General features: G+C 43.8%; 5 protein-coding genes across 7 annotated transcripts; 3 read left to right on the top strand and 2 right to left on the bottom strand.

Moving 5' to 3' along the window:
• Positions 1-22,329: 22,329 nt before the first annotated feature.
• Positions 22,330-32,234, top strand: LOC126539159 (isocitrate dehydrogenase [NADP] cytoplasmic-like). Its single transcript, XM_050185906.3, has 10 exons — positions 22,330-22,733; positions 22,828-22,867; positions 24,524-24,630; positions 25,595-25,992; positions 26,894-26,961; positions 27,073-27,141; positions 28,303-28,454; positions 29,017-29,157; positions 30,389-30,551; positions 31,407-32,234. The coding sequence occupies exons 1-10, from the start codon at positions 22,718-22,720 to the stop codon at positions 31,486-31,488; spliced, it is 1,236 nt and encodes a 411-aa protein (XP_050041863.1). The 5' UTR covers positions 22,330-22,717; the 3' UTR covers positions 31,489-32,234.
• On the bottom strand, positions 31,836-39,777 carry LOC129386880 (uncharacterized). Its single transcript, XM_055075226.2, has 2 exons — positions 38,510-39,777; positions 31,836-37,056 (listed from the first exon to the last, which is right to left on the bottom strand). Exon 1 carries the CDS (start codon positions 39,482-39,484, stop codon positions 38,684-38,686), a length of 801 nt encoding a protein of 266 aa, XP_054931201.1. The 5' UTR covers positions 39,485-39,777; the 3' UTR covers positions 31,836-37,056; positions 38,510-38,683.
• Positions 39,778-39,891: 114 nt separating this feature from the next.
• Positions 39,892-45,669, top strand: LOC126539158 (transcription initiation factor TFIID subunit 8-like). The gene is made up of 6 exons (XM_050185905.2): positions 39,892-40,069; positions 40,456-40,554; positions 40,719-40,781; positions 41,320-41,444; positions 42,235-42,382; positions 43,668-45,669. The coding sequence occupies exons 1-6, from the start codon at positions 39,925-39,927 to the stop codon at positions 43,838-43,840; spliced, it is 753 nt and encodes a 250-aa protein (XP_050041862.1). The 5' UTR covers positions 39,892-39,924; the 3' UTR covers positions 43,841-45,669.
• Positions 45,670-49,103: 3,434 nt separating this feature from the next.
• On the bottom strand, positions 49,104-98,454 carry cdm (importin-13-like protein cdm). 2 transcript variants are annotated; one of them, XM_055075224.2, is made up of 22 exons: positions 98,101-98,454; positions 94,677-94,799; positions 92,779-92,946; positions 92,283-92,381; positions 91,664-91,717; positions 90,650-90,915; positions 89,061-89,145; positions 86,184-86,312; positions 85,090-85,303; positions 82,021-82,070; positions 79,335-79,606; positions 75,989-76,187; positions 74,429-74,701; positions 72,326-72,427; positions 71,283-71,418; positions 67,161-67,213; positions 65,769-65,835; positions 64,159-64,217; positions 59,657-59,755; positions 57,395-57,579; positions 55,236-55,387; positions 49,104-49,526 (listed from the first exon to the last, which is right to left on the bottom strand). In XM_055075224.2, the coding sequence occupies exons 1-21, from the start codon at positions 98,128-98,130 to the stop codon at positions 55,276-55,278; spliced, it is 2,775 nt and encodes a 924-aa protein (XP_054931199.1). In that variant the 5' UTR covers positions 98,131-98,454; the 3' UTR covers positions 49,104-49,526; positions 55,236-55,275. The 2 variants fall into 2 exon arrangements, with proteins under 2 accessions (XP_054931199.1, XP_050041860.1); XM_050185903.3 differs by lacking the exon at positions 49,104-49,526 and having other exon boundaries at positions 52,866-55,387.
• Positions 98,455-98,718: 264 nt separating this feature from the next.
• On the top strand, positions 98,719-115,266 carry LOC126539156 (protein FAM151B-like). 2 transcript variants are annotated; one of them, XM_055075223.2, is made up of 7 exons: positions 98,719-99,021; positions 99,102-99,176; positions 101,607-101,670; positions 103,045-103,420; positions 103,986-104,152; positions 107,316-107,604; positions 108,293-115,266. In XM_055075223.2, exons 2-6 carry the CDS (start codon positions 99,170-99,172, stop codon positions 107,602-107,604), a joined length of 903 nt encoding a protein of 300 aa, XP_054931198.1. In that variant the 5' UTR covers positions 98,719-99,021; positions 99,102-99,169; the 3' UTR covers positions 108,293-115,266. The 2 variants fall into 2 exon arrangements, with proteins under 2 accessions (XP_054931198.1, XP_050041858.1); XM_050185901.3 differs by having other exon boundaries at positions 98,719-99,176.
• Positions 115,267-119,337: the final 4,071 nt, after the last annotated feature.

Genomic DNA, 119,337 nt, shown 5'->3' with positions numbered 1-119,337 from the left:
TGAACCCGGTGGCCAATACCTACTGACCAAAATTGGCGTCAAAGATGTTCATTAAAGAGCAGCACATACCCATTGGCACATATCCAGTGATCTATAGTAAGGTTCATTACAGCGCAACACAAGACACGGATAGAAGGCATAAATCGACGAAACGGCTAAACGACGACACAGTGATCTACGCCGGCGTCAGAGAGGTTCACTGAAGAGCACGGCATACCCGGTGACCCAAACTGGTCCAACGGTTGGCTTTGAACCCGGTTTCCTCAGCGCAACACCCCGATACTCTACCCACTTGACCATGTGCTACCTATATAGTAACCCAAGTCGGCGGGAAAGAGGTTAGGCGCGGACATACATGGCATACCGCAAAGTTGGGGAAGTTCCCAAAGAATGATCATAGTGTAATGAAGCAGACATTATTATATGCCTTGCGGCAACTTCGACAGTGACATTTCTCGCTGCTTCCACCTGAGTTGTTCGCTTGTCGTCAACACCAACCCAGGCTCTGAGATTACGACAAAACCGGGAACGGCTTCCTGTAACAGGGTGTGCTTGAAAAGGCCAGGGATTTAGACCTGGAACCTATAAAACAACCAATACTTCTGCCAACAAATAAAATTGCTGACGTAACTTAGAATACCAAGAGGCCAATCACGACATTGATGCCTTGAACATGACCTCACGGCGCAGTACAGCCATATATACGAAGTGAACGCGAGGTTATAGAAGTATTTTTACGTAAATATTTATTCACTCTTGTCAGAAAACATCAATGACATTTTGTGCACGCACGTGTCAGATGCATGCGGCGTCGCTGTTCAAGTGCACTGAATTTCGCGCGGACTTTCACATGCATTACTGACGACTTCGTCTCTCTTCTACATACACTTATTTATTTATGACGCCATTTCAACTGTGCAGTTGCGTTCGGTACGCGACACGCGTACACATGCGAAACATCCTAATTCAGCTACTGCATATTCATCAAGAACGCTACTGTGAACCGCGCAACTTCGGCATGGACTCATTATTGCGCGCTCGGGAATGCACGCTTTGCATGCCCTCCGCGCAAACAGCGGGAATCTTCGCAGAACACTATCACTGTCGGCAGCTAACGCAACCACGGGTGCGCGAGGAATGAAAAGGGGCTTGCTCAGCGGTAAGCCGGCCGTGACAGGTTTGTCGGGGTACAGCGCGGTTTGTCGCAAGGACGAGGTGACAAACCAGTCAACGCGCAAAGAACACCCCGCTGACGTGTGGTCGGGCGAGACGACCTGGTGCGTTGGAGCACACAGGATGTCCCACGTAATTTGTGCCAAACTTTAAACGTATGTAAGTGCCACGTAGCTCGACAGAACCAAGTTAATATTATTTGCAAGTCAATTTATCTTTTTTGTAGTTCGCCTAATTACATAATGATATGTTATTAATTCACTTCTCAAACAGACTTACGGGAAATGTGTTTTCGTGTTTTGTGGGCTTTCTTTAACGATTGAAAAAAAAAAACACTTTTTGCCCGTATCGTGCAACATAAAGACGGCCTGGGAATTCTTCATGGTGGCCTACAAGTTTCTGACTGACAATTTTTGCCCCGATTAATATATTTGAGAAGGCAAATTATTCATAATAACTAATTATGTAATTCGGAAAAATGCGAAAAGTACTTTCACTTGCTCCAAGCGACGGCAAACAACATTATACCTTGCCTCTGTCCAGCTACATGGCACTCGCATATTTCTAAACTCTGGCACAAGTTATGTCGGACACCCTGCATATGTGAGAGCCCCCAGAACTGGGGGGTCTCACGGCCTTATGTCCCACGAACTATACGTTTAAAAGACCCCGACAAAGTCATGTCGAGTTGGCTTGTCGGAACGAAATTCAGTCGTCTGGTTCCTAAAAACGTCAGCGGGGCGGGCCGAGGAAACTTCGGGACGGGTTCAGTGAGCCCACCTGCAAAGGGTGTGTCGACTCACCCAACCCTTTAGGCCATGTGCGCGGAAACGCGCGGTCGAGTAGATCTGGGCAAGTAGTGATCTGACCTGCCCACGTCGAGTTCATTTAACTATAAACGAAGCACTCTACGCAAATCTATGCACTCAAAAGTACAGACAGCGCGTCAGCATGAAAGGGATCACCTAATCTACGCTTAAGCAGCGATTCCTGGAAATGCGCAAGTCAGAATATCACTTACTGTTCTTTGCTGTATAGTTCTCGTGTTGAAGGATCACCCACCATGCGACAATTTTCTTTAGCGCAAAAAAAAAAGAAAACAAGCGGAAAGATCGGAGTTAAGCGGGAAGCTGCTGTTTCCTTTCCCATTGGCACTACGCATACGTACGCGTGCTTTTTCTGAACAGAATAGCCGTTTCTGTAAGAACTGCTTGATATGTGGGGCAGGAGGTTATTCCATGGCTTACGACTGAACTTTTTCGCCGCAGAATGCGATCCATCACTGCAGGGCGTTCTCCGGTAATCTGCCTACCGAACGCTGACCGCACTTGAAGCTGCTTACACTCGCTGATTCGACGAGAACAGGCGCATTCAGCGCGACACGGCCGATGGTGAACAACTTGCCGGCTTTGACATTTCACGACGACTGCATGAAATGAACAGATACACGCATGTAGCATGAAGTCATTCTAAGCACGACGACTAGGCCGGGGATTAGAGACACTCTACCATCGGCTGCGACTATACGTGGCGTACACATACAACCTCCTCTATCGCTTTGGTCAAACTATACGATTAGGCCCCCTGTTGCGACAACTATGGCTCGGTGGAATCGATGGTACATATTCTACAAGAATGCAGGGCGCGCAGTGATGAAAGGGCCACATATGAGGACAACAGGACCCAGCCATGCACAGCATATGGACACCACACCATAACGACACCACAGCAACACAACCGAGGACACGAGTCCATGCCCACATCGGCGTGGCGGGGCGCGAGTGCGACGTCAAACGTAGACCGCGACCGGCCACGCATATCCGGAAACGTTGCGGACGACCTGTGATAGCAAGGGGTACACCGCCTCCACGAAGCAAGGTGGCACCACAACCCAGAGACAAGGTCCCAACATCAAACCTCCTTCGAATACGTGCAGATCAACTGCTTGACCTCAGCAGTTTTACACATGAGCAGAATTACTCTGCGCCAAACTTTATATGCATGGCCCATTTCAATACCCCAGCTGTCCACTCTATTTGGAAAGATTGGATGCGCATTGTAGACGATCACGAGGAAGAAGACAGGACAGGCGCAAGCTTAGAAAAAATGTAGTTTAGCAGAATGCGTTGTTGGGCAAGTTGGTTCATTGTATTTGGAAAGATTGGATGCTCCTGTTGATCATCGCCGCACTGATTCACAGTTCTGCGCGCGGTGAGATTCATGGCAGATGAAAATCAACTTTCGAAAAACAGTTGTCATGACATCTTCCAGTAGAACTTCACCTTCCATGTTTATTTACTCATCTAACGAATTAACACTAACACGGGTTCGTGAATACAAGTACTTAGGTGCTATTTTCAACCATTCTCTCTCGTGATCGAAGCACATTGATTATATATGCAATTCACACATACCATCCCGTTCACTAAGCATCCAATACAAGATTTCTCACTTGACAACATCGACTAGTTCGGAGCTTGTTGCCCTCCGAGGTGCCGTTGATTATATTAATAACCAACCGGCTAATCGGTGGGCTACATTCTGCGATTCGAAGGCGGCCTTACAATGTCTTCTGGCATCTCTTCGTCGCGGGTCATGTGAACCACTCGTGTCGGAGATACGAGAAATGCACCATCACATGATCGCGAAAGGACACGACGTCGTGTTTCAGTGGCTGCCTGGTCATTGCTGTATCTCCGGCAACGACCTCGCTGACGAAGCTGCTAGAAAAGCTCACGAGGGAGCAACCCTTGTTTCAATACCTTTATCGCGGACCGACGCAGCCCAACACTTAGGCAAGCTAGCGCACTCTTTGACATTGGAGAAGTGGCACACACCTGAATTCACTCACCATCGCTTGCATTCCCTCGATCCCTCTTTGCAACTGCGGCTGTTACCAGGTCTTCCGCGAAATGAGGAAACAGTGCTGTGCCGCTTACGTTTGGGCGTCGCATTCACAAATGCTTATACATTTCTGATTGGAATGGCTGATAGCGCCGAGTGCAATGCCTGCGGTGTCGAGGAAACCATAGAACACCTACTGTGCTACTGCCCATCTTATGAAAATGAAAGGCAAGACCTCTGCACAGCTCTCAATCAGCTAGATGGAAAGCCGTTCACCTTGAACAAGATCTTGGGATCGTGGCCTCGCATATCACAGCTACAAAAGGCCACAAAAGCGCTGCTGCGATATTTGAAAGCGACCGGATTGAGTCAGCGTCTGTGATCCGGACTGAGTGACCGACTGATATCTCTAGTGGACTTTCTCTCTCTTTTTTTTAACCTTTCCGTCCCCCTTTCCCTTTCCCCAGTGTAGGGTAGCCAACCGGGCTCAGTCCTGGTTAACCTCCCTACCTTTCATTTATCATTTTCTCTCTCTCTCTCTCACACAGAAGAAGTTTGGCTACATAAAGCGAATGCTTAAGGGAACACCGAGGCCCACTATATATAAGTCCCTGATAGCCGATCAGTGTTGAAGTATGCTTGTGTTGTTGGCCTCCTGATAAGCAACACGAAATTATGTTAGAATGCGTTCAAAGGAAGGCAACACGCTTTATCTTTCATTGCTACGACTGCGACTTTTCTCCATCCCCAGCTCCAGTCTCGCTGAGTCTAACCCCACTCTCTCTCTTTGTCGGGATGATTCCTTAAAAGCATTACACTGCATCGTCAATTCTTCCTACCGCCTGTTAAACACCTCCTTGACATTTGCTAAGGAGTCGTCCACTCGGAGTCACCATGAAATAAGTATTGCACTCGCATTTGCACAGACTAACGTGTTCAAATGCACCTTCTTTCCCCGGACAATTGAGCTGTGAAACTCTTTAAGCGGCGCTACTCGTTGTCTGCCACTCGATAAAATTTCGTCTACACTTAGCGACAAGTGACCACGTTTTTAAGTGATTTGTTTGTTTTTTAATTATTCCTTTTACATTCTTTTTTTTTCATTTTGTTGTTCATGTGTAACCACTCCCACTCCTGCACTAGCCCTTACTCGACTGCAGTAGGTATACATAAATAAAAATAATAACGATACAAGACATCAGAGAACAATCGGTCAAGGCCTTCTGACGCCACGGCGCACACTAGGTCCCCGGCACTCTCCATTCATGCAACGTCAAGCGCGTGACTTTTTATTTCATTGCCTTCTATCCATCGGTTTCCTCTCAAAGCTATACCTGCTATCCCCACCATTACACCGTATGAAAAGCCAGCGGTGAAGTCAAGACGACTCGTATATCCACACAAGTAGGACTCATACGCGAAATGAAGATATCGAGTGATGCGTTTTTTTTTTTTTTAACTTTCTTCCGCCCTCCTTCTTTTAGGGCTTTTTTCTTCCTTCCCCCCATTCCCTTGCAGAGCAGCATGTAAGCGAATACTTCAACGCCGGCAAATCTCGCGGCATTTCAGTGAAGAGCTCTCTCTCTCTCTCTCTCTCTCTCTCTCTCTCTCTCTCTCTCTCTCTCTCTCTCTCTCTCTCTCTCTCTCATTTCGCTGTCAGGACTCGTGGAAGCGAGTCAGTGAAAGCAGCAACAGCGCACAGGCCGAGGTGCACTCGTGAAACAAACACCGCTTGCCCTGAATGACAATGCTCGAGTTTAGCTCCAAATACGAGCGGGCACGGTGCGTCATTGCCGGCCTTCAGTATAGAAGATAGATGCAATAGCTCCTCGGGTGGTGCTCATGCAGTTCGGCAGCTCCTCAGAAGGGTCTCAAACGTGAATACCTCGCGTAGTGCGTTTATCAAACAATGTACGCTCGTCAGCGTGAAGTTCTACGGGGCATCCGCCGCCTATGTCGCAAGCGTGGCAGTAAACGTCACCCATTCGCCATGTTAGTTTCTTAGTACTGCCTGTGCGAGCGAGAAGAAAAGGTCACAGGCGCCCTCTCGCCCAAGAGCACACGATACCGGTTCCACGCACGAGCTCTCGAATCAATTGTACTCTCGAGTGGACTGATATCATGCGGTGGTCAAGCACACAAACACTTCACGACGTCGATGTCCGATTCTCCCATCCCAAACATGTCTTACAGATCGGTCCCAGCGTTGTGTGTACAGAGGTAAACAAGGATCATAACTATCACACAACTTCGGCCAGGGGGAATCGATGAACGTTAACCCGCGTAAATATTTATTGAACAGAAACCAATATTCGTTTATCCGTGCACCAAAAGCCTCTAGTTAAGCAGTATATGTTGCGAAATGGTGGGCAAAATAGTAAATTTATTCTCTAGACGACGCAAAGGAAACTTATTTCTTAAATGTTAACGCAGCTGCTTTAGCCTCCGCTTTACCCATCTACGAGCGCGCAAGAAGTTAATGAGATATATCATCGAAGTTGTAAGAGTTCTATAACGCGCTTTTCTCACGTGTAGGGTATCAAACACTGGACGAGTTCCCCGCAGAAAAATTATAGATGTTCCGTTACATTTCTATTGATTTTCTAATGCCTTCAATGGGACGTCTGTTGAGATGCACTTGAATAGCATCCATCATTTCTGTAACGCAAGTCTGGTTGACGTCCCTGTCTTTCCTTTCCTCTCCGTCTCAAAGTCGTCTCCCAAATGCATGACCTGGTGCCATCGACATTATTATCAAGACTTCACGATACAAGGCAAAATTCGATTACGTCGTGTAGCATGTAACAATACGGCTAGCATGATGGCGTTACTCATAAAAGTTTATTTAGACTACAAGCACAGTAACGCCATGAGTCAGTACATTTTGACGTCATATAGTCGACTTGTGAACCATCTGGATATACCGAAAGCGAAACGCAGAAGCAAGTGTCATAGTGAATTATTTAGGGCGCTCTGACACTTGGCAGTTGTTGCTTTTTTGTTTAATGCGATAGCATTATAGGCGGACCTCACACACTTTGTAGGTATCCGTCCTAACAAGAATGTAGGTGGGTCCCGAACGCAGTGCAGTATAACACACCGACTCCAAGCAGTGGCTGTCACGAGGGAAGAATGCAAGAAACTGACGTCTGACGCACGCGCTAGAAAAACCGCCAGATGTTTCAAAGTCTGATGGTTTAGAGAATTGGGCTGCTGCGCTAGAAGTTCGATTCCATCGTCGGCCACACATTTCTTTACAGCGTTATGGGCAGAGTTAACCCGCTCTGAAGTCACAGTGCGCACGAAGTTGCAAGTTTGTGAGAGATACAATGCATAGAGACGTCATTTTGATAAGTGAAAAAGTGCGAGGTCGCCCGTGATGCATGCGCGTCGCAGCTGTCGAGACGTCACAATCTATGCATGCAATTTACAGGTTTGTTTCTTTCTTTCTAGTTCAGACCGTTTCCGCCTTCACTTAACGTAGAAAGAATGAACTCGGAAATTTCATGTCACTAAATTAAGTAATTATGCTCTCATCAAATTTTGTTCTTTTTGCTCGCTCGATGCATTTCTTTCCATGCCAATGGACCACGCGGTACAGAAACTAAACAAATTATTCCCGCTCGACGAAATTACACCAGCTTGTTCATTTTATTTTTCACTCGGTGGAAACCTTTCGTCCTTCCGCTCTTTCTCTTGCTCCGGATGACAACGCCAGAAAGCAGCAAACAAACACAGAACGCCCGGGAAAGGGTTCTCTTTTTGTTTTGAGCGAGACGTTTGTAGCTTTCTGCCTGCCTCCCTTCACCCATAGACAAAGGGCCGGCCAAGCCGGGGACGAGGCCGCGCAAACAAGGGCGACACGCGCTGACGGCCCTTGACTTTCGCGCGAACCAGGAAGTTCTCGTGTTCCTCCTCTTTTTCGGTCTCGTACGCCGTGAGCACTGCCGCCGCGGAATCACTGTTCAGGCGACACGTGCTACAGGAGCGGGAAAGCTAAGGTCTTACAGGAACGATCAGGAACGATCAACAAACGTGCACGTTCCACGCACTGCGGAAATCGGTCTGTAGGGGCAGCTTCGATGAGCGAGCGAAAGAAAACGACGCCTCGCGACAAAAAAAAACGCGCAGCGGATCGCGGCGACGCGTCGCGTAACGGCCATCAGTCACGGTGGCGAACCTTGCAGGAGAAAAGGTAAGCGTTACTCAGGGGGTGATACTCTCGAGCGATTACTCTCGGTGATCGTATATCGTAATCTTCGCAAAATTTCGCGTGAATCCGCACCGCGGGGGTTTTATTCCCGGACATCGTTGAACACCGCCATATTGTCGAATTTCGTAATGGCAGCATTTTGAGCCAATCAGAGAACCCGCAGGAGCTCTCTCAGCCAATCAGAGTTCACAAGATGGCAAATCCGATAATATGGTGGAATCGATGAGTGTCCATAATACCACCCCGGACGCGTCGAAATGGTACAGCTTGTTTAAAGCGTTCCTGGCACTGTGAAAAGGTAGCGACCTTTGAATAGCAGCAGAAACGATGTCAGCCGCGCATACGCCGACACGTCCGCTGACGAGTCGGGTGACACCTGGAAAAAGTGATCGCATCCCAGATAGCGACAGTATGCGGGCTAGAGTAGCGACAGCTTCTACTCTTAGAGGCAGCCGACGACAAGCCAAATCGCGGAGAAGTACAGGTGAAAAAGAAGTTCACTTTAATAAGCCTATATATATCTTATAATGTTAATCATCGTCAGACGCAACAGCGACCCAGTTAAGCCGAACGCTGCAGAAAAGGCTTCTATACCACAGATCTCTAAGCATTGGTAGCATCCCTAATCCCGATATCCAAAAATGTATGATCGGCTACCTCCGTAGCCAGTGTGCGACTTCTGATTTCTGTTCCTGTTTATTATTTTTTTTTCGTACTTCTGCATCAGCACCACGACCATCATTATCATCGTCATCAGCAGCCTAATGTATGCCCATTGCAGCACGAAGGCTCGTCGCAGCGATCTTCAACTGCTGCTGTTTTACGTCAATAGGCTAAATCCGTCAACAGCAAATTTCATAATTTCATCACATAACCTCACCCTTGGTGGTTATCAAATGCGTTTCCCTCCCCTTCACCTAGTATTTTGTACTCTAATGGATCGCTGTTAATATGCACTACGAACTTCATGAACCTGCCCTGAGTTTACGTGGCGGCACCTTAGAGCTGTACCATGTGTACTTGACCTTGGGGAAGCGCTGGTACAGTGATTTGCATGCCACGAAAGCCTTTTCCAGAGACACTGGCCTCTAGAAGCCAGTTTAGTTATTAGATGATACTTTGTGGTCGTGTATACTATGTATGAATGCGTCATTTCACGTGTCACCCTCGTTGTTACCCTCGTCATGTCGTCACGTTGTACTGCGATTGCCAAGCTATCCCCAAGCATGGCCAGCCACGCAAGGGCCTTGAGCGCTATTTCCAAGATCCAAGTCAGGTTCCAGTGACTTTATTTCTGAGTGGAGTTACAGTATATATGCTCATACAGGAACTCTATTTCGAAGTAGATTGGTTTCATATACGCACACCTACTCCCCTGACAAACAGCACTTAAGTTTGTGTGTGTATGGAGACTTCCTATGTTCAAGCTTATTTAAGCACGACTACCCGATACCCCCACCACAGTCCTGTATTTTGTAACCGCCTTTTGTCAGAGAAAAGATTCCCGAGGCGCTGGTTGAAGCCGTCATAAGCACTGAGGGCATTACACGCGCCATTGCTGAATGTATCCAGGTTACAAAATTGTTGCGCCATTCCGCACGCATATGGCACATTAAAAAAAAAATATCTCGTCTGTCTCTCACTCGTCTTTCAATGTCTTCATTTTCCAGCTATCATCTTATCACAGGGCCAACCATCCGCACCTTACTCTGTCCAATTTTCCTATCTTTCAAGAACGGAGTATGCTTCTCCGGCTCAGCTGGATTAGCAAATAGCATATTAGCTATATAGCTAGCATATAGCTTAGCATATAGCTAGCTAGATTAACTCAGCATATAGAGCAGCCGCTGCACAGCTACCCCTTTGACTTCTATATATTGACTTGTTTCAGGTAACATGACGCAATGCTTACGCACCAAGACTGAAGGATAAACTCGTCTCCTGATTGTGACTTACGTATAGTCACATATAGGGCTAGACAGCAGCAGTGACACACTGTGGACACGCATTGGTTATACGTTTACATGAAAACTATAAAGTCGGTTCGAATCGGCTTGTCGGGACGAAAACCAATCGTCATGTTCATGCACATAAACGCTAGCGGATTAGAACGAGCGAGAGTTCAAGGTGACTGCAGTCAGTTAAGCGGGTTGACTCGCACGACCCGTTCGGCAAGATGAACGTAAAAGCGGTCGGGTCGGGTTGCGTCAGCTCGACTTCCGAGTCGACCCGCTCGCGTCTAGTTAGTGTGAACGAATTTTACACGTAATACACCTCCATATCGACTCGAATAGTAGTAGCTGCCCGCTGCATCCGGCCACAAATATTCGAAACTTTTGACTATCCAGTTCCCGAACCAAACACAAATCAAATAACAAAGAGTACTAATCAATTCATCCTCAAAATCTGGTATTCCCAAGCTTCAGAAATCTTTAAAAGTCGCTTTTCGCAGATAGCACCGTCTTATATCTTTACAGCTGGATTTATACACCTACACAGGCAAGCAAGCAGCGCTTGTACGGCAAATCACAATGTGCAGTTGAATAAATTAACAAGCTGTCAGTAAGCCCAGTTAAATTACGGAATAGCCCAGCTATTGCGGAATTGAAGTCAGCCAGCGGTGTAGACATTTAGCGAAAAATCCTCAGACCTTCCGAGGTGTTCCCACCGAGAACCCGCGGATATATATTGGCATTCCGTGCAAAATTATTTCCCCACAATACATTCCTTTCTGAGCAATGCGAAACAGAACTGAGTTGAAAGTCGACGTATTTCGACGCATATTCCGCGAACGAATATATCGAGACTGGTAAATTTGCGAATTCCTGCTGAATGAACTTGCCTTAAACAGTGGATCGCGCAATATGCGCAATTCGATGACGTAATTGCAATATGTTACACGCGGTAACCGATTGCGGAGTCCATCATACAGCTTTCACACTATATACAGGGTGACCCCGTAACAATATTTAAGTTTTATAGAATATTAAAAAATAGTCTGTTGCAGATAACATAATTCTAGTCCTTGAGCTGTATTCAGAGGCGGACATTACTTGCACGAGAAGCCGAAACACACATTCAACAAATTAACAAAATTCCACTAATTAACTCCTGAATTAATTAATTTACAGCACATATTGCAATTTACGAATTGTAGCTGGTGAGTTTGCAAAGCATATCCACTTGGAATGAATTTCACTTGGAATGAATATGCACCATGAAACTTGCTGTAAAAATGCACTGTTGTTCCACTTACTTTTTTTTTAACGAAACGCTTTTATGCATTGAAGGACAAAAGTAACTGGAACGCCCATGTATTTCGTTCCACACTTTGGAAAGTATCTCCGAACGGGTGCCATCCTGGAGATTCAAGCGTCTTCCAAGCTCACCGGCTACAATTCGTAAATTGCAACAAGTGCCATGAAGTAAATAATTAAGAAGTTAATTAGTGTTTTTTGTTAATTCGTCACTTATGTGTTTCGATGTCTCGCGCTAGTAATGTCTGCCTCTTTGAGAATAATCCAGCTCAAGGACAAGAATGATGTTATCTGCCGCAGGCGGTTTTTAAGAATTCCACAAAAATTAAAAACAATCACCTTGCATATCACACTTTGATTGATAACTTATAAGTGATCACAATAATAGTTTCATGTGACACTGAGACTTGTAGAGTAATGCAGGTAACATTCGCCTCTTCACGTAATAGGCAATTACATTACAGATGCAGAATTATCGCTTTTTTTCACAGATTAGCTCCTAAATACTACGCTCGAAGTAAAAAGACGCAGTCGCGCGCAAAGGGCGAAGAATTGGCAGCGATAGCTTCAAATTCTTTCGCCAAGAATTCTTTCCCCAAACACATAAGTGCTTGGCTCCCATTGGCAACGTGACACAAAAGCATTGCTGTCGGGGACAGTCGAGGGTTTCAGCACTTCTCGATACAATCGCCACTGATAACCAGCCCGAATGCATTCGGACGTTTATCGGTGCAAGTATAGCGAGATATGTGTGATGCGGGCTGCACTCAACTGGAGGGGCACATTGTGATTTCGAGATCGCGTATAACCTTATATAGGTCAGACGTCGCCTTAGAACACGTTTGAGTGCCTCGTACTTTCAGGCCATTGTGCTGCTTCAAGACTCTTGCGCAAGTATCTCTTCTTGTGCAACGGAAAGAGTTATTCAGACTGCACCAGTAATGTCTCCGTCGCTTATGTTTGCCTCGAATAGCTAAATGTATTGCTCGCCGGCACACTGTTTTGCTCTAAAGAGTCAAACTTAGTTCACGGCAGCACCATATTCACGTACTTGAGCCAGGGTTCCTGGGCTCTGCACGGACGCGACTTCTAAACTAATACGCGCTCACATATATCCATTCGCAGTGTAGGCTTATCATTGACGACCTTGCAAAAGCCGGCTATTCGCGCTGGCCATTTTTCTCAGACCTTCGCGATTGAATGAACAGCGATATGAGCGAGCTCTCGAAAGCGTGAGCTCTCAAAAAGTGCAGAATGTTGCAGAATTTTGTTCCCAATGCCTCGTGCCCGCGTCGCATGTTCATACGATTGCTGCTGCCGAGAAAGTATTGCTCACTCTCTTGTACCTCTCGATGCACAACATACCGCTTGTTTTTGTTTTTAAACTTATATACGTTTTCTTTGTTTGCTCGTTTTCTTATTTTATTATTCAACGTGGCGAAATGTCGCTGTCACGCACAGTACTGTCCGGAAACACATTGACGCGTCCGTTTGCGTGGGGACACTTTCAGCAAGTCACGATCGACACGCGACGCTGACGCTCCTTGCAGCCCGTGCCAGCAACAGGCTTCGTCGCGCTTGTTTTTCACGGAAGAATAGGCTCCACCCACATTCACCAGCTTTCAAACATTCGCACGTGCGCTTAACAGAGCGAACAAGTCGCGACAAGCACGATTGCGTGTTGTTTCCGCTTCCAAACGAATGAGGCACGTCCGCAAAGTGCTTAAAAAACATGTCGTGTCTGTCGCAGACTTACGTCACTTTTTTTTTTCCACAGAGTGAGCCCAGCATCTCGTGTAAAGCTAGGCCTAAGATATGAACCTAGGCCTAATTCATACACGTCATTTTACTTCCCTCAAGTTCCACGAGCCGGCAAAATGCGAACACGAAAACAGCTTCGAAACATACGACGAGCCGTTAATTCGGCAGTATTACGTTCTAATAGAGCTGCAAAATGTCGAGTTCTTTTTATTTCACAAGAACGCCGCTCTCGTGTGAGAACATAGCAGGAAGGACTCGTACAGTGTTCAGCAATCGAAACGCGATAATCGGGGCATCATGGCTACGGACGCTTTTTGCACCACAGGTGAGAGATGGGTGATCACCGAGGTTTTAAAGGGCCCCTGAAACGGTTCGGACAAATTTTGTAGGCGCATAGGGTACAGCTTAAGTAGAACATTCGCACCACAATTTAAATGAAGCGTTACGTATTAATGGAGTTACAAGCGATTAGAAGTTACCCTCCTCCCTAGCCATGCCTTTCCTCCTCAACTCGCTCGCCGAGCGAGCGGCGCTAAGCTCCGCCTTCACTGGTCCTGCGTCACGATGCGACGTCACATCGTCCACTTCCGGTTGTTGGAGCACGCCTCCTCCCGCGCGAGACCTCTCCGCTGGCCGCTTGGCCGTCGACCGAGAGCCATCGAAGCAGCGTGCGTTGCGAGCATTCTGTCGTAGCGCCGAAGGTGGCCGGTATTCCGGTAACCACAGGCAAGCTGGTCATTTCGGCAAATGACTGGAGGCATAAACTCAAGCTGATGAAGGAACTTCAGGGTAGACGTACGTGAGCAGCCTGATCGGTCTGCACTGTCCAGACACTTGTTGGCGGAGCGCTTAACCAGTCAAACGAAGCGCTAATATTGCTCTAACCAAGTGTAAAACATTTTAAACATTTATAAGAACAACGTGTTGATGATTACGCTCCTGCGAAAAATACACACCAGCAGCAAAGAAGAATGCACTTCGTTGCTGCTACTGTGTATGGTTGAGCTCTGTGCCACCAGGTGGCTGCACCGTGCAGACAATTCACATTTACCTTTCTGCTCATCTCATGGCTCATCCCGGCGCAGTCAAGCGGCCAGACCCTGTCCCCTTGCGCTTGTGTTTGCCCTAATACCGGACTTGCGAAACGCTATTGCGTTAGTAATCTTCCGCTGTAAAGTGACGGCCACAAACGCGCAAATCCTGGCGCCTATCGGATAGCCGCAGTCCGATGCGCAGCAGCCAGTTCGCTCGTATGCTGCCTTGCAGAGAGACACGATTTCGCAACTTCACATCTTTCCAGTCGCTACGTCTGCAGCCCACAACGCAACAAGGGTGATTCATCGTGCTCACGAAAAGACTGATCGACACTGACGGCGGAGCTCTCGTCAAAGACTGCGCACGTTGTAACACAAGCAGACGACACTTGCTGTGTGCCGGAAGTGCTCAAGTGTACTAAAAAACTATACTTGTGTATTCTCTTTAAGTTATTTTCTTTTTACAAAAACAAAGTAACTAACATTCCAACTATTACGAGCATCATTTGTTCACCATAACGTTGGAAAAATTATCGACCACGCGCCCTGGTCAGCCAATCAGATAGCTCGCCCACGTGACGTCATATGGGTTATTTGCATCATATGGGTAGGGGCGGCTTAAAATTCCGCCGAGCAGTGCGCTGCGATCGACAGCGATGTGCATTTTTAAAACCTAATAATAAATTACACGCTTTACGCAGAGCACTTAGATGTGTCAATTAATGATCAGAAGGACCTACTCTAACGATTCAGTACGTTTGTAGAAAATCGCCAAAATCGTTTCAGGGTCCCTTTAAGTTATCCCGCTTTTATGCAATACAAAAGTACAATTAGTTCGGTGTCCCCCCCCCCCCCTCCCCCCACCAGTGGCGCAAAAAGTACCGGCAGCTGGGTGCTTCGAGTATCGCTGAGCACTGTAGATCAGTATTGCACCGCAGAAAAATCTGCGAAAAGAAAAACAAAAGAAAGAATTATGCAGATCCAATGCGGATGTTGGAATCTATGTGAATTACCTGCTGTACGATTAAGGGTAATGCGCTATCATTGTGTTTACCTTTAACATAAGCAACGTATAGCATGCAATGTTTATGATATGCACTACAGAGGTCGCATACTTAATCTCATGCCATATATTTATATTTAATCATCATCACCGTTCACAAACTATGCCAAAACAACAACAAATCAGGTGGATGCGTAGTATGAGGAAGGCAAAGAAAGCTTTGCTTTAAAAAAATACATCAGAAAGATGCGGAACACTCAGCAAGCCACAACAGAGAGACACGTGCAGCATAACGTGCACGTAACAGGAAAGTCAATACCACTAAAGATATTTGTACCAATTCTATCGCCTTTCTCGCGTCCCTGTGCAACTACATAAGCTAATGAGGAAAACTTCGCGACTCAAGTGAGCCCCACTGCAATGTACGATAATGCACAGGCGAAAAACACATAAAAAGTTATGCGTAAATGCAAAGCAAGGAAAAGAAAGAAAGAAGGAAGAAAATTAATACGCCAACTGCTGCATATACCGAAGTGCATGCTCACAAAGAAAGCAACACCAGGAATGAATCGTGAACGACATGGAATGGCACGACGAAGCAATATTAAGGCGGTCGGCACTGTAACTGAGCTTCAAATGCTTTTTTCTCAAGTATAGTGACCAAAAAGGAAATGTACCTAGAGATAAAGTACCGCTAAACTTTATTAGAGACTACTTCACTAACCGGTCTCAAATGATGCAGATTAACGGCCATCTCTCACCATCCAAGCTAATTAGCGTAGGAGTCCCACAGGGATCCATTTTAGGCCCACTTTTATTTTTGAAGTTTATTAATGACCTACCCACTATTCTTGCTAAGACCAAGTGCATATTTTACGCTGATGACACGACCATTTTGACATCCAGTAAATCAACTGCGACACTCCAGTCTAACCTTAACACTGACCTAAACAATATTACATTATTGTGCCAAAATAGTCGTCGGCACATTAATCCCACTAAAACCACATTTATGGTGTTCCATTCCCAACGAAAATCAATCGACGTCCCACCTTCTGTTCACATTGGTCATAACGTCATACATGTTTTGAACGAAGCGCGGTTCCTCGGTGTGATCTTAGATACTGAACTAAAATTTCATGGACACGCCCGATCACTTGTGAAAAGGATTGCATTTGGCATCCACATTATCGTCAAGACAAGAATTTACTTTCCACCTCACATCGTACGATCTTTGTATTTTGCTTATATTCATAGCCACCTTTCGTACTGTGTATCGTCATGGGCCAATACGTATTCCACGCAGACTGAACGTCTGCAGCGACTTCAGAACCAAGCTATGAGACTAATGACTTTAAGCCCATTTGATTTGTCCTGCAGGTTATTGTTTCTTAAACTTAACATCCCCCAGTTCCGACGATTATTCCGTCAGAAACTATCCATAATTGCATATATATGCTCATCGCACACATCTTCATTGAACGTATTGATCCTGAACACATTACTAACAAGTGCACTCGGTTTTGCCTGCGCAATAATCTTCTTTTACCTGCCATAAGGACGAATTCTCTTCTCTGGCATAGCCATATGCAATTCATTACCTTCCGAAATAAAATCATCACGCAACGTTCATACATTCTCCGCATGCACCAAGAAATATTTAATTCAGGAATTAACCGACACATCTTAATTTCTTAATTAACTATCAATGTGTATGTCATTTTGCTGCGTACATTTTGTTTTTGTATAATTAAGATTATTGATAATGAAACCAGTTTGGTCTCTCATGACGGGTTGATTATTTCTGTTAATATTCGTTACTCTGCTGCTTCACACGCTTTCGATTATTTTTTATGCTTTTTCAATAATTAGCATTACCAATAACTTATGTATCCAATTTCCTGTTATAGATAATCAACTTGTCTAATTATTATTTTTATTGTTCACATGACCGTACTTCTTTGCTGTTTTTGTATAGTAACCCTATTTATGTAATCATAGGAGGTCCCCCCTGGCAGTTTTTTTCTTCTTTTTTCAGAAGTATGGGACCTCCTGCTGTAATACTATTACCATGTAACCTTACAATGACTGTTGCAATAACTTCACTTGAGATTCAGGGTTCGTTCCGGAAGAATCCAATTTATTACGTTTAGCAGTTCACTGTGAACTGTCGGCCAGGAGCGGATTTACTGGTCCATGTAAAGGGGGGTGGGCGGCAAGAACGTGTTTGTTGGATTGTTTAAAATCACCGCGTTACTTGTGTCATTTCTTTACTCCCACAATCAACGAATAACTTTTTCAATTATATGCCTGTACATTTTTTTACGCCATATCAAATGCTGAATGCGTTAATTCTGAATTTTTAATTCTGAATTCTAATTCGTGAACTTATGTTTGGAATGATATTGAAGCTCTATGCGACACTGGAGATTATCAGGTTGATAATTTCGCCACACCGACGCGACGAATGTAATACTAGCCTACCAGAAGCTGTAGTGAAAACACAACCTACCCGGGCTCCTAAGTAGCTAACCAGTCACAATGGAAATCTTACATATCCAGTTGATTACATCAAGATGAGTCCATGTTAGCGCTAATTCTGACACCGGCTCACGGTGCCTGATTGACAGACTTCACCGCTAAAGCATTATTATGAAGATGGAGCGCCTCAATTCGCTGTAACGAGCGGGAGAAGCTCTTACTCCCATTTTCTCGTCGGGGCTTTACAAAAATAAAGAAACCATTCATAAAGACCATGGTATCGCACGTTTTCTTCATACCCCATTTTTCAAGCATCTGTATATTGAAAGCGGCAGCGCACCTCGTCCTGACGTCACTGCTTAATTCTCGGGGCCACCGCCAGTGCGCCTGCGTTCCTCTCTTTGCTGTAGCATGCAGACGAATCGACGCCAACCGGCAAAGGCTCGCGACCTTGGCGTTCGGACGACCTCGCTGGCACTTCAGCGAGCGAACGCGAGCAAGTTTTTCATTCTATCTCGTTATTCTGCATACCTCCATTCATTTTTTTTATTCCAATTCCTTTTCTTTCTCTCTCTCTGTTTTTACACCGCGCGCTCTCGCTCTCTCTCTCTCCTCCGCGCTTTTCATTGGTCTCTGCTCGCGTGGCCCAGCATATCCGGCTCGCACGCGTCCCTAGCACCTATAGATGCGCGTGTATGTATACAAAGACAAGTAAAAACACACGACCGACACGTGCACAGGTCACGCGACCGGCGTAACACATCGACGCGCGCGCCATACAAGTCGCACGCATATTGTGAAAGAGGTAAGCTAACGAAAAGAAAAAGTATATACGCCACTTGTGCTGCAGGCAAATTCTTTTTTGGAAGAATAGCTGCCAGGCTAGCCACAGAGTGGCTGTGCTAGATTGCGCTGAAATCGAAAGCCCCATCTACCGCAAAACAAAACAAAAAAATCAAATCGAATTATACGCTTAATGTAGCTTTTCTGACCTGCCTTTATTCAGGGAAGGCTAGCAGGAAATCGTTACACAGCAACCGGACGCTTAAGTATGTATCGGTTAACGTGGCCATAAGAATTCCTGAGGCACAGTTGACAAGAAAATATCCAAATCCTCCAAACAGACCCTGCTGCTCACTCGTCCATCTCGTACATCTCGGCGTCTGCATAATCATCTGAGTTTCCAGCGTATCTTTGGCCGAACCAATGTTTTCAATTCTTCCGCGTTACCACGTGCCATTAATCATTAGAATACCCTGCCAAACGACATAGTTGACATTCTTGACCCTGTATCCTTCAAAGCACGCTTATCCATATTATTTCCATAATTCATCGCAACTAAACCGTACTGCGCACCTAAGTAAATACTTTTAGCGAAGTTGTATAGCTTTTTTTTAATGTTTGTTTTGTATTGCGTTAACATTGTTAGAGACTTGTTCTTTCATATTCACCAGCTACCATTTGTATAATTTCTTGGTACACATCTTTTGCTACTTCACACAGTCGTTTTGTTTCATTTATCGCGTTATTTATATTGTTAAATATTTGTTATTTCATGTTTGCTCGCTAACAATGTATGATTTCTTAGTACTCCTTTCTTTTTGCTAATTCCATGTATCCTCCCCTCACGCAATACTCATTCGGGAGCCTGTGAGGTAACTGAATAAATAAATAAATAAATAAATAAATAAATAAATAAATAAATAAATAAATAAATAAATTCACCTATGCTTCATACATTAACTTTGAACTTAATCATCACACCGTACGGCATCTCATGGCACGTGAATGCGATGACGTTGCGTTTACATTTTCTTATTCATAAGGCCGTACAGGTTATGGAAGGTTTGTATGTGACACCGGGAGCGACGGATCGACTGTTTCTTCAAATGCACATTTGGATTAAGTGAATTTGCAACTGAACGACTTGTATGGTCAGAACCACTTCCTACTGAACTCATATCCTCTGTTGATGAGGTGTTCATGTTTACACAACGTTCAATTTCTACATATGTATGCAGTAAACTAATAATTTGAATGTCACGGCATCATGAGCGGAGGAAGCTTTTGCATCGTTTACCGTCCTGCGTGTTGTTCTTGCGTTGGTAAATGGGAGTATGTGTGTTTTGGCCGCCAGCCAGTGAATTAACGAGTGCCGCGGCATCGGCTCGGAAAAGCTGGGGCTTGCACCTTGCACAACGTACAGCGCAAGTTAGCTTTGCAGGACGTTTGAACACAGCGCCGGTGGAAGGTGCATACAAAAGATGAGTTGAATTAGCAAACGACAGAATGACGTCTAACTACTACAAGCGCAGCGACGTTTTAAACTATACCGCTTGCAACGTAGACCAGTATGTCAGAGGGCGCGGAGGGGGGCACTAGTTTGACTTTTTTTGTGTTTTGATCTAACTTAATTTCGCTAAGACGTAAGCTTGAGGTCCACCTGCTACGAAAGAGAAGTACCATGCCATTATCATTATCGTCGTCTTCTTCATCATCATCATGGACGAGGAAGTTTAAATGACAGGCGACGATTATTATTTCATCTGCAAGATATATGCGGCGAGAGCTGTGATCGAACGGAAGGAAATTCGACTTTCTACAGACACACACAGAAAATAATGTGATAACGACGGTTTAGTATTCCGGGTAGAAGTTGAAGAAAGTATAGAGTTGACGGAGCGCCCGATATCATGGACGACATACCGAAATGTATAGTAAACTGTCGTTCGATAACGCAAATTGAAATTGAACCAGTAAGCACTATTGTCCCTGTGTACGCCACCCGACCGTGTGACCATAACACATGAAGCAACACTCTAGCTACAACAGCGTCAACGTTGCCACCCGGTAATTAAGCAACAGCAAAATTCGCCTGACATCCAACAGAGGTGAGATTCGAACACTGAAAATTAGATGTCATGTGTCTATGACGTAATATGTATTTCACGGCTCGCAAGCATTGGATATTTTTATTGGCCACGTGGATACATAGCTAGTAGTAGTAGCAGTAGTAGTAATAGCAGTAGCAGTAACAGTAATAGTAGTAGTAGCAGTAGTAGTATTAGTAGTAGTAGTAGGCGCTTGTGGTGCTGCGGTGGTTTCCAGCAGGGTAACCAAAATGTTCATGGGTTAAAAAGAAAAGGTATCCCAGATCTGAGCAGACATTCAGCAAAACACACACTAAAAGCAAGTAGCCCCTTCTCGCATTTCAGCATTCGTACCTCAGCTTTGTCCAGGTAATAAGCGTCAATTACGGGCGTATGGGGGGGGGGGGTATGTTCTTGCTTCCCCCATCCCCAAACTTGTACTCGAAGGGTGAAGCGCTCCCCCCTACTACCCCCTCCTCCACACAATGCCGCAAACCTTAGGCAGCCGCAATTACTGGGTGTTACAAATTAGAACATTACGAGAAGATCATTTTTCTACGAAGGAATGGACCGTGCGTAATAAATTCCGCACTTTGATCACAATTATTGATTTATATTGTGTGCCTCCCTTAAATGCACATTGTTCGGCTTCCACACAAAGTCGCCTCTGGGAAAATGAGAACAGTAATTCTTAAAATGCCATAAATAAAACTGCCTTGACGAAGGACTGAATCCACGGCTTGCTGGTTAGTCGCCTCACGTGTAGTATTAGCAGCATCGGCACTCAAGCAGGTAATGGCCTCCAAGGACCCCGGCTCGGAGCAAAGCGCGACGCCGGCGATATCGGAGGCCATGTCACAGCTGACCGTACTAATTTTGCGGCGCTGCGAGCTGTGGGCTTAGCTTCACCGCAGAGCCTGTAGAATGCTCGTCTCCCGTGTGGAGGTGCCAGATTCGAATCTCGGTCAAAGCGAAATCTCTTTTTCTTTTTCCAACGTGCAGCTGACATCTAGAGCGATTAATTAGATTAATTGCTCTAGATTAATTGTTCTGTTTGGGTCACTGTACTGAGTATCTAATGGGGTGAAGTAAAAGCGAAAACAGAAAGAGAGAGAGAGAGAGAAATGACTAGAAATGTGCTTATGTTCAAGCAAAAGTGGAAGTACGATAAGCATTATGCTAATTGTTTATCGTGCGATACATTGGCGTTTAAAATTACAGGCTTTTTGACAGATCTTCGAGAGAGATCAGATATTTAAGCGTGATAGCATTCATGGTGCTCGTGGTTCGTTCAAACACTGGAACACGACACAACAGCAGGGGAACTAAAGAAAGAAAGAAGCCAACCGTCAAAAAATAAGGAAATAAACGTATCAGGTTTCGGAGATCTTCGCGCGTACTTTGACAGCAGAACGGCTAAAAAGCACGCTCGGTTTTCACCTAGTTAGCATACCCCCATAATCAATTTCAAAAAGCCGCAAAAGTTGCAAAAATCACTGTTGACTCAAACAATGTGAGCAGTCCTGCAAAAGTGTAGTAGCTAAACTCTAGTTCCAGCCTCCACTCTTGGATTTAAACATTTGCAACAACCGCTGCGCCATAGCAATCAATTTTCACTATCATCATCAGCGTAAGAAGCTTGCCGGTAACACAAGGAGTGGTTTCACTACGCTTCTTTTGTCGTCTGCCAAATCAGGCGTTGACCGGCCCGACTCGCCAGACGCCGGTAATCTGTTTCGTAGCACGGGAGACCAAGGTCTTTCCTGTCTGTCATCTGTGCTCACAACTGTGCCGTCCCCCTTGTCACAACTGAGATCCGCCCGGCCTCTTATCAGCCCTCGGGAGCGCGTCCAGAGATTACATTCGGCAGAATTTCCCCCGGGCGTCCCCTATCTTTACAAACACCCGCTGCTGATTCGGGTGTTTTGAAGCGGCGCTCGAAGTTTTGTTCCACTCCCCCCATTAGGCGGCTGATCGCAGGAGCCGGTTGTGAGCCAGGAGGAAAAACCTGCTCCACTGCTAAAGCTTCCTGAACAACCGAACACGCCCAGTCGTCGAGGGAAAGCAGCTGGGACACAGTCATGGCGAAAATTCAGTGTACGTAGAGAAATACGTTTACTTTAGTTTCGGTCCGGTGAACCGCGACGCTCGCATGACCATGAGCGTCACGTTATTTTGCTTTATTCTTCAGGTGGACCTGTGGTGGACATCCTGGGCGATGAGATGACGAGGTGAGATTCGTCTTACGTGGCAAACTGATCTATGAGGGTCGGGTTGCCGCGATCTTGTGATTGATGGCGCGTGAGAAAAAAAAAAAAAAGAGAGAGAGCACCGCGCCGGATGTTTTTAAACGCCTGCGCCTGACCTCCAAAGCAAAAGTTGGCCTGAAATTCTAGAGTGGACGGTGCAAGGGCACGCGCCTCACCATTTTTTCACCATTCTACATATATATACATATATATTACGTTATTGGTCCCGATGGCGCCTCTTCTAAAAAACAGGCGTCAAGTTTCACTCGCGCCAGCTCGACATGTGCGGGCTTTAGTAGTTGCTCTGGCATTTTTAGAGATGTCTAATGGCTTCAGAACAAGCCACATGCTGTTTACGATACGTATGCAAAAATTCCTTTCTTTACTTCTCGAAATTAATTACCCTAGATATGATCTATAAGTTAACGCTGTGTAATGTGCAGCTGTTCACTGGAAGAAGTTTTAAGGTTTAAAAATTCTGATGACACTTCATCACATGACTTTAACTGTAGTAATCACATCACCTGTAGCAGCAGTGCCTGCAGTTTGTATAAATTCATTCTTGGGAAACGGCGTGACCTCGAACTGGTGTAATGGTTGTTTCCTTGGTGCACTTTAGTAGGCAACAGATTTCTCGTAAAACTGTGCTAAAATGTACATAGAGTTTCAGCAGCATTGTAGACAGTAAGGTCAAGTACTAGCTTTGACAATGATGCACGACGTTAGAAAATTGCACAGTTGGTCTCTACACTCTGGCTTTAGATGAGAAACTATGACTGTTGAAGCAAGACATCTCTATTACACTGACATGCATAAAAGTGTTAATTGAGAGTGCATTAATAGCACGCTTTCAGTACTGTGTATGTAACACTAAAAGGTTGTCATCACAACCAATTGCAACGTTAGAGATATCTTTCAGATGTCAGATATTTTGGTTCAACTAAGCCCATTCAGCTGCAGTTGGCTGTAATTGTACTTGTCAGTACTGCATTTGACCTTTCTGTTATGAGAATTTTTATTATCAGCATCATATTTACCTGCACCTCCAATCAAGTACGACTAACCACATTAATGGACAGAATCGTTATTGAGCATTGAAAGCCACAAGTGTAACTGGAACCGTATGTACTGCCTTGAAGTTATTAATATCTTCTTGTATATCCACTGTCATTTATTCAAGAAACTGCAGATAGAGAAAGCTGATACCATGTAATTCATACTTGACCACAAGCATAAGACTCATTGTCACTTGGTCGGGCATTACAAATAATGTGAATGCACACTATAAACAAATTCTATTGAGGTTATTGTTTATTCATATGACTTTCACTGATCTTCCACTACGTGAATCGTAGGTCCCTCAAGCAATTTGCACAGCACGACACTTCCTGTTCACTGGCATATTGTGCCTTTCTGCTTTGAGAAATTTATTGCACACAAATTGTTCCATACTTCACTGGACATGGAATGCATACGTCAGGCTCATGAACAAGACATCACTCGCAGAACATTCTTGTTGAGTAGCTGTGTAGCTTAGAGTTAATAATTATACTGCTGGTCTTTCTGTGGTACTACTGTACTACTCATATGGTTAGCATCATAGTAAATGCACTATTTCGTCATGCCAACATAACACAGAGTCATCTGGGACCTGATCAAGGACAAGCTGATCCTTCCTTTCTTGAATGTGGAACTGCACACCTATGACCTTGGTATTGAAAACCGGGATCGTACGGATGACCAGGGTAAGTAGGTGGATGCACTAATTGAAAACTGTTCAGGCAACTGTGGTTGCCCTTCATGGCTACAGAAGGGCATGTAGAGTAAAAATGGTTAGCAATGACATTCACATGACCAAATGGTCTGTCATTTTGAAACCTTCCGTTTACCAGTCCTTTGAAAGAGTAACATCTTCATTAGTGCATAGAAGGAGGCAGGTGACCTTGAAGATATGTCAAATGCACAATGACCTGCAATCGCATATACCAAGCGCTTCATAGGTCTCGAGCCAAAATTAAATAAAAAGTGCAGCACATTGTATATGTATGAAAGGAACCAACAACATATTATTCGCAGCCATCATGAGCAGCACTGGGTAGCTTTTGCAGTCTGCTTATATTCAACAAACTAGTGAAAAGCCAGACATGCATATTTCAAATTTTTCAACTCTGAGCATTACTGCTGCTTGCAAAGTAGTTTTAGAAGCAGATCGTGCAATTGTTTTCACAAGTTATGGATAAACAATACGCCATTTCTTGTGTTGCTTCACAGATGTCACAGCCCATAGATGCACAGAAGTTATGCTGAGCAAATGAGCACCACTGAATTGAGTGTAAATTGTCTCTCTTTCTTTTTTTTGTTCACACAGCGATCTCTATTCTACATTTTTCTTTTTTTCTGAAACATGAAGAAAAAATATAGGAGCGGTTTATGGATTTTACAATATATTTGGCCAGTAGGGATGCATGTTGACTGAGTAGAAATTCAAGAATTATTCTCTGCATATTAAAACTACGTAAATTATTTATATGCCCCCCACGTGTACTACTCGTCAAGTGTGCAATATAGGTTACCATTTTACCTTATAAACCGGCAGCCCACAGTCTATGTGTTTGAGACATTTACTTTAACGTAACCATTAGAAACAAATGTCCAGTTCAAGCTACTTATTTCAAGTCGCCACGTCTTCTCTGCTCTCTGTGCACGCAGTCACCGTCGATTGTGCGCACGCCATCCAAAAGTACAAGGTTGGCATAAAATGTGCCACCATCACGCCCGACGAGAAGCGCGTCACCGAGTTCAAGCTCAAGCAGATGTGGCGCTCGCCCAATGGGACCATCCGTAACATCCTGGGCGGCACCGTCTTTCGCGAGGCCATCATCTGCACCAATGTGCCTCGCCTCGTCACTGGCTGGACAAAGCCCATCGTGATCGGCCGCCACGCCTACGGGGACCAGTACAGGGCCACTGACTTTGTCGTTCCGGGACCTGGCACCCTCGAGATCAAGTTCACGCCCAACGCTGCAGGCGAGCCGCCGCTGGCATTCAAGGTGCACGAGTTTCAGGGCACGGGAGGCGTGGCCATGGCCATGTTCAACACCGATAAGGTGGGCGCCAGTGATTACCATATATACTCGCATGCTACCCGCACCACTTTTCATTCCTTAAAGATATTGCTGAAAAATCCGCGGCACCAGTACTGCATAAATAAATATGTGAGACTGGATATGGCTGACTCACAATTGACATGGCTAACCAAAAATCGTGATGAAAAGGAGACCGTTCCCATTTTATAGCATCCATTCCATACGTGAGATTTGATTTTGTGCTGCAGCTTAGTTAAACCAGAGTCCTTCGATGTTGAACTAAGCAGCAAGACCCCAAAAACAACATTACACGCAAGCATGGAGGCCCATTTCATGCAGATGTGCTGCAATACATTTCATAAGTAGCTGTTCCAGTATCTGCATTACATGGGCCTCCATGCTTACGTGTAATTTCATTCCGACATTATGCAACGTGGCAACCTAGGTGAATAATAATTTTAAGAAAGGCATCTTTAGCCAAGCTTAACAAAGTAGGTAGACAGTGCCATCATACTGCAGTACACAAAGTGAGATATACAGAAATATCTTCTACAAAACCTAACATCTTAGCTTTTAGTTTCAGCTACAAAGGAACATAGATTACATTTGGAGCTTCATCTTCTAATACTACTTTCACTGAAAACGCTGTTCTACTATGCCTCTAGTGTCCTGGCAAAAGCCTTGGCCTTCTTTCAGTTCAAGGGTGTTGCAGTATTTTATGGCTTCCGTAAAAGCGTGCTACAGGAGGGCAGATAAAGATAAGTTGAGAAGCGAGACAAGTACAGGGAATGTGTCCCCCCCCCTCACCGCTTACTATAGAGAATAAATCTTTATATAGGGGTTATGTATGGTCTGACCTCCTTTTCTTTCTTTTTTCCTCTCTCTATCTTCTATCCTGCTTCCTCTCTTTCCCACCGCACAGTCAATTAAGGACTTTGCCCACAGTTCTTTCAAGTTTGCACTGCAGCGAAAGCTCCCACTATACCTCAGGTATGGGAAACTCCTTTTTCAACCTTAGATTATGGCTTGAGTTTTGTTTGAATCTTTCAAGTTGCCGATATTAACTTTGTATCCTTTCTTTTCACTCTTTCTTGCTTGCAGTACCAAGAACACGATTCTCAAGAAGTATGATGGCCGGTTCAAGGACATCTTCCAGGAGATATACGAAAAGTATGTCCTCCTCTTTCTGCTTGCATAGTGAGAATTTAAAATAGCAGACCAAAAACATAGATGCGCTCAGATATGCGACATGTTCGCTAAGCTGTGCTTCCTATTTGCTTCCTACACTTAAAGGATTCAGTTTTTACAGTTATAATTCATACATAACACGATGCTTTTTACTGAAAAAACTCGAGAAAAAAAAACAGTGGGAGGCAAAAGGAAAGGAAAGATGAGTGCTACTCTTATACTGTTTATTCCAAAAAACAGGGCATCCTATATATACACAAATATACAAATGCGCAAACGCATAAAACACGCAAAGGACGTCAGTCAGCCGAAGGCATTGTTATCATTTTTTAAATGCTTAGCAATCTCAATGCTGAATCATAAAGTGTAACAGAAGTTTGACTCACACAGTCTAGACAAGTGGTTTGGATATGGCAGGCCTTTAACAGTTCATGTGTGGCTTTGTTCTTGCTTCTCCCTAGGATCCTGACAATAAATAACAGTGGTTAACAGTAGGGACAAGACCTGCAATGTGCAGACAATTGTGCAGTCGTATCCTTCTTTCTCCTTCTCTTTACTCTCACTATCCTTCTCACTGTTTTCCCTTGCACTGTTTTCTTGCACTAAAAAGCATCATGTTAAGTGAACACCAACTCGCCCAAGAAGTAGTTATCCACAGTTCTTACATTTGTAGAAGAGCACTTGTGATGCTCCCATATTGTAGGCACGGGTTAGTTTGTATATTTCTTTCTTGGTGTTCTCGTGTTGATTCTATTTCTTTAAGTTGTTTATATAACATATCTACATTGCAGGTCGCATAAGAAACATAGTCTGCACTTCATCTTGCTTTTCACCCTGTTCTGTTTTATGTGTGCTGTTGTAAACTTTGAACCTAATGAACAAGCTCAGCTTTAGACACTAATATGAATACTATGTTCATTGTGCATATACATGTTTGTATGAAGGTATGGCCTTCTCTACAAGCTTACCTGCTAGAGGTACATAATCGTTGCCATTTTGCTGTGTGCACAGATTCTTCATTTTGACCGAGCGCTTATACAGAGTACAGTCTGCAGAACTCAATGCACGCTCATTTAACCGTAAAACTGCACGGAGCCATTGCTGGCAAGTGGTATAATGATCTCTTTGCTTTCCAACTGACAGGGAGTACAAGTCCGACTTCGAGAAGAGTGGCATCTGGTACGAACACCGGCTCATCGACGACATGGTTGCCCAGGCCATGAAGTCTGAGGGAGGCTTCGTATGGGCCTGCAAGAACTACGACGGTGACGTGCAGTCGGATGCCGTGGCACAAGGTGCGTTGTTAATCCTTTAGCCAGCAAGCACCTCAGGTTTGAAAGAATGTCCACATGACCCAGTATTTTAGTTGTGCTAGTTAGAATTTAGGTGGTTTGAACTTCTTGTAAGGGGTGCGAAAGCGTTGTGCTGCTGAGTGCACTTGTAGCCTTCTTCATCTTCACTCTTTGCCACTTCTGGAGTTCATAGAGAGAAAATGCTTTATGCAAAATTCTCGGCAATCTCTCAGTATATGATTTCATTGAAATTCTTATCAGTTCACTGCATTACCTTGAAAACAACACTACAACACAAGGTGCATTGATCATTAGTCACAAAAGAAGCAAAGACCTAGAGTGAGGCTAGCTTGCACTAACCTGTTAAAGGGCTAATAGGACCATAGGGGTGGCTTCAAAGTGAGTGTCCCTCATACATGTTCGATACACTGCACACAACTTGCACACAAACTTTTTGAGACCAGATATCACTTGCGTCCTGCTTATGGTGAAGTTGCGGGGTAACCGAACTGAAATGAAGAAAAGTGCGCTCACCAACCGTGTGCATACGTGGTGCTGTGCACAGGTTATGGCTCCCTAGGCATGATGACGAGTGTCCTGGTGTGCCCTGATGGTGAGACCCTGGAGGCAGAAGCTGCCCATGGCACGGTGACCCGCCACTACAGGATGTACCAGAAGGGCCAGGAGACCTCCACCAACCCCATCGGTATGTCGCCTGAAGTGGTTGCATTTTGTTGAACATTACGAGGGTAAAGTTGCAAGTGACTGAACTTGTGGGTCAAAGTCACAGACTGTCACATCAGTTTAGACCGACAAAGTATTCTTTCATGACTCTGCTTTCGTGAATTTCATGGTAATTGGTTGATTATTAGATGAGAAAATGAAAGTCATGCTTTTTTTTTTTCACTATGAAAGTCTATTACCAGTACGTCAGTGTGACATCACAGATTTCAAAGTTTGTTTAATGCAAATAACATTCTTGGCCTACTTCAGGCCCTTTGAGTTTGTCTAGCCTCTTTAGGTCACTCTTCAATTTTAAAAAAACCCTTAAAAATTTATCCGGTGTTGGGCGGAATCGAACACGTCACACAGTTTCCTCTAGCACAGCAGCCCATGATGAGCTCGTTATTGCAGAAGCCTAACCTTTCAATGTAGCTCGACTTAATATTTTCCTTTAGTCTGCCTTTAAAGACAAATATTAAGATTTCTCAGATGATCCGCAGCGTACTGCTATCAGCATGTCATATTAATTGTTTGTGAAGGCTTTAGAAAAAGGCAAGCGATAAATATAGCAGTACCATTCCCTTTACCATTGCTAATGGGGATTTTCGCCATTTTTCCTGGCTTACTAAGCACCTTCTCACAGTAAGAGCAGCTGTTTTGGTGTTGAAGAAAGACAATTTACTTGTGCAGCTAAGATTATTTTTCTACTTAGCTTCCTATTAAAGGCATCACAAAAATGAAAATGCAATGACAGAACAAAGTGATGAATGGCATTTTTGCATTTACGTTGCACATCATCCCACCTCACATAGAGAAGAGAAGCAACTCTGGCACCTTGAGTCCAACCGATGGAAAAACCAAGCCACACATGGGGATATCACCTTCCGCACTATGTTTATAGTATTTGCTTATGTGGTTTATATCATGCACTACAATTTCAGTGGCTTGCCTGTAGCACACACTTTGTAGATCTGTCCTCATGTGAATCTTGTGATGTTTGCTTCTATTACATGTACATAATTTTTTTTCTTGAAAGCAGGTAGCCCTCCTCATGACAGTCTAAGGTTTACTTCTTCAGTGTTGTCATTTGTTTGTTGTTTGTAAGGTTTCCTTGCTTGTCCTCACAGATGGGCCGCTGTGTACTATTATTTGCAAATGAACAAGATTGCTTTGTAGCCCTGGTTTCTCATCATGCACCCAACTTGCGTGCACAGCGTCCATCTTTGCCTGGACCCGTGGGCTAGCCCACCGAGCCAAGCTGGACCACAACAACGAGCTGGCTGTCTTCTGCAGCTCGCTAGAGGCTGTCTGCATTGAAACCATTGAGGCCGGCTACATGACCAAGGATCTGGCCATTTGCATCAAGGGCATGTCTGGGTGAGCGAGCGATGTAGTAGTCTGAAAACTGCAATAGTCTGCACGCAAGCAATGCAAGCCTCATTCCAAGGCCAGTGTTCTGACATTTAGTTTCTGAACTGAGACTTCCCTTGTTCACTCACTGTCAGCTCCAGGCATAGGCCGGCAGTATAAGTGGACACTTCCTTGAACGTGTGCCCACTTATACTGACCATGAGTATCTCCCTGTCCCTGGGAAAACAGCTTGTGCATCAGTGTAAACATATCTTCTTGTTCGTGCCCCATTTAAAGATGAATGGGAATTTTATTTGTGGATGCCCCTGGTATATTTAGGATGCTCATACCGTATACAAGCAGCAAACGCAGCTCATCTCATGCAAAGTGTTTGTGGTACAAAACAAAGTCAGGTCAAAACATGTTTGGCTACTTGCAATCACCTGCACAAATTATTCATGTGTGCACCTTTATAGCAACTGTCGGATATAAACAACTAAATTTTGTTCTTAATGCAGTTTATTACATCCAGGCTCAACTGTGTGTGAAAAACAAAGTTACTAAAGGTTATCTTGAAGCTTCACCAGGATGTCCTCTGTAGGCACAGTGCATCGAATGTGTACTGCTACACTAACTTAAAACAAATAAGGCACTACTTCTTTGTTTAACCATCATATCTTGTTTTTAGGCATTTCCAACTTCCGTATCTATGTTCTACGGTGTTTAATTTTTGCATTTATATTTAATGTGGTCGATGGCAGCAGAAGGCACTTTTCACTTTTTTTCAGTCACAACATACTTTCTATGGCTTCATCAACAATTGTGCCGTTTGTGCACATTGAAGCACCAACAGTCTGATCAAAACTTTCATTCTGCTTGCAGCGTCCAGCGCAGCGACTATCTCAACACATTCGAGTTCCTTGACAAGCTTGCTGATAACCTGAAGAAGAAGCTTGGCAAGTGACTAGGCCGCCTGTGAAGTTGTGGGGTGTTGATCCTGCCACCTGATCGTCTGCTGCGATAACATGCAGGAGCGAATGGACTACGCACGCGATGGTTGCAAAAGCCTGGCGACTAGAGAAGGCTGTTGCATAACATTACACAGTCTGCGAACTGTACATCTTTCTAAGAAAGCAAAATCAGTGCCGACAAATTGAGCTAACTCGAGTCCCTGTCTGAAGCTGGAGGCAGAGAACTAGCACATCATAGTAATAGGTGAACCAATCTGTTCTCCCCCCCCCCCTTTTTTTTCACGGTGAAAATGAAGTTTAGATGCTTCTATAAACAAAGCTTTCCGTGCGAATTCGGAAAAATCAATCCCTGTGACCTTGTAGCGGCAAAAGACTACAACAATGACAGTCATGCTTGTTTAAAAAATACATTATTTGTGGAAACCAGGCTCGCAAGCAACAATGCAGTTGTGCCAATTATTACTGGTGTCCCATTCAATGTCTGCTCAAGTAGAAGTGCCGATCATAAATGGCTGGTGTAGAGATTGATATGATGCACTTGCATGTGAGGCACATAGTGACGTCTATTCCATATGCTCCTGAAATGGTTTCGCAAGCTGTTGCATTTCCCGTCTCTCTTTCTGAGAACAACTTCCGGTGGCCATCTCTCACAGAACACCCCCTCCATTTTCTCCTGTGGTGCATAAGATGTGAAACTCTGTATACTATGCAAGAGAAATATATTTTTACATAAACCTTTTGTGTTTGTCTGAGGCCAAGCTCCACTCTTTGAAAGTCGCACCCGATCCACGCCTTGGAGAAATTGTGGGTATTATTATATGTTTGTGTATGTTGGCTTACGCAGCCTCCTTTCACCGTAAGGTCAGCCTGTACAGCACTAAACAATTCAAGACTGACGTTCCAGCATCACTACTTCACATTAGGTGTGAAACAGTAACCTTTCCTAAAGCAAGGCAAGTCCTGAGAAATAATGCAATATGACATGGCAAAACATTGTACTGGCATGTATGCCAGGCTGTGCAAATGATAGGGCAACTTGCAGAAAACATCCCTTTTAGATACCAACAACTTTCATTGCAACACTTTGCCTGCCCTTCACATGTTTCCATCTCTCTAACAAAACCTGAGGTAAATAGTCAAAGACAACAGAGGACCAGTAATAATGAGCAGTAATGTAATGAGACCAGAAAATTTGTAGGCATAAGATTGTCTGATTTATATGTCACAGTTCTACCCTCTGATCTCTGGGAGAAGTCTGTCCTGCAGCTGATGAACACGTTTTGTTGTGATTTCACAAAATACATTTACACCTAGATCTTGGAAAACACTTTGTAATGGAGTGTATTGCCACCAGAAATAAAACAAAGATTTATGAGCCCTGTACGCTGTGTACACTAGCTGAGAGCTTGATGCCTAAATATTGCAGAACATTTGTTCAGACAGGACCATTGGAACCAACAAGCAGAAGGGGTAGCTATTAAAAAAATGTAGTGTTACATTTCTCATGAAAGCTTAATCCATAGCTTTGTGTATTTATGATAAATGAAAGAACTAGTGAAGGAAACAGTTGTCCCGCAGGGGCTCCGACAGCACAACGTGCAAACATAAAGTCATCATGACTCAAATGGATGTCAACTACCAATTAAGTCAAAAGCAAACACATAAGTTACCGAAAAACCAGCAATAGTTATCAGATAGGAGCCTTGAACCCATTTGTTCTGTTTCCATCTTCTCATGTCTGTATTGGCTATCCCAGCCAACCATGCCCTCAACAGTTTAACATGCTTTCTGTAGTGGCCATTGGCCTGATGGGTAATGACTGTAAGCGATAGGTTAAAATGAGTTGTGAACTGTTGGGAGCTTACCAAACACTTATTATGATGTCTGATGCCTGATAGCCTGGCAAAAGAAGCACATTCTGCCGAGGAAGACAGAAATTACTCCGCCATTTTAGTTGTTTAGCTGCAAACACTGCAATATTTTACTTGTACCCATAGGCAGGTATCACCTTGCAAGAAATCCTCTGGCAAATTAGGTTTTTGCAACAGAAAGGGACTTTGTCCAGCATTTGGAAGTAGAGGTAAGCATAAATCATTTTCAGCTTTATAGTTTTAGCATGAGCGTTTCATCCCCTGCACCATTCTAAATCATGCTTGCTGGTATATTTCGCATGCACCCTTAATTGTGTTGTGGCCATTACTTTGTAAAAATTGTTTTCGCTCATCCTTATCATCTGTCCAGCCAAGTGCCCGATACCAATGTTAAAGGCAGCACGGTGGTTTTTGAGCCGCTGACAAAAGGTGAAAAAAAAAGATATGAAAATGAACTGTTGCATAATATGGCAATCTGATGTTGGAGCTTTTAACTTGCAATCAACACCTTGCTTACCGTCACCGCCCAATTTCAGAACACACTGATATACTCTAACACTTCACTTTGCTCCCTTCCTATGTCAGGCGGGTCCTGTTCCTTTGGAAAAATGCAACCATCTTTGTCGAAGCTGCTAAAGGTTCCTGACACGTGCGCACCCACATATATCTATGCACACAAATGCACCAGGTATTTCTTTTTTGGAGGTACAACTTCAAAGAATCGCTGGTGGGAGATAGCACCATTACAATCCTTGTGCTGGATTGCTTGAAGAGATGGAAATTACTTGCAAAAGAAAAACAAAATGCATAGTCAACTAATTACAAGAATTTTACTAATCAGCTCTCTAACTAATTAACTTGGGACACATATTGCAATTTATGAAGTGAATCGAATGAGCTGGCAAGGCACAGGCGCCATCAGTTGCTAGATTTGAATCCATAAATCACTAGTTATATTCACTTTATTTTTTTTTAATTTGCAGATCACAGCTGTAGATCCAGATTTTGAAACTAGCACCAGTCGAAGTTTGAGGTAAAATGCACCACTGTTCAACTTGCTTTCTTAAAACAAAATGCCTTTTTATGTGTGACAAATAACTAGAACACCAATTCATTTATTCACAATCTGAGAACGCATTCAAAACTGATGATATCTTCAGAATCCAAGCATAAATGCCTTGCAAGCTTACTGGCTACAACTCCTATATGAAAATATTTTGCCCTTAGAATGATTTTACGTCATTAAACCTCATTCATCAAATGAAATTTAAGTATGTGCCCCTATGTAAATTGAAGATAACTAATGAACTTTGCAAACTAGTCGATTATACAGTTGAACAATTCTATTAACTCTAAAGAAAGAACACCTAGTACCTCTCTGTGTACGCTTCCATATGTGTACTCTATGTTGTCCATATGTTGTCATATCTTTTCATATGCAAAGTGTGCAGGGCATATGAAATGATGCTCTTCCAAGCACATGCTGCCATTTACGAGTTAGCAGACTTAGTGGGAATAGCCCCAGTTTTAGAAAGCGCTCTGTTTCCAGATTGCTTAAATTATGAGGCTTTACATCCCTAAGCTGCAGACTGGGCTTTGAGGGACAGCATAGTCGGGTGTTGCGAATTAATCCTTGCCACCTGGAATTCCCAACTTAATAAATGTTACAGGATTTGCTTCGAGTTACAGCCTCGGTACTGGTGCATGATCGTGTATGGTAACACTCGGAAAGCATGGCTGAAATGTGCTAAGTCGCTTATAATTAGCGGCATGCACGCACAATACACCCAGAAAAAATTCCTGCTCGACAAGTACGGCATGAATCACACCTGTCTAGAATGGTCAGTCAGCCAATTTGGTTGCCATCTTTCGCTAGGAAAAGCACAGGCTGATGCCGTAATAAAACCACACGTGGTCATGTCAAACACTTGGTGTATGCACCTGATACACTCTAAAAGTGGTTGCACCCTTTGGGGTGTCCATTTGCCACACAACAATAATCACCATCCATCTTTCTTTCCTTTCTTTCTTCAATGCTACGAGCCCAGTACTTCCAAGTCAGAAACAGCATGCGCGTTATCAGCATGACAGAGCATTCTCAACAGAAAGGTATCGAGCGCAGCGCTTTCAATAAAGGAAACGCAAGCAAGACAGACGACAATTATTGTTGTGTGGCAGATGTACACCCCAAAGGGTGCAACTGTTTTTAGAGTGTAGAACAAACATATCTGGAACCCAGCAGTTGCCACTAGCTGTTGCATATGCTTGCACAGTGCTGCAGCCAGCCATTCTAGACAAGTGTGATCCCCATAGTACATTTTAAGAGAATGCCTTTACTGGCTTGCACACTCCTGGTTTTCCATGCTCTTTTACTGCATTGAAGCTACACTTAAGTTACAGATATAGATTACTGTTACAGATATGTCCAAATGCCTCTATATGTTGAAACACATCCTGCTTTAAAGCAGATTAGCATTTGCCAAACATGAATCCATCCTTGCATTTTGTGAAACGTCCCACCTTTTGCCACATTCTCTCTTACCTATTTCAAAGCTTGGCAATTATTTTCAAGGTTTCAAATAGCTGACAAACAGTGAGGCAAAAGTGAGAACCCTACAGCCTCTGCTTTTGCAGTAGCATGCATCCCTTAAAGGGCCCCTAAACAACCTCCGACATTTTCTTACACATTTAAAACAAATGCATGCATCACGTTTAGAATGCTGTGACCGTCATCTCTGGCGAATGAGGGCAGTGCTATGCACTGCGGCAATGCCACGAATTCAAAGAACAATCCTGTGCTCCTCTCCTGGCCTTTCCGTTGCCTCCTTTGCATGTCATAACATCACCAGGAGCAAACCCCGTCAATTGGCCGGTTGTCGAGAAACGACAGTGCCAATGTGACAAGAGCCAAATTTGTGTTGTGAGAATGGAGGGTGGCTCGCCAAGTGTACACCACTGAACCTTTCATGAAGCTTTCATTCAGTTAGCTTCACACAGAAGGTGATTAGGGGCAGACAACAGAGGAGCCTCTCTTCTGGCAGGTAGACTCAACTTGCAGCATTCGCTGCGCTGCATAGAGTGGGCGAGCGCACGTGGCAAGTAGGAGAGAGCACTAGTGGGGAAGCTTGTGAAGGAGAGCGAGAAAGAGCTGCAGCCATGCTTTCATTCATCGAACGCCTGTAACCTTGCTATTACTGCACCATTTCAAACATTCTTACAGCTGTAGGTTCATAGTAGCATACTTCAGCCATTATGTAACTAATTTTAGAGTTCAGGGCTGTTTAGCCCTTGCCAGGTTTGGCCATCTTTAACAAACATGTGTAGCATAAACATGATGCACTGTCGATCATGTCTGCAAGGTGCTACGGCACTGTGCAACGTGAGAACAGTTGAAATTTCAAATAAAATGCTGCGTTCCTTCCCTCTCTTTGAAGCCCGCTCCCAGCCAAAGTCACATGCATAAATGCCTCTTTGCAGTGCGTGTTTCATCACTCACCATGACTAAACATTCAATGCAGAAAGTGCAACGCCGCAAGAAAAGAGGCAGGGCCTGATGCCACAGTACGTCCCTGGGCTCCGGTATGGAAGAAGTCAGAGAAGGAAGACCGCTTGGGAATGCTACTTGAGGCAGAAGGGAGAGTGTGTCTTTGTTGTCGGCGTGGTAACAGGACAGTTAATTTCTTCCATCTCCTTCAATAAAGAACCAATTTCAAAAATTATTTCAGTAACACGTTTCCTAGACAACATTTTACAGCTTCCAGTCAATTACCAGAATTTTCAGTGGGACCTGGTGAGGCCCTTTAAAGAGTGCAGATAAATATCTTCAAACTTGTAAAAACCCTACCACATGCTTATCCAATGCGAAATGATGACACTTAGCAAGTATGAAGGTTGGGTCACATTATCATATCTGATACTAAAGTTAGTCTCAAACTTCTGTATCCGGAGTCATCTACATTACCATGTAATCATAACAAAAAGCAATACATGGTCATGTCGTGCCGCAGAACAAGGCTAGGTATGATCACATTAATTATAAATAATATAAACAATAGAAGAAATACCAGTTAGAGTTAGAATGCCACATGGTTCACAGCCATGTGGCACTCTGACACTTTCTAGTATTACTTCTGGGTTTAGAGGGCTTGGACCTACATTCAATGAAAAAAAAAAAATTAATGTCAGCACTACTTTAAGGGCTACAAGGAGATGTATTTTGGTTTTCATGCTACTCTGATCAGTTGATGTCCCAAAGAAACACAGGTAATGAGAAATTATAAGTGAGGCTTCGAATTAATTTCAGCCACCTGATTCTTTAGCATTCTGTACCCATCAGAGCGTGACCATAAGTCGGCCACATAACTACTGCAGGACCCCCATGACCAGCGAGAATGCCATAGCCACTGGCCCACCATGGCAGGTGATTTGTTTGGTGCAGTATCCTTCTTTGCATCCACTATGGAAAAGGATGCATAGGTCTGTGCTTGCTCAATATGGTTTTCTTCCATGCACTATGGCATGCCTTTACAATGTTCACTGCTTTTACAATAAACATTCTGAAAAATTTTGCTATGTAACAAACATGCAACCACCCACTCCACTGACCGATGACCAACTCCACTTATGTCAATAAATACTTACTGGCCTAAGTAGAGTTGGTTATTCTTTTTCTTTCTTTTTTTAGGGGGATGGGTGGGGGAGGGGGTGGAATAAAAGGGATCCGTGTCATAGACAGAGGCACCTGTGGGGGGTAGGTTCTTCCACCTAGTGGACATGTCCATTTCGTCTGCTGCTGAAGTTCCAACTGGCTGGGCTGTGGTACACGTGAGGAGACAGGCCCCCAACCAATCAGCACTTCAGCAGCAAATGAAACGGGCATGTCCACCATGTGGATGCTTACAGCATACCCTTGTGCTTCATTACATTTACATTACAGCATCACTACACCAGCAATATATGTAGTGTAGCTCGTTACATCGTTAGTAAAGAGCTTGGGAAGCTTGTACATGTGTGTAGAATGAAGACCCTCTACCGTTTGTTCAAGGAACGCGGTGTCAGTAGAGTCAAACGCATCGCTGCCAACGTAGAATGTCACAGACATGCAAAAAGTATGTGACACGTATACTCGACAACCCATTCGTACCTGTGAAGGGCAGTTGCGTGCTAGTGTCCTCAAACTCGACATTTTATGTTGCGAGTGCTTGAGCGGCAATGTGGCCCTATTACCGGCCTCTGGAGATTATTTCGTGAAACGTTTGTACGGAATGGGAAGTACGTTTTGAAGACAGAGCATAACAGTTTGTAATATTCGAAACAGCTAGCTGCCATCACTGAGAAGCTGGCACGCAGCACAGACTGGCTGCATCGATAGCACGTGGCACTGTTCGCTGAACACACCGAACGTCCTCAGAAGCTCGGCCTCACTCGAGTCCTCGCCACCGGGGTAGCCCGAACAAATGTTCAGCGCGTCCAAACGGCTCACAAGTTTGCCGAGCTCTTCCGCATCGTTCACGCGGACAGTAGGCGACGCAAGGCAGTACTCGGTCGGCACCACACGTCCAATCGCGTTCACCGTCACCTCCAAGGTGTCGCGGACGACGACAGCTTTCTCAACGACGACGATGGAGTCCACAACGCTCATCTTGCACAAGGCGACGAGCTCGTCGCCACATCCGTGCACACTCCAACCGGACACGTCCTTGCACTCTGCCAGACTCGCCCTGAGCGCGGCGAAGCGTTCGTCTTGCACCACGGTTTGGTCCTGCGACTCGCACACTGCTGCCAGGCGCTGCCGTCTTCTCTTGCGTCTGACGGGTTTTTCAACGCTGCTCGCGAGTCCGAGCGTGGGTACGGCGCCCGGCTTGAGGCACCAGCGGCCACGCGGAATTTGCACTAGGTTGCCTTGGACGACGTGCTCGTAGTACTTGACCAGGACGTCGTCCGAGAAATGCAGGTTGCAAATCGTGCTCTTCGCGCCTAGCGCCGTTCCTTTGCGAGCGAGAGCGGCGCTCCATTTGGCGGCTAGCGCGGGTTCCTTCGGTACGCCGAAGAAGTGTCGGCCTTTGGAAGTGGTCGGGTCGTATCCACTTCGGCATCCGTACGCGGAGCATTTAGGCATTTGTTCTTTGAACAAGCGTGCGTCACGTGACTACATTACAGAATAACGCCAAATACTGAAATCGCATCCCACCACGGAAATCACCTCGACCACCTGCGTTTTGTTTTTCGTCTGCTTTCCGTCGTACTCGTGACTGCTCGTGTGTAGAGATGATGCTGGCGGTTGTCAGAAGCTGTCTACAAGTTAATTTGGTAATGGCACGAGTCCATGCTATAGTTAATATAACTACGGCATCAACATAAAAGCTCCAATTATTTCTTAATATTTGTATTTCTTTTTCTTTTGTTATTTCATGAGAAAAACTCGCAGCAATAACAGCGCCAATTAAGTGGTGGGGGGGGGGGGGGGGGAAATGTGTTTCATTTGTCTATCTTAAACGTTGATGCTTTAGCGATGCAATGTGCGGGGATAGCAGGAGTTCCCTCGGCGAATATGCAAAGATGGCGTCGTCCGCAAGTGACGCGGGCCCTGTGAACGCGCGCCGGAAAGCTCTCTTCGCGGCAGTATGTTCGATCTGTGTCGAAACTGGCTTCTCGAGCGCAGAGCGAGTAGCAGTCGAGTCTCTGGTGGAGATGCTTCAAAGCTGTAAGTGTGCCGGCGCGAGAATGGACTTGGAGAAATCAGTCGCAGTTATGCATGTGTCCTCATCTCCTTTGAGTTCAGCGACATTTTGACACTTTACTCGTTCTGCTAAGCCCTGCCCACAAGGTGCACTTCAACTGGAATTGAAATTTTCTACCATAATTAGCTCCCTTCCGCAGCCTGCCCAAATGAGACAAACGCGATCGAAAGTGACCCTTGTGACAACGGTATTGCAACTCGCTTGGTGCAGTGATCCACGGCTTTGTTCCGCATATTGTCATATTGCCCTGCCGTGTTTTTTGTCTGCAATCAACCTGTCGGGTCAGCATCTGAAGCTGCCTGTCGACATTCAACGCTTACTGCGATAGTGTTTCTTGCGATCTTTTCAGGTCTCGTCGAGATCGCCCGAAGCAGCAGAGCCTTTTGCGAGCTCTCCGGGAGGACCGAGGCCTTGTCCGGAGATGTCTTCGTGGCCCTCATAGAAATGGGTACGATTCGCTTGTCAGTCAAACGACTAGATTGAGGAGCATGCCCTGACCTATATAAGCGATGCGCGCAGTAAGGTAAAACATAATACGTTACGAATGTAGAGCGTGTCATTGTTTTCCATGACATTCTTATGTGTCTTGATACTATCTTCTTTGCACTTTAGGCATCAATGTGGAATCGTTATGGAGCTTTGTCAAGCGTCCGAACCGCATCACACTGCCAACACGTAAGGAAAGCGTTTGAACTTTTTTGTGTGTGCGTGTCCGCCATGTGAACTTTTTTTTACCATGACATTTCATGAGATTTTTACCTGTTACTTTCATTGGACCTCTGAATTTTTATAAAAGAACATTACACCGACGACATCAATTACCAGCTAGTTTGACTGAAAGGGCTTTTGTGCAGCATATTCCATTATCTAGAAGCTGATTACAGAAATATCCTTGATCCATCATTCATGCAGTCTATCGCTGAAGTCAAGTCTGATGAAATCTTGGTCGGGAAGAACCATGATGAAAAAAAAACAGATGCTGGCTGAGATGAAGAAATTATTGAAAACTTGACATTTTGGCTCGCAAGTGATCAGGGCTTCCGTGTGAGAGTTGAAATGTCAAGTTTTGAACAATTCCTTCATCTTGGTCAGTATCTGTGCTGTTTCCTTTAAATTCTATTGCTGTTATGCTGTTTGATTTGGTATGGCGAAAAAAAGGACTTCTGCAAATCTTTCAAGCTCTAATTTTCGCATGCTTTTTGCATATTACAAGCTGGCTTACAGACACGATCGTCGATGCCAAAGATCCTGCAGGCTGGAGACAAGAAGCCCCTGCCACCTCACATCCCCGAACACATGGTGCCCTTTCCTGATCCACACGCCTACATCCGGACACCGGTAAGCGAGCAGAGGTCCAGCTTGTTCTAGAAGTTGTTTTCCATTGCTGTCATAAAAAAAAAGTGGGTCCAAAAATTTTACTTGTAGCTCCATTCAGTCCATGAGCAAGAAAAAAACACAAGGAAGGCTAAGACACGACAGGCACTCACTGAAACTTGTTTATTTGAAGCATAGAATTTATAGACAGGTGATGAGTGAAGCAGGCAGAAAAAAAGGCAAACAAAGAAGCAAGAAGGAAGCATAACCTGACATGAATCAAGTGGCACCAATGTTTATTGGGCATTGTATCTTGATGCCACTTGTCTCACGTCATGTTTTTCTCTTATTTCTTACATCGCCTTCTTGATGGCCACTTAATCTACCTATCTTCATCTATTAGCATTTTAATTCTGGGCTTTTGCATGCCAAAACAACGATCTGATTATGGAGCACATTGTAGCAGGGAACCCCGGAGTTATTTTAACCACCTGGGGTTCTTTAACATCCAAGGCAAGGTACACAAGTGTTTTTGCATTCCGCCACTGTGGGAACCTGCCGCCATGGCAGGGATCGAACCCACGACCCCTGCTTTGCAGCGTAACGCCACAGCCACTGAGCTACTGCGGCAGGTGTCGCCTGCGTGTAAATAACCTGTCACAGTAAGCACTTGTCCTGTCTCATTCTTTCTCGTCTACTTTGTTCGCTCATTAAACCATGAATGTCTACAAACTGGCCTAGTCATCCAACCTCCTGCACTTCATTCAAGTCGCACACACTGTCTCCTGTCCCTCCCCACCCCTCTTCCTTACAGACACACAAGCAGCCTGTGACGGAGTATGAAGCTATTCGGGAGAAGCTGGCCAGCCAGAAGCGAGACGTGGAGCGTGCCCTGACCCGTTTTGTGGCCAAGACAGGCCCCACTCAGAGCCTCTTTGCAGACCAGTCAGCTCCATTTCCTCGTGAGCACCCCCCTGTTGTGCTCCATACTTGGAGGTCTGCGAGACCTCCAAGTATGGCGATTCAACCAATACAGAAATTATGGGTAGCACTATGCATAGATTTGCCTAACTTCCTCCTTTTGGCTTCACACAACTTTGTGGCTCCAACAAAATATTGTGTTATGAATGGAACAATTCAGAATGGCTATATTCCAATAATTGCCATCAACAGCAAGCAGCATAGTGGACAGTGGCCATGTTAAGCTTTGCTTCAATTCTGACAAAGCCAGCAAAAAAGAATGCTTTGCAAAGACAACATCGAACTCAGAATAGGATAAAATCAGCACTGTACCAGGTGGTGCCAAGATTTGAACCCAGTGCCACCTTTGTATAAGGCGGATGTTCTGCAACTATGGCTGCGTTCCAATACTCGACATAGACGGTTTAAAGAAAGTGGACAGCAGCCATTGTCCAGAAGCCGGCAAGGGAGACAGCCTTATAAATACTGTGTCAAAATAGAAAACGATGCAGGCTACTTTTGCTGTCCGAACAAGATTGCGGCTGAATCCAATGCTCGGTGACTGAACGGGAAGGTCATTGGTGTACAATGAAACATCGCGCTTTGTTATGCGCTTAGTGTAAACAGTTTTTAACTGTGGCACCAGAGGAGGCACACACACAATCCTCTTCTCTTGTGGGCAGTTTTTTTTGCACTACAGTTAAAAACTGTCAACTTATACCAGCTCGCCCAATTTTTCCATTTCACTTAATGTAAGCTAATTTTTTTTTTTCATATGTTCACACACGAAAAAAGTTAGAATGCAGCAATAATACTATGTGCTTTCCTTAACTTTTTCTTGTAGACGCAAGGAGGCATCACATTGCAGAGATATCTTCCAGATGCATTCCATCTCATGGAGTCGAAGCCGCAACATAGACTGTAGACAACCAAAGCTCATGTGTAGAGAGCCTTATTGCTGTCATGCATTCAGAAAAATATAGCTTCTTGAAGGTTTAGAAAAATGAAATGTAATAAATAATGCGACAAAACTGTCTCAAGCCATAAGCATGAAGACGAGACAAATCCATATACTAACCATTAGTAATTTCCATAGTAGCTGAATGGTTGCAGCACTACAGTTCCCTCTAGTAATCTTGTAGGAATCTTGTAAGACAAGGTGGTTAGTCACCAATGCGTTCGACATGGTTGCCCATCAGCAACAGCCACTATGATCTCCCAGTTCAGTTCTGAAACTGAGCTTTTAACTGAACCCTCACTTATAGTGTTCTTTCTGTTCCCTTGCAGTGATAGCTTGCAAGCCAATGGCCCAGCCATACCTAGCAGCGCTGCTTCCCAAGGATCAGGTGTTTGAGCAGCAGGAAGAGGAACAGGCCAAGAGCAGTCCCGAAAGGCCACCCGAGCTTGTCGACAACCCTTACCTGCGCTCGGTCAAGATGCCACGAAAGCGCAAGCGGTGACTTCTTGACACAAGGACAATGTGCGCATGCTTGACTCACTCTTTAAGAAGAATGGCTGTAGCAAGCTGGCGGCAAGGAGACTCTGTAGAGCCAAGTAGCCTTTGAAGTTTTGTTGACCACCAAATGCTCAAGTCTGAGAAGAAACAGACAGCCAACCAGAGCTTCTATATGGCATCATTCTTGGCTTGACTAGTTAGTTGGTGACCTTGAGCTTCACTGTGGAATGTTGGCAACTTGCTTTGCTATCTTGCATAGCTACTTGTGCACGGATGTTTTGTAAGACGGAGTGGCTGAAACTGTGATAGCTTTTCTTTGCAATGTTGATGCAGGACCCTAAACAAGTATTCTGTAGTGTGATGCTGGAGACTGTTGTAATAGCATGGCGTCAATAGTGGACCAGCATCGCGACTGCTACACAACTGTCAGTACACAGTCAACCAAAGTGCTGACATCACCTGGGTGGCAGTAAAGGTTGTGTATGTGCACATTTCTAGACGGGCAATTTTACTGGTGTTCTGCATCATGCAATGTTTGCAGGCAGACAGGGAACTGTGGGCTTGCATTATACCAAATACACAGTTCAGAGGCGACTAAGGACATGCAAAAAAAAAACATAGGCAGATGCTTTGTTGCTATTCTGACTTGTCATGTTTTAGTGGCAAGACACTTGTGTTTACTCTGAAATTTTGCACACCCTCTCAGGTGTAATTTTGTTCCATAGCTGTAAATGCAATACCTGCAGCTGCTCCCTTTCTCATAAGAGTGCGCCACAACCTTTGCTATCAGTAGTGCCATGTGCTTCCAAGTGATGCTGACTGGAAAGCACAACATACAGCATTAAAGAAAGAAAATGCTCACAAGTAGTATTATTGCAGATAAAATTATGCCGCAAAGGCGTAAAAAAAAAAAATTTAAGTTCGCCTGTGTTAACCAGGAGCCGTACTATGTAAGAATTCTTTTCCTTCAATTCTATTCTCTTATATCCCTTTTCAGCAAGTGGCCTGTACGAAAAGCATGGTAACACCATGCCTTTGGTGTTATCAGCTAATGATCAAGGACAAAAATAGAAAATGAAATCTGTTGCATGATACAGGCCCAGAGTAAATCCAACACTCAGACAAAGGTACAGCCTTTGGGGCGTATATCTGCCACACAACAAGAATCGTCATCTGCCCTGCTTGCGTTTCCTTTCTTGAAAACGCCGCGCCCGTTACTTTCCTGTTGGGAATGCTATGTCATGCTGATAACGCGCATGCCGTTCGTTACTGGGAAGTACCGGGCTCGCAGCGTTAAAGAAAGGAAATACGGACAAGACAGATGACGTTTATTGTTGTGTGGCAAGATACAACTCAAAGGGGGTGTAATTTTGTTTTAGAGTGAATGATTACAGTTACTTTGGACAGTTATGGCTACTACATTGCCATATGTCTGTTGGCTTTGCCTTGTAGTTTTCATCAGTTCTTGCACTGCATGTTCTTTTAGGCTATTTAGAAACATTCCACTTTGATAACCTTGTTTTTATTGTTAGTAGCAGCTAACTTCCTGTAATGTTGATGATAACACTTTATACAAAAACAATGCATGCAAGCAGGGCATCACACTTAAAAACTTGAGACCCTGATGTTCAGGGCAGTGTCTCCTCGTCTGTAATAGCCAGTGACGAGGATGAACATTAAAGTGCATATTACTGATGTTGCGTGTACAGCATTATTGCAGATTTTGGTGCGCAAAGGCGCTTTTCCATAGTGACTGTTGTGGCAGAAAATTACACTACACAGACCAGGAGCCATAAAAGTGCATTTGAAAGTAATAAAATGTGCTTACTGAAAGATTGATTGACGGAGTTTAATGCCTCGAAGAAACACAATGGCTATGAAAGAAGTTGCCATGGATTTACGTGCCAAAACCGCTTTCTGATTATGAGGCACGCCGTAGTGGAGGACTTTGCGACCACCTGGAATTCTTTAACGTGCACATAAAGCTAAGTACATGGGTGTTTTCGCATTTCGCCCCCATCGAAATGCGGCTGCCGTGGCCGGGATTCAATCCCGCGACCTTGTGCTCAGCAGCCTAATACCATAGCCACTGAGCAACCACGGTGGGTATACCGGCAACTCAGTGACGCTGAAAGGGTTAAAGGCAGTTTTTACTAGCACGAATCCGGTTCTACAATTTGCTATCTGCAATTAGCTCCAAATTCCTTGGCACAGTATGTGGCTTGAAAAACCGCACAGTGCACAGGAAATCTCGAATGCCACAGCCATTAAAAGGACACCTTGTTCCAACCTTCAAACTTCATGTACCAGACATCATCTTAGGCACTTCCAAAACTTGTTTGAACTGTTCGGTGTTTTGCCTAAATCCTTAAACCTAAAGATAAAAAAGGCACATATTGCTTGATGCTCACACAAAATAAAACTTGATTATTTCACAGAAAGCAGTAGAAAAGGTACAGATAGACTCCAGAGCTTCATCACTGAATCACTAAATATTGGAAAATTCCGCAGATCGACTGATCAGTAGCTATGGCAATGCTGGTTCTACTGTGGAGCACAAGGTCATGGGTTCGGCTCCCTAGGTGCATTCCAACAAGGCCAAAATGCAAAAACACCCATGTGCCTATATTTATGTGCATGTCAAAAAACCCCTCACAGATGCACACCGGCATGACAACTGATACATAGAAGACGGCAAAACTCCACAAGCGAGTTCTCGCACCCTTCAGAACTACTAGGCATCTGTTAGCTGGCTCGCAGCCTCGCTCGAACCCGGCAGCATTTGCTGCTGCATCCTCATGGCTGTCTGTTCTTTGCGACGACAGTAATGGCTCCCACACAGGCCGCGTTGCTGCTCCACACCGTTGGTTTTCACCGTTGAAGCCGTACAAACTTCTAGCTGGCCAACGCGGGGCCAGCATAACACGACATGAGAAGCAAAAATAAATGATTATAGGTTAAATAAAACTCTGTATAAACTGTTTCCTATTCAAATGATATATAAATGAAAAAAAAAATTAAATTATGGGGTTTTACGTGCCAAAACCACTTTCTGATTATGAGGCACGCCGTAGTGGAGGACTCCAGAAATTTCGACCACCTGGGGTTCTTTAACGTGCACCTAAATCTAAGTACACGGGTGTTTTCGCATTTCGCCCCCATCGGATATATAAATGAGGCAACTTTTATAGTTATAGTTTATATCTGTACATTTCAAAGCAAATTCGGGGATCCGCCACATTGCACTTGCATGTGATATAGATCATGCCATCACATGCCGCTACACGGATATCATCGCAGACCCTCGCTAACAGCTTCGCTGTAAAACTCTAGGTGGTTGGAATTTATCCGGAGCATCACACCATAGTGTATCTGGTAGTGTGTGTTGTTAAACTCCATTTGATTTTTGAAAGGCTCTGGATTAATTTTTACACTTCCAAGTTCTTTGAGTGGGCCCTGAAACAATTTCTGCTCAGGGCAAAACAAATTTAGTTACTGCACAATGTCGTGAACATCTGAGCCAAACAGTGCAACTGAAAATCCACAATTTTGTTGGAAATACTTCCAGCATTTTCCTCCTACAGAAAACCCGTACAGCATTTCTATCCCTAACTTCAACACAGCAGTAAACTTGCACTGCTAAGCTCGAGGCCTTGGGTTCGAGCCTGGCTACCGCAGCACATTTCGATGGAAACAAACTCTCAGCACCATGCTCTCTCACCTTCCATGTTTTTTCCCCTTTCCACTCATGATGTGACAGACTTCCCTCCTCTCCCACACCAAGACTTAACCAACGAACATGGCCAGGCTTTCATTTGCATGAGCGTCCTAATGCTGCCACGTTAATATGCTCGGTGGTTTGTGCACAATTTTGCATGCCACAAGTCTTCACCTGAAAATTTTCTATAACTATGCTTTATCAGACACCATCACCTGGCAATAAACAGTAGGGCACCGCCCTTTAATTACATTCCGGAGGTTTGGGTACCAAAACCACAATATGATTATGGAACATGTCATAGTAGGAGACTTCAGATTGTAGCCACTTGAGGGTTCCTTTAATGTGCACAAAAATCTAAGCACACGAGTGTTCTTGCATTTCGCCCCCATTGGGGGGTGGGCGGCGTGGCCAGGATTGAATCCACGCATAGGCTACCACAGCCTCACGCTCAGCAGCGTAATGCAATAGCCACTGGGCTACCCAGTTAATTATAAGATGCATGCATTTGTTAACAAATGGGGCACTGTGGTGAAATCTGGTATTGGAGAATGGTACTGTTGATACACCATGAACCATAGAGTTTCATACAATTACTAGAGGGAACTGTGGCCCTAGTGTCCATCGGAGCTGCAAGCAGAGCATTTCAGCCAGCATGGGAATGATGGGTAGTACTACATGAATTTGCCTAAACTTTGTCCTTCCAGCTTTTAGTGGCTTCGTGACTTTGCACAGTAACCATTTTTAACAAAGTATTGCATGATATATAATTAAATAAACATTAATAAAATTGTCCAATGGCACGATTTGAACAAAGGACCTCTAGCACAGAAGCCCGATATTGAAACCATTGCACCACGGAGGCATGGACAGGTTGAACCACTGCAATTAGTGGTGATTATGCGTGCTTGCAGAGTCTTACTGCCCTCTGCATTAAATGAAAATATATAAATTGCTTTGAAACTTAGGCCAATTTAGGCCCAGATAAAGCGTAATAGACAAAGCCACAAGAACATCTGAAGCCCCAAGCACGAAGATCAAACAAATCCATGGCTACCCATCATTCCCATGGTGGCTGAACGATTGCAGCACCAGAGTTCCCCTCTAGTAACTGCAGAAAACTCTATGCCATAGACTCCTAAATTGGTGGTGCAATTTAAAAGAGTCACACCACTAATTCTCAAGGTTATGCTGGCTAAAGAAGCTCAGCGCAGTGATGGGCAGGTAATGGGAGTGCATTGTTCTGTGTGGACATGGTGCATTGTTTAGAATGCAGTAGGAATGGTAGCAGCAGCATGCGACTGCTAACAGCTTCTCCTTTAATTCAAGAATTTTGTTGAACGTCTAGTATTAAAGGGCATTACCATAAATGTATATATTTTTTCAACACTTCATTTAAAATGGTGGAGAGTAATGTGTACCTAAACTTAAGTACATAAGTGCTTTGCATTCTGCACCCTTTGAGAGACATGGTACCCGGGTGTGGAATCCACGCTTTGGCACTCAACAGCAGAATGCCATTACCAAGCCACCACAGCTGGTGGCTACATGAAACAGCACCTTTTTAATGAGAATGTACACTCACTCACAAGATAGTGCGGGACATGGGAGTGCACAGCCGCACTCTTCAAATGCACTTGATTGTTAGTGCTGCAGTCACACCTTGAAGAAAACCTGCACAGGTACGATGGGCCTCTTCAATGTTTCATCCCAGAAAGCTCAGGACTGCTCAGGAGTGTCCTGGACTGCCAGAGAGGCTGTGTATGCAATGCTCATTGGCTGAAAGCACCGCCTTGGCCAGCCCAGGACTATTAGGGATGAATAATCAGCGGCCCAGCGATGTTTCACGCCTCCAGGCCCAGCGATGCCCGGAGGCGCGACTTCGTGTGGTCTGCTACGATGTTTTCGCATGCCAATGGTACTGGTGTTGGCGAAGCAGCGTACTGGGCTTGAGCTGGTGGAACCGCCGTCCCTTTGCACGCGGCACACAAACTCAAGGTTGGCCTGCCGCAACGGCAACATGCTACTGAAAGCAAAATTTACTTCACAGCACTAAGACGCAGGCTTGGCAGGCCCAAATAAAGTTGCAGGCGACACAAAGCAACGCCTCTAAGCTTCACTGCACCTGCACAAAATTGCTTCGATGTATTGCGGTGGCAGCAGCACTGGTGCTCCAGAATATTACGTGGCGGACGGTATTTCACAGCACGTGACTTTGCGATAAGTTAGTGCACGCTGCACCTGGTGCATACGCTGTACTCCAGAATTTGCTCGTTAACTGCAAGGGTTGCTACTGAAGACTATGCGATAATCTCCTACATGCTCTATTCGAGCTGACACTACTTGCTAAAGGAAAAGAACCTGCTGAAAGTTTTTCCAATCACCTACTGTGCCACGCTAGCCAAATCTGGCGGCGACAAGGCTGCTGTGCTGATCAGACGAATGATGAGGAATGAAGACAAAAAGACCCGTTACAATGTTCCAGTCATGGTACAGAACAATTGGAGGTTTCAAACTTTAAAGGGACACTAAAGAGAGAAATTATTTCACCCGTGTTAGTAAATTACCCTTCTACAATGCCAAAATGCCACAATGAGAGGCTTGGTAAGCAAGAAAAGACAAAAAGAAAAAGATGGGTGATGTCGCTGCGTTCAAGTTCCTGCGCCAGCCTGCCATGGCGTCATCAATTTCGACGGCGTCTGCTAAGGCCTAGTTAATTCATTCTCAATAAAAATGGACTATACATTGTGTTCTAAAGAAGCGAAGTACTGAACATAGAAAGTTTCAATAACTTTTATTGAGCAAACCTCGCCCAAACACGATAAAGTGCTTTGAAATCTGCGATGACACACCAGCGTACCAGCACTGGGGTTTTCGCACGAAATTTGGAAAAATTACTTTCTCTTTAAAAAATCAACCTATTATAGTGAAAGTAATGGCAACAGCGTTTTCAAAGAATACTTTATCAGTGTAAACTGATTTAGTGTTCCTCTTTAGTGTCCCTTTAATAAAGAAAGCATAGATCTTAAGAGCGTCAATGTGAAAGGTACTATCGTGAGCAATATGAGCAGGAACACGCGAGCGCGTGGGAAATAGCCTTGAAACCGACGTGGGGCGATGCGTTGCGGCCGCTGTAGGAAACAAAGTGGAAAGGGCGCCGCGGTTCCGCCAACTGTCGGCACTCCCGCCTCACTAGCGTTGCTGCGTAACGGCACCGGATTGCATGTCACCGGGCGCTAGCGATGATAAGGCGGTTATGGCATGCAGAGCGTGGACCGCGCTGTCTGTAGTTCAGCGCAAAATACCGCTGTTAACCTTTTTTGTTCCTTTTTTCTTTGTCTGAGTGTGCGTATGTGGAGCGGTCAGACCCGACTCTTAGATATTTGCAAGCATGCGACAGGGAATATTTTCTGGCCGACTTCTTAAAAGGTCTATCGTAAGGCCAGTCGCACCTTTCATGGAAACGTTCGAATCTTTGATGAACAAGAAAAGAAGTAAAAACGCTACGTCACGGCCGACGCGCATCTTTAATTTCTTTTTCATGGCAAATGCTTATAAGGGAGACCACGACTGCCCGCGGTTAGACGTGCGTTTCAGCGTCCTGCGATGTCTCGAGTGCCGTTGAATAAGCGGGAAGAAGTCGTTGAGTTGTCGAAGAAAGCTTACTCGCAGCGAAACATTGCTGCCTTGACGGGCTGCCGGTTGAACACAGTCAACAGGATAGTGCAGGCGTACCGAGATGAAGGACGCATTAAGGATGCGCCGCACGAGAGGCGACCTCGCGCCACGTCGGCGGATCAAGACCTACAAATTGTTGCTGCAGTCAACGAGAAGCCATTTCTAAATGCGAAGGAGGTGCGCAGTACTCTTGCCCTGGAACATGTAAGCGACAGCACGGTGCGGCGAAGGCTAAGGGAAGCCGCCCTCCGTAGTCGTATCGCTGCTCAGAAGCCCCTTCTCACAGTTGCCAACAAGACTGCTCGCCTAAAGTTCGCTGTCGATCACTGCAGCTGGAAGGTCGAGGATTGGAAATATGTCATCTTCTCTGATGAATCTACGTTCTCAAGCCGCTGGGACCAGCAGAGAAGAGTGTGGCGCATGGAGAATACGCGCTTCTCTCCGCAGAACGTCAAGCAGGTGGCCGCAAGTGGACGCACGTCAGTAAACGTGTGGGCGGCTATTTCGCGGGATGGCCTAAGTCCCATTGTAAGAATCCCTGGGAGATTTACAAGTTCTGCATATTGCACATTGCTGGAGCACGAGATGATCCCCTATGCACTGAATGGTCCACACCCGGATGGGTATTATCTATTCCAGCAGGACTTGTCTCCCGTTCACACAGCAAAGGTCGTGGCACGTCTTTTAGGCGAACTAGGGGTAAGGAGCTTGGAGTGGTGTGCGAAGGGTGCAGACATGAACATCATAGAACATGTTTGGGCACGTATGAAGGCTAACCTTTCAAGACTCTCCTTGCACTCGACGACCAGTGATGAACTGTGGGAAGCCATAAAGCGCGAGTGGAAACATCTTCAAGATGACAAAGCCTTCATCGAGGCTCTCTACGTGTCTCTGCCAAAAAGAATGGAGGCCGTCATTCAAGCAGGCGGAGCCATGACCCGTTATTAATGCATGAAGCCTGCAAGGAAAGGTCAAGCTGTAACACTGATGTATTGGGATACTTTTTGTGTGGATGAAAATTTTGTTACCATTAAGCAATCGTCTAATAAAACCTTTAAATTCACTGCTGCGTACAACTTTTCTTTGTTCACAATAACCGAGACATAGAAAAACACGCATAACAAAACAACCCTGCTTTTTCCTGCGTGCGAGCGCTATTACAGGCGCCACAGTATCACGCCGGTATCATTGCGATACGTTCCGCAAGTATGATAAAAAGAGAGCTAGAGATATTTTGCGCTCAACTACAGACAGCACGGTCCACGCTCTGCATGACATAACCGCCTTATCATCGCTAGCGCCCGGTGACACGCAATCAGCTGCCATTACGCAGTAACGCTAGTGAGGCGGGAGTGCCGACAGTTGGCGGAACCGCGGCGCCCTTTCCACTTTGTTTCCTACAGCGGCCGCAACGCATCGCCCCACGTCGGTTTCGAGGCTATTTCCCACGCGCTCGCGTGTTCCTGCTCATATTGCTCACGATAGTACCTGCAAAATAACATCTGAAGTGCACACAAATAGTTCAGATTTTGCTAACTCAAAATGCAACACAACACACATTACCTGCACTTTGCAGATTCTTATAACAAGAAAAACAAATTGGAAATAAGAGAACACAAAGACAAGGTTTCAATTTCAGTTGTGAACGTCTTTATAAAACTGTACAAGGAAACAAGGCCAACAGAACAGTTACTGTTCATTGGTGTAGGATACTTAATCTGTACAAAAAGCTGACAAGAAGATGCTAATTTCCATGCACTGAAAGTCTGCTATAACTGTACAAATTTTTGTCCCTATGCCTGGTGGAGAACCTAGCAGCAAAGCTAAAGAAGAAAACTGTCTTGACTTTAGCAGACGGTAATCTTGCCTGACTTGGCTCAGTATTCGCCTAAGCACATTGTTGACATATAGCAACTGCCTTTGACTTTCTGAAGTTGAGGTGGAACATTGAGTGGAGAGACATTCAACACAAGGTGAGTCACTCGTGAGCACACAGGAAAATTTTGGCAACAATGTGCAATCTGCTGGACAGTCTTGCTATTGCTTCATCCAAACACAGCTGTACACAGTAGGGTCTCACGGTGTGAAGTGTGGCTGAGATCTTTACAACAAATGGTAAATGCATTGATGAGCGCTAGAAGTCAGTAGCACACTGATTTTGTCATCTGCTATGATGTGTGAACAAAAAGAAAACAATGTACTAAGAATGATATCACAGACAGAACAGTTACTGCGCAAAGAGACGAATACACAGAAATTGCACATGAAACGACGGGACATAGCGCACAGTTCCAACTTTACTAAAGGACATGTTGGCAAAGGAATATATAAGCAAGCTATTACAAATACCACGTATCATATACAGCTCAGACCACTTATAACGTCATCACTTATACTGCAGGACAGGATACAATGCAGTCTTTTCTCAGTCGCGTTTACCTTCCCATAGAACTCAATGTATACGCATACTGCTTATAGTTCAGCCACGCGAGACAGAATACCGGCTATAATGTGGACAAGAGAGGCAGCGAGCGTGCTTCTCAATGAGGTCTGCAGGCCGATGAGGGAGCGACTAGGGTGATGCGGAGGAGGAGGAGACGCAGAAAGAGCTGGCAAACAAAGAATGGAGGGGAAAAAAAGACAAAGAATGTGGCAGCAGCATGCTGGCTCAGCAGGTGTGCAGGGGTTTCCTAAGCTAGCCTAGATAATGGAGAAACCTTTTGCCCCGACCGCTTGTCAACGCCGTGCAGTTCACACGAAACATACGCATATTGTTACTCTTTGGCTCCTCAGTCTGTGTGCAGAAAGTAAATACAGTCTTCGAATGATTTTTTCCGGACACAAATGGGGTTGCAAAAATGTCTGGATTATCAGGCAGGTTCGGAAAACTAACTTCGATTGTAAAATCAATTTATTGTTTTTTACAACTCTAGCATCACGAAAAAATTAGTCGCGGCCACGAGTGCATTTTACGATTGCCTGGCACGATGCGCATCGTCGCGAAGTGCAAATATCACACATGTCACCTTGACTCCGCGATGTTGCCAGTTTCAACTGTGTGTCCCGCAAATTCATCAGTTGGGAACACTGTCCCTACACAAGCTTTCGCCATTCTTACCAGTACATGTCCATACAAACTTTCGGCATAAGTGTTCGTGGTAGTTGCCAGCTGATCGCCTGTGAACCCCACTTCAGGCGAGCTGCCATCAGTTCAGTCTGCGTGCGTGATCTCAAGTCAGATCTCCGTGAAATCGTCTGCTCGTACTAACATACATAAAGGGCAAGCTTCCCAAGACTGCATGCTCCCCAGTTAGGCCTAACCAGCGCCATCTTTTCAACAGTCGGCAACCAAAGTTGCAGTTTAGTGCAGAGTCAACGAAATGCTTCGCAGTGATGGTACGAAACATGGAAAGCTGAGAAACCACCTCGCCAACAAAAGTGAGGGCACATCCCGGTCGTAAGCTTCCATTCCAGGACACGCACAGATGCTTGATTTACATGTTTTGCATGCGCACAGCCTTTGAAAAATGTTTCAGTGATAATGCGAAAATTCACGACTCCAACGACTTATGTTATAAACAGTCTACGCTAACACAACATGAGTCAGGAGAAAGCAGCAGCACTAAAAAAACGAGAATGAGATGAAAACTGGCATGGCTCTTCGCACCCTCCTTCACTGTTCTTTCCTAAATTATGAATAAGCCAACTTACCCAAGAAAATGTTTTAAGAGTCAGAGATTTAAAGGCTGAATCTGTCAAATATGACTGTGCGGAAATAAAGCATCTTTGTCAGTGATTAGTATGAAAGACACACTCGCACACTTGAGACCGTGTCTTGGGGCAAACAGAAAAGGCTTTGATTACTTGCTTAATTATTTGTTGATGCTTCTTTCAATAAGTTGGAAGCACGCACTACGCCCTGTCGTTTCGTGTGCCTTTACTGTGTGTTTGTTTCTTTCGCACAGAAACCCTTTTTATGTTGAACAAGAACCACCCAACCCACCATAAAAAGTTGTTCTCTATCACTGAGCTCGTTGAGCAGCCTATGGGAATTGCTGCGTTGTCTGGGCTGCGTACTCTGTGCCCACGAGTCCCCGACACACCAGGCTCATTTCGACGAGTGCCTCCTTTATGAGGCGCTTGTTGGTCCTCTCTCTGCATTCAGAGAAAAAAATTTTCAGCCGTGTGTACACACAGAAGAACTGAAGATCAGGCTAGTTTGTGTTGATTCATTATAACCTGCAGCGCAACAGGAAGACAATAAACAGATGAAGCGCACATATCACTGCGACTCGCGAGTGCTATATACCGTGTCTTCACATGCATCGCCAGCTGTACATGCAGTCTACACCAGTTATTAGACAAGGTAATTGGTGGTAACAATTCTGTTACTACCAGTTATCTCCACAAGGGGTAAAGGGGCTCAGTATTAGAGTGTTTTAGTTTGGCGCTTTTACGCTCCGTGAAAACGTGAAAATTGCCCGCCACTCCGCTGTGGCTTAGCGGGGCAATTCAGAGTGGAGCGTACTGTAAGGACGCTCAACTAAAACACTCTATTGCCTTTTTTTTCAAACCTGAGAACACATAGCAGTGTGTGCGATACCTTTCAGTGAATATAGCTCCAAAAAAACTTTGAAAGAAGATCTGATAATAGCAAAGATACAAAGAGCAGTTGGTAGTCAGTGCTGTGTCCGCGTCATCTCACTTGTCTTGTTTTATTGCGTGGTTTTTCATCATGTAAAAAGTCCAACGCTTACTTCTGCCATTCTTCCTCAACACTCTCAGCTGGGGTGACGCTGATAGCAATGCCCTGCCAATCACTCCTCTCTTTTTCTTCCCACATAGCAGAATTTCAAGGTCAGCATCTGACAAAGGTGCCCGAGAATGACAATGGAGCAATGACAGGATCGGAGAGACACGTGAACAACTTCAGCTTCCATGTTTGAGATTGGAGGGGTTTGCACGCATGTGCAAGCCTCTTCTTGATAGTAACACGCATGAACAATTGCTCAATGGCTGGCAACTACGAGTTGGCGACGACAAGTCCTATGAGATCTACAACGTGAGGAATGACATGGACCCTGAGATGGACTATGACAGACTGGGGCAATATAGTGGAGGCCACGAAAGTCGCAGGAGAGAGACAGTGGTCTTTTATGTGAGATTGCAGGCTCCCTGCTGCATGCAGAAGAATATTGTGCTCGCATGCTCATGGCAGCGTTGTCGACAGATTGCAAATGTTTCCTTACCATGTTCAAAAAGTATTGCAGTGCCCCTTTAAAGTGCCATGTGCGGCCCAGTCATGGAAGTTTAGAAAAACTCAGAGATGCACAGTGTATTCGGCTGCAAAAGTGACGAAGCCAAGTGTATGCACTGTCATGCCAGGATCCATCGACTCTGCAGTTGAGCCAGAGCAGCATTCTGCCTTGCGCTGCCGGCATGAGCACCGTGCACAAAAACACCAGTGTTCTTGCAAGAAGTTGTGCACATAACGCATTGTGGTGCATACAATGATCTGAGCGCAACAGACAGCACAGTTCAGACTATAAACTTCAGTCTCATCTTGTGCAAAATTGAGATGCAAGTCCTCCAATGTCGTTGGTGATGCGCACCATCATGCGAGCATTGTGAGATGCCTGGGGCACTGTTTCTGCTAAGCCGAAGCAGTTACCTCGCATGCAGCGTGACACCGTGTCACCAAGCCAGGGAACATGAACAAAAGTTAACGAAAGATGCATTGGCGCACTTGCCTGCGCACTGCAATGCCTGTCGCTGTGCACCTCTTTTTAAGGAGATAATTATTCTGGGGAGAAGCTATGACCAGACTGCACGCGAACTGATAGAGGCTTATCACATAAAAAAGAAAGGCCAAGGCTGTGTTAGTGACACCTCCATTAGATTGTTTCAATCGGAAATAGATTTTTTTTTTTATGGTTGGTTGCCACGCTAGGCTGATGAGTGTTCTTGTTTGCTGTGATCTGCGCATGTTCTATATGCCTATATATGCCCACGGCCTGCTGTGAATAAAACAGTTGAAAGTTACCGCCCGTGCTGTTTATGTGTTCTCTACCTCTGTCCCCGTATTTTTTTTGGGGTCAATAGGATATGCAGTTACCAACACTACTTTGCATGAACCAAACACTACTACGGCAGTGACCTCACCTAAGTAGCAGATGTAAGTAGCGCACTCTGTGTTCTTGCTTCAGCTGTGGGCTTGGAAAGGCTGGCTGCGAGAGCAGTTGCGTAATGACCTGGGAGGTGGCCTGCAGGTTCTGCCTGGTCAGTGCCAGCACCACGTCAGCCATGGGCTCTACCGCTGACCGTGGCGACTCGCCGCCACCAACCACCTGTGTTGACAAGACAGGCATTCAGTGTTCCTCGCACTTCTTTTTTAGGACAGGACAACAGGAAAATCACTTCTGTGCGGTCCATTTATCGAGGGTATCTAACTTACATGGAATCAGTTCATAAACATGCCGTGCATTTCACTACCCATGACTACAACAGGCATTCCATCATCATCATCATCATCATCAGCCTGGTTATGCCTACTGCAGGGCAAAGGCCTCTCCCATACTTCTCCAACTACCCCGGTCATGTACTAATTGTGGCCATGTTGTCCCTGTAACGATTCATTCCAGTGCAAGTCAAATAAAATTAGACATCTTGCTCCGGCTACTAAAGTTATGTCAACGAACCAGACTTGTGTATTTCAGAAGCACATTTACTGTGGTATTCACTAGTTGCCACTTTAATCGTGCAAACGCATGTCATGTCGTCTTCGTAATAATGCCGGTTTGAGGCAAGAGTTTGACAGAAGGCAAGAGTTTCACATAATAGTTCTGCAGAAACCTTTGCTTCGAGTTGTTCACAAGTTCAACTTTGCCCTGCCATCTGCTAGCCGCCTGGTTAGCTCACATGGTAGAGCAGCAGCCCCAGAAAGGCGGTGGTCCCGGGTTTGAGTCTTGGACCAGGACGAATGTTTCTTAAACTGTGAGGCTTTTCTTTCGAGGAACTCATATGGGTTTCCTTTGTAGAAACTGCTACAATTTGGTGGTTGTCTCATTTTCCCATTATTAATTACTTCTTTCCACTTTGCGGGTTTCCGCAGAACTATTACGTCAAACACATATTAGACCCTTCACCATTTTTCTTGCTAAAAATCAGATGTGCAATAGTTTTCTACTTTGTTTAGAAGCTTTAATGTTATCTCCACTTTCATTTCCTACTTTGGTCGCGCAGAAAGCAGGAGCACGTTTGATTTGGTGGCATGTTAGAATCTGGCAAATAGTGCCAAATGAATCAGAGGTGTGTTTTGACGTTTTTTCTGGATCTTGTTTAATTCGACTTTCCAGATAATTCGATCATTTCTGTCAGTCCCGTCAGGGTCAAATTAACGGAAGTCAATTGTATATGCATACATATACAAATAGGCATATACACACTGCGTGCATACTGAAGAGGCCTATACCAGTAGGGCACCTACCCTCTCGTATCCCCTAAAGGTGCCCTGAAACACTTTTCTAACTTATCATAGAATGGCCTTGCTATTAAAGGATGTCGTTGCACGAATATCATGCCGCAAGAATTTTACAATCCTTCAAGCATAAGTGAAGTTATCCCACCAACTCGCGGCTTTCTGTTTCCAACTCTGCTAGCACGATGGTAGCTACACAGGGGAGAAGCCAAGGGGGCAAAGCCCTGCCCAAAAGTTTATAGTGTCTCAGTGGCGAAAGGGTTAATCGTGCATTGTTGCGGCAATGGTTGTGGCCGCCTGTGGCAGCCGCAGTAGACAATGCTATGTAGCACATCGCTGCTATCTTGAAAGCCATGTGCAGCAGACGATGCTATGCGCAACTTTTTTTTCGTAATGCAGCAGTGTAAACATGACATTAATTTTTTTTTATTTTTGAGATCACAGATGCATGTTTCATTTATTTAACTAAAGATTAGCAATTTCATAATACTGAGAATGTTTTCACAATCAGGAAATCAGCCAATAGCTGTTTGTGGTTCCAGCTGCTTGAGATGACGCTGTACGACGACATTGCGGAAGCAAGGGCAAGCAATTTTTCGCAGTTTTTGACACCAGACTCTAAGTTCACTGCTGCATGCAGTGCAATAATATTTGACTCACATGTTCACGGGAGCCTCTTATACAGATCAGCAATGTTTTCTTACTATGTTCAAGAAGTGTTTCAGGGCTCCTGTAAAAGATTAGCCAACATCTCAGTTTTGAGGAATACTAAAAGAGCACATCTGTTTTCAAGAAATTTTAAAGGCCTTTGGTAAAAAATTTTTCAAGGGCTTTTAAGGAGCTGTACACACCCTGTACACCGCCAATAGACGATGCTATCAGTGCTTGGAATGAACAGCCCACACAAGCGATCACTCGTAAAACGAAATCAAGCAAAACAAGCACACCATGAGACACCTCTCCAGAAGGGACAACCGGTAGGCGTTGACTACTTGTACAAGTTGTACAAGCGACACGTGCTGCTGGCTCTGCTGGATCACCTCAGCCTGCAGAAAAGAAAAAAAAAAGGTGCTGCCGCTGAGCTCACCTATGTATAGTATTTACTCAAAGCCATATGAACTTTGTGGATAATGTCATGGGAAAGCTTCATGGGAAATAGGCTCCCACCACCCAATACACAAGCAGTAATTTCTAGCTGCTGAGAGTGAGAAAAGTATGGGAGAGAGTAGAACGGGTGGCAGCGGGTGTGGGTCGAGACAAGGGCATCACTAAACACTACCACAAACCAAAAATATGCATTCAAGGCCCAGCCTACTTCCCAAGAGTCAACATGCAGATAGGCCCCAAGGACAAAGCTGAACGGTTTCAGAGCAGGTTGGCTTACTGATGCTAGCTAACTGATGTCATGCTCCTTCAGCTTTGTTCCCTTCCTCCATGGGGCCACAAATAATATGTCTTCACTCAAGACACCTCTTCGAATTCATCAGTTATTTATCGATTTCAACATCTAATTAAACAGTTTCATTCTGTGGTTCTATGTGCCAAAATCACGATTTGATCATGAGGCATGCCGTAGTGGGGGACTTCGGATGAAATTTTGATGACAAGGGGTTCTTTCATGTAAACGCACCTAAATGTAAGCACACGAGCGCTTTAGCATTTTGCCCCATAGACAACCCCATGTCAAGTTTCTCCACCTATTCCCGTGCTTGTCTTACCCCTACCAAAGCAAGGGGAACTCACACCGGTGTGCACACCCACCCCCTCTGCTCATCACTTTCCCAGCTGCGCCGCGATCGCATTGCACATAGTGGTTTCCTTGTTCAATTTAAGTGAAGTGATCGACAGTGGTTTCAACAAGGAGTGTCTCTCGAGCTAGCCTTTCGACAACGGCACTTGTCATCGTGGAGGCAACAATTGCCACAGCTGCCCAATGTAAATGTGCGGTTCGTGAAATTGCTTTCCTTCGCACAATTTAAATAGCTTTCTCTGCCACAGCCACAATGGCAGAAAAATAATTAGCTGGTGCATGGAACAGAACGAAGAAAGGCGAAACGTTCAAAAACAAACGTGTTTAGTTGAGTTAGCAATAGAGGAGGAGGGGGTGAGAAGTTGAAGGGCAGCCAATTTTTCATGTCATTGGTAAAATAAATGTAGACAATCTTCCCACATAAGCAAGCACTGTCAATCAGAGGGACCTAACTTTTTTCATAAGAACAGGAAGTAAGAAGAGATATAATGTTTTGACAGCTCAAAAGCAAGCAACAAAGAAATTGGAAAAAAAAAGAAAATGGTTCACAGAAACTGAGTTGTATCATAGACGTGTATTCAAACTCATTGCTTTCATTTCACATTTCTTCTACTTATTCAATCCGCTCGGTGGCTCTGCGACTATGACGCTGCGCTGCTTAGCATGAGGCCATGGCCCTTTTGACCGGCCACCACAGCCACATTCTGATAGAGACTCAGTGCAAAAATGCTTGTGCACAGTTAGGTGTGCAGTTAGGAAACCAAGGTGGTCCGAAACCCTCCACTATGGTGTCCCTCATAGTCCACTTTTGAGGCCCTGGACATTAATCCCCACAATTTAATATACCTGAACAATTTTCAAGCTCCTGTGCACTCGAACAGCAGCACAGGCATATGCATATTTGTCATATGCAAAGACAGGGTAGCACAAAGAGATAGTGTGAATGACCTGTTCATTTCGCATTGACAGATACATTTCGTAAAAACAAATTATCACAAGCATTCTTGCTCCCCTTAATTTATGCCACAATTTTAGTTCTTTTGTTAGCTGAAAGGAAAAAAACAACTAACTTCATGAAAAATATCCTTTAGGTGGAAAAATTAATGTATCAGAGCACCATTTGCCTTCGAGGCATTTAAGATGTGCTGAGATAATGCAGGCTAATAATTATAATATAATAACAGTCCACGTTTGATGCGGATCGGATGGCATAGATGTCCTCTCAAATAAAGCACATGTGACAAACTAGCATCGTAAAGTTTACGTGTGCAGAAAATCTTGTTTGCACAGCACAGCAACACAACACACCGCAGAAGGAGATCATTTTAAAATTTTTGGTGTAGAAGGAGTCTGCGACTAGCATCACGGCTCACCCACGTGTTGCTGTAGTTGTCTCTTGAGATGCAGTCACTGGGCATCCAGTCAAGAATAATTTCTAAGGACGTATTTTGCTCAAAGTCTTATTGGCTCCTTTCTGCATGCCTTAGTAAAAATAGAATGCATGCATGACAAACGCTCAGCAAGAACATATAGCTTATTCGTTCAATCAGACTCTGCTCCTTGAAGATTGACTCTGCAAGGAAAGAAATCTCAATACAGCACCTAGTCAAAAAAAATAAAGAAAGAAAGAACAGAGCTGACGTTCAGTGAGACTTAAGATTTCAACTTTCTTTAAGATTATGACATCATCATGCTTGTGTGATAAGCAGTAGCAAATTTTTCGTCAATAATGCATCGTAGGTGGTGTACAAATCACCTTAAAGGGCCCCTCACCAGGTCTGGCCATTTTGAGCTGACAAGCGCAGAGCACACATTGTGTGATAACGATCATGCCTGCAAAGTATTACATCGCTACACGCTGCAGAAAGATCTGAAATTTCAAACCGAATGCCGTTTTTCCTTTTCCTCGCGGCCACCGTGCTCCAAGCCGGACGGTGATGTAGTCGTGCCCCTGTGCCTACGTATTCATGTCCACAGCGTGACATCGCTCATGGTGACACGTGACTTCGAGAATTATTGAAGACAACATTTGTTATCTATGTGATCTGTTGCTTGAATTGACGAATTGAAGTTTAGAGAAATAATAAAACAAACAATCGGAATGTCAGCGTGTTTTTGTTTTACTTCACACCGAAGCACGCGAGATCTACTTCTGCTTCGTCTGCTTGTTCCCACGGTCGTGCAGTCACGTGTGCAGGTACCGAAACTATGCCGTTTTCTACCGTGTTCCAATGCGTGATCATGCTCTGCGATCCACTTGTTCTGCCTCAGTATTCTTGTAGCACTGAATTATACCACTAGTCATGTTTCCTTGTGCGCAGAGTGCAAAATCTTGCACTGCGGGAATGAGGCAACAGCTCGCGCGTGACGCCATAGCGCTGAAAAAAAAAACGAGGAGCAAAAAAAATATGAAGGTGGGGCCTGTGACGTATGCATCACGCGATCCTCGAGGTCCGGTATGGGAGAACGCAGGGATGGAATTTCGCTTGCGTAGGCTAGATGGGGCGAGTGGAGAGAGCGTCTTGCTTGGCAGTGGAGCCAGTCTGCTGAAATCATGCGTTCGTGGCACTGAAATATTTCCATCTCGGCTATTAATGAGCCGATTTAAAGATTTTTTGCGGCAGAACGCTCCCTAGAGGACACATGATAACTTCCAGCATATAATAGATTAAACAGGTTAAATTTTAAGATTCCTCTAGATGTCATGGCCTAAATGCCTCACCTGACTTACATGCGTGCTTTTTCTTAAATGCACATAAAGGACAGGCTGAAGTGCCGCCAAGAATGGCAACAGCTGCCCCAATTATGATGATAGCATGCTACTCACAGCAACACCAATAACCCATGGCCAAGAAACTGCAAAATTCCAGTTTACACCATAGTGTTGCCATAATCCCAGACTTCTGTCATGACAATATCCCATAGTCAGGGTCAGAAGGGAGGGGGTGCCTACTGCCATGAGAGTTTCGTTTACACTCTCATGTAAATTCACTTTTGCTGTGCAGCTGTTAACACATCCCTGTTGTCGTGCAAAAGCACACCCGTGATAAAGCAAGAATTTTGGACATTGTTGTTTATAGTGATTAATCGTGTTAGAATGAGGAATGTCGCTGAAGCCAGCATTTCGACAAGAGAACAAGTCTTGAAGGGACACTAAAAAGAAAGACAGGTTGAGCTGTATTAGTACTAAATTAGTACTTTATTCTACAATACCAAAGAAGCGACTCCTACCATAAGAGAATGTGTGGTAGGAGAGGGCATGAATGAAAGAGTGACGGCAATGCCACTTTAAGGTTTGTGCACCAGTTCACAGTGACGTTTCAGACTGACAGCCGGCTGGTTTGGTCTAGTTAATTCTTTTTTATTGGAAAATATGGACTGTTTATTCTAAAGAAGCCAAAGAATGAACATGGCAAGTTGCAAAAACATTTACTATCCACAATAGCCAGAATATGAGATAATTCTTTAAAATCAGTGACATTGCACTGACGTTATGGTGCAGGGTGTTTTGGCTTGAAAGACAATAAAAAATTGTGGGCTTGATTTTTCCTTCTGATTGTCAACCTCTTATGAAATTAACGAAAATACTGTTTCTAACGAACAGTTTATCAGTTTACACTGATTAAATGTTTCTCTTTATAGTAATTAGTCAGTAGTAATAATTAAAGCAGCAATAAAGAAGCAATGGAATAGACTTACCAGGAACAGTGCAGCTGCCTTGACTGTCCCTTTCTCAGGAAGTGTAATAGCCACGATAGCTTAAATAGAAACAAGGAACATTGACATTGAACTGAAGAGTACAATACTGAACGAAGTTAAAAAGAAGGTGAGGGTAGCAATAATCAACATAATCAACTTCAATTTAACGAAACTGCTCATACCATACTCATTTACTACCTATGCATGGTAAAGTGTCTCTTCAATGTCCCTCGGAGATATATGTGGACAATGCAGCTAACACTCTTCACGAAATCCATTAGTCAGGACCCAAGTTTTCAACAGAACTCAAGTTTCCAAGAGCCCAGTTTGATGGTCAGAGTTGCTAGAACTCGGTAAACTACTGGTGAGCATGACATTTAGCCATAAAGTGAACACAAAAATGCCACTTGAAGTTCAGCATTTTCTTTGTCTGTGTGGCACATCTCATGTTCTGCAGGGCAATCCTGTCAAACTTGAGCTGCTGTGGTTTCTTTAAAGCGAAGCTCTTCTTTGCAAACCTCGCCAGGATTCGTGAGCATGGCTGCAGCCTGGCTGTTCCCTTGCTAATTAGGCCAATCGATCACAACGGAATACACATACTGCACATTCTGTTGAGTTCCTGTTGAGTTCCTGTTGAGCAAAGGCAAGCACCAGACAGATGGCGCTTGCCTTTGCTCATCTGCGATGCTAGCCGTGTGAGGGAAAGGAAAACAGAACCAGAAGGCTCACCTTCGCACATGTGTGCCTGCACAGTAATGAGGAAGTAAGCACTTCTTGCAGACAGAATGGATTCCAACCGCGCTACGTACATATCGACATGCTGCCTCAGAAACAATGATGAGTTCAAGGCGTCCATCGTACTCGCTGGTAGTTAGCAACTCTGCTTAACAAAAGGCTCGGTATAATTTGTGTGCGCTTTCGTGCGTTTGCACCCGCCCACATGTGTGCACGTGTGTGTGCTCACGCGTGTTCCTGTTTGAGCTCTTTATATGCACTCAAACCAAAGCTTTGCTGTATAAGGATTCCAACTCATTGACTCTGCTGCATAATACTAATGACGCAAACTTCTATGGGCATAAACAACAACTCCAATGTCAACGATGACATAGAAACCTGCAGTGCCGTAGACACAACAGAAACATTGACTGAAAGAGGTCCTTGTGGAGCCTTTGCAGCCTGATCGTGATGGTGAGGAAACTGTCAAAAAGTTGCAAGAACCAGTGGTGTTTACACATGATGCAGCCGATAATGCTCACATTCCTTGGAGCATTTTTATTCAACAACACGAGGGCACTAGAGAATTTGTAAGCGAATTAGGTGAAGCAGCAGCTTTTGTGAAAACACACAGCTTTGCACAGTGACAGCATCTAAAATTACTGAATGGCATAAACAAGGGTGACTTTAAATTATGCACATGCAATAAATGTCTCCTCACTTCACATACCCTTTCGCTGTAATATATATTTGGGTGCCCCTGTAATAGCGTAATTTATTTTCTGTGGATCACTTCTGTTAAGAAACTTCTGATAAGGCACACATTTTATTTGTTCATCTGAATTTGTCCAAAGTAAAGCCTAAAGCAAGCAAAAATGATGATGCAGGCAGCTTACCACACTGGAACGCCATGGATAGGTTGACGGCATCACTGCTCAGCAGGTAAGCAGCCTTGCGGGCAAGCTGCAGTGACATCATTTTACATTTGACGCTTTAAGTTCACCAAAGGCCAAGTCTTATACAACCTTTTTGCAAGGTGACAATTCTGCGCAAAAATTTAAATTTTATTTTTGACATCTCTCTTGCAGTGAATACAGACAGGAACAAAACAAAACAATGCAAAAATTTAGATTTTTCAATTACTTAGACTGAGTCTATAAATGTGGTTTTGTCCTGATAAGTATTTTGGGTGCCGGCACAAAATCATGTTTCAAATGCAGCTTGCATAAATGGCATATAATCGTCAACAATTTAAGAATGCAGTCATCAGTACACCACTGCACAACCTGAGAAGATTTTGCATAAATGTGCCCGCCAATTACATTTGCGCATTTCTGCGATGTCACAGCACAGGCACAGAGAACCGGTGCAGTTTTCTGGGCGGAGCCTTTGCTGGAATGTTTGGCTGTTATGGAGTGGAGGCATTTTAGCAACTTGCTTTATGCATTATGTAAAAAAGAAGTGAGGCATGCAGACAGGACACAAGAGTAGAGAAGTGGACAACACTGTGTTGTGACCAGTCTGCACGCCTCACTTCTTTTTTGCATAATGAATCCTTACCAACTAGCTCAGCTGTCTGTCGTTCTTGCTTTATGCCATGCATTTTTCACTTCATTTTATTTAAGAGCATATTTCAAAAAGTACTGCATACACATCTGGGCCCTTAGCAGTATTGCTAGTTTTCTTTACTAACTGCCTATGGCAGACAGTACAATCAGGTCTATCCAGCGAGGTTATACTTGAAGAGGTGGATGTTTAATTCTGTTGTTAATGAAGATTAACTAACTGACATTATATTTACAAACTTTAGAGCGTGCTTCAATTGCAGAATCAAAGCTGGCATCAATGAAATCTTAACAAAACCTCATGTCTTCACAAAAGCCCTGATGCTATGACCCGTTTCGACATATCCGTCTACAAAAGTAGTTCAGACATACTATTGGCATGCGGCGGCTTCTGTGCTTCCTAACTTGCAGAAGGCGGCACATCATGACCTTTAAGACAGTTGGCACAGTACAGGAATTCTACAATACCGCCTTCATGCGAGATTTCAGCAACAACTATACCATATTTTGACGAAGAAAAGCTTAGAGATTGTCAGGAGTGTAACTTATCGCTCCATTGTGACCTAATTTTTGTATAAACAACCAGTACAATCTGCGTGTATGTGCGGCCCGGGTTTTCCATGGTTCCTGTGCTCCACAAACTTGCACAGGTGCCTTTTAACCTCTGAACCCACAAAACGGCTGAAAGTAACTACAAATAGAAAAATTTGCCTGGATGCTTACGGTGCCAAGAAGCTGGTAAAATGACTCCAGGACAGCTGTGCTTTCTTGAAAGTCTGTGAAGTGAACAAGAGGAAACAAATATTGCAGTGTATAACGAGCTGCATTAGTAAGAAGGTAATGATAAACCACCACATGCAAAAGGAAACTTTAAAGAGGAAGGCTTGAGAAGAGGACGGCAATGAAAAAAAAAAAGGGGGGGGGGCAACAGGAAGCAGGTAAGGAAGTAAACCGTGCAAAATGTAAATGGTTTCTCACGACTAACCAGGGCTTGTGCAATTCAGTGAAAAACAACAGCGATGGCTGAAAAACATTTTGCAAAGGAAATGCATGGCATAGTTTGTAAATTATGGTAGTGGTTGCTGAAGAGGTTTGTGATGTGCATTGTCTCCTTAACATAAAGTGCAACCCTGGTTACACATGTTCCCCGATTTTGCGATGTCATGAGTTTTGTGAAAAAATTGATGCAGTCCCAGCGAGCTCTCCATAAAGACTAGAGACAACACATTAATAACCTCAATTATACAATGTGAGATTATGCACGTCCTGTCTCATACGACGACCCACACAAAACTGCAAACCCTATGGTGGACACATGAGAGGCATAACCAGCTTCTGGAAGCTCCCTCACAGTGCTGTCCCCTCTATCAGGAAGGGCAGGGCATGCCTTCGCATGCGGAAAGCTGAGATTGTTCTCCGGGCTCCCTCTTAGCCTCCTTTATCTTTCCCTCGCATCCTCTGTCCTCGCATAGTTTATTACCCTTACTTCTCTTCACATCACTTAACCGCCGCCCACCTTCGTTGCTGACTCATTGCACTTTCTCTCTCTCTGCATTTTCTGTCAGCAGCGCCTGCTCCACTCACTGGACCCGTTTGCATATAAAGCTGACAGTGCTCTTGGCCGCACAGTTCAATGCGTCCATTACCATATCTCGCGAAAGTGAAACTATCTCTGAAAATGATCAGCCAAGAATACCGCCCTAGCGTCCACAGAGTAGCGAGAAAGCATGTGCAAAGATCGAATCAATTAGCCACTGGAAGGCACGTTGCTCGTATCAAAGATACCGTGTTTACTTGCATAATGATCTCACTCGCGTAATGATCGCATCCCTCAATTTTGTCGTCAAAATTTGATTTTTTTTATTTCCCCGTGTAATGATCGCACCCAGAACTTGCCGCAGCGATATGTCGTGTGCCAAGTCTAGCTAATAATGATCGCGCTTACCATCTGTCGAATGCTACGTGAACAACTCTTCAAGACAAACCAAGTGGTCTGCACGCACCACACATTCTTAAGTAGATGCCTCATTTCATTACTTTCATCACTTTCCGCACTTCCATGACGAAAAAAAAGCTGCAACCAAACTTGCAACCAGCTTCTCTTCATTCGCTATCTAGCAATGGTTATATTGCGCTCAGTCTTACACAGACGATATTAAGGAAGGACAGGACGTGGACGGACCACGACCTACTGTATAAAGGGCGACCTGCGCATCCCGTGGTCGCCTATGGCAGCGCGCGGCCGAAGAAATACCACGTGATCATTGAGTAGGGACCAAGCGTGCCGGTAGATGCCGCCAGTGCTCACCCTCACCGCAACGCCCGAAACGCTCCGGCCCTGCCTTCAGGAGTACGGCGATGACGCTAAAAATTCGCAGAGGAGCTGCAGTAAACTCGGCATTTCACATTATTGACAGGGTGCGGCTAGAAAAATGCGCGTCGATACATGCGATACATGCCCCAGATTATCTTCGCTGTGCAGTGCAATGAAATATTAAATTACTTTGAAAGCGCGGCCGCGCGGCTGCTAGGATTGAAATAGTACAATCCCTTAGAGCTTCTTTTTTTTTTCCTCATTGTCTGCTGAAATTTTGGTTAGCGCTGTGGTGCCAATATGGTCTGGTGTGCACTTTCCGCGCTAGCCGAGGCATGAGCGCGCCCGCACTTCATTCTCCCGTAGGTTTCGCTAGTCCTGAGCCAGACGCAATGAACGCACTACGTACCGCTTTGCCGGGCCCACACGTTCCTTTGCTGCATTCGGCACGTTCACCGAAGTGACGTGCCGTTGAGAGCGCGGTAGAACGTGAGCAGTTTTAATTGCAGTGCATGCCACAATCGTAAAAATGTGCTGTTATTGACGTATTTATTTACGCCGCTTTACCAAATGATAACGAAAGTCTAGCTTGAAAAATTCCAAGGGCGCTTTATTGTGCCATCACACAGATAGTCACTACACTTTAAGCACTTTTCTGGAGTTGGGCTTTTGAAACGAAAAGCTTCACTACGCTAGTCAACACTGCGCTTCGCGCGAGCCGGCGTATGTCGGAATTGGCTCCGTAAGCGTGTTCGGAGTCGGCGCAGATGGCCACTGCCGCGCTATGCGTCGTCATTTGACGTTCGCCGCAAGCACGTGTTTATCGCGGAGACCGACTATATGACCGCTTGCCAGAGAACAGGCGTGCGCATTCAACATGGAAGGAGAAGAGAGTGATACTACCGATACAGAGAGCTGTGTTTATGGCTGTACAGAAATCGCAAGACAATGTGCCCAACAACAATGAATAAAGAAGATTAATAATCCTGCATAACTTATGGTATATATCATTCATAAGCAATTTGCATCACTACACAAGGCACACGTATAACATAACCATAAGCTTACCAAATCTTAAGCGTATCCATAAGTGAAACCGTAAGCATATATAACCATAGGCTAAATCATAAAGCATAACCATAAGCTAAACCGTAAGATAATCATAGGCTAAATCATAAAGCATCACCGAACCTTTTCACTTTGAGATATCCAGCTTAACCTTAGCTAAGCCCCAGTCAATTTTTTTTTGTTGTTGTTCAGGTTTCAACCATTGGTTTCTAATATCGGTCACGGGGAACTCATGAAATGAAATTCCTCTTGATGCTCGGCCGCTTGACTTTCACAACAGTATGCAGAAGTAAACCATCCTGCATGAAGAAGCCGCAAACGCGAAAGCCGACGCCCACGGGGCTGAGAATCACAGTGCCACTGAAATAGAATCTGGTAATCAAGATCTAGCTACACCAACAGATCACCAAGCACTCAGCCAATGGATTGTCTCGCGCGCGTGCGTTCGCGTCCTTCCGTGCTCTCGCTGAAAATGCTTGCTGCCCGTGCATGCGGCCGGCCACAGGATTGGGGTAGGTGGGGGTGAGCACTAGCGCCACTGTTCCCGGCGGCGGTTTGGAAAACTAAAAAAAGCCACACAAGCAAAAGCTAATCAGCGGCGCTGGCGCAGCGCCGCACGCGCAAGTCGCCCCTTATACAGTAGGTCGTGGGACGGACGTAGCACAAACTACCAACTACGTCCGTGCACGTCCTCTCCTTCCTTAATATCGTCTGTGTAAAACTGAGCGCAATATAACCATGAACGTTCACCAACTAGCCCCCTTCATTGCTTTACTAAATGCTATCCAGCAAGTTCAAACTGGAGATGTATATGGCCACATTGAGCAGTTCAGTTCTGCAGATTAACTCAAATCGCAAATTTCTAGACGCACTTGCCTCGACTCCGAGGTGGATTGCTAGACTTCCGAGTGAAGCTCGTGAAAACCTTGCAAGTTCTTTTTGGTGCGTCATACGATTTAGGCTGTGCCGCTTATACAACATCACAAGTCCCAGCACGTCTTAATCTCGGAAGACATGCCAAGGAATGACACATTCACTCACATTTCAAATGTTAAATTTTGTACTGAGGCTGTGCTATGTATCACACTATCTGAAATTAGGCTTCTTGTGGGCCAAAATTTCATTATAGTTGGCATTTAAGCAGGTAATTCTGATGAAAGTTCTCAAGAACTGACCCTATGACTTGGTGGATGTAGTATACTGATGGCAAGAAAAGAGTCAAGGGTTTGATTTTCAGCCTTGGCATTTGCATTCCAATAAGGGCACAGTGTAAAAACTGTCGCACACTAACATTAGAGCAAACTTTAAAAAGCTCCAGGTAATCAAAATTAACCTGTAGCTCTAAGCTATAGCGCCGACATTTAATGCTTATTTTAGATGTGTTCAAATGCTGGTTTGAGCAAAATATATACATATATATATATATATATATATATATACACAAGATGTTGGAAGGTACGCACTGCTAAATGATGTTGCCGCCGGCAACAAGGTTGCATTACAGATTCGTCCAAGCGCTGGAGCTGCAGCTGGGTGAGGCTTGTCAGCAGGAATCGATAACATCAACAGTAATGGCCGACAGGCTTCCACAACGCTTGCCTGAGGAGATGACAAGTTTGCAAAATCAGCACTACGGTGCATGCCTGCCAAGAAAACGTACTGCACAGATAAATGCACAGGCTTGCACCTTCCGAGCATTTGAAGCTGTGTGCGCTGTGGAATGAGAGCAAATGTGAGACTATTTTTCATCATGCATCCCAATCCCAAAGAAAGTACAGCACATGACGCTAGATATCAATAGACAAATTTGTGCTCGTAATCAGATTTATAGGTAGTGGGCAACACTACTAAGGCTAGGGAAACTTCTTTTACTGCTCAAATTTGTGACCAAAAGGTGTGTCACAACCGAAAGAAAGACATAGGTATGTGTCATGAAATTCGATGTAACATTAAGTCTCATACATTTATGTCACAAAGCATAGCGTATATATTAAACGGAAGATGTCCCAGTTCTGAAACTATACATTGACTGAACAAAGTGTCACATTTCTGCAACTAATGGTTGCAGAACATTGCTTGCGCTTGCGACCAAAACATGAACATATTAAAACATGCGAAGTAGTTATTTCGTAGGAAGCACTGCAGATCAAAAACTGTGCTGCAAAATGCACGGAGTGAGACTTCCACGGTTGCACCATTTGCCTAGCTACTGCAGCATTGCCTGCCAAGTATGAAACTAGTGCATGAATTGGAACCCACAACCTTCGTATGAACGATACAATGCTCCACCAATTGAGCTATGGTGAGAGCTGTACCCCCATCCACTTTCTCTCCTAAGTATTTGTTGACGTGTATTAGATTGAGCCCCAGGAGTTTCAGCCAGTGCCACTCGTCGGCAAATGTGGAACATCCTTTCAACTACTGGGGTCACATAGTTTGTTAACACGGGATCAGGCAATTGGGCATTAGCACAAGCTTACACATCAGTACACAGCTTGACACTTGCCTGGGGACATGCCTCGTGAAGTTGAACCAAAAGAGACAGGAGCTGCTCAGCTGCAGGTAGACCCAGTGAGACAGCTGCTCTTTTGACACATTCACAAAGAGCCTGCGAAGCAAATAAAGACAAAGTGCAGTCTTGAGCATGATAGCTGAGTGTGTGCTACTTGTAACCTGCATACTTGTAATACATACATTTGTGCAACATTACGTGCAGCATGTTCAGCTATCTTGAGCACTATACGTGCAGCGATGACCACAGCAGCCGTGAGCACTGAAGGAGCCATGATGACGACTCTTTTAGTGCTATGAGAAGCCACACTTTGTCTTAATCACGAGCTGAAATGCACTGCAAAAGCAAAGTTAATTCTTCTATGTAAAATTTATGCCATCAATTTTGCAGTCAGGTTTCAGACTGTTTCGGAGCAGATGACAAAGTTGCGGCCCCAAAATTCCGAACATCACATGGCGGTCACTATTTCAAATTGAAATCTTAAGTTAAACTATGCATAGAGGCACAGTGTTTTTGTATCCATATCGGCCCCTCTGCTCATAGTTACAATGACAAATTAAGGATAGTTAGATGACCATGGCCCCTTTCATCTCCCGTTGCGCTCCACGTTTGCTTTCATCCTTCGCTGTGTTCATTCGCTCAGTTACGAGGGACAACACCGGCGCTCGCCACAGAAATGGGTGTGTAAGAGCTGCACTCTAAAAATTGCAACCAGACATACTATATGAAGTAAACGCAAGCAGGAAGCAAAAGGTCTATCGTTGGTTTTGACTGTCCCTCAGTAACTTTCCATGCAACAATGCTCAATTACAAGTGCACTTTGCACCATCAATATGCAACCATGAAATTGCTGTGGTCGCATGGGATCAGCATACTGTGTTGCCAGTTGCAGGCCAACCAAGCCACTTGGCAAAACATTTGTTCAAACAGAATGTACCATTTTAAGTAGAATTTTCTGAATGTTTAGACTTTTCTGAACTGCCAAGGAAACAAAGTCCATTTACTGTAACTGATATTGCCTTATACCTTGCATTTTCAGTGCAGTTGAGTATTCATAGGGATAATGCATGGGCAAATTAGTTTTTTTACGTGCAAGCGTACATGCCCCATTTGTCAAATCAGCAATATTATGTTTGTCACCACGAGGGAAGCAAGCGTTGGAGGAGGAAGACACCTGGAGGTGGAAAAAGAGAATAATGGCACGCCAGAGCAACAGGCGTCGCATGGTTGAGATCAAAGATGTGTACGCGACCGCGTTCGTACCCTCCCCATTTGTGCGTCAATGCCGCGGTGCTCACCGTGCATGTTTGCGAAGTCTCTTCTTTGCATATGTAGCAATATGCACTTTCCCTGTGGCACATGAGGCATTGCACTGTAGAGATCAATGTAGCTGCATTTCCAAGGTGACGTCAGCAGCTTCACGTGCCTGGCGCTGCTGAGCCCACTACCCTTATATTCTATATTCTAACACACTGTAGCCGGGGAAAGTACGAAGGAGTGTGCTGAGCCAAAGCCACCTAGTGGCTGGGCGCGGCAAAGCAACACGACCTAGAGGAAAGTCTAGGTGGTATTGAGCGAAGTGAGGAAGGAGGCAAAGCATCGCAGAGGAGTAGAGTAGGCTGGGTTGACCTCCTCTGGCACTCGCTATGGGTTCTGTGTGCGCTATGGACGTGCTGGGTTCGTCTCACGAGTGAGAGGCCAAGCGCTGAGCAAGGGTGGAGCAGTGACGCAAGCGGTGGGGCAGGCCGAGCACGAATCGATCAAACCCAAAGTTGTCGCCAAGCGCCGGGCATAAGCTCAACAGGTCCAGCAAAAGGCGCAGGCTTGGCATGACCAGGAGGCTCCCGAGGAATGTGCTAGGCAGCTTGCCACATGCCAACGTCCCACGTGCAATGCAGAAAAAGGGAATAGCACCCGTACGCTTGCGCGTAGCCCACGTTCATGAAGTGGAACGTCGCTGTAATTTATATTCCCTTCGTTATATCCAATATTTCGTTGAATACTACATATTCTTTACAACCAATGTTTCACTGCATCTATATTTATGACATATGTTTGTCATATAGGTTCGAGAACATGTCTTTAGCAGATGCCTACCTCAATGGTGTCCTCATCACGGGCATAACTGGCGGCAACAGCGTGGAGAGCAGGCAGGGCTCGTGCAATCACTGGTTCGACCAGTGAGGGCGGCTCCTCCCGACCTGCCAGCCCCGACAGGAGTGCTGCCAGCTCGCGTAATGCCTCCCCCACCGCGGGCAGCCCTGCTTGCAGCAGCTGTAGCTGGTAATCCAGCACTGTGGATAGCCAAGCCTCGGAGAGTCCGAGGTTCCAAGACGCCAACAGCTGGCCAGCCAGGCTTAGCAAGCGAACCTTTGGGGTGAGGAGAACAACAAAGCAAAGACTAGAAGACACCAATGACTCTTATTCCCTTCAAGGGCCCTACACCAGGTTTGAGCATTACAGATAAGAGCGGTACACGTAGGTCATGCGCTGACAATCTTGACTTCACGACCTCCAGTGATAACTAAAATTTCCAGTGGGCCTGGTGAGCCTGGGACCCTTTAGCCCTACAAAGCTTACACATCATTCCACATGAAGGAGAATCAGAATGACTTGTTCATCGTTATATCTGGCCATGAAGAGTATAAAAGAACTGAAAGTCAGGCTAGTTGACTTTGATCACTCTTCAGACGGCTTTTCTAGTGCAAGAAACGACCCGGACAACCAAGAAGCACACAATGACAGCGCTGTCCACGTGTGCGTCCTTGTAATCTGTGTTGTTTCTTGCGCAGAAAAAGCATGCATGAAAAGTAGGTTCATACCTAAAAAAAAAATTGAGTAAGAAGTTAGTCTGGTAATTAATCAATAATTTGTTTCATGATCAATACCTACAACAGAAAACTTCCTCCAGGTATATCAAAATACGCCACTATGGGCTTCACGGTAGTGTTCTGTGCTTAAATCAATTCGAAAGTGTCAGCTTAACGCACCACTTCTGATATGCTCAATTTACTGTATGTGGGATTAATTCAGATACCTGGTACTACATTCTGGCCTTATGTATGTTAGTACCAGCACAGGCCAAATATTGATACATAGCTCAAAACTGACAATGCCGGTTTAATAAGCCGGCACAACGGACATACAAAAGATACTTGATGAAGCTAATGCACGTCTGCCAACCTGCAGACAAAATTTACAAAATTCTGCAGACATGGCACTGACGCAGAGGGGTACAGCACATGCATTTTTGAAAGTTTTCTCTGAACACACACGTTTTCAAGGATACATACATAGTTTATCGACAATGATTTGCCTTTATATGCAGCACATAAGCAACAGCGAACTTGGAACGCCAGAGATTGACAAGTGCATTGTTTTTAGATTACAGTGGTTCTTTTAGCAACTTTGCTGTGGCCAATTTCACCCGCTTCAGGAACTTGCCTCTATAAGCTTACTCGAAGCGAGTACCCCTTTTGCATCCTTTCACCACTTCAAATAGAAGGCTCGGAGATCAATGAGAAACTTTTTTTGGGGACAGAATTTATTTTTCGTAAGTACTGATGTTACATTTGGAAATTCATAAAACAAGCCCAAATTCGTAAACTTTACCAAAAACTCTGGGGAGTTGGCCCGTACGCTAATGTGCAAGCTCACCCTCTCACGAGGACGCAGCTGCTGTCCCAGGAGAAGTCGCTGGGTGACCTCCAGCAGGGGTTGGGTGTGTGGGGCAAGGGCCTGAGGGCAGTCTCGGGCAAGGTCCTTGAGGGCCAGGGAGGCTGCCATAGACATCCTGGGGCCAGCCTCCAGGCCCGCAAGAAGCACAGGCAGCACCACGCCAAGCTGCTGGGGGTCCCTGCAGGCACGGTGGGATTACAGCACAAGTACGCATATGCGTAAGCAGTTGATCCTCGGTACAGCCAAACGTCATTATAATTAAGTTGCATCCAACATGAAAATGACTTCAACATATCTGTTATTCGTTATAAGCATAAACACTGATATCGTAAAGGAAATCATGTATTTAAAACCTGTTATGGGGTGGTGCTATTGGTGTTGAAGAGGCCGAAAAGGTGGCCAGAAGTGCAGATTATTTAGGTGCAGATGCTGCTTCGGAATTAGTGTTTTCGAGCTGAGAAAATAAAATGCCCCTCTGCTATTTCATTGGGCGCTGGTCTCAAGATCCAACCTTAGTGCCCCAGGTTAGGCTTAGTGGTCGCCGCTTAAAATTTTACCCTATATAATAGATGCACCCTCCAACTTTGCACAATCTCTTTCTTTTTAAGTGTTCAGTATGCAAATATGTACAGCACATCTGATTTCTGTCATAAGCACACACATTAACATCATCAAAAATACCTAAATAAAAAATCCTGAGTTCGTTATATCCCTGTTCATTATATGAGTGAGCAGAAAAAAGCATCCAACAGGCTAGATTTTTTTGCCAGACACAAACATACGAGGAAACATCTCTGGCTTCATTATATGCTGCTTCATATTGTTGTTTGTTACACCGGGGTTCGAGTGTACTAAAAATAGTGCGAATTAGGAATCGAACTTCTGTACAGAGAAACAAGTAACACTATAAATGCCTTCATTATTTCTAATGCTCGTTATATGCACATATTCTTTAGACACTAATATTGGTGAGAAACAAATGGCAGATACAGGACGAGACAATACTAGTGGCAGCAAAGCAAACATATTTGTTTGCTCACAACTCGGGATTTGTATTTTCGTAGCAGGAATTGTCAAATACTCAGCAAGAGCAACTTGAAACACATTCTGTGCGTCTTCACAGGCTCTCTGTGCAATCACATCGGTTGGTCACATACATACACATACAGGGTTTATCCGTAAAGTAATGAGGCCGCGTTTGGTAAAAAATAATTTATAGACCCAATTGGTATGTATTATTAAAATTCCTCAAAACAGACTCCTTGGGCATCAATACACCGTTGCCAATGCGATTCCCACGTTGCACAGGCTCCCTGGAAGTCAGCTGCCATAACTTCTTTCAGAGACTGTGACAGTGAACAGGATGGCGGGAACATTGTCAAAACAATGACCTTTCAGGCTTCTCTTCAGCTTTGGGAACAGGAAAAAGTCTGCCGAGCTCACATCGGGACTGTACGGTGGCTGCGGCAAGGTTGCAATCCCTATTCAGGCCAGGCAGGTGGTCACACCAAAGGAGGTGTGGGCTGGAACGTTGTCGTGGTGGAGCTTCCAGCGATCGGCAATCTCTTTTCATTTCATTTCATTTATTGAAGCCTTAACGGCCCAGAGGCATTACATAAGGATTGCATAAGGATTACATTACATAAGGATAATCTCCAGTCATTTCTGTTTGACGGCTCTGTGAAAGTGCTCAAGGACTTCTTTGTACAAATTCTTTGTGGACCACCCCACGCGTGTCAAAAAAGACAATGAACATTGTCTTTACTTTGGACTTTGACAGTCTCGCTTTCTTAGGGTGCGGGGAGTTCGCGGTGTGCAGCTCCGAACTTTGGCGCTTCATTTCGGGGTCGTACAGGAACACCCGTGATTTGTCGCCTGTTATTACGCCGTATAAAAAGTCCTGTTCACTTCGTAACTGCACCGACATCTCATGGGAAACGTCAACTAGTCACTGTTTTTGTTCATCACTCAACACTGTTGGCACCAATTTCGAACCAATCTTTCGCAAGTTCAAATTTTCCTAAATAATCTTGTGAACTGTTGTTTTGCACATGTTGAGGTTTTCAGCAATTACATGTAATCTGATACTCGAATGACTGTTGGAGATCAGGAGATTTTTTTTATTCGGCCACATTTTCGTCCGAACCACTCGTTGAAGGGCGTCCAGATCGCTCCATGTCTTTAACGGTATCCCATCCATTCTTGAACTCACTGAACCACTGGGAAACCTGGGCCCTTGACAGGGCATCATCTTTCTAAGCTTCCTTAACGAAGGCAAATGTCTTGGAAGCAGTTTTTCCCAGGGGAAAGCAAAATTTAATCGCGTACTGCTGCTTCAGCGAACGCTCCATTTTTTACGTTTTCTGCCGTAACAAAAACTCTAAAACAGCTTTTGTGCCACTTCAGATCCTCACTGCGCCAGAGCTCAGACGCGACTGCCTCCTGGTGCATTACTTAGCTTAGAACCCTCACCACAAATACTGCCTCAAGGGGAGGGGGCACTACTGACGACTGCAGCGCCGCGCGACAGGCAGTCTCATTACTTTACGGAACAACCCTGTAGACACTCATGCAAAGAGCAAGTTTGTAATGCAGCATTGCTCAAACGCCATGTTTCGGATGCAGCAGCCTGCCGACGGCCCATCAAAATCAGCCTGTCGAAGGCATCACACTTGTGTTTCATTCCCACAGGCCCGATCAAGGTATTTGTTGGACCCAATAAGATGAGAAATACTATTAGATATAATGAAGGTATTTCCATGTCAGGTACGTCTTTGTTATAACAAGATTCAACTGTACATCCTTTGTCAATTGAAACAAAAGCCACTAGGAACATGAGCACTGCGAAGTCTTGGCTGTTTCATAACTTTCCCTGTTAGAACTCCTCACAGTGTAGTACTCTGGACAGTGAAAAGAATTGACTGGGTATTTGATTCACAAAGTGACAGCTCAGCTGGACCATGCGGCAATGCTGCTGCCCGTGGTCACGTGGTAGTAATGAGAACTTGTAGTGTTGCATCTGCAATCGGCAACAGTTTTTTTTGGCCATTTGCATCAATGCTTGCCGTGATACACCGTACAGTGCAGTGCACAGATTTGCCGCTATATCATTCACCGTCGCTACTACGTGACAACATTGATGGCCTGAATCAAAAATGTGCTCCCTGAACAGTTCGTGGATTAAATTTAAGTGCAACTAACCATCAAATGTGGTGCAAGTAGACACCGGGGAAAACGATTTCTTACGCTCCCGAGATAAAGCTTCTTAACGTCAAATATGCGAGGTTCAAAGAAGTTGTGAGGTTCAAACAAGTGAGCACTCAACTGTAGCCAGCTGCCGAGGGAGCCAAGGCAAACTAGGGTAGCTGGCTGGAGGTGCGGGTTAGACATGAGGCGAGGCAGGGCCGCACGGAACTGGGGACCCAGGTACGGCTCCTGGTGGGGCCTGACGTTCTCTGCCACCGCCTGGAGTGCCAACAGGCATGCCTCAGCTGCCGGCCAGGCCCGGCTGTCCTTCTCGAGGGCCCGCATCGCCAGTTCTAGGTGAACTGCGAGCGCCGCGAGCAGGCTCTCCCGCAAGATATCAAACAGGGCCATCTGAAAAAAAATAAGATCGGGCAGAACCCACCTATGACGACTGTCTGACGTACAATTTATTTAACTCAAACTGGAGCACACCACGAGTTATAAGTAGTGGTGTGCTAATATTCGAAAACTCGAATTCGGTTAGTCTTCGGTTGGATTCGAAGGACTTTTACTATTCGAGATATTTGAACCCCCACAAAATTGCTCTCAGTTCTTTAGCTCAGCTTCGCCCCAGTACAGCCGTGTTATGCGGCGAAGCATACGAATTGTATCGCGGTGAAGTGTATTTGCTGTGCAGTGAATCATATCACAAGTAAGAAGTGCGTACTGTCACAGGACCTCTGCTGGCACCTATGGCTAGCTGGTACTATCAGCTCAAGTTCCCACACTGTGCAGCCTCCTCTTGCATCTAGACAACACCAGACACCAGGTGGAAACCTCTGTGTCAGCTACTAATCTGGCTAAGTGCATAAAAACACAGTTTCCAAACTACAAGTTTGACCAAGTAGTAAGCCAGGATGCTGTAATGGCAAACTGGTTTAAAAACCTCACTTCAGAAGAAGCAAGGAAAATTTCAACAAGAAACCCAGATATGTCCTCAACAATGAAAGACTTTGAAGAGGTTCTTTCCACATCAGCACTGTCAGACTGATTATCAACCAACAGCAATTTTCAATTGCTTGTGGCAGCAATCTCCCTGCCACAAGTACAGGTTGAAAGACATGTGCCATGAAAGACATCAAAGACCTGACATGACATGACATGACAAAAGACATGAAAGACATGTGGTTGAAAGAAATATTGGGCCAAAAAGAAAATCCATGTGAGTGGTGGTGTAAGCATGGTTCCCACTGTTGGCTTGGCTTGAGGAGAGATACCTGCCGATGCCAGACACTAGTGTGTCCACTGAGCAGCTCTTTTTGGTGTCTGAAGGAACTGTAGCATGCAGGAGGGTGTTGCTACTCCCCGAACATGTCGAGCACCTATCGTTCCTTCAAGACAACATTAAATAACTGCAGTTATGATCATTCCAAACGAAAGTGTTGTACTAGAGAATCTTGTTGACCACTAAGCAAGATTTTCCTCTATGCTATTTGCTGTGCAATAAACTCGCTTTTTTTTTTTTCCATACCTCTGGTTGGTGAAAAAATTTTTTGCTAAACTAATAGCATTTGCACTCGAAAAATATTCGATCGGCACACCATTTTTATTATTTGAATTCACTTTGAAAGTGAAAATTTCATATTTGCACACCCCCAGCTATAACACCTATGAGCGTGCAAATTGTTGCAGAAATTTCATGCTAGCCAGGCTATGACCCCCCATGCGTTCGACACAAAGGGTACAGAAATGGCATAAAGAGACTCAGGCAGTGACACAAAGGGATACCCAAACCCTATGACCACAGCGGAATGTGTCCGTCTCCATAGGGAGCACAAGCACAGAAGCCCCAACCATCTACTAGTGTCACGGGCTCAAACAGCACAGGGCAGTCTCGGGTTCCACCAGCAGGCGGGTAATTCCTTAATCCTAGAGGCCAAGCACCCTCTTCAAAACAATACGGGCCCACTACAAATAGGGAGCAAGCACGACAACAAAATTAGACTAAGGCCCCCATTAGATGTAACGTAAGTTAGTCATGTAAGCTTTCTAATTCATGAATAAGTATAACTTCTGTATTTGGTTGCACAAGGTGTATGCACAAGATGTTTCCCATACCCCACTGCGGCCATGTCCCTGATACAGCTTACCCTTTCTTTTTTGCACATTTTGGTTGCATCACTGAGTAAAAGTTTTCTGTACTTTTCCAAGTTCAGTCTTTGGCTCTTTTCGAAGACAATGCGATCGAGCTTCACCTATAAGAAATTAACTAGGCACGAGCAGAAGCAGGCAATATCTACGACATCATGGCAGACTAGTGCAGGAATGTCAAAGTGACATCAACACCGATCTTTTGTTTTTGAGTCTTTTCTGTCTCATCAAGCCCTTTCTTGCAGTAAGAGTGGAATTTTTAGTATTGTAAAAGGGAATTTATTGACACAGCTGAAATAATTTGTCTTAAGTGTCTCTTTCAAGTGCTTGCTTTTACACTGTCACAATCGGCTGCATGCAGCAATATCTTGGGGAGAGGAAAATGAATCATTGAAATAGCTTGACAGTCAATTATTTTGGCTGCTCCTGTGCTGCATGAATTTCTCAGCTGAATGACATCTCACATAGGTGCATCTATTTCTACTAATAGTTTTTTTCCTTCATCACTAACGTGCCGAAGGCACCTCTGGAACACCTCTGAGATAAGTTGCATATGGAATTAGAGAAACTATCGAAGGGTCTCCTCTCACCCTCACGTCTTTCGGACAGAGGAAGCAAAGGTCTTTTCTACACACCCACTGCTAAGATATCAAAGAATGCCATGTCTCACTCACAATGCAATCTCCAATGTCCTGGCGACAGCACCGCAAGGCATCTTTCTCCTCTGAAAGCAAGCACCATGTTCACAGCATACAATGCATCAATCGTAACATCACGGCGCGATAAGAAGCTTTACTAACCATGCCAGCACAAATTTAGCCCCAGAATAGCAACCTACTATCTTTCACAAAACTAAACCAGAAAAATAAAACAAAAAGCTTTACTTTTACTTGAAGCCGGATGCACATAGAAAAGTTGTGCATAAACCATCGATAATGATTGTCGAAGTAATCGCACAGCCCCAACGAGAAAGTGAATGAATGAGAGCGAGCGCACGAGAGAGCCAACAAGACAAGGAATGAGCGAGAGAGTGAGGAACAGAGAGTAAACAAACGCTTTCGTTGCCTAGTGCAACTACCAACCTCAGGCAAACGGCCAAAAGAGCTAAAGAAAGTATTTGCTTTAAGAAGTTCTTGCACAATATGTGTAGATGCTATTGTATCTTGACAAACATGATGTCAAGAAGTGTCCCTTACAATGCACAGTGCGTTAGCTGTGTTACCTCACCAAAAGGACCCTTCCTGCACCTAAGAAGTCACAGTACACTGCACAGTAAACGAGCACTCTTTTTCAAAGGTTCTGAAGCAATTCTTCGATCACATGCCTGTGACAGGTTTCCCTCGTTCCCCAGTTTCCTGGTTTCCCCAGTTCCAGTGGCTGTGGCTCTGTGCCCCAAAAATTCAGAAACAGTGAGAAGTCCTTCGCTCAATCTTCGGCGCTTTAGTGCCACAGAAGCATTACAGGGATGCCAGTACCCGGCACAATGAGGGGTCTGGCCAAAAGCACAGTGCCTTTTGAAACTTCTGACAAACGCTGTGCAAGCAGGGCTTTGAACCACACATGACCAGATCAGATTACCAGAAATAAAAGATAAACTCTTTGCAGTCACAGGTGGGCCCTTCCAGACACGTAAAAAATGTTTCACACTTTTTCAGCTATTGATAATTGCACTTCGCGGCGTCTCCACGTGAGGGCAGCGCTTTCTTAGTGGCACGATTCATGGAAGTCATACGTGCTTTTTGTGGCACAGAGTATTAAGGATGGCGACGTTTTCTCCATGTGCACTTTAGAGAAAGAACTCGCATTTGATTTACGGAATTTTAATATTACTTCAGCGCCGAGAAGCAAGTTATTCCACCTTGAGGTGACCAGCATATGAGAGCACTGAAGGAGATAATGATGAGGATTCCAGAGAAAACAGTTCTCATGGTGATCAACAATGTGATGTAGGCTAGAAACTGTACGAAGTCTAAGAAATAAAAAAAAATTTCCTAAATAAATTGTTTGCAACGAATTTGTTAGCACGAGTGGTATTTCTGCACAGTAGTCAAAATACATAAAATAATTCCTCACCAGAAGTAACCGCAAAGTGAGCAAATGATCATGATCAGAAAGGATTAGGTTTACCTTTTTGGTTTTGCTATAAAAGGCAAGCCTGCTAACATTGACCAATGCGAAAGCTAGAAACCAGGGTGTCTACCATAAGGGAAAACCTGAAATTTTATTATAATCCGTCAGTTATGGAAAATTCAGGGAAAAGCAGGAAATTTTCTCCACAACTGCCTTGAATCAATGAAAACGCTGGTTGAGTAGCACTAACAACCATGATAGGACCTACCAGAGAAGGATGACACAGTGCAAACCAACAAGTGGTTTAGTACTGTAAATGAAACGTTGCTCATACAGTCAATGCTCATTACAACAGACTATGATAATTCAGCAAAAGATGTTCGTTATATCCAAACTCCATTCTATCCAAAATTAGGGCACGGTATGTTGTGAAATAGTGAAACTTCGCACATACTGCTCCTAACCCGCAGATTTGTCTGCAGCAGTTACACTCGCACAATACATCCGCAAAACATCCTAAGCAACCCGAGACATACATTGTCATTTTAAGCCAGTGACAAAAAACTGAAACAAAATTAAATTAAATTAAATTATGAGGTTTTACGTGCCAAAACCACTTTCTGATTATGAGGCACGCCGTAGTGGGGGACTCCGGAAATTTCGACCACCTGGGGTTCTTTAACCTGCACCTAAATCTAAGTACACGGGTGTTTTCGCATTTAGCCCCCATCGAAATGCGGCCGCCGTGGCCGGGATTCGATCCCGCGACCTCGTGCTCAGCAGCCCAACACCATAGCCACTGAGCAACCACGGCGGGTGAAACAAAATTGAGTTGACGGTCTGAAATACTATGCCTACGATGCCACCAGAGAGAAAGATGACGCTCACTTAACGCCACCTACAGCAGGGAATGGCGGCGGGTTTGGGTTATCACCTGTTAAACGCATGCAGTTGTGAAATAGATAGGCGAAGATGATTGCCACAACAGGGCTGACGGCTGTAGCTGTGAATGCAGGATGCGACAACCTGGCAGGAATTTTTTTTTTTTCTTCTTTTGTTTTAGTGGCATTTTACGTGCCAAAACAACATTCTGATTATAACGCATGCCATAGTGGGGAACTCCGGAATAATTTGGAACACCTAGGCTTCTTTAACACGCACCTAAATCTAACTACAAGGGTGTTTTTGCATTTCCCCGGGAAGAGATTTGCTTGTACCGAAATGGGAAACAGAATGTGCACCGGTGTTTTCACGTGAAACGGGACAAGCACGCTGCTGCGGCAGGCGGCTACTGTTATAGATCACAGGAGCCTCTTGCCTTTTCTCGTTTTCATAGGATCTAGCAGCGGGAGAACATATTATACGAGCATAGTCTAGCGCTGTACTGAATACAGGTGCTGAAAGATTGCATTTTCCAGCAATTTATAAACTGGTAAAAAGAAAGCATAACTGCATTGGGTAATTTTTCGCCTACTCAATTGTGAACGTTGGCACCGAGAAACTGTACGCAACGGGATCATATCAACGAGGTTTTACTGAATCTGCATGTATGCCCATTGTGCTCTGTTGCACTCATCCAATGTGTGCTATCTTGGTTATTAGTGTTACTCAGTTGTTTGGCACATTACAAGATGAATAGCAATGTGGCAGACACCCGGAAAACATAAACATACCTGAATCCCAGTGAGAGTTGTCTGGAGGCAGCTGCGCTTTGCGCAGAAGGGCCTCGAACAGATTCTGCCAGAGTGGCTGCAGCAGAAGCAGCAGGGATTCGCGCTGGGAGCCCTCGACTGCGGAGACTGCATCCTGCAGGGCGTGCCAGGCAGGAAGAGAGCCTCTGCTCCACGTCTCGTCTATAGGGTACTGACGAGGTGTCCCGGTGAACTTCTGCGAAAGCGAAGTTTGCGGAGAGGCTTCAGGCTCCCAAAGGGTTTCCTGACCTCTTTCGAGCACAAAGTGCTGCCCACCCTACCAGTGCTTAGCAGTAAATGACCCCATCCTGCAAGCACAGCCGAGGGCAGTAGCAGGCAGCGCAGACGCTAAGAAGAAAAACTGGTGGTGCAACCATTTGCAATTAGCAACCTCTTTTTTTATGATGGGCATGTAATTTGTGATAATATGTTTTAATATGTTATGATTTAATATGTTATGTTATTATTGTAACCCAACGCCTTATCCCCATGCCGCCGGGTTTCCCGCCGCTGCGAGGGAAAGCCAACTTCTGGGGGCTCATTTGCACTGCTTGTCATTCGATATATAGGTAGTTGCTGCTATTTTTGTTCAATGTAAGTGTAATTTTTGCTATACATACTCATTGTAACTATACCGTGTTCAGAAATTCTTCTATATACAGAATAATTCGATGTAAACGGGTTCAATATAGTCATGTTTGACTGTAACATGAATTTCAAAGTGTCTTTTTGTGTTTGGGCTAATTCATCTCGGCTAAAGTTTCGGCAATATCTTAAGTTCATTTTTTAGCTGTTTTAAAGTACAACTTAATCTACTGCTACACATAAAAAATTTACCAAACCCAATCAGACACTCCTGAAATCCTTGACAATGTGGCAGGCTGGTGTGGGAGCATCTTTCCTGGCTTGCCGAGCTTCTTCTCATAGTAAGTGATTTTTTTTTCCTTCTTTTTTGGGGGTATTAGAGAAGAGTTATTTACTAATATGAGTTAACTAATCTTTTGAATTAGCACCTCTTTGAGCTACATAAGGTAAATAAGTGCGTGTAGTAGATCAGGCAAGTTTTGACTACTCACCAACAGGTGGTCAAATAGCCTCAGTATAATGGGCTTGTGGTCAGGCTTAGAGAGGAGCATCGTCACCAAGCTGTGGGTGTGGCACTCCACAATTTCCACAAGCAGACTGCACAGGTGACCACACGATTCCTGCAATAACAACCACACATGTGCACATCACCCACTACTGCCAAGATCAAGACCTGCTTGTGAAATTGCTGAGCTACAGTGCAGACAGTGCATGTTTTCGTTTTGTCAATGGCGCAGACACGCGAGAGCTGCGCCACCTTTGCTTGATCCTTGTGCGCATGTGTGAATTGCAGGACAGAAATCTGGGGTCGGCGCCCCGGTTCTACGGAGGAGTATGCACTTTGCTCCATTTGTCCCTAGCCAAAGACAATGCACACTACGCAAGAACCGATGCTTAACTTCTGTTCAAACGGGATCACGCCGGTCGATACAAAAGAGCATACAAAACAACAAATTAGCAGTAACAATGCATTATTATTCATTGGTCTGCGGTCTCTAAAGCAGATATCTACCTAAGGCCCCAGCCCCGCACTGAGCGACAGGCTGCTTCGCTCACCTTGGCAGGAACCCTCCGTGTCAGGCCTAGTGGTGAAGCATAGGTAAACAACAACTACTGCTGAAGTGAAAGGGGGTGATAATATAACGCCACAAATATAAAAACGGCAAAAAATTTTTTCAATGATTTTCAGACAATTTGCCTCCCGATCACAAGTGCAGCACTATGACTGCTATGCCACAAAACACAAATGGAGGGTGAGCCTAATCTGTAGCATTTATCTGCAGTCGCATAGTGCAGCCCAGCTAGGGACAAATAGGCAAAAGCGTGTTTGCATCCATATTACTAAGGCTCAGCGCAGTTGCCATATTTTTCTCCTACAACTCATGCTTGCACACATGCGTCAGGGAAACGTGGTGTACCTTTCTCGTGCCTGCGCCGTAGACAAAACGGAAACACGCTTAAACAAAAGCACGGAGACTAGGGGTAGAAAAACAATATCACTAGCTGAAGGTCAGTGCTGATGAAATTCACCACTGGTCACACGTTCCTGTTGAGAGTCTGTGTGCCCGCATTGAAGGAAAATGGTTCCACAGTTTCACTATATCGAACCTTATTACAATGAAGTCACATAGAGCACAAAAATACCTTCATTATCTCCGATATTTGTTATATTCATTACATATCATTGTTAGCACGTATTCATTACATGCTGATATCCACATGTCAAGGTTCAGCTGCATACTTAGTGACAACTTCTATATGTGACCTTACGTTTACAAGCTGCAGTCTTAATATATGAAGTACAGGTGAATCCACTTAAAATAATATTCAGGTGCCATGAAAATCGCATAGCTATAACCGATAAATGTAATGGCTGCATGAACAAAAGCAGAAGGGAAAAACATGGACACATTTTAATTAGACAAAGAAGTTGAACCCATTTATAGCATAACTGGTTTTAACAACACTCAGATGTAACAATCAGCAGTTGTCGTACCATGAACTTTTGTTTGCTCTGTGGCAAAATAAACTGATTACTACAGCGTTTCCATGCTGCATTACTGGCTACAACAAATAAGTCTGGCTACTGGGTGTCTGTGGCGAGAAGAAAAGGAATGCAATATCAAGACAAAATATGTGAGCCGCCGCACTCGCCTATGTGCCCCACACCCTGCATCCTGAACCGGTATCGTTATAAGTGAGTTCGACTGTACTTATATAGCAGAACGCATCACAGGTTGCAAACAACTGCACGGCAAAACTCGGGTGACACTTCTGTGACCACACTACAGCGTTGCCTGCTAAGTAAGGAATGGAGTACAGGAACAAGAGGGCAGCCCCATATCCTTTACCAACACAATGCTGACTAAAACAGTACATATGAAGTTTTAAAGTATCGAAACAGTAGTCACAGTAAGCAATAAAGGTGGGCAAATGTTGCCCCGAATCAAGGGCCAGGAATTGCAGTGTTAAGAACTTCTGCAGCCAAAATCTGTTTACCATGGATGAAAAAAGGCACAACTTTCTTGCCTACATCCTAACAGTTCTGGCTGCAGAAATCCTTTATCAAAACCACCTAGCTTCAAATCACCATCCCAGACAAACACATGAGTACTGACTAGCCTGATAAGGCAGCCGAACTTGGGTCCTGTCAATTCAATCCTCGTGGAGCAATATTCAGGTGACACTGAATCTTGCTAGTAACCTGAAGAACAGCCGCAGAGTGTGACACCCAGTTAAACATCCAGAATACTATGAGCTCTCAGCACAGCAATGGGCATGTAACAGCCTTTTCCAGCTGCAGATAATGACTTCAGGCATTTCAATGACGCCCATTTCATGTGATCGCAACTGGGGTTTGTGATGTCGACATTGTCCAACTGGCCGACACACACCATTTGTTCTCACTCGCAAGCCACTTTTTTGCTACCCCGTCTGTACAGCAGCACACACACTTAGCGCTAACAACTAGCAGGAAAAGAAAGGGGAGAGAGAAGGTTTCAAAGGTGCAGAAAGGAAGACAGGCAAGTGGTGCAAGAGAACACTGTAATAAACAGAAAATCATCGCACCAAGAAAGTAATTGGGCCCACCAAATGCACTGCAAGATACACAAGTCAGAATTTTTTCATACCTTCATGTTATGTACCAGTGCACTTGCCAGTGGTCGGAGGAAAAGGCAACATTTCTATGAAATTCAGATTTAACAAAAGGTGTCTTGGAAACACTTTTCATTAAAAATCGGATATACTCTGGAAGATAAATTCCCAAAAATTTCTCGAATATGTCTCTCAGCTGTTCTAACAATGCTAGTTCTTCAACAGGTAACACACGAACAGCAGTGCAACACTAAAAGAGCAAAAATACTGACCGTATCACCAGAGGCCATTTTTTCAGAGTAGACATCTTCTAACTGCACCACATGTTCAACCATCTCCAAGACAAACTTGGGGTACCTGCAGCAGAATATGTGAACCGCAATCATCAGAAGGCTACTGCAGCCGGCACCTTTGTAGCTGAGCTCCAGCAAACTGTCTTCCTAATTCAACGGAACAGTTAAGTGTGCTTTGTCAAGTTGCATTCCACTTAGTTTATGTGGTGCAAAACAAAAATGAAAGGGCAGAGAGAGATACATATTTTAATGATATGCTGAGGATGTTAGCCTAGCTCATTGAATTACATGCCACAAAGTTGCCACATACTCCTCATTAGGCATCCACAACACTAGCAAACAAACTATGTCAGGATTGTTTTTTTTTTTCTCCCTTGCATGACAAAACATTAAGAAAACATTCTTTCACAGACAGAGCAACAAGGTTAGTATTAATTTATTTCTCGAATCACGCAGAATAAGTGATTGATACCCTGTCTAGTAGGGAATGTGCAGATATTTAAAGGGAATATTTGAACTAATAAGAAATCACATATCCTATTCAATTTTAGCACCACATCAAAGACTCTACTCACAAATCTAAATAATTTTCCAAGAATTTTTTAGTACTGTACACTGTCAATTCTGCATAAAGAAACATGAAAGTGAATCACTAATCCAGTCATTGTGGACACAAAGAATGAGAAGGTACGTAGTAGATTCAAGAGGGGGGAACTTTGGGCCAGTTGGTCCAACATGTTTAAAGACGTAAGACCGAAGGAGTGGACAGTACGAACGGTACTACCGCCTTACCTCCTTCGTTACCTCATTCGTCTTACGTCCCACCTGAAGTCGTGGTTCTTTTCCTCTTTAATTACATAGTAGAGCATGCCAAGTTGCAGGAGAACCAGGCTTTTCCAGCTAAATCGCAATCATTTGCACTAAAGCTGGCATTATTTGGTACTATTTATGGATGCAGCATCTGTGTTCTGCATATTAAATCTGAGTACACTTGATTGCAACATCACTTGATAATATAATGGCCCCATACGATGCGACCAATCTAATCAGAGAAGAAGCACTATTATAGCTCTGGCATCACCACAGGCAATACACCCTTCCTATTTAGTCTTGAACATATAAACAGATGCTAACTGGCTGTCAATAAGTGCATTTTAAAGCTTATTTTCTACCATGCACAGCCACATATGCTCTGAAAAGAGAAGTCCCAAATATGCAAACAAAATTATTTGTTCGCAATGTTTACCCTGCTAATAATACCCAGCTACGAATACCCTGCATGAGCCTGCAAACATCAGAACATTTGAATAATCAGTCAAACGTCATCTTATTCAGCTTGGTCCTAGAATTTTGGCCACCTGGGGTTCTATAGTTTGCCTTTTACCTCCATTGAAATGTGGAACCCAAGGTCAGAGATCAAGCTCACCACATCATACCCAGCAGCAGAATGCCATAGCCATTGCAGTTGGGTAATGACTCTAGCTAAAAGCTTGTGCTCAATGAAAGTCACAGCAAAAGCCAAAAGCCCGAGCAGCATCAGTTTAGTGTCACGGTTGACAGCCACCCACTTGTGAAGGTCCGGTTGTCCTGCAATGACGGTCAGTACTTCAACGGCAGGCCGGCAGAACTCGGGCTCCCGGATGCACATGAATACACGTGGCAGCAACACCAACTGCTTCTCCCAGTCAAAGCCAAGCTGGGACCACGAGCTGAGACAACTCAGAGCATCAGCATCTAGCACCGCGAGCTGGTTGATAAAGGTCAAGATTTTGCCACTGGACATTTCCAGTGGCTGCCGACTTGGACCTCGGATTGACTGCTCTGTCGATTGCAGCTGTAATGGCATATAAGCAGAAACATGAGTTTTTCCCTTAATTGTATAAAAATTCTTTTACGCTTACCGCTGCTCAGTTTTTACAGAAATACTGCAGGAAGATCGCATATTATGGTCCTGATCATTCAGTTTAACACGCAGCACATTTACTTGATGGAAAAAAAAAAAAGTAATGTTGCTTTCACCTATGGAGAAGCTAGCTGCTGCCAAGGCAGTACTAGCATCCACTTGAGTCGCTTCCTGTTGGCAGCTGCAGAAGGCAGCCATTCCAGGAGGGCTGTTTACTGCTCTTCTGGAACACGTGGCAACCTTGCCAATATGGCTGCCTTCCACAGCAGCCGACAGGATTAAGTCACGATTAAATGTCAAGATTATAGTAAACATTAAATGTTTAAATAGGAACACAAAAGACCTTTTGAGGTTCAAGTGTGCTGTACGATACAAGCCCAAAACCACTAAATTTATTAGCCGCAAATATGCCCAATGTGTCCGATTCATGAACAATTGGTGCCGTGAAATTGGAGGATTTTACAGTGTATGAAAACAACAGACTGGTGTACTCTTCTGCTAGTTATGGCCACAAACTGCTCAGAAATTCATTTATTAAGATCTCAAGGTCTGCAAGTTTTTGAGGCTGGCTGTACCCCACGCGGCAACCATGGCATGGGATTAGAACCCTTAATCTCGTGCTCAGCTGCAAGATGCCACAACTACTGAGCCACCTTGGCAGGTGACAGCATGTACGTACTTCCTCGGGAATGAAGGTCAGTAGCTCCAACAGGAGTTTCAGGAGGTGGTCAGGCTGAAACAGAGAGAGTTCGGCTTCATCTACACAGCCTTCGTGCACTCAAGTGACTTGCCAAGCCTTCCACAATACACTAACGTTTATTTCACTCTGCTAAACTAGCAAGATTGATTAATTGAACCTGTAACAATCACAGAGCACAGATGAACAAAAGCAAAGCAGGCACTGCAGCCTGCAACAATTAGTTCTGGTCTAATCTAACCTAGCCTAATCCAATATACTAGCACTTTCCCAACACTATGTAAAATGCAATGCCTTCCCACACTGAAGGTCTAACCTAACCTAACTTGGCAAGGCTTACTATCACTATTTCACGACACTAGTTTAATGCAATGCCTTTCCACAGCGCCTGCCTTACATAACCTACCATAACTAAGCCTACTATCCCCCAGCTTTTCCTTAAAACGATGCCTTCACATAGCTAACGGCATTTGTTGACATCATACATTCACTGCCAATCCCATCATTTCAATGTCAAAGTGAACCTGTGAAAGAATGAATTTGCGTAAAGGTGACAACGCAAAGCTGGCTACCATCGGTGAACACCAGTGAACATACTCACTGCCAGGATTGTGAACACCTTTGGACAAAATGACAGGAGCAGGTCGTCAATAGCAGAAGGCCAGAAGCTTCCAATTGTGTTCACAACATACGATGCCATCTGGTAAATGAAACAGAATTGAGCACAACGGTGTGAAGTTACAATTGCCAAGAAAGTGATCGCGAGCACAATATTTTTAACGTACATGCACCAAGTGGCTCTACCAAATGCAACTCTCTGCTTTAAACGAACAAGCAGAACAAAGGGAAAAGAGAGATGCAATTTCTGTTAGCTACAAACATATAAAGAAATTAGGCAATGAAGCCAGATAGAGCTTTGGAGAAATTATTCATGTTAATTGAAATTTAGAAATAACAAAAAGGGAAATGAACATAAAATTAATTGAATTCAATACATTAAATTCATTCAACACTGTTCAATATAAATGTTGAGCAGTGTCGCCTAAATCATTCACTGCAATACCGCAATAAATAAATTGCACAACTGAAGTACTTACAGCCACCAAGACTTTGGTCAGGACGAGCTTCGGGCCACGTGCATACTTCACAATGGCTTGCAATAATCGGACTCGCAAGTCGTCATATTCATGTGGCTGCAGTTGGTGCCAGTGCCGTGACAGCTTGGTGTGTAAGGTCGTTGCACCGAAGTACTGAACCTCCACTGGCTGCAAAGGCATGGGAGAAGAAATTAAAGAACCCAGTTTCACGCTCAACGTCTTCTCTTCACCGTGATCGGCAACATCAAATTTCACTGAAAGTTTCGAAGCATGTTCCAATGTATCTCGTGCTACAGCAGCTCAGCAGCACTGCATTAAAGGCACTGCCAGCCAATCTACGCTAATGCATACAAATGCCAATGCGAGCCAATTGAAGATGTTGCCAGGTCAACACCAGCCGTGGTGGCTGGCACCGATCACTCAATCGTACACATCAATCCTAACCTAAAGTATTGTATTCAGATTACAAATGAATAAGTGTGTGTCACAGACAGCCATGTGAATACCATTTTAGGTTAGAACTGAAATGTGTGAGTGATCAACGCCAGCCAATACAGCGGGCGTTGGTCTGGCATTGGTATACATTAGCATGCATTGCTGTACATCAACTGGCACTGCCTTCCAGCATTAAGTGTGCGCTGGTGAAGAAGACTCGGTGATAGGCTCGCATAATGAATTTGAGTGTGCCACTGTGTCTTTCAGTCCTCTTCTTTCAACACATTGGTTATGATTATGAACTAGCGCAAGCATACGAATAGCAATTTTCACTGATGTCTCCTTAAAATAGTTAACAAGCCTGAGCTGCACTCGCCATAGCTGTTATGCTTGAACCTTACACGTTAGCTAAAGCAGATGTCTTTCATTGATATTTCAGGTAAATCTAAGATAAACCATACATTTAATATATTTTTCAAATACAGATATAATGCGCAGTTATTCACTGGGACAGACATGACTCCAATAAAGCTCTAATACAATTTCACGATTTCGAGACATGTCCTAAGTTACCAAAATGTTAATCTGAACATTTGAGGAAATTAGCTTACCTTTGAAATATTTCTTGCTGCAAACTAATGCCCACGTAGCCTAGCTGTGATAACAGCAGAATATGACAGTTTCAAGAAGTCCACCCAAGAAAATACATCTGGTATGTTGCAAAAGAACCTTGCAGTTTGGAGTTGCTCTTATCAATGCAATGTTTACATATGACTCAATTTCTCGTTGCTCATAAATATGGCAGCACATAAAATGATGTCTAGGTTGTGAATTACTATTTGTTCGGTCATTTTGCCCAATTTCCTTTCTATTATTTTGAGACATTCTGCTTGCACAGTGATATACCTTTTTTTTCCCTCATCAAAAGCGGCACTACTCATTACATCTACGGGTTCAAACAGGACTGGAATATCATTGTGTACCAATTTAAAGGGGGACTACAGCAAAACGCTCAATCAGTATATGAGCTATTTTCATTATTTTAGCAGTAATAAACCCACCATTGGAATGGTAAATGAAAGTCAAAGTTCCATTTCTTGAATTTTGCCCGAAAGCCCTAATGCAAGTACATCAGTGTCACACTATGAATTTTGAAGCAATTTTTTTCTATTTGGCCCTGTTGTTGTGCAGCAGAACCTGGAAACTTGCCAAGTTCAGTGTTTGGTTCCTTTAGATTATGATGTAGTACATCTTTACTGATAAGAAATTAAATGGGCTTGAGCAAAGGACAAGGCGAGCCGGTTTTGAAATTTCGAGGCAGCGTACCCACCCATCTTCTTACACTAAGAGTGGCTTTTTTGCTAAAGTGGAGGGGTCATTTACTAATAATGATACATCTAAAATAATTTATCTCTTTAGTGTCCCTTTAAGGAATGTCAACACACTTTGAAACTTCGGCATACCTTGGTCATGTCAAGAAGCTGCCAGGCAATGTCCCATGCTTGGGCTGACACCTGCATCTCAGTCAGGTATCGATTTGCTTCAGCACAGCCCGCACCCGTGTTGCAGTAAAGCTGCCTCAGCGCCTGCACATTATGTGTTGGCAAGTCACAAGGAAGCATCTGCAACTTACGCTGATTTTTTGGCCCCTAGCATCCAAAATCAACACAGGGGCCATTAGAGACACTAGTGGAGGGCTCCAGATCGATTAGGATACCTTGGGTTTCTTTTGACGCTTTAATCCCTAGACACCAGTTAATTCTGTTCATCGAAAAAGAAAACTTACTCTCACCATATAGATATCTTGCATCTTTATAATCACAAAAAGTGTAAGGCTGCAGAAGGAATTAAGAATTTCTTTTATTTTTCAGCAAGCTTTTAACAGATTTGCAGAATGTGGACTGTAAAAACACTTACTATTTACATCTATACAGTCACTTGAAAAGTATGTTGGGTGTAAAACATTGAGAAAAACAAAAAGTGAAGTTGCTAGATACAACGACATACCGACACTGAGAGAAAACACCCAACTGCATACCTTTCAACTTACTTTAGTAAAACATTTTACACAGGTTATTCAAACTTAGAGAACTTTGTTCACAAGCATTTCTAAGGTTTAGGTGACAGATCTTAAATACTCATCAGTGCTATTGCTTTTGATGCACTAGCTTGGCCTGCACACTTGTGCATACAGCACCTGCATGGGTTAAAGGGTTGCTTTTATTTTAATAGGAAAATCACCATAATGGCTTATTATTTAGTGTGAATGGCATAAATATTATAAGAAATGTTATAAAAGCAATGATGATAGAATGTCTACCATCATCTACGTTGTGAGCATGTCTTGCTCATAAGCCAAAAAGTGACGATCACTCGACACATTGTAGATAAGCTGAGGCTAAAAGGGGGCCTTAAAACACATTTTCATTGGACCTCTGCAACACATTGCAGTGAGTGCTATCTCAATATATAGAAAAAAAATTTGAAAAGCTCCTGATATAAATAGTGTGTGCAAAATCAGTTCTACAAAAATCTGCAAAGCAGAGGAAATTCTATGAACACAAAATGTTGTCATCCACCAGACAGTAGAACAAAGCAACAAAGATAACACACAAGTTTCTTGGAAAGAATGCTTTGCAGCTGAAGTAAATCCCCACTTGTAGATATAAGGAGCGCAATCTTTCGCTTGCAAGTAATTCATGGTCACTGTCAAGAGCATATTCGCTGGCGTCCATGGGCCATTGCAACCTACTGTCACACCACTGCTGACATTGCATAAAGCTGGGAAAATATAAAGCAGGGGGCCTTGAGAATTGCAGGTTCCGTGCTGCTTGCCAAACGCAGCTCTGTTACCTGAGTTACCCGCCGTGGTGGCTTAGCAACTTGGTGCCGTGCTGCTAAGCCCGAGGTCTCGGGATCAAGTCCCGGCCGCGGCAGCCGCATTTCGATAAAGGCGAAATGCAAAATTGCCCATCCATTGGCGGCATGTTAAAGATCCTCAGGTGGTTAAAATGAATCCGGAATCCCCGAATACAGCATGCCTCATAATCAAATGGTGGTTTTGGAACGTAAAACCCCAGAATTTAATTTTTACTTTAGGGACCAGAAGTTAAACCTGTGACCTCAGCAGTAGAATCTGATAGTCAATGAGCCACATGAGTGAATATTCACCATCTTGTACCTGAAGAACGTCAGCAAAGAAATAGTTTACGGATCCCAGAATCCATGCAGAAGATAAATATCTCTGCAGCTTTGTGTTCAGATTTCTAGCCGCATTTGCGTTGTCCAGTTCTCTTCTCTTGTGCACGTCTGCATGCCTTACCTTCTGTCATGATGAATCCCTACTAACTAGCTCATGTTCCTGTCGTTCTAAGCTTGTTCTAGCATGTGCAAACATCGTGCTGTGTGAAGAAAGACTGAGGTTCACAGAAAGAGAACTAATAACCGGGCTAGTTGGAAATAATGTTTCAGCATGTCCGGTATTCTGGTATATGCAAAGGTGTTTGGACAATACCGGACGCTGGTAGCAAGAACTTGTGATGCTTCACCTAATCGCCATGCCTTACAGAGACATTTTCGCATTCCACAAATATTGTTGTAGAAAAAAATAAAGCACTCAAAATGGCAACATGTTCATGATTACTCTGCTGCAGAAAATTTATACACCAGTAGCAAAGTAGAATACACATAGTTACTGCAATATTAGCTCTGTACCCCCAGTATAGCTGCTTACATTTACCCAGTAATCCATTTGCATAATAAAATCTACATGACATAAAACTAGTACAGTAACACAAGACAAGACGAGGACAAGGAAAGAGTGCCAGTCCTGTTTCTTTCACTCATATATTTTTAGTGCAGAATTTGACAACGATGTAACACATCTAACTATCGCTTTGTGTGTCATTCCTGCTATTCGAAAAAGAAAAGTCCACTTGTCGAAACGTTAGCTCTCGCTTTTACCTTGTTCTCGTTTTTCTCATCGCCTTCAACTTCCACCTCCCGCCTTCCCCACGTTTATTCCCGCTACTGGTTTTTCCAAGCAACAGGGATGACAGAAATGGAAAAGGAATCTTCACACTCGCAAACGGCGCAGTTTTCCAAGTTTTCCCAACAGTTGCGAACCGCCCTTCTTTTAATGTGGTAGTGCAGGACCTGCCATGGCTCAGAGAGAACTCCCTTTTAGACATGCTGGTTGTGACGGAATCTGCAGCAGAACTGATAGTTGGGCGAGTTGGTACGAATTCATAGTGAAATATTTAGCGAGCGGTATTTTTTGACACTGACATTTTGTTTCCTGATAAAAACAAACTAATACGTGAAATCACAGAAGCGTTTCATATATCAAAAAGTGTGCTGAAAAATGCATAAGCCAACCATCGGTTGCAATCACTGAAAATGAATTTGCTTTTTTAAATACTGGTTGAACCTTTATAATCTGTTTCTGTTTTACTGCTTATTGTTTGTTGTTATTTATTGTTTATTGTATCTGTTTATTGTTGCACATGCCCAGCGCTGATAGCTGGGGTATATATGTTCTGTATCTTTCCGAAAATAAAAGTTGTGAGTAAGCGCTCGTGTGTCCCCCTTCACTGTGTCCTTGTCAATTGTGCGCGCTAAATATTTCACTGCTAAATATTTCACTATGAGTGACGGAATCTATTCACAACTTTCGAATCATTCGTGCGAAAGTACAGAACGTGCAAGCGTGCCAACTTCCTGTGGGGCACCATACTAGAAAGCAAAACTGCAACTAAGACAGAAACTACAATACCACAACAAAACAGTATTTTTCTTTTTCGGTTTTAACCGCATTTACGCGTACAAACGTGAATCGACAAGTTTACGTTTTGACCCACACATTGAGCTTCGCCGACGAGTACTTACAGCTTCGACGGTCTGTAGATTGTAGCTCATTGTGCGAGGTTTGTTGTCTGGGTCGGAAGGATGCTACGAAGTTGGTCACCTGCCGTCAGCGCGGGCTTGTTCTTCCTTCGCAGCAAATGCTGCAGTGTTTATGCAGAAGAAACTTAAGTGCGGCCCGGTTTCTGATGTCCTAACGCCATTTCAGCGAAGAGCGCCGCTACAAAACTAAGCAAGAATGTTCGCACAAGAATTCCAGAGCATATTGAACTCGAAAACTAAATCCTTTGCAGAACAAGTCGTCTAATGGTACAGTAAGCACAGAACGAAAAAGTTTCTCTGCCAGCGTTCCAGCGTATTGACGGTGGGCGCAGCCATGACACCACACTTGCGATTAGAGCGGCACCAAAGCAGCAAAACAAATATTAAAAAATGACAAATGTATCTTGCAAATATCGCAACAACTCTAAATTAGTTTATAAGAAGTGCATTTTTCAAAATTTTAGAGCAATTTTTATTTAAAAAAGCAACGTGCGTACTTGCATCTTAAGTGACTACAGCGCTTGAGAAAATGTAGCGGTGTATAGCAGAATATCTTTCTCGAAGGGAACGAGGGTTGTGATACTGAGGTGTATTCTCAAAACCTCGCACGTGCGCACTGGTCGGTTCCGTTTTCGTTGGCGGCCGCAACTTCTCTCCGCACGCCGCGAGTCGCACCAACTTCCCGGCCGGTGCTTTTGTGCGTGTTCGTCGTCCCGTAGGCGAGGTGCCACTGAACCCCGACCCCGAGTCAAGCCACGTGAAGTTTGCGCGTCCCATTTGCTTTCGGTGGCGATCGCCGATGATCGGGTGAGAATTATATATTTCATGCCCGCACGCACGCACGCACTACGGACGCTCGGTGCCGAAAAAGAGAGAAGAGGAGGCTGAAAAAGAACGGAGGAGGTGGGGAGCATTGTTTCTGTGTCAAGCGGCGCGCGGCGCGCGTTGGCTCAGCTGGCTGAGGGTGTCATTGACCTTCCCAGTCGAGGCCAGTGCCCTCTGAATGGAAGCGGTACCGTTGCCCGCCCGGACCTGAGGAGCTCCGATCCGAATGTCGGGTAAGCAAGCGCTTCGACTCTTTGCAAGTCGTACTCGCGTACTTCTTGTGCCTCGACGCGGTGTCTGCTTGCTGGTCTTTGTGGTACATATCCGCGGTGTTTTGCGTGTTGTGAAAAATCGCGTCGCTCTAATATTTTATTCCTCCCTCGAGCGCGCAATACATAACGTGCGCGTAGAGCGCTTAGTGGTTTTATAACGCGCTTGCAATGGTCGCGTGCTGTTGCGCTCGGCGTGTGTGAAAGATTGCGATCATTCGAGCGGGGATAATGCAGAACCCCTGTTAATCCGATTTCCGCTTGCACGATCGCATTCTTTGGTGTTGGCGGTTAATGAAACTATAACGGGACAGCGCGCATTTCGGATGTGCGCGTGCAGGAATTGGAGAGTGATTTTTTTTTATTTATTTACACCGCACGTAGAGTTTTATTTCGCTCACTTTTCTAGGTCACGCATATTGCGCGCGGTGGGCGCACCAGTGTACACACTTCCTTCGATCGAGAAAAAAATCGCTGCACGTCATACCATCCGCAATAAATTGCCCATTTGTGGCCATTCCTGTAATAATCGGAATTATATATGAGCCTGCTGAAAAAAATTAATTGGACTGGGAAGATTCTCATACGGCATCAATTTTGATAATTTAAGCCTGTCATATTACGTGTAATGTATATTAGAAATTAGAAAATTTTGCCGGCATTCCCAATTCCTTTGCCATTTCCTTTGCGGTGGTGTTTTGCATGACGTACTATGTAATAATTGTTCTTACAGCATTACAAATCAAGTAGAATGAAAATGCGTACATTAAATGCACATATGTGAACTAATGTAGGTATATAAAACGATAGCAGCTCAAATTCTATTGTTTTGCTATGCACAAATAAATGTCTGTTGGATCTACAAAATAACGTACATACAATTAATAAATGGTCAGTATATTCTCAGAAAAAGTCTACTAGCTTTTTGAAATTGCGTGGACGATTTCTTCAAACACATATTGAGCAATCAAATTGCTTCCCCCCACAGAGATAACTAAAGATGGTATTAAATAGTTGAAAAGGCAGCACGTAACTGTTCAAGCAAATAATTGGTTTCTACTGCAATGGAATATTTTTAGACATCAAATTGTATAAGAGTGTATATTTTACTGTCATTAGTGAAACTTATAACTTCTTACATTTTCTATGCAGTGATATATAAATGGAACCTGCCCAGTTCTTAGATTGATAAGCACTCGCATTTGACATATTAATAATTAGAAATTGCTGCATGATTATACAAGTGCATGTGAAGGGCAGACATACTTAAAACATGAGTGCAATATGTATCCCTTAAATTTTCTGGTTTCATGGGCAAATATATTTTGGTTTCTTAACCATGGAATATATTTATAATCATGGTAAATATGTAAGAGAGATTGAAAAAGTTTTTGGGGCACGTAATTGTGAATACGTTCCTCATATGACTTCACCAAATGCCCTTAGTTTAGGCGAGTAAAGATATGATTGTATAGCGATGTACTGACCACCTCTTTCATTTATAGGATGACTGCACAATTTGTGACAAAATTTGGTTTTCTTCTTGGATTTTGTGCTCCAGAAGATTTTGTTTGTTGCAGATGCACTTATGTAAGAGACCTGCAAATAACTAAAAAAAGTAACTCTATAAATTACAATTTTATATCTAGTAATTGCAGTGTTATATCTATCGGAGCTAGCACTTATCACAAACTGATTATTTCTATATTAAATGTTAAATGAAAACCTATTCTGCTCTCTCATTTGGTGTGAGTGATGTGCAAATGCTGAATTGTGTTTCATAGTCACAACGCACATTGCTGGTCAAGATGCCCTTAAAACTGGTTTTATTCTTAATAACGATGTGTCCTCCAAGGCTATAAATATTAAGCAGTTAATTAGTGATAGTAACAAATACACCTTGAATACATGGTCCTCTTGAATTTCTTAATTACAGGATGCACTCGAAGGCTACATATAAAAAAAAAGGGCTGATTAGTCATATTGATTCATTTGGCAACCAGTGCATGTGATGCAATTTGTGATGCTCATAGCAGCTAATAGTGTGTTTGTAAATAAAACTATTTTCTTCTGCTACGCTGTTAGTATAACTTTTTTTTTCATGTGACCTTAAAATTTTTTCTTTATCCATGGCACAACTAGAGATGCTATCGCACTCATGATGAGCTACAATGCAAGAACGCATAGCAAAGAGGTCGCGCCTTGTAGCTCATACTGAGCACAATAGTACATTATTATTGAAGCATAAATATAGTTTATGTGATTGATTGTCTGGCAAGTGAAGCAAAAACAGTAGCATTGCTGTGTCTTTATGTGGTACTGCATACAGTCAACAAACAGTTGCTGAATCATGCTAATTTTCTTTCTTGTGTGATTCCTTTTTTTTTTCCCAAGCCACACATTATGAAGACTACAAGGCAGCCCACAGAGTACATTGCCCCGGGGCTACCAACACCGGGTAGGTGCAGAAACTAGTGATAATTCATTTGGCTGTGTTCATGAGAACGAAGGTTTCCCAAGACCTTCTGATCCCAGGAAACCTACGCCATTCTGCCCAATAACAATATGCCATCTTTCCTGTATTTCAACAAGCTACACTTTCTGTAACTGCCGTAGCCGGCATGTGTTTGCCGATATAAAGAGCGTGGATGCAACAAACTATCATGAAGCAAATAAAAAATTTTAGCATGTAATGTACACATGCTTATAACAAATACTAGCTATAAGTAAGGTATTTTAGTGTTAGATTTGACTTCGTTATGATGACATTTACCTGCATTCCAATCCTATGTGAAAGTGAAAAAATATGTGTTGACAAAGACATCTGTTGGTTAGATAGAGTGAATTACAAAATGAAGTGCGTATATATCTTCCAAACTATCTGGTGTTCTAACAGCAATTTCGGTAAGTGCAACAGCTCCTTTCACTTCGTAGTGCCCTCACTGCATTGTGCATTGAATGCTGCTATCATTATAGTTCTATTGCATTTTCAACCTTTGTAAAATTTGTCCTAGCTTTGTTTCAATGCAATGTACCTTTCGAAAGTAAATCAAAAGTCACTTCTCTTAATATATGCAGATTTTTTAAAGTCCTCCAGCATTAGTCTTCGAGAAAGTCAACTTTGTTCAGTCCATTTTGTCTGTGTTCCAGAACGCAATTATATTTATTCCCATGAACCAAGTTCATTCATTTAATTAGAACCAACTGCACGCACTATGTTTTATGAGGCATACGCTCAAGGAAGTATCATTCACATAAAATAAAATAGAGAAGTTTCACTCGTGCATAATTTCAAGAACACAAGGGAATGATTGCAAGATAAAGCTGCTGTGCTCTTCGCTGAAGCGAATTAACTAAAGTTAATCTCTTTTCGAGTGCTAGTGTCGCACAAACAAAATGCAGACATGAGAAGAGCATGTGACCACACAGACTAATTTTCTAGTTCTGTGTCATCTTGTTTGCATTACACTAATGTTCCAAATGGCACAGCAACAATCCCATGTCATAACCTTAGTTAGCTCCACAAAGCTTAATGTATAATTTTGTTATGTTGAAAATTCTAACTTAAGCAGACGAAACCTAATGCACATCGTATAGCAAAATTTTTTTATGTAGCAGAGTGAGTTTTCAATTGGGTATAGTTCATCAAGTCAGTTACTAAGTAATCAATTTTGTGCAGACAAATCAATTTTTACTCAACATTGTATCTTTTTTTTTTCATAAATGTGCTCTTTATGGGCAGACATAAATGTGAACAAGTTGTTTTAATTTTTCCTGATATAATATAGTGTCTGGGCTTTCTGAGGTTAATGTCACTGGAATACTGGCACAGGGGTCGTACCACCTCGGGGCCGGTGGCGCCGTCTCTGGTGGACTACTTTCCACAGGCTGCCGGCGATGGGCTCAAGGTGGTCTGGGAGCACGCCGTCAACAGCCGGCAGCGGCTAGCGATGGCCCTGCGAGGACCTGGCATGATTCTTGAAGGAGACGTCAGCATGGGTGCCAGTGGTCGTTACCCAGTGCCTGTCATGGCACACCCGTCCGTTACAGCAGCCTTCGGCAATGGTGGTGGGAATGGCGACTTGACACTGGACGAGTGGCTGCATGAATTGGCCCTATGCGGCATGCCTAAGGGTGCCAAGCTCGACTTCAAGTCCACTGAGGTCGTTGAACCTGCCTGCCGTATCCTGGCACGCTACATTGACAAGGTATCCGCGCAGGCTGCACGCTTGCAGACACAGGCTGCTGCTGAGTGACACAGAATGATAAATCAATTTAGACCAAGATAATTTTATTTCACTACTCTGAAAATTTGCAGCCACAAATCTTCCTTTTGTTAGGCTTCAGTTCATGCTGCCATATTGTTTGTAATAGTGGGTTACACCATACAGTGGAGCACACAATCTAACGACTCTGGGATGACTGCATCGGCTGTGCAAAACATGCTGACAGTTTGTGCAGGCATTTCTCCTGCCTTTATTGGCACTTAACGGTTACTCTGGATGGAATACTAACGGTTACACCTCATGTGCATAGTAAAACACATATTTGTTTAAAGTATGCATGTAACACAGATCTGATATGTAAGGCATGCAATGCAGTCGGCCACAAAAGTTTACGGGACACAGGCTCCACGGAAAGTGTAAACTTTCACTATGTTAAGGCGCAAGAGTACTTTATTTTAATAAATCAAATTTAGTCAGAGTGAAATTTCATTTTAGCAGCTGGTAATGGTGGTAGTGATGATGATGAAGAATTGGCGCCACCACACAGTTGCAAGGGCCTGTGGTGCTGAATGCCGATGTGCTGCCAGGACCAGACTGCGCGGCTGTGCCTCCTGTGGATGCCTGGACTTTCTTGACGCTCTGCCGAACCCGTTTTCCTCGCTCCATCATTTCCCTCGGCTGGACAACCCAGGAAGGCTCATGCCTGAAGATGGGGTGGGTCCTCCGGTATACTAAAGTACAGTATTGATAAGAGGTGTGGATAGTTATGGAAAGTTATTGATAGTACTACTGATACAATCAATAGTTGAGTTACTGTCTAGCTATTGATGGTTAAAACAGAACTGACAGTGCCACTGATAGTACACCAGCTGAAATGATCAGCCCAATGGCTGAGTGCATGCATTCTACAGGTATCGACATTGATGGAACATACAAATTTACTTCACAGACACATTAGAGAGCAGTCCTTGTGGAGCCTTGGCTTGACTTTTACTATAGAAGTAAAGTGATGGTACTATATCTAGAGTGTGCTATCACTGAACTGCTTTAGAAAACTGCCTATATTTCCATGGAAAATAGTTTAACAGTTTTGCATCACCAGTGAACACACACCTGAGGGGCTCCAAAGCATCTTTCAAACTATGTTTTTTTTTTTTTTTTTTGAAAGGTCCTGAAGAGAGCTCAAGAGTCTACAGAGAGCAGATTAGAGATGCACCATTTCTAAGAATAGGCCGTCAGAAGAACCAATAAAATGCCTGAAGAGGCATTTGAAAAGAAGAAAGCAGGTAGATATCAGACCAGACTGTGGACTCTGCTGTGCTCAAATTGTCCTCACACAAGCAGATTCATCGACTCCATGCAACCTGTTGCATTTCTCATTGATCCTAGAGAGCAAATGGCACATAAGTCACCTAATATGTGACCAATTAGCACAACAGCACAATGTTGACTGAGTGAAATGTATATTTAGCTACTGTCCCAGCTAATCTAGTTTTCTGTGCACATTCTTCCTTATAACAACCATATCTGAAGGTGTCTCTATCCAGATGGCCTAGGAGCAGGTCAATGGTTCTTTGATGCCAAGAAGTTTGATGGTCTTTGATGGCAAGAAGTCACTGTTGTAATATGGCTTCTGTTTATGAATGGTGAAACTTGATGGGCCAACTAGTGCATGAGTGCTACCAATCTAAGGTGCCAACATTTGTTGCCTCCACTTCATTCATTTCATTGTTTGACCAAAATAAAACCTGGAACTGTGAATTCCAGTATACTTCTAGATTATATATATATGTATATCAACTGCTTCCACCTATATATAATAGTACAAAGAGTAAACTAAGTTATCCCAGCGAGAAACAAGCCAGAATGCAAATCTGCTTATAATAAAATCAATTGGTGATGGTATTCTCAGCTGGAGGTAAACAGGAAGTTGTGCCATGCTGTTTGGGGGTTTAACTGAAAATAAACTGTGACAGTTGTTTCCAATTAGGAGCCAAATTGTGCGTTTTTCTTTTTTTTTTTTCTGCTACCAAAACCAAGGCCAAGTGAACTAAGATTACAAATTTATTTCATGCTTTGATTGCACAAACAATGTGCTGCCTTCCTTGGAGTTGTAAAGCAAGTCAATCGAGTACTTCCTAAATATTGTACCGCTTCTGTGCCTTGGACGAGCTGGGTTTGTCCACGCATTTCTGGTAAAAAAAAAACAAGGATTAACGATGCAATGCCATGGACAGGCTGGTTTCACCTCAGTGCTTTGCTGCGTTTCTTGTAGATGGCAGGACACAATCTAAGACGAAGTGTAAGTGGCAGCGAGTTTATTCTTGCAGAGTAAATAAAACAAGTTGGCAACTCAGGCCTTGCAAAATTGTGCACTGGCATTTCGAGCTTTGCCGGCTTTCTTGTGAAAATGAAAACCCAACTTCAGTGATTAATCAAGTTCAGTGCTGTTAAGCTCCACTTTTGCATTGATGGTTAAGATCTCGACTAAATAAACACATCAAACATTGTCTGCAGTGTCCTCATAAAAAATTTCTCGATAAAAAAATTTCACCATTTTCATTCAGAATCTTGGGAAAATAGTGTGGCACAAAATTGGTTAAACATGACCAGCCTGTGGAATGCGTGTGACATTTGTGTGTATATCCGATCGGCGTGTATGCCATAACTATCACAAAACACCTGAAGTAGCATGCCAGGCAAACATCTCTTGCTTTCACTAAAGACAGCATCTCTCTCTCTCTATGTGACCATGTCACTAGCCTGCAGTCTTGTGATCTGCCTCTCTACTTATTGTGATAACAATTACATGGACGCTTTAGGTGCGTTCAGGCCACCAGCGCAGTCATTCTTGTGCTGTCCCGCTATTGATGGCACATGCGCAGAGGTGCAGGATGCATTTGGCTGCAAAAACGGCAAGGTGAAGTAGATTCACCATTAATGCTACCTTCAATCACCTTAGTGGCAGAGCGAGGACAGCGTTTTGCCTTCCCCTGCTGGCATGAGTGTTGTGTATGTGCATGCTATAAGCACACTAGCATTCCTGCTGAGCTGCTCAGTGTATGCACTGGTCGGAGCAGTAAACATCAAGCTAACATTATCCGATATGCCACAGGATGCTGACTAATGCATACAGTTTCCTGTCATTTTAATCTCCTGCAACACCCAGGCGCAATGCCACTGGCGGCACTACTCATCACGCCAGCATTGTGAGACGCCTTGTATATTCCAGGGCGCTGTTCCTTCTGCCCAGCAGCAGTTGCCTTGCGTGCTGCATTGTGCCAACATGTTGCAATCATGTACAGTTAAACTTCCATATAACGATGTCAGTAAAATCGGCAATTTGCTTCGTTATATTGAAATTTTGTTGTATTGGATTTTATTGCATTTAGACTTTATACAGAACATGATGTGGCTCCACTTCGGCAGTTGCTCTTGTCGCAGGGCACGCCATTTAATAAGTGCGTTTGCAAGCAGCCGCTTGTAATTAAATGATTTGACCATCTGTGTCCGCGGAAGTTTCCGTTTACTGTCTCGGCATTTCCTTGCGGTGATAGTGAAATTTCAGTTATATTGAAATCGAATACAGACATACTTCATTATATTGAGGTTCTAAATACATGGTGTTCTATGGACAAGAGGCTATGAAAATTTAGATACTTTGTTATATCAAGAATTTTGTTATATCAAAGTTCGTTATGTCAAGGTTTAACAGTACATAGTTAGAAAACTGTCCAAGGATGTTTAGCACAATGCTTCACCCTTCAGGAAAAACTGCCATACTTTTCCCCAGAATTTTGATGTTGCCTTTATAAGAACTGTAATGTAAGTCGTATGTGTTACATTCGTAACAGACCTTGCCTTCCACTTCATTCAGGTACACGCGGGAGATGGTCGAGAGCATGGGTGCTCTGGTTCGAGAGTACAACCTTGGTCAACCCGTGAGCTTTCCGGTGTGGCTGCCTCTGGCACGTCGTTCACTGGGCGACCTTCAGCGGCTGCTAGCACAAGTACCACGTTCTTCATTGACTGTGTTTGCCCGCCGTGGCGAGCCCTGGGCGGCCGCACTGCCAGATCTCGCAGCTCTGCGCTCAGCCTTCAGCCCGTCACTCGTCTACTATGACCTGCCACACGACCTGCTCCAGGCTTTTCTGCCGCTCTGCTAGGTGAGGATGCCGCAACGGCAGGCTTGCAATTTTCTCTGCAACCAAGTCATGTCTTACCGTTGAACAAATGCTGAGAGTCATAGCGCTCGTGTTTAGCGTCTATTTAAGCTAACTGGTAAGACAATTGGATTTCTAAAATCCCTCCATGTTTGCCTAAAAGAATCCTACTTAGTTTAAAGGTATATAATCTCTGCTCAGCCGGCATGGATCTATCAGGCTGAAACTTCAAGAGCAACAAAGAAACTTGAACAGAAGCTAGAGACCATGCAATCAGCACTGAATTGTAACATTGTGGGTGTAATGCAAAGGAGGTAAAGATGGATGTGCTGATCCTAGTTAAACTTAAGGGGAAAAGGGAGAGGCCCTGTAGTGTGTAGAACAGATGACTGTCTAATATAATTAGAGTAAAAGGATTGATGCCAAGGGAAGGAAAACACGTAGTCAAGGACAGCAGAGAATTAGATGGAGTGATGAGTTTAGGAAGTTTGCAGGCTTAGGAAGAGTTTGGCTGACACAGGACAGAGTCACTTGGAGACCTATGAGAGGGTATTCATCCTGCACAGAACGTTAATATATGCTGATAATGATGATGACACCAAGTCTAGGTGGCCTTAGCTGGCAAAATGCAGCCACATATCTCAGCTCTGCCTACTGCGTATCCTTAGGACCATTTGCCTGTCTCCATCAGGTCAACTTTCTCAGACATTGTCGTCCGGCCATGTTCGTCGTCAACTTCGGCCAACTGTTGGAAGCCAACGACCCATCCATGAGAAGGGCATCCGCAGCACGTACCTGTGACGACGAAAGCAATCAAGACACCTGTGAAACTTCCAGCATCCGTGTTGCCTTGGGTGCTTGCCCCCACACCGGTGTTTATTTTAACAACAGTTTCGGCACCCATATAATGCTGTTGGTCTGTTAAGTCACTCAGACTTAGTAGTACACCAGCTGCAATTTCCGGAGATTGTGCCAGGACGATTTATGTGAAAGTGTGCCTGCCCACTGTAGCTGAGAGATGGTAGTTTTGTCTGTGGCCATGTTAAATGTGTGAAGAGGCCTGTTGCTGTGCACGCTGGAGATGTTGGCACAACTGACACATCTTCACAACGAGCTTCATAACTAATACACACTGCACTTTGGAAAAAAAAAAACAGTGAACTTCATTTTTGTTTGCTTGCACTTGCTGTATGTACTGTGGCAAGCTTAGGCATTGAGATGCCTGCTGTTACACTGCAGCCATGTGCGCATGGTGCTTAGATATTGAAGCAAGTTGCCCCACATATAGGCAACCTTAGAATGCTTTTCCATTTTTTGGTCACTTTTACCAGACCCTGCCCTCCCCAAGCACCTTGACCATGCAGCTATTATGGCAGCCTTGTGGCCTATAACTGAGCTTAGATAACTTAGCAAGTGGGGCTTGTAGCTTTCTGTCACATGGTTGCCATTTCATCTAGTTTTGATTGCCTGGCATATGTGCTGAACAGGCATGACATATAGAGATTTTTGCCTTCACAGTGGCCTTGTAAACAGTCATTCTACAGTCCTGTGGCCCTCAGCTGGAGAGTTGCAGTAATGTAAAGCTTACAGCGCAATGTGGGCCCTGTTTCTGTTCTTGTGCCATTAGCACACAGCAGAAGCGCATGGGACCGGGGTGTGGTCAGGTTTATAGTTGTTGAAGAGATGGATCTAGAGAGTTGTGGTTGTATTGACAAGCTAGTTTTTATAGGAAGTGCTGTCTGACACTGAGAAACAAAAGACACAGAGCTGCGGCAATGTTGTGTGAACAAATTACTTTGCGAGTGAAGCTGGAAAACGCCTTAAACAGCTTGCTGACTCACAAGGTTTCAGCGTGAAATGAGTGGTCCAGTACTCGCATGCCCAGAAATGTTAGCCCCAAAGAGTTCACTTATTTCTACAGCTTTACTGGTGATAAGTGTCTAAGGATAATAGAAATCATTTTAGCATATACAGAGTATATACATAGCAATCATTTTAGCTAACATATATATGTTAGCATACGTTACCTGGGCCTATGTGTCATGATGATAGAATCAAGAGATTTGCTTTCTGCTTGTCTTGCAAAAGTAGACCTATATCGTAATATATGTAGACTCATGGCCTCATCACCAAGACATTGTTCACTACCATTTGCTTGCACAAGCATGTATCAATTTTGTAACATAAATTGAGAAATTGCCCACCCCGCAAAAACTCTCCAGACTGCACAAAGCTTACCCGTGTATTCACTGTGTGCAGCATTTTGTTGTTTATTGGTCTGTGCTCTTTTCAAAAGAAAATGATTTGGTTAGGTATATAGGTCACTCACAATAATTTGAAGGCGCCCTATGAACATCATAAGAGAACATCAAAAAAATGTTTAGGACAAGGAAGCAGTGAGAGATGCAGTGCTGACTACCAACTCTCATGTTTATTGTGCCAAAGGCAGTCTACATACACAAAGAAAAGCAAGCAAACAAACAAAAGCCCAAGACCCTAAAAACTGCAAAAAATGGAAGAAACTGTCAACTCGCCTTCACTTGTGCTGTTCGGCAAAGAAATGTTGCAACTTTGCTTGTTGATTGTTTTAAGAGCCTCACACTTGTGTTTGTTTTGTTGCTTTCCCCATGTATATAACTGCTTTCTGCTCAATATGCGTGGCAGTTGGTAGTGAGCACTGCGTCCATGTCTACTTCCTCATCTAATTTTTTAAGCTTCTTTTTTTTTTTTTTTGTCATGACAATTACTCATCAACTAGCTTACCTTTGTAACCTGCTGCCGTTTATGAAAAATTGCTGCTTTTGCACCGAGAGGTCGCCCACTCCACATTTTCAGATTACATATGTTTGCAGTGACTTGAGATATTACAGCAGTCGCATTGACTTGCACTCTTTGCGCCAACAACTTGGCATGACATTGGCGCAGCTCTATGTTTCAAGATGCCTTAAAAGACAGCAAGGAAGAGTGTGAAAGCGTTGCGTGCGGAAAAGAATTGTTAAAGAGTTGTTGTCCTGGAAAGGTGCAAGGGGGACCACACCAGATCAAGACTGATGCAAGAGCAATGTGCTATGGCATGGTATGCCTGTGTGTGCGCATGTTGAATCATTGTATCTAGATGTTGTCTTTGAGCATGCAGAAAACATTGAAGTACCATGTATACTGACTGTGTGCACCTTAGAGTGAATGGATTGTCACCTTGTTTTTGCTGCAGATGTAGGGTGCTTTGCTTTTTGAGATTTTTTTAAAGGACACTTGCAGCGTGGAATGTAGCTAATATAACGGTAGTGTGGCTACAACTCGCTGCGTGTGGCGTGAATTTTCTCACACTAAAGGACTTGCGCGAGCCACCATATAGACTGCCTTTTCATGCCCATGCTGGAAACAAACAAGTTCATTAATCTGCCCGTTTACTTGCAAAAATGTGCCGCTTCTCTTAGCTTTTGGAGTGCCTCATTGCTGTTCTTCTGTGTGTATTTTTGACATTGATATGATAATTTTCAATGTCGGCTATCTTCAAGGTGCTTATGAAACTTTCAACAGTGCCAGCTGAAAGCAGATATAACACAATGGATCAGAAAACACCCAATGAGCTTAAAGTACACTTGAGAAGCATCAAATGCACAGTTTTAAAACGTTAGCATGTAAGGCAGCAAACACAGGAATGCAACAGCAACAAATTTTCAGCCTGGCACCACCTGGTGTTGGTCTGTCAACATAGCACCATGTGCTGCTATCATTGTCAAAATGCACGTTCTGGGTATCAGTTTCGATTGATTACCATACGGTACAAAAAAGACATGCCAACAGTGCCAAGCTGAAAATACACCAGAAATACACTCCATGTGGTTGCAGCTTTAGAGATCATCAATAGAGTAATATCCAATAAACTGCTAGCAAGCTTTGCTGCAGTGCACAATGCCGTCAAGAAAATAATGTCTTAGCACTTTCATCACAACATTAAATAGTGTTCTGCCTCTCATGCACTGCAAAGAAGCTTCATACAGATATGTACTAAAATATATCTCCTATTATGTAAGAAACTTATTTGTGTGTGCCTTGTCTTCGTCTGTGCTCTCTGATCTGACAAGCTTGGCTCGTATATACCCCTTAAGATCTACAAATTGGCCATGCAGATTCTCATGGTCTTCAAAATCAGTCTTTATCTACACTGTTGGGGGCACTTATTCCTATAAACAAGTACAACTAGCATGGATTTTCATGCAATCTATAACTTCAGTTTAGTACATCTGGGCTACATCTCAGCTTGTGTTTCACCAAGACAAGCTTTTCGGTAAACATTATTAACAGAGAATTTTGCATCATGGTGCCTTTTAATGCAGTTTAAGTTGACTTGTAAGGCAAGGAAAGCTGCAAGCTATGCTAGAATCACCTTAGTCTAAAGCAGTGGGCAACAAGCGGATCTAAAGCTCTGTTGCAGTTTGTTCACATGAGCAAATATATGTCGTGGGATACTTAGCAGTCATTTGCAATCACCTGCACTTTGCAGGACGTGCAATGCAGCGCCATTTGATGTAGGCAGCTTACATCTTGAGCATGAAAGGCGTTGCACATTTCACCTCATATCACACACTGAACTGTGCAAGCAACCATGGCTCTTAGACAAGAGCCACAAAAATTCACTGCTAAAGAAGACCCTTTCTGTGGCAGTTTCAATATGGGTTGCAATTTCCGCAACCAGTCAGCCAAATAGCTTAATGCCAGAGCTTACAAGTACTGATAAAAACAGACCATAAGAGGCCTTGTAAAATACTGTGCAACTTCGGAAGCAAAAGTTGATGCTGAGTTGAGTACCCATCATAACTAGGCAGTCCTATTGAAAAGTAATAGCAAGTTTATATGTACACCAGCATGAGATGCATTCGAAATGTTCACAAACCAGTAGGCACAGGTTTGAATCAAACTGAAAAATAAACGAATGACAGAAGCACAAACCCAGAGAAACATCATGCACATCAAATAGTGCATTGAATAGCAGTGACTTGTATTCCTTGATCACATCTCTCTGTTCACTACAAAACTTTAGCAAAAGAGTGTCAGAGTAAAGGTGCACATGCCATAATTTCTCAAATATAAATAGATCTTGTCACGCACAAATTTTTCAATGTGGGCAAAGGTGCCTAGACTCACTAAAAGTTCAGGTATATTATAAATAAAATAGGACCGCCCAAAGTCATGCCACAATATAGAAAAACTGTGGCCCCCTAGATAAATTAACGTCCACCATCGCTGCATTTTTTTATTTGTAGTCACTCATTTTTTATGTCTGGTGCTTACATCCATTTATTCATACATATTTTTATTTGAAGCTTTCCTGTCTCAAAAACAGAAGCTCTCTTTGATTCAAGAAAACATGGTGACGTGAACATAGCCTAGGATAGTGCATTAGAACCTGGCTTTCCAATTCTGAGGCCGCTACTTGGCAGCATTAGGATATGTTGTTGCATGCAGATTCATTACTTAAAAAATAAAAAATCTGTGAACATGTCAACAATGCATACTTATGATTGCCAAACCTAAAGCAGACAGCTTTCATGTCTGGTTAAGCTTCTTAACACAAAGTTGCTAGGTACAATGCACAACATGCTATAGTAATTTTATATGTGGAGCCAAGATGTAGATTCTGTCAAAATTCTTACATAATGTGTTTCTCTTTTGCCTTGCACCTTGTATTACCAAATGATTGTGTGGCTTCCCTGCTAAACACAAAAGGATACTCCAAAGGCGATATAATAAAAGGAATCTGAACTGAAAAATGTATTGATACGAGAACATAGGAAGCCATTGGAAAAGAGGACTTGAGAAAACACATGAAGGCTAGGCCTGCAAAACACCTTTGAGGACACGCATATAAGTGAAAGTAATCTGAAGTACAAAAGCAGAGTACAGAGTGATACAACATCCGCTTATTTTCTTTCCATCCCGGTTGGGCAGGATGCTACCATAGATCTAGCAGTTACATGAACTGTGAGTTGTAATGCACCCATAACCATAAGAGTAATGAAGGCAAGAACACAGAGCTTAAGCTATCCTAATTTCTTTCACTCGTCTACAAAAACTGTTGTAGGTCCTTAAGTGCTGCCTTCAAGCAGTGCCCTGTAGGGCTGAACTTTGTGAGGATTACTTTTCATTCCATCCTTTAAATTTTTCTGGTTACCAGTCACAACAAATAGCCAATCCCGGCAATGACATTTATTGAACAGTGTACAAGCTAATGGAATAGGACCAAAGCATAGGCTTGCACACAGGTAGAGGTGCAGTCAGTGGCATCAGCCCGCTAAATCTGGCACAGATATGCTTCACAGTTATCTGGAAACTATGAGGAAAATGTGTCATTCTTGGCAGTTTTTTTGCACTCTTCTCTTGTACCACGTGCTTGTTTCATGACATGAACAATTTTTTTATTGATAACACAGGTATCAATGCAAAATGTGTGTAATCCGGAAGAGTGTAAAGCTCATTGGTAGACTGAAGGGCACCAAATAACAAGTGAAAGGTTCCCAATTTAAAATTATTAAATCAGATATTCTCGAACAACTTTGGCAGACCTGGCCCTGCAGCTAGCTGCTATGAAGCCAACATCAGCCAGAAAAGAAGCTAAGTTACAAAAAACACTGCTGCAAGGCTATGCCCCCACCTGACTGTGGCTGCTTTTTTTTCTCACCCACAAATTAAAGACGGGATAAAGAAAACAATTGCTACACAGCCTGCAGCCATAACCTATCTATTCTTGTTGCATCCTTCTCGAGGACAGCAGCCTTTGCTATACTTTTGATTAAAAGAGTACTGACACACCTCAAAAGCTGCAGAAACTCTACCACATGTTTCATGCATGTAAAATAATGACACTTAGCAAGTGTGAAGGTTGGGAAACATTACATATTAATTTGTTACCAGGCATTGGTCTAGAAATGGTGTGACTGGTGTAATCAACATTAAACCATGACATCACGACACAGAGCAAAATTTGCTGACCTTGTGCAGCAATAGGGCTCTTCTTCTAAGACCAATGACATTGCTTGTAAAAAAAAAATAAGACTAACAAGAGTGCTGCCCAGGTTTCTTCTAACTGTGCTTGTGTGTGTGTCCAGTTCAGGCAGAGCATGCCAGTTTATTGTGATGGCATGACACATCGAATTCCCGAGTACCGAAGCCGAAACTTGTTCATAGAAACAAATATTACGGTCAATTAATATTTTTCCTAATGTTCTGTGTGTTATAACCTTCATTCAATGCAAAAAAAATAATAATAATTTTTCATTTTCATGTCAGTATTCCTTGAAGTCCAAACAGCTGAACTTCCGCGTGCCTGTATTTAGCTCTTATGGCACAGCTTGGTATTGAACCTGTATTGCAAAGCTGCACAATCAATGGTAGATACCAATTCTCTGCCCCAAGAAGCTGGGCCTGTACAATATGTAAGCCTTGTTACGTGCAGTGGCCTTTCACGCACTCAAAAGCACCGTGCAGCTAGCAGCGTGTGTAGTGTAGAGGTGCACGTTTGTAGTACAGTCGTAGTTGTTGCTTCAAAATGTTGTTGTTGTGAGCTAAACGACTTTCTTGAAACTATGAGATGATGGAAAAATATGCCTTTTTTTTGTCAGCAGCTCGCTGGAAGCACAAATAAAAATTTTTTTTGAAAGCAGCCACCTCTGCCGCATCATTGTCACTGCAGCAAAATGTGTATGTGTATAGCCATGTTCATGTCGTTTTCAAGTTGGCACACTGTTTGCTTTTATGAAAAGCTATCAGGACAGCACAGAAGTGTAGGAGGTGGTGGAAGCCAAGCCACCAGAGCTGCCTTGAAACTGACAGAAAATTTATATACATAAACGTGCTCAACATACACAATACGCTAAACATACGCAAACATACACAATGACGCTAAAGACCTTGACATGACAAACAGAAATATAAGGAATTATTCAATGTAAAAAAGTAAATTTAAAATGTTTCTCGCCAATATCAGCTTATAGTGACTGTGTGCTTATAACAAATGCCAGATATAAAGAAGATAATTTTGTGTCAAGTGAGGCTTCATTATCATGAGGTTCTAGTGCATTAGTAAATTGCACTTTTGCACTACCAAAATGGCTACTATTACCGTCAGAGAAGGCTCAGTTAGCCAGAGAGGATGTAAAAGTGAAACACTCGAAGCAATGCCATCCTAAAGTACCTGCATTAACTCACAGTGATGTCATGGATCTTGACAGCGTCTACTTTTGCATAGTTAATTGTTCATCGCTAAAGAAGTGCCTGTATTTCATTCTAAAAAAATGAAGACTCTTCCTATAAAGTTTACAGTGCTTTTCATTAGCCAAAATTGCCCAATGTAAGCTAAAATACTTTCATCATCAATGGCGCTTTTTTGTTTGTTTGTTTTTGCCCACTGCAGGACAAAGGCCTCTCCATGCAATATCCAATTACCCCTGACCTGTGCCAACTGATTCAACTTGTGCCTGCGAATTTCCTAATTTCATCACCCCACCTAGTTCTCTGCCGTCCTCGATGGCGCTTCCCTTCTCTTGGCATCCATCCGACGTATTACGTGGCCTGCCCAGCTCCATTTTTTTCTCTTAATGTCAATTAGAATGTCGTCTATACCAGTTTGCTCTCTCATCCACACCGCCCTATTCCTGTTCTTAATGTTACACCTATCATTTTTCATCACATCGCTCTCTGCATGGTCCTTAACTTGCTCTCGAGCTTCTTTGTCAACCTCCAAGTTTCTGCCCCATATGTTAGCACTGGCAGAATGCAGTGATTGTACACCTTTCATGTCAATGATAGTGGTAAGCTCCCAACCAGGATCTGGCAATGCATGCCATATGCACCCCAACCCATTTTTATTCTTCTGTAAATTTCAGTCTCTTGATCAAGGTTCCCTGTGAGTAATTGACCTAGATAAACATACTCCTTCACAGACTCTAGAGGCTGACTGACGATTCTGAACTCTTGTTCCCTTGCCAGGCTATTGATCATTATCTTTGCCTTCTATATATTAGTCTTCAACCCCACTCTTACACGATCTCTGTTAAAGTCCTTAATCATTTGTTGTAATTCATCCCCAGTGTTGCTGAACAGGACAATGCCATATGCAAACTTAAGGTTGCCTAGATATTTGCCATTGATCCTCACTCCTAAGCCTTCCCAGTTTAGTAGCTTGAATACTTCTTCCAAGCATGCAGTGAATAGCATTGGAGAGATTGTCTCTCCCTGCCTGACTCCTTTCTTTAAAGGTATCTTTCTGCTCTTCTTGTGGAGAACCAAGCTAGCTGTGGAATCTTGGTAGATATTTCTGAAGATATTAACATATGCCTCCTGTACTCCTTGATTATGCAATGCCTCCATGACTGTTAGCATCTCTACTGAATTAAAAGCCTTTTCATAATCTGTGAAAGCCATATAGAGAGGCTGATTGCACTCGGCAGATTTCTTAATTGCTTAATTGATGACATGGACGTGATCCATTGTAGACTATCCCTTCCTGAAGTCAGTCTGTTTTCCTGATTTATAAAAAAAGATATGTATATATAAAGTTTTACGTGCCAAAACCACAATCTGATTATGAGGCACATCGTAGTGGGCAACTCCGGAAATTTGGACCAGCTGGGGTTCTTTAATATGCACCTAAATCTAAGTACACGGGTGCATTTCGTCCCCATCGAAATGCGGCCGCCGTGGCCGGGATTCGATCCTGCGACCTCGTGCTTAGCAGCCAAGCACCGTGCCACTAAGCAACTACTGCGAATCTTTTCCTGATTGATTGAAGTGTTGCCCTGATTCTATTGAAAATTATCTCAATTGGCGAATATTTTACACAGTACTGAAAGAAAGCTAATGGGGCTATAATTATTCAATCCTTCTTATGGATTAATATAACGTTGGCATTCTTCCAGCTCTCTGGTGCACTGAAGTCATGGGGCAATTGCGCATAAAGGGCGGCAAGCTTTTCAAGCATATTTCCTCCATCTCTGATTACAACGACTGCTCTTCTATCTTCTCCCGCCACTTTTCCCGGGGACATATCTTGCAAGACCATCCTAGCTTCATCACTAGTTAATATAGAAGGAGCCTCTGTGTCCCGTTCATCACTTATTCCTCAATCATTTGTTGCAACTCGTCTGCATTGTTGCTGAATAGAACAATGTCATCGGCAAACCGAAGGTTGCCGAGATATTCGTCGTCGATCCTTACTCCCATGCCTTCCCAGTTTAATAGCTTGAATACTTCTTCCACGCACGCAGTGAATAGCATTGGAAAGATTGTGTCTCCCTGTCTGACACCTTTCTTTATAGGTCTCTTCCTGCTTTTCTTGTGTAGAATTAAGGTAGCTATAGAACCTCTGTAGATATTTTCCAAGATATTCATTTATATAACCCTCAGTACTCCTTGATTACGTAATACCTCTATGACTGCTGGTATTTCAACTGAATCAAATGCCTTTTCATAATCTATGAAAGCCATATAGAGAGGTTGATTGTATTCTGCAGATTTCTTGATTGCCTGACTGATGACATGGATGTGATGCACTACAGAGTTTCCCTTTCTGAAGCCAGCCTCTTCTCTTGGTTAAGTTTTGCCGCTATTCTATTGAAAATTATCATGGTCAATATTTTATACAACACTGAAAGTAAGCTAATGGGCCTATAATTTTTCAATTCTTTAATGCCTCCCTTTTTGTGGATTAGTATAACATTGGCATTCTTCCACTTGCCTAGGACCCTTGAAGTCGATAGACAGTTGGTATAAAGGGCCGGCAGTTTTTCAAGCATTATGTCTCCTACATCTTTAATTAAATCGACTGTTATTCCATCTTCTCCTGCCGCTTTTCCCTGGGTCATGTCTTGCAAGGCTATTGTAACTTCACTGTTAGTAATAGGAGGAGTCTCTCTATCCTGTTCATTACTACTTCGAATTAAGGTAGCATGGCTGCTCTGGGTACTGTACAGGTCAGTATAGAATTCCTCTAGTGCTTTTACTACATCTTCTAAATTGCCGATGATATTACCCTGCTTATCTTTCAGTGGATACATCTTCACTTGTCCTATGCCGAGTTTTCTTCTTACTGATTTCATGCTGCATCCATTTCTTACAGCTTCCCGTCTTTCTCACGTTATGATTTTGAATATCCTTACTTTCCCCTTATTGATCAGTTTTGGCAGTTCCACAAATTCTATCTGATCTCATAAGTTGGACACTTTCATGCAGCTTTGTCATTTTATTACTAGGTCCTTTGTTACTTGGGAGAGCTTACCTACTGGTTGCCTTGTTGCCTTGCTTCCCACTTCAATTGCTGCTTCTGAAGCCAGCCTAGTTACGGTTTCATTCATTACCTCTACGTCATCTTCATGTCTCTGTTCTAATGCTGCATATTTGTTTGCAAGCACCAGCCTGAATTGGTCTGCTTTTACCCTTACTGCATCTACGTTGGCCTGTTTCCTCGTGACAAATTTTACTCTCTCTTCACATTGAGGGAAGTCCTAGAGCTCACTAACCTATGATCACTGCATTCTACCCTACCTAACACTTCTACATCCTACACTACGTTTGGATTGGCAGAGTGTGTGAAATCTAGTTCATTTCTTGCTTCTCCATTTGGGCTTTTCCAGATCCACTTTCTGTTGCTACAATTCCTGAAGAAGGTATTCATTATTCGGAGCTTACTAGTTTCTGCAAATTCTATCAACATCTCTCCTCCAGTGTTCCTAGAATCGA

Source organism: Dermacentor andersoni, chromosome 11, assembly GCF_023375885.2.
Source record: "Dermacentor andersoni chromosome 11, qqDerAnde1_hic_scaffold, whole genome shotgun sequence".
Classification (NCBI taxonomy): domain Eukaryota; kingdom Metazoa; phylum Arthropoda; class Arachnida; order Ixodida; family Ixodidae; genus Dermacentor; species Dermacentor andersoni.
This window is presented reverse-complemented; position numbering and strand designations above follow the sequence as displayed.

Coding starts and splice junctions, on each gene's coding strand:
- LOC126539159 (XM_050185906.3), top strand. Junction 22,868..24,523: donor CTGGGCGATGAGATGACGAG/GTGAGATTCGTC, acceptor AACATAACACAG/AGTCATCTGGGACCTGATCA. Junction 27,142..28,302: donor TTCCAGGAGATATACGAAAA/GTATGTCCTCCT, acceptor TCCAACTGACAG/GGAGTACAAGTCCGACTTCG.
- cdm (XM_055075224.2), bottom strand. CDS start 98,130: ATGAGCTACAATCTACAGACCGTCGAAGCT. Junction 92,382..92,778: donor TGACCAAAGTCTTGGTGGCT/GTAAGTACTTCA, acceptor TTCATTTACCAG/ATGGCATCGTATGTTGTGAA. Junction 65,836..67,160: donor TTTACCAGCTTCTTGGCACC/GTAAGCATCCAG, acceptor ATGTCACTGCAG/CTTGCCCGCAAGGCTGCTTA.
- LOC129386880 (XM_055075226.2), bottom strand. CDS start 39,484: ATGCCTAAATGCTCCGCGTACGGATGCCGAAGTGGATACGACCCGACC.
- LOC126539158 (XM_050185905.2), top strand. CDS start 39,925: ATGGCGTCGTCCGCAAGTGACGCGGGCCCTGTGAACGCGCGCCGGAAA. Junction 40,070..40,455: donor GGTGGAGATGCTTCAAAGCT/GTAAGTGTGCCG, acceptor CGATCTTTTCAG/GTCTCGTCGAGATCGCCCGA. Junction 40,782..41,319: donor CCGCATCACACTGCCAACAC/GTAAGGAAAGCG, acceptor GCATATTACAAG/CTGGCTTACAGACACGATCG.
- LOC126539156 (XM_055075223.2), top strand. Junction 101,671..103,044: donor CCCGGGGCTACCAACACCGG/GTAGGTGCAGAA, acceptor ATACTGGCACAG/GGGTCGTACCACCTCGGGGC. Junction 103,421..103,985: donor TGGCACGCTACATTGACAAG/GTATCCGCGCAG, acceptor GCCACCACACAG/TTGCAAGGGCCTGTGGTGCT.